At 43.0% G+C, this 143,711-nt stretch overlaps 5 protein-coding genes, 1 long non-coding RNA gene and 1 pseudogene across 17 annotated transcripts in view; 3 read left to right on the plus strand and 4 right to left on the minus strand.

Annotated features, from left to right (window-relative positions):
- Positions 1 to 35,148: 35,148 nt before the first annotated feature.
- On the minus strand, positions 35,149 to 38,151 carry OLFML3 (olfactomedin like 3). The gene is given in 3 exon segments (NM_001075197.1): positions 35,149 to 36,439; positions 36,747 to 37,032; positions 37,964 to 38,151. Coding segments are annotated over 3 exon segments (1,221 nt in total). The 5' UTR covers positions 38,078 to 38,151; the 3' UTR covers positions 35,149 to 35,618.
- Positions 38,152 to 39,754: 1,603 nt separating this feature from the next.
- Positions 39,755 to 94,081, minus strand: HIPK1 (homeodomain interacting protein kinase 1). Of its 7 annotated transcripts, none has more exons than XM_059883514.1 (18): positions 93,591 to 93,900; positions 86,457 to 86,794; positions 81,819 to 82,896; positions 72,254 to 72,377; positions 62,927 to 63,046; positions 62,061 to 62,147; positions 60,933 to 61,117; positions 60,405 to 60,567; positions 59,388 to 59,613; positions 54,687 to 54,808; positions 53,608 to 53,742; positions 50,874 to 51,016; positions 50,292 to 50,474; positions 49,609 to 49,815; positions 47,731 to 47,972; positions 45,586 to 45,716; positions 43,997 to 44,488; positions 39,755 to 43,784 (listed from the first exon to the last, which is right to left on the minus strand). In XM_059883514.1, exons 2-17 carry the CDS (start codon positions 86,521 to 86,523, stop codon positions 44,000 to 44,002), a joined length of 3,702 nt encoding a protein of 1,233 aa, XP_059739497.1. In that variant the 5' UTR covers positions 86,524 to 86,794; positions 93,591 to 93,900; the 3' UTR covers positions 39,755 to 43,784; positions 43,997 to 43,999. The 7 variants fall into 7 exon arrangements, with proteins under 7 accessions (XP_059739497.1, XP_005204074.5, XP_059739502.1 ...); XM_005204021.5 differs by lacking the exon at positions 39,755 to 43,784 and adding an exon at positions 44,774 to 44,878 and having other exon boundaries at positions 44,400 to 44,488; XM_005204017.5 differs by having other exon boundaries at positions 39,755 to 44,488; positions 50,874 to 51,013.
- Positions 94,082 to 94,180: 99 nt separating this feature from the next.
- LOC100849652 (uncharacterized) lies at positions 94,181 to 113,301 on the plus strand. Its single transcript, XR_805435.4, has 3 exons — positions 94,181 to 94,268; positions 103,483 to 104,724; positions 104,937 to 113,301. It is a non-coding gene; the product is annotated as an uncharacterized lncRNA (long non-coding RNA).
- Positions 113,302 to 116,999: 3,698 nt separating this feature from the next.
- On the minus strand, positions 117,000 to 123,158 carry DCLRE1B (DNA cross-link repair 1B). The gene is made up of 5 exons (XM_015464077.3): positions 123,062 to 123,158; positions 122,695 to 122,957; positions 121,719 to 121,884; positions 121,060 to 121,242; positions 117,000 to 118,095 (listed from the first exon to the last, which is right to left on the minus strand). The coding sequence occupies exons 2-5, from the start codon at positions 122,881 to 122,883 to the stop codon at positions 117,005 to 117,007; spliced, it is 1,629 nt and encodes a 542-aa protein (XP_015319563.1). The 5' UTR covers positions 122,884 to 122,957; positions 123,062 to 123,158; the 3' UTR covers positions 117,000 to 117,004.
- A 34-nt stretch (positions 123,159 to 123,192) lies between these two features.
- Positions 123,193 to 135,620, plus strand: AP4B1 (adaptor related protein complex 4 subunit beta 1). Of its 6 annotated transcripts, none has more exons than XM_024987633.2 (11): positions 123,193 to 123,258; positions 123,706 to 123,893; positions 125,545 to 125,769; positions 126,213 to 126,343; positions 126,871 to 127,018; positions 127,578 to 128,074; positions 129,419 to 129,502; positions 130,962 to 131,065; positions 131,825 to 132,032; positions 132,455 to 132,736; positions 132,982 to 135,620. In XM_024987633.2, the coding sequence occupies exons 2-11, from the start codon at positions 123,781 to 123,783 to the stop codon at positions 133,407 to 133,409; spliced, it is 2,220 nt and encodes a 739-aa protein (XP_024843401.1). In that variant the 5' UTR covers positions 123,193 to 123,258; positions 123,706 to 123,780; the 3' UTR covers positions 133,410 to 135,620. The 6 variants fall into 6 exon arrangements, 5 of the variants coding, with proteins under 5 accessions (XP_024843401.1, XP_005204161.1, XP_005204159.1 ...); XM_005204104.5 differs by lacking the exon at positions 123,193 to 123,258 and adding an exon at positions 123,312 to 123,400; XM_005204102.5 differs by lacking the exon at positions 123,193 to 123,258 and adding an exon at positions 123,385 to 123,502.
- Positions 135,621 to 137,284: 1,664 nt separating this feature from the next.
- Positions 137,285 to 140,171, minus strand: LOC782889 (ARL14 effector protein-like; annotated as a pseudogene).
- Positions 140,172 to 141,889: 1,718 nt separating this feature from the next.
- Positions 141,890 to 143,711, plus strand: part of BCL2L15 (BCL2 like 15) — a 4,841-nt gene continuing 3,019 nt past the window's right edge. Inside the window, 2 exon segments of the mRNA NM_001075417.2 lie at positions 141,890 to 142,223; positions 142,534 to 142,655. Coding sequence (NP_001068885.1) covers positions 142,100 to 142,223; positions 142,534 to 142,655 — 246 coding nt within the window. The 5' untranslated portion in view covers positions 141,890 to 142,099.

The following is a 143,711-nucleotide window of genomic DNA, read 5'->3' on the forward strand; positions in this document are numbered from 1 at the left end:
ATGAAACAAGTTGCCAGTCCAGGTTCGATGCACGATACTGGATGCTTGGGGCTGGTGCACTGGGACGACCCAGAGGGGTGGTATGGGGAGGGAGGAGGGAGGAGGGTTCAGGATGGGGAACACATGTATACCTGTGGCGGATTCATTTTGATATTTGGCAAAACTAATACAATTTGTAAAGTTTAAAAATAAAATTAAATTAAAAAAAAAAGAAAACAAAACAAAAAAGCAATAGGCTAGGTGAACACCTGGCAACATGGCTGGATCTTAAATACCTGGCCCTGAATAGAAAATGCAAGAAGTATAATGCTCTTTAACACAATGCCAGTCACATAAATTTAAAGCATATACTCACAAAAAATAACAAAATATATGCTCACAAAACAGTCATTCACAGTTTTCAAAAATTCAGCCCTAAACAAATTAGAACAGTAATAGGACTAAGGAATGGGGATGAAATGAATGAATGAATGGCAAGGGTTTTCGTGGACCAATGTGGTAGTATTCCACGAGCTGAGGAGTAGATTAATCCGATCCCATGTACCTAAAATTCACACACACACAAAAATTGTTATTATTAATGTGTAAACTGTGAAGTAAGAGAGGAGTATCGACAATATTTTCTTCTGCGATGTGGTCATTCATTCAGTTAAACATCTACAGCAGGCCAAACTGTGCCAGGTGCTAGAATTGTAGAGCTTTAAAAAAGTAGGTCCCATCCTCACATCTGCAGTTTACAGAAAAGGAAACAAATGATTGCAGTATGAGTGATGGTGTCTGACAGAGACGAGGATGAGGGGACCCAGAGAGAGGGCCTGCACCTAGCTTGGGCAGAGGGGCTAGGGCCACGAAGGCCAGAAGAGGGGGGCTTGGGCTGTACTGGAAGGATAGAAGGTGGGAACAGAGGCTTCAGGTATAGGAAATGGCAAGCTCAATGGCATTGAGGCTTAAAAGAGTGAGAACAAGGGCCCCACAGAGCTGAGGCTGGAGACACAGGCTAGACACTGCTCTGAAGAGCCTCTCAGAACAAGATGGGGAGTCTAGGTTTTCCCTAAACTCATGGGTGCCAGTGTGGCTTTACACAGGAGAATATCACACCCAGAGATGCATTTTAATAACCTCTCTGGACACAGAAATTTTCTATGAGGGAAGCTTGAAGGTGAGGAGACCACTTAAGGGGTTGTGGAAACATTGGAAGCCTGATCTAAAGCAGCAGCCATGGGATGGAGAGAAGAAGCCAGTCTCCTCTGACCACATCTGACCAATTCTCTATCTGACATCCGGCTGGACACCAAGCCATGTGATTCTGGATTCTCCCTCCCTCCTTCTATCGCACGTCCTTGGTCTCCCTTCCCATTCCCCACGGCCACCTCTTTAGTTCCAAGCTTCTTTTCGGACCCCAAGTTCAGGTGACCATGTCCTTCTCCGGAACAGGAAACCCATGAGGAGGCAGGCTTAGGCAAGACAATGAATTCAGTTTTGGAGAGACTGAGTTTAACTTTCAGTAGGTTGTACACACAGGAATGCAAGTCAGGAGAGGCCCTGAGTTGGAAATATCCACATTTGGCAGCACTGAAATGTGGAGCCCCTGGAGGAGATGATACATCAGGGAGAACTTAGAGCTGAAAGAAGAGGGCCAAGAACGGACCATTCGTTTAAGGGATGAGTGGGGGAATAGAAACTGTGAATAAAGCAAAGAAGAGAGACCAGAGGAGATGAGATTAAAAGTGAGTGGTGGGGCTCAGTGCTAAAAAAATTCCGCCTGCCAATGCAGGAGACATGGGTTTGATCCCTGATCCAGGAAGATCCCACATAATGCAGAGCAACTAAGCCCATGCGATACAGCTATTGAGGCTCTCTGTGCTTCAGAGCCTGGGAGCTGCAACTACTAACGCCTGAGTACCCTAGAGTCCATGCTCCGCAACAAGAGAAGCCACCACAAGGGGAGCCTGTACTCCACAACTAGAGAGTGGCCCCGCTCGCCACAACTAGAGAAAAGCCTGCACAGCGACGAAGACCCGACACAGTCAAAAATAAAATAAACAAAGAAATTTTTAATGAGTCATGAAAAGGAGGAGGAAGTCAGATTCATCAGATAATGCAAACAGGTCAAATAACATCAAGACTGAGATGAGTACAGCAACCAAAAGGCCTGTGGTCACAACAGAGAAAATAAAAGCAGCAGGTACAGAAAACTTTTTCAAGAGATCTGGCTAAGAAGAGAAAGAGGGAGATGGAACTGGGACTAGAGGGAATCAAGGAAGGAATTTTAAAAGAATGAGAACATACAGCACATGGAACCATTCAATATCTTATAATAAACTATAATGGAAAAGAATCTGAAAAGGTATATATATGTGTATATATATATATATGAACCACTTTGCTATATACCTGAAACATTGTAAATTACCTATACTTACATAAAACTTTAGAATTTTTTTAAGAATTTTTGAAGAATGAGAACAACTTGAGTATCTTTAGAGGAAAGGTTTGGGGATAGAGGAAGAGATTGAAGATTCAAGTTCAGTTCAGTCGCTCAGTCATGTCTGACTCTTTGCAACTCCATGGACTGCAGCACATCAGGCTTCCCTGTTCATCAGCAACTCCTGGAGCTTGCTCAAACTCATATCCATTGAGTCAGTGTTGCTATCCAACCATCTCATCCTCTGTCATCCCCTTCTCCTCCCGCCTTCCATCTTTCCCAGCATCAGAGTCTTTTCCAATGTCAGTTCTTCGCATCAGGTGGCCAAAGTATTGGAGCTTCAGCTTCAGATCAGTCCTTCTAATGCATATTCAGGACTGATTTCCTTTAGGATGGACTGGTTGGATCTCCTTGCAGTCCAAGGGACTCTCAAGAGTTTTCTCCAACACCACAGTTCAAAAGCATCAATTCTTTGGCGCTCAGCTTTCTTTATAGTCCAGCTCTCACATCTGTACATGACTACTGGAAGATGCAAGAAAGATGGGAAAACTGACGATAGGGGATCCCTGAGAAGGTGATGAGGGCAGAGCAACGGCACAGCTGAAAGGACCCATATGGATTGAAGAAGGGACACCTTTACCCCTGGATGCAATGAATTTTCCATCTTTCCTGAAATAGTAATGTGTACACAGCTTTCTGCTCCCTGTAAAATAAGACTGGTATCTGTTAACGAGATTACTCTAAATTTTGATGACTTCCCCATTTTCTCTTTCCCCAACTTCCTCCAAAAATGGCAAGAATGCTGAGGTGGGTGCCTGAGAAGCAGGAAGAAGGGCCAGGAGCCAGTAGAGTTGGGAATGGGAAAGGGAAGCAGCCCATAATGGGACATAGAGAGGTGTCAACATTCCTTCTAATCCCCAATTTAATGCCTCCACTGAACCAGGCAGGCACAGAGAAACTGTTCTGGCTTCCCCACTGTTTAAACCTGTTCTTATTTCCCCCTCCTCCCAACTCCAGATCCACCTCTCAGTGTTTAACTTCCCCCCTGTTCTTTCATTGCTGGTTCCTGATGCTTTGCTCCGCCTCCAGAGTTTTGCCTTGTATTCAATACTTTGACACTTCAGAGGGCTTTTGTCTATCTTGGGCAAAGGGATATATTAACAAAAATATATTGAATATAACAAGATTTTTAAAATACTTAGATCATGAATCAAAAGAAAAAGCAAAATTAGAATAGAATAAATTCAAGGTAAGGTGAAAATGCCCAAAATACATTCCATAAATTTCTTTTACTATAAATGATCATAAATTGAGGACTTCCCTGGTGGTCCAGTGGTTAAGAATCCGCCTGCCATTGCAGAGGACATGGGTTCAATCCCTGGTTGAGGAACTAAGATTCCACATGCTGCGGGGCAACTAAGCCCATGCATCATAACTACTGAGCCCATGCTCTAGAGCCCAGGCTTTGCAACAAGAGAAGCCACCGCAACAAGAAGCTCGTGCATCTCAGCTACAGAGTGGACCCCATTCTCTGCAACTAGAGAAAGCCTGTGTGCAGTAATGATGACCAAATGCAGCCTAAACAAAAAAAATAAAAATGATCATAGATTGGCCTCCTAACAGCCAATATAAGGCAACAGGAGAAGGTATGCAATTTACTGTGCTTTTAAATACAAATGTATTAAAATCAAGAAAAAGGGAATCCAAAACAAAAGAGGGGCAAAGGGAGTCTCCAAGATGAAAGTTAGGACAGTTCCAGGGTACTACCCATCAGAGAGAACCAGAATGTTGTAGGACTGTCTTCTCCATCAGAGGAAACTGATGGACTACCTGATATGTTTGAAAGTATTAAAGAGTTTAGACAACTAAAGGAATGTTTGGCATGAAATAATGATAAATACTTGGAAATTAAGCATAAAGACATGGTAATAATTATCCCCAGCATAAACAAACAAAACAGTGTAAGAAAGAAAGACTAATAGCACTGCTACAAATAGCATTTCTGTGGTCCTAATTATGTAACCATGAAATATAAATATAATGTTGATCACATCTATGCCATAATGAGAGGAGAAGAAAGTCATTGTGAGAGATAATAATGTTTATTGCTTTAATCTGCTAGTTTGGGTGTAATTGTATTTCTCACTATAAAAATGAAAAAGTAGGAAATTGATAACACCTCAAACAACAAAAAAAAAATCAGGAAGCAGAAGTTTAAGCTTGTTATTTAGAGATATGAAAGTTTGTAACAACAACAACAAAAAAAATAGCTTACAAAATGAGGGGCTGGAGATCCACTTCCAAGACTGGCAGGTTCTTGTTGGAAGATGGAGAATGGAGGCCTTGGTCCCTTACCACACAGACCTCTCCTTAGGGCTGATGGAGTGTCCTCGTAACAAGCAGCCAAATTCCCCCAGAGTGGGCAGGATGGGGTGGAAGGCGCAGTACCTGATGATGATCTAGCTTCAGAAGTCACAGTCCGTCATTTCAGATGACTCCTACTGGTCACACAGGATGACGCTACTCAGTGGGGGCAGTGACTAGTGAGAGACATGAATTACCATGTGGCCCAGTGGTAAATAATCCACCTGCCACTGTGGGAGATGCAAATTCAATCCCTGGGTTGGGAAGATTCCCTGAAGGAGGAAGATCCCCTGAAGGAGGAAATGGCAACCACACTCTAGTATTCTTGCCTGGAGAATCCCATGGACAGAGGAGCATGTCAGGCTATAGTCCATAGCATTGCAAAAGAGTTGGACATAACTGAGCGACTGAGCACACACACACACACAAGGATTATTGAAGGCTGCTACACAAGTATCCAAAAAGTATTATAGAAACTTGCTAACAAAGTAAACCACATTCTTAACATTCTTATGATAAGGACATCGTTAGGCCAGTGGCATAGCAGAGAAGTCCTGTTCTAAAAAGCTAGCCAACCAAAGGCCAAAATGATAGGTGCCAGCACCCAGCTCTCTGAAGGTCTCTGTAGGTCTGACTTATGTGTAGATAAGACACGGAATCCAGAGGGAATGCATGTCTTTTGCCTCCACTGATGCTATTTTTTGCAACCGAGCATTTGGTTAATGTTGAGCTGCAGGAAGCTCAATGTTATGCTATTTGACAAGTACATGGAGTTCAGCTCCTCCCTGCTACCAATTAAGAGCAGATCCACAGTCTTTAATAGGCTGAGCTGGAGATGGGCTGTCATCCACCTGGGAAAGTTCAGGAGCCTGGCTGGGACACACGAGTGGTTAGAAGGACAGCCTCTTGGATGTAAAATCTGTCCTCCGTGCAGATATCTTTGGCATTTAGGACATCCCAGCTTTAAATCCATACCCTTCCTTTATGCCCAAGAGCAGAAAAAGGATTCATTTCCTCTTTTAAAGTTCTGTTTTTAAAAAATTTATTTATTAAATAAAATTATATTTATTTTGGCTATCCTGGGTCTTCTTTGCTGCCCGGGCTTTTCTCTAGTTGCATTGAGTGGGCTTCTTATTGTGGTGGCTTCTCTAGTTGCAGCTCCCAGGCTCTAGAGCACAGGCTCAGCAGTTGTGGCTCATGGGCTTAATTGCTCTGTGGCACGTGGGATCTTCCCAGATCAGGGATCGAACTCGTGTCTCCTGCATTAGCAGGGGGATTCTTTACCACCGAGTCACCAGGGAAGCCCCATCTCTTTTAAAGTTCTACCAACCCTCAAAGTCCAGTTCAAAGCACCCAATCCATCAAGGCTTCTTCACTCCCTCCATACCTGCTATTCTACCTTCTCCCAGCGAGCGCTCAGGCCTCTCAGACCGCTCCCTATACAAGGTATGGTTAACAGGGTGGACGTAGTGACCCCAACAACTCCACCATCTCTTTCAGGTACAGGACACACCTCATCCAGGCTTGTACCTTCCTAGGCCTCGGGTCTGTTCACAAGAAGCCCCTGGCACTTTTGCATCTACAAACTGTGCCTTCAGAACTGGATGATTCCAGGGGTACAGGGATGCCCACAAAGAACGGCCATGATGTTATGTTTGTTCAGACATTTCTTCCCCCTAAGAAAAAAACAGTTTTCATCAAAATCTCATGGTCCAAAGAAGTTAAGAATCCTTGTCAGAGGACACAAATCAGAGGGCATGCAAGGTTATTGGTTTGGACCACAGAGTGTTTGGAGGAGGAAGGGAACAATATTTAAAAGTCAGAGGATTTTACACAAAAATAAAGATTTCTAGCTATACAAATAAAAAACAGACCCCCAAAAATGGAAAAGGAGGCAACCCTGAGTCCACATTCCCTGGTGGCAAGAATTGGCTAGTTCGGAGCAGAGCTGCTCTTCAGATGGGACACAGGCTCCCCACAGTCCCCACCAGACCAATTTCTTTTTGATGATTCTGCCTTCTTGACCCTGGTTTAGATTCTTTGTTGTAGATCTTCAAAAACTGGTGACTGTTTCTCTCCCAGCAGTCGGTTTTACTGGTTTCAGGCCACTGCTGGCCATTTTAGGAACTCTCTGCACCCCAGAGCCTCATCTCACAGGGGAGCTCACCCTTAGGCAGGCTCTTCTTCCCATTGCTGACATCTCCTTGCCGGAAAGGGACCTATCAGAGCTGACACTCCTGCCTGACTTCGCCCCCCGTTCCTGATTGGCGGGTGAGCAGAGAAAGCTGGCAGTGTCCTTCCTCCCTTCCTCCCTCCCTTCCTCCCTCCCTCCCTCCCTCTCCTCCCGCCCCAAGCCACCCAACCCATCAAGTGAGTGTGCCTCAGTTTCTTCAGGCCTTGTGGACATGTGTACAAGGAAAGGACATTAACAACCTCATTTTACTAGATATGAGAGCTTTTTAGAAAAATGATTTTATTTATTTAGTTAGTTATTGTTTTAGCTGTGCACCTGGTTCTTTGTTGTCGCATGCTCGCTTCTCATTGCAGTGGCTTTTCTTGTTTCAGAGCATGGGCTCTGGGACATGGGCTCAGTTGTGGCTCGAAGGCTGTAGAACTGGGGCTCGGTAGCTGTGGCACAGAGGCTTAGCAGCTCTGCAGCATGTAAGATCCTCTCAGAGCAGGGATAGAACCGGTGTCCCCTGCATTGCAAGGCGGACTTTTAACCACTGGACCACTGGAGAAGTCCTACATATGAGAGCTGTAATAGGTAGTGAAGGTGATACTTTGTTCTCCATTGGTCTACACAGTTGTGTATTTTCTCTTTAGACTGTATATCCAGGAATCACAGTGCTCTACACTGTGACCGTAGGCAAATCACTTAATCTCTCTTCTGCCTCAGTTTCCTGGTCTATAGAAAGAGCAGAAGACTAGTGTCACATGAGATGTTTAGAATACACCAGATAATCCATTTTTTAATGCTTACTTAATATTCAGGACACAGTAAGAACTCAGTAATTGTAATCTATTATCGATATAATTTCTGATCTCATTACTAAAAGTTAAACCAAACAAAAGTAAGAAAACCAATAACAAAACAGACAATGGCAGATGTTCTTTGGTTGGAGCACTCCTCTTCCTCCTTTCAATGGCCTCTGAAATGGTCCCAGGAAACCCCCAGGCATTCACTCCCAGGGGTCCTCCAGTTCAGTTCAGCCCCTCAGTCGTGTCTGACTCTTTACAACCCCATGGACTGCGGCACGTCGGGCTTCCCTGTCCATCACCAACTCCCAGAGCTTGCTCAAACTCATGTCCATCACATTGGTGATGCCATCCAACAGTCTCATCTTCTGTCATCCCCTTCTCCTCCTGCCTTCAATATTTCCCAGCATCAGAGTCTTTTCCAATGAGTCAGTTCTTCTGACTCATTGGTGTACTCTATTGAATACACCAATCTGGTGTATCTGGTGTATTCTATTGAATCAGTGGTCAAAGTATTGGAGTTTCAGCTTCAACATCAGTCCTTCCAATGAATATTCAGGACTGATTTCCTTTAGGATGAACTGGTTGGATCTCCTTGCAGTCCAAGTGACTCTCAAGAGTCTTCTCCAACACCACAGTTTAAAAGCATCAATTCTTTGGCACTCAGTTTTCTTTATAGCCCAACTCTCACATCCATACATGACTACTGGAAATACCATAGCTTTGACTAGATGGACCTTTGCTGCTTTTTAATATGCTGTCTAGGTTGGTCATGGCTTTCTTCCAAGGAGCAAGCGTCTTAATTTCATGGCTGCAGTCACCATCTGCAGTGGTTTTGGAGCCCCCAAAAATAAAGTCTGTCACTGTTTCCATTGTATCCTCATCTATTTGCCATGAAGTGATGGGGCCAGATGCCATGATCTTAGTTTTCTGAATGTTGAGATTTAAGCCAACTTTTTCACTCTCTTTCACTTTCATCAAGAGGCTCTTTAGTTCTTCTTCACTTTCTGCCATAAGTGTGGTGTCATCTGCATGCTGCTACTGCTAAGTCGCTTCAGTCGTGTCCGACTCTGTGCGACCCCAGAGACAGCAGCCCACCAGGCTCCCCCGTCCCTGGGATTCTCCAGGCAAGAACACTGGAGTGGGTTGCCCTTTCCTTCTCCAATGCATGAAAGTGAAAAGTGAAAGTGAAGTCGCTCAGTCGTCTGATGACCTGAAAGTCATCTGCATATCTAAGGCTATTGATATATCTTCCAGCTATCTTGATTCCAGCTTATGCTTCATCCAGCCCGGCATTTCACTTGATGTACTGCATATAAGTTAAATAAGCAAGGTGACAATATACAGCCTTGATGTACTCCTTTCCTAATTTTGAGCCAGTCCATTGTTCCATGTCTGGTTCTAACTGTTGCTTCTTGACCTGCATACAGATTTCTCAGGAGGCAGGTAAAGTGGTCTGGTATTCCCATCTCTTTAAGAATTTCCCAGTTTGTTGTGCTCAACATAGTCAAAGGCTTTAGCATAGTCAATGAAGCAGAAGTAGATATTTAATGGAAATTCTCTCGCTTTTTCTATGATCCACCGGATGTTGGCAATTTGATCTCTGGCTCCCCTGCCTTTTCTAAAACCAGCTTGAACATCTGGAAGTTCACAGTTCATGTACTATTGAAGCCTGTCTTGGAGAATTTTGAGCATTACTTTACTAGCATGTGAGATGAGTGCAATCGTATGGTAGTTTGAGCATTCTTTGGCATTGCCTTTCTTTGGGGTTGGAATGAAAACTGACCTTTTCCAGTCTTGTGCACTGCTGAGTTTTCCAAATTTGCTCTCATATTGAGTGCAGCACTTTAACAGCATCATCTTTTAGGGTTTGAAATAACTCCACTGGAATTCCATCACTTCCAGTTGCTTTGTTTGTAGTGATGCTTCCTAAGGCCCACTTGACTTCACATTCCAGGATGTCTGACTCTAGATGAGTGATCACGCCATCATGATTATCTGGGTCATGAAGATCTTTTTTTATAGTTCTTCTGTGTATTTTGCCACCTCTTCTTAATATCTTCTGCTTCTGTTAGGTCCATACCATTTCTGTCCTTTATTGTGCCTGTCTTTGCATCAAATGTAACCTTGGTATCTCTAATTTTCTTGAAGAGATCTCTAGTCTTTCCCATTCTATTATTTTCCTCTATTTCTTTGCATTGATCATCAAGGAAGGCTTTCTTCTCTCTCATTGCTATACTTTGGAACTATGCATTCAAATGGGAATATCTTTCCTTTCTCCTTTGCCTTTAGCTACTCTTCTTTTCTCAGCTATTTGTAAGACCTCCTCAAACAACCATTTTGCCTTTTTGCATTTCTTTTTCTTGGGGATGGTTTTGATCACTGCCTCCTGTACAGTGTCATGAACCTCTGTCCATACTTCTTCAGGTACTGTGTCTATCAGATTTAATCCCTTGAATCTATTTGTCACTTCTACTGTATAATTGTAAGGGATTTGATTTAAGTCATACCTGAATGGTCTAGTGGTTTTCCCTACTTTCTTCAATTTAAGTTTGAATTTTGCAATAAGGAGTTCATGATCTGAGCCACAGTCAACTCCCAGTTTTGTTTTTGCTGACTGTATGGAGCTTCTCCATCTTTGGCTGCAAAGAATATAATCAATCTGATTTTGGTATTGACCATCTGGTGATGTCCATGTGTAGAGTCTTCTCTTGTGTTGTTGGAAGAGGGTGTTTGCTATGACCAGTGTGTTCTCTTGGCAAAACTCTGTTAGCCTATGCCATGCTTCATTTTGTACTCCAAGGCCAAATTTTCCTGTTACTCCAGGTATCTCTTGACTTCCTACTTTTGCATTCCAGTCCCCAATAATGAAAAGGATGGCTTTTTTGGGTGTTAGTTCTAGAAGGTCTTGTAGGTCTTCATAGAGCACTTCAACTTCAGCTTCTTCAGCATTACTGGTTGGGGCATAGACTTGGATTACTGTGATATTGAATGGCAACTGTTAAAGACAGTTAAGTCTTTATGGCAACTGTTAAAGGTGGACTAGAAGGATGTACGCTCATCTCCTGAAACAACTCCAAAATTACAACTCACTGCTGAAGAACTGTAGACAGGAGGATGTTTGATCCTACCAAAAAAAGATACCCCATGTCTAAGAGCAAATGAGAAGCCCCAGAAAGATGGTAGGAGGGGCAAAATCACATTTAGAGTCAAAACCCATATCCTCCAGAGACACTCAGAGGGCTCAAACAAAACTTTGTGCACACCGGGAGACCCAACAGAGCCTGAGCCAGAGCTTCCTTTGAGTGTTTGAATGTCCTGCAGACGTACAGGTCAGCAGTGACCTGCCACAGGGGCAGGGGCTCTGGGTGCAGCAGACCTGGGTATGGCATAAGCCCTCTTGGAGGAGGTTGCCTTTAACCCCACCATAGAGCCACCAGAAGTTACGCAGGACTGGGGAAACAGACCAGGACCCAGGAGGGCACAGACAAAACCTGTGCACACTAGGACCCAGGAGAAAGGAGCAGTGACCCCACAAGAGACTGACCCAGACTTGCCCGTAAGTGTCCAGCAGTCTCCGACAGAGGCGTGGGTCAGCGGTGGCCTGCTGCAGGGTCAGAGGCACTGAGAGCTGCAGTGCATGCACGGGACATTTTAAAGGAGGTCACCATTATCTTCATTACCTAAACCATAGTTTGGTCCTCAGGTCAAACAATAAGGAGGGAACACAGCCCTGTCCACAACAGAAAATTGGACTAAAGATTTACTGAGCATGGCCCCACCCATCAGAACAAGACCCAGTATCCCCCTCAGTCAGTCTCTCCCATCAGGAAGCTTCCATAAGCTTATTATCCTTATCTGCCCAAGGGCAGACAGAATGAAAACCACAATCACAGATAACTAATCAAACTGATCACATGGACCACAGCCTTGTCTAACTCAATGAAACTATGAGCCATGCCATGTAGGGCCACCCAAGACAGATGGGTCATGGTGGAGAGTTCTGACAAAATGTGGTCCACTGGAGAAGGGAATGGCAAACCACTTCAGTATTCTTGCCTTGAGAACCCTATGAACAGCATGAAAAGGCAAAAAGATAGGACACTGAAAGATGAGTTCTCCAGGTTGGTAGGTACCCAATATGCTACTGGAGAACAGTGGAGAAATAACTCCAGAAAGAATGAAACAAAAACAACACCCAGCTGTGGATGTGACTGGTGATGAAAGTCTGATGCTGTAAAGAACTATATTGCATAGGAACCTGGAATGTTAGGTTCGTGAATCAAGGTAAATTGGAAGTGGTCAAACAGGAGATGGCAAGAGTGGACATTGACATTTTAGCAATCAGTGAACTAAAATGGACTGAAATGGGCGAGTTTAACTCAGGAGTCCTCCAAACTTAGTTCAAAACCACTTTTTTTTTTTCTTCAGACAATACTACAAAGCTACAGTGATCAAAACAGTGTGGTACTGGCACAAAAACATAAATTTGGATCAATGGAACAGAAGAGAAAGCCCAGAATTAAACCCACACACCCATGGCCAGTTGTGTGTGTTAGTCACTCAGTCATGTTCAACTCTTTGTGACTCCCATGGACTGTAGCCCACCAGGCTCCTCTGTCCTCTAGTATTCTGCAGGCAAGAGTACTGGAGTGTGTTGCCATGCCTTCCTCTAGGAGATCTTCCCAACCCAGGGATCGAAACAGCATCTCTTATGTCTCCTGCATGGGCAAGTGGGTTATTTACCACTAGCACCACCTGGAAAGCCAAATAAACTACTTTAATTAAAAAAAAAAAAAAGTACTTAAAGGAAAAAACCCTTAAAAAAAAAAAAATATATATATATATATATATTTTTTTTTTCCTCTCTCTCTGCTATTTCAATGTCCTCCACCAACCTGGTGCTAGAGTTAGACGCCTGCAAGTTACCATAGATTCCTCTCTCTTCCCTACTCTTCAGCAATGCCACATTCTGTTGGCAATCAATCCCTCCTAAATTTCTCCCCATCTCTCACCTTTTCTACTACCCCTGTCATGAATTCAATAATTCACTCATTTAGCAAATACGGATACCTACTATATGCTAGGTACTGCAATAAATACTATGGATATAGCAGTGATCAAAACAAGCACATCCCTGCCTTCAAGGAAGTTTCATTCTCCTCGAAGAAGACAGAACATAAACAGATAAGTAAAAGATGCGGTGTGGTAGCTGGAAACAAAGAAACAAACATGGAAGTGGGATAGGGAGTAAAGGACTGTTTCAAGTAAACTAAGGCTCTTCATTCAATTCGCATGATGATTGGACCCACTATTGTGAACAAGAATCCCGTAGAAGAGATGGAGTCATCCTTATAGTCAACAAAAGAGTCTGAAATACAGTACTTGGGTGCAACCTCAAAAACGACAGAAGGATCTCAGTTCATTTCCAAGGCAAACCATTCAAATCACAGTAATCCAAGTCTATGCTCCAACCACTGATTCTGAAGAAGCTGAAATTGACTGTTTCTATGAAAATCTATAACACCTTCTAGAACTAACACCAAAAAAGATGTCCTTTTCATCACAGGGAATTGGAATACAAAATTATGAAGTCAAGAGATACCCAGAATAACAGCCAAGTTTGGCCCTAGAGTGCAAAATGAAGCAGAGCATAGGTTAATAGAGTTTTGTCAAGAGAACATGCCGGTCATAGCAAACACCCTTTTCCAACAACCCAAGAGATGACTCTACATATGGACTCCACCAGATGGTCAATATCATTCAGTCAAAGCTATGATTTTTCCAGTAGTAGTGAAGTCGCTCAGTCATGTCTGACTCTTTGCGACCCCATGAACTGTAGCCTATCAGGCTCCTCTGTCCATGGGATTTTCCAGGCAAGAGTGATGGAGTGGATTGCCATTTCCTTCTCCAAGGGATCTTCTCCACCTAGGAATTGAACCTGGGTCTCCCGCATTGCAGGCAGACACTTTACCGTCTGAGCCACCAGGCAGTGCTATTTTTCCAGTAATCATGTCCAATTCTCAGATGTGAGACTTGGACCATAAAGAAGGCTGAGAGCCAAAGAATTGATTCTTTTGAATTGTGGTGCTGGAGAAGACTCTTGAGAATCCCCTGTACTGCAAGGAGATCAAACCAATCAATCCTAAAGGAAATCAACCCTGAATGTTCATTGGAAGGACTGTTGCTGAAGCTGAAGCTTTGGCTACCTAATGCGAAGGGCCAACTCATTGGAAAAGACACTGATGCTGGGAAAGATTGAAGGCAAAAGGAGAAAGGGGTGGCAGGGGGGATAAAATGGTTAGATAGCATCACTGACTCAATGGACATGAAACTAAGTAAAGTCCATGGGGTTGCAAAGACTCAGACGTGACTTAGCAACTGAACAACAACAATGCTTCATTAGAAAGGAGACCTTAAGCAAAGGCTTGAAGCAGGTAAGGGAGAGAACCTTGTGAACATCTAGAGAAAGATCATTCCAGAGAGAGGAAAGAGAAGGTGCAAAGGCCCTGAGGTCAGTGTGACAGGCATGCTCAAGGATCAGCCAGTAGTCAGTGTGGCTGAGACAGGGGAGACTGAGTGGGAGATCAGGTCACAGGGATAATGGGTCAGTCTGGGGGCCTGATGCTTCATTTGTAATGGTTTTGGTCTTTAGTCAGAGTGCAATGGGAAACCTTAACTGAAACTCATTTTTCATCTGCCTCACTGCAATGGCCTTCTGCTGGCCTCTCTGACTCCAGTCTTCACTGGTCAGTGCTGCCAGTGAAGGCTCATCACTCCCATTCTTAACACCTTCAACAGGCCCCCGCTGTTGCCGGAAAATATCAGTCTCCTTGTTGAATGTTTTAAACTTTGTGGTTCAGGTTTAGATACACCTCTCTCATCTTCCTACAGTGCCGTCCAAGGAGCATGCCCTGCCCTCAACCCGCTGAAACTCATTCAAATTCCTGTGTGGGGCCCCACCGCTCATCCTGTATTTGTTTCAGCTGTTCCTCTGCTTACAGTGTTCAAGCCTTTCCCTTCCATCTTTCCTGACCACCCAAGTGCTTCCCTAACCAGCCTGGAGGTGGGGAAGGGCCAGGAGGCGCCCATTCCTGTGTGTGCCTCTACCACAGCCCTGTCTCCTTGTTTTCTCACGGCTCATTCATCTGACTGAGCTAGAGAGTGCTTTGAAGACTAGTGTCTTTTTCAACTCAGTATCTCTAGTGCTCAGTGCAATTCCTTGCACGTAGTAGCCGCTCAATTAAATTTTAGTTTTAAAATGAATAATCTCTTTCCTTCCCTCTTCAATCCCAACTCATTAAGCTAGAATTAATCTCTCCTCTGCTCTTAAGCACCCTCTTGCATTTGATTTTTAGCAGTTATCACAGTCCAACCTTCATTAGTTTTGTGTGTTATAGCCCCTCCTGGATTATAAACTAACTGTCCAGGAACATTGGAATTAATTTTGGTAACCACGTTCCATTCTCATCCCCTCACTACCTAGAGTGATGCCTCTCACAGGGAGATTCTAATAAAATTAAGAGCATGGGCTTTGGGATTGAACTGACATTTGATTCTCAGCTTCCAGGTCTGTGAAGCCTTGTCCAGCCACACTTTGTCCATCATTTTTTGGAAAATGAGGATGAGGATGGTGATGCCTGTTTCAGCAAAAATGAGCACAGGGCTTGTCTGCTCATCAAGGGCTCGACAAAGGCAGCTGTGATCATTAGAGGCCCTGTGCAGAATTTCTCAAATTCGTGTGAAGTTCAGCCCTCATCCCCACCCCACCTTTAAAAAAATATTTATTTAATCATAAAAATAAATACTGTGCTGGGTCTCAGTAGTGACACGCAGGATCTTTAGTTGTGGCATATGGGATCTAGTTCCCTGATCAGGGATCAAACTCAGGGCCCCTGCATTGAGTCTTCGCCACTGGACCACCAGGAAAGTCCTACTCAGCCCCTTGTGTTCCTTTTTTCCCTTGGCTGTGCTGTGAGGTATGTGGGATTTAAGTTCCCCAACCAGGGATCGAACCCAAGCCCTCTACAGTGGAAGGGCAGAGCCTTAACCTCTGGACCACCAGGGAAGCCCCTCGTCCTTTCCCCCACCCTTTCAGCCCCTTTCAAAGGGGACATTTTTCCTAGGCTCCCTTAGAACACAAGTGCAAAGACTGTGACTTAAAATTATCTATAAATTGTGTCTTTATAAAAGGTGTCAGTAATTTTGTAAAACTTAACCATAAGACTGAAAAGTCAAAATTCAAGCAATTGTTAAAGAACTTGTGGAAGCTCGGGCTTGTGTCCACAGACCTTTTTGTTTACTAAGTGGACTTGGGACAGAACCAAAGGCCCAAATGCAGAGGGGTGCCTGGGGGAGGCAGTGGGCGAGGGAGGGGGTGCGGGGAGGGGCGGTTGGGAGTCCTTTGTTCTTCCCATGATGGGGAGGGGGACACTAGGGAGGAGGAGTCAAAAAGCCAGCGGTTTGTCCCTGGAGACTCTAGCCTGGTGTACAGCCAGCTGGTGGGAGTGAGGAACCTCCCACCAGAGCCCTGGAACCAGCAGCGCCTTGTACAAGGCTAAGGGGAGATCAACTGGGCAGAGGCAGAAAGAAGTTCTGGGAAAACGATGTAACACAGAAATTTTTATCTGCAGCAGATGGGAAAAATCACCAAGCCAACAGAGGGTCATCCAAGCAAAGAAGAACCAGGGCAAATAACATGAAGCCAGACCCCTGCTTCTTCCTGGCCCTATACCCTGCCGGAGCCAAGGCGCCTTTGGGGTCTGCTTCATTGCTGGTCTCTAAAGACCACTTCTCAACCCCAGGCCTCCTAGAACACATGCCTCCCCTCTCCTCTCACCTGGCAGAAGTCAGTTTCTGGCTCTGACCCTGGCCACAGACCCAGAGTGGAAACATCTAGAGATTCTCAGAGATCGCTAGAGCCCCCTCCCCTGACCCTAGCATCGTATGGCAGCTTCTCCCACAGTCAGACAGGCCTTGGCCTCCACAGTAAATAGACCAATCACGTATTATTCCCCCTCCCCAAGACCTAAATAAACATTTAAATGATCCAGACAGCCACAGGCCGACTCCTTCAGCAACTGCAAACAGAGATCATTTACATTCAGAATGACTCTGCAGAGGGCAGCGGCCTCTCCATGCTCTTTTCACATTGGAAGAGGCTATCAAGCTGGGGATGTTATTTTCCTCCACTCAGGAGACTTCAGAAGGAGTGCAGATGTGCAGCTGAGCTGAGCACCCTTAAACATTCCCAGGGGCATCTCTGCGGGCTTCCCAGGTGGTGGTAGTGGTAAAGAGCCTGCCTGCCAGTGTGGGAGATGTAAGAGACACAGGTTTGATCCCTGGGTTGGAAAGTTCCCCTGGAGGAGGGCATGGCAACCCACTCCAGTATTCTTGCCTGGAGAATCCCACGGACAGAGGAGCCTGGTGGGCTACAGGCCATGGGGTCGCAAAGAGCTAGACGTGACTGAAGCAACTTAGCACAGCATAGCAGCCCTGCAGGGGCAGACAGTGAGCCATCGAATGTGACACAGCTCCTGGGAGCCCTCTTTCCCCGGCTGTCAGATCCTTAGCCGCCTCCTGGAAGAGCTGTAGATGAGAGGGAAACCAGCTCTGTTCCAGATCCCTGTAGTGTAGACTAGGATCTGAACTTGGAAAAGAAACTCAACTGCTGACCCAGAGCCCAAAGGCCCCAGCAGAGCTCCCTTGTCTTCCATCACTGTCTTAGCCCTTCTTAAACCCCCTCCCTCTTCCCTTCCCCACTGGAAGTTGGAACCCTTTTCCAGAGGCCTATTTGGCAACGACGTGCGCCAAAGGTCTTACTAAGTCTGATTTCTAGGAACTATCCCAAGAAAATAATGTTTTGTTTATATCCATGAGTGTTCTCTTTGGAGTGTTATTTATAATAAATGTAAAATGACCCAACAGTAAGGGACTGAGTAGACAATGGTATCCTTATACACTGCTGCTGCTGCTGCTGCATCGCCTCAGTCGTGTCCGACTCTGCGCGACCCCATAGACGGCAGCCTACAGGGCTCCGCTGTCCCTGGGATTCTCCAAGCAAGAACACTGGAGTGGGTTGCCATTTCCTTCTCCAATGCATGAAAGTGAAAAGTGAAAGTGAAGGCGCTCAGTCGTGTCCGACTCCGTGCGACCCCATAGACAGCAGCCCACCAGGCTCCCCCGTCCATGGGATTTTCCAGGCAAGAGTACTGGAGTGGGGTACCATTGCCTTCTCCGATCCTTATACACTAGAGTATCATAAAATGTGAGGGAAAAAATATAGGGGAAAGCCTAGGCTACATTGGGAATTGTTTAGAAGCATTTTCCAGTACATTATTTCTGCATATTGCCAATGACATAAGGATAGAGGAAAGCAAAAATATGTACAAAAGAGGACTAGAAAGTTATGTTGTCGTGTGGTGGTATATGGATGGTTTCTTTGTACTCATCATTTTTTCCACAGTTAACATGTCTTATATTTCAGTCAGAGTGTAAAAAGCAATTAATTGTCCATCTTTTTAAAACACAGACACATACTTTTACCCAATATACGTATTTGTGGAGCAAACATCTTACTGGTTGGTCTTCTGAGAAAAGCCGGAGTTGGAAAGGGCAGATGACGGAACAAGTGATAGGTCAGTGAAAGAATCCCTGGCGGGGAGGTCTAGCTACGTGACTTCAGGACCCAGGTCACAATGGAAGCAAAGGGGCTCCTCTTTCAAAAATTATGAACCTCAAGGCAGCAAGAGCAGAGCATTAAACCGAGTGTGGGACCCTTCTAAGCGTGGGGTCCTTTGCGACCCCTGTGCAGGCATCACACGCCCAGGAATCTGGTTCTGTTCACTGGCCTCGAGCAGAGCAGGTGAGGGTGCGCGACCAGCAACGAGCTCGGAGGAACTGCTCAGAAGTCCCACTGCCTCCTCGCCTGTTGCTGAACAGGTTTTCATTCTTCCTGAATTCCCCTTCCTGGCAATCAACCTTTGAAACAAAGGCAAACTTCCTCATCTACGTGCAAATCAGAAACCAGCCAAGATGACTTAAACCCTGGATCATAACTTTCCCCACCTTTTTTTTTTTAAGGTAACTGCTTATTTATTCTAAGGATAACAGAAAGATGCCAAGCCATCTTCTACCCTGAAATTAATGACTGTCCCTATTGAGAATAGAATGTGGATTTTTTTTAAGCAATTTCTGATTGTTTTCTCTCCAGAATCATCAAGAACCCAATTGGCACAGTTTTATGGTCTTTTTCTGCTCCCAGTCCCCACTCCGTTTTTTTTGCCAGTCCCTTTATTTTGCAAGCAGAGAGGAAATTCATTAACGAATTCACTACAGAGCATTATTCATTCCACATGTCTCATTCGGAGGTTTTTAATATCAGGAGTTACAGTAAATCACCTTTGAGTTGTGATCCTATGAATCTAACGAGGCTCACAGAGCAGCATCCCTGCTAATGACCAAATGAAGGAAAGGTTGGAGGAAAGTGTGTCGATTCCCCTTGTCTGGGGAGGAGCAAACTCAGTAACTAACCCTTGGATTAAATTATGTGCAAAGCAAATCTCTCCCTCTGCAGCCAGTCACAGAGGCCGCCTGCTGCAGAAATGCAAACAAGTTGGAATCAAACCACAGCCAGACATCTGCCTAAACCAGAGCTTGTGAAAAATGAATTGGGAATCACTGAGGCAGAAATGTACACACCAAACTTCTTCCTGCAACTTCTCCAGGTGACTTCACCTGAGGCCGAGTCAGGGGTGGGTGGGACAGGACCCAAGTTCTACCCCTCGCCCTAGTAGCCAGAAGAGCATCGCTCATTTTCTAAGGTGTAGCATGTGGAGCTTTGCCCCATGGCCAGCCATTCCAAGGCCTTTGAACTCCTCTCTCTTGACTTTCCTCTTTTTTATCTTGCTAAAAACTTTAACAAAACTTGAATGTTGGAAAATATTGTGAGGGGCATCTATTCCACTCCTCTAACACTTGCCTTCCTCTGTGAAGCCCCACCCAATTTTCACCCAGCCTTTGCTTGAATACCTCCAGGAATGGGGAGCTCACTATCACCAATGATAACAAAACATTCTAGCACAGGGCTGACCATTCTTCCTTTTGTTAAATGGAACTCCCTCTCTTTGCGTAACTTATCCCTACTGAGAGCCTTGCTTTACACTTACGGGCCAGATGAAACAACTGTTATGATGACCTTTCTCATATTTGAAGACAGGGCTCTTACTTCCCACAGGTCTTCTATCCGGTGGATATTAACAATACCAGATCCCAGTGACCTTGCCTTGTGACAGCCTCTTGGAGGCACAATTTTCTTGCTTGTAGAATAGAGATAATAACATCAACTTTTCAGGATTTTTGTTGGGATTAAAAAGAAGGCATGCAAAGCATCTCACAGGAGTCTAGCACCCAGTAGGTGCCTAATAAATAGTAGCAGATCTAAATAGCCACTTCACCTAGGGCAGAAAAGAACATTCCTTCTCAGACCTGACTCAACAGAGTGACCAGACTGATTCCCGCACCCCACTACCCGCCACCGCCCCATTAATGCCGTGCTTCTCATTTGGCCTGAGATGTCTCATATTCGGGGGCAGTCACACAACACACAGCACCTACTAACATAAACCGTATAGCAACTAAAAGCCTGAAGTCTTTTTGTTTGTAGCCTGTCATGCTACCGAAGTTGATTGTGAAATGGGAAGGTGCCTATCAAGGGCACATTGTAAAGGCTCAAAAAAGGTGAGGAGCTGTTAGCCGTTACCAGTTGACAAATACTCTCCAGGAGGGGGAGGGGAGGCTGGCCACGAGGCGAGTTGCTGTGGACCCCTGGCAAGTTCCCCTGGCCCTCACTTCTCAGCCACATCTCCGCCATCTCTTGCTGCCTTTGTGCCAAATTCCTTTTGGTGTTGGCTGTTCCCCTAATTTTCCTTCTCAGACTCAGAGCTGATTCCCAGCCCCTCACCCTCACCTTCCCAAGAGCTGATTCCTCCTAACGCCAGCTTTCTCCATTTCACTAGGTATCTCATTCCTTTGCTCTTCTCCAAGAAGCCTCCTACCCACTTGCCTGTTCTCATCCTGTGTGGGCTGGTTCTCTCTCTCCATCACAGTGACCACCAACCTCTGCCCAGATGCCAACCTTTCCCCTTCTGGAAACAAACACTGGAGAGAAACAGGAATGGAGCAGCACCCCCACTTTGGGAAGTCCCAGTGCCCTGTGAAACCCCAGACAGATGCACCATGATGCATGGCTTCCCCCACTTCTGGGGCCTCCCACATGGACACCTGGATGCCTGAACCAGGATGCTCTACACTATGTGTAACAGCGAGAAGTGGAAACTGCCGGAAGGAGGGGAGAGACGGGCACAGGAATATAGCGGGAGTTAAAATGAAGGAGCCGGAGCTCTGTGACCATCCTGGGCAACCTCCAAAATAATGCTGGAGCTTAAAAAGATTGCATACATGTACTTAATAGAAGGCACTTCCCTGGTGGCTCAGCAGTAAAGAATCTACCTGCCAATGCAGGAGACCTGGCTTCAATCCCTTGGTGGGGAAGATCCCCTCTGGAGGAGGAAATGGAAACCCACTCCAGTATTCTTGCCTGGGAAATCCCATGGACAGAGCCGCCTGGTGGGCTACAGTGCGTGGGGTCCCAGAGTCGAACATGACTGAGCAATGGATCGGCAATAACATTTATAGAAGATACTTTTTATGTGAATTTTAAAACATACAAGATAATTCTACAAGCTGACTTGGTACAGATATGTGCAATAAACACATTATTTTAAACACAAGGGGATGATACTGATTTAAATGACCTGTGAGGAGAGAGGTGACATGAGGGTGGGGAAGATGGTTAACTGAATCTGTACGTTTATATGTCTTTTTTTTTTTTTAAGAAAGAAAGATCTACAGCAAGCATCAGAAATGTTAACATTTTAAGTCTGAGTGGTGATTCATGGTTGCCAATTATATTATTTTCTGTACATTTAAAATATCAATATTTCATAATTTAAAATACTTAAACAAAACTTCCCTCAACAGTGCTTTTCTCTCTGTCCGCCTCCTGGCTGCCACACCTGCCTGTCGAACACCCAGTTTCTTCTGTGAGCAGCCTTGTTTCAGGGCCTCCCCTCCCCTCCCCAACTGGCACTCCACAGCAAACGCCCTCCAGCCGTTTCCCTCACCTTTCTGACCTCTCCGAATGTTTGAGGGTCCTGGCTGCCTCCTCCTTCTTGATCCTTCCTCCTCTCAGATTTAGAAATGAGGACTTTCCCTAGTTCTACTCAGTCTCTTTTCCTCCACTGGCTCCTCTTCATTCTCCCACGCATGCTAAGCCGCTTCAGTTGTGTCCAACTCTTTATAAACCTATGGACCATAGCCCGCCAGGCTCCTCTGTCCATGGAATTCTCCAGGCAAGAACACTGGAGTGGGGCACCATTTCCTCCTACGGGGGATCTTCCCCACCCAGGGATTGAGCCGGTGTCTCATATTTCCTGTGTTGGCAGGTGGGTTCTTTACCATTGGCGCCATCTGCTAATTCCTTCAACATGCTTAGTTCGTTAGTTCAGTTGATCAGTTGTGTCCGACTCTTTGCAATGTCATTGACTGCAGCACACCAGGCTTCCCTGTCCCTCACCAACTCCTGGAGCCTACTCAAACTCATGTCCATCACGTTGGTGATGCCATCCAACTATCTCATCCTCTGTTGTCCCATTCTCCTCCCACCTTCAATCTTTCCCAGCATCAGGGTCTTTTCCAATGAGTCAGTTCTTCACATCAAGTGGCCAAAGTATTGGAGTTTCAGCTTCAGCATCAGTCCTTCCAATGAACACCCAGGACTGATCTCCTTTAGGATGGACTGGTTGGATCTCCTTGCAGTCCAAGGGACTCTCAAGAGTCTTCTCCAACACCATAGTTCAAAAGCATCAATTCTTCAGCACTCAGCCTTCATTATAGTCCAACTCTCACATCCATACATGACTACTGGAAAAACCATAGCTTCGACTAGGTGGACCTTTGTTGGTTAGCTCAACTCAAAAAGAACTCCCTTAGCAATATGGCCTGATTGGGAGTTTGGGGCTTTTATTTCACTGTACACCCTTAGAGGCAATTTATATTCTCATAAAACTCACCTAGTAGCTCTTTCCTGACTACACTTGCACCCGACAATCTCCACACCTGGGCTTCTGCCAGTATACTCTCCTGGAACACCCTTTCAGTCCAGCCCTTCCTCTGAGGCCACCTCAAATACTACCATTTGATGGCACCTCTTCAAATCCCCCTCCTGGAGTATAACCACTCCCTCCTTGGAATTCTCATGAAGCACTGCTCTCTGACACCACTTATCCTAAACTATCCAGCCACAGGCAGAGGAAAATCCATGCCTGTCTTATCAGTCTATGCTTGGCCGCCTCCCCATTCCCCCATCCCAACTGAGTAGTCAGTTTCTGAGGCCTGGAAGTCATCACATCTTCTGAGCCCCCAGCACAAAGTCTGGCTCTCATTAAACGTGTTGGGAATCACTGTTTTGAGGCTTGAAACCACTGCATTTGTGCTGTGTAGCATGGGTGCCAAAGGCTCCGTAAACAGTGCCGCTGTTTATTATTTCTGTGGGTGGCAGGCCTGGAGGTAAGTGCTCTACAGAGGCTGCAGCCCAAGGCGAAGATGAATTCACAGGGGGCATCCAGTGAGACTTGCTCCAGGGGATGCACAACTGGCAACGAGGCCCTGTTCCTAGGAGACTTGTAAGGAAAACTGTGCAAAAAAAGGACTGGCTAGGGTTCTGGCTGCTGGCTGTCTCATGAGGGAAGCTGCTCCTTCAGGAGAGCTTGTGTGCTGGTGTGTGCTCAGTCGCGTCTGACTCTTTGCAATCATGTGGACGGTAGCCCGCCATGCTCCTCTGTCCATGCGGTTGGTTCTTCAGGCAAGAACACTGGAGTGGGTTACCACTTCCTACTCCGGGGATCTTCCCAACCCAGGGATCAACCCACGTCTCTTGCATCTCCTTCACTGGCAAGTGGATTCTTTACCACTGAGCCATCTGGAAAGCCCGCAGGAGCACTTACACCTGTGCAAACTCCTAGTCCGGAGCACTTGCCTTCAAGCTCACGGTGAACAAGTTTGGAAGGAGAGGACAGCCCTGGACAGTGAAGACCCTCTTTCCTCCCTTTGTGCCTTTCCGTCTCCCTGTTCTTCTCAAACATCCATTAAGCCTGAGGAGTAGCTACCACCGCTATAAAGAGGAAGCCAGTCTAGTCTAGGAAGATGGGTCCATTAACAAGCTGTGACATACAGCAAGACACAACGACACAGCTGCTGGAGCCAGGAGAGACTCTGGGGCAGGACGTCGGTTGGGGGACTCCTGCAGTGGCCCAGCTGAGTGACGACGAGAGTGGTGTGCAGAGGGCTCCTCCCTCCAGTCAGGCTGAGGACCCTCCAGAAATTGATACCCCCCCCCCACCACAAACAAAGTCCTCTTGTTGCACAAGCCTGACCACACTGCACTGTGGTTTCTATTCATTCATGTCTTTAAACCACCAGTCCACAAACTGTGAAGACATGTCCATGTCTGTGGACACTGACTGTTGTGAGGAAATGAAGTTGCTCAGTCGTGTCCGACTCTTTGTGACCCCATAGACTGTAGCCTACCAGGCTCCTCTGTCCGTGGGATTTTCCAGGCAGTAGTACTGGGGTGGGTTGCCATTTCCTTCTCCAGGGGATCTTCCCAAGCCAGGGCTTGAACCCGGGCCTCCCGCATTGTAGACAGACGCTTTAGGAAAGTCCAATTGTGAGGAAGCACATAGTATATACTTCACCATTATCCATTACATTTTTCATTAATCAATTGCCTGTCCAAGCTGGCTTTGACATTGCAGTGTTCCCGCAGGTGCTGCTTTTCACACAAGCTCCATTCAGACTTCAGCATCTTTCAGTGACCTTCCCTAACTCAGATGTGTGTCTCACCTCCAGATTTGCTTCCTGCTCTGTAACTAGGCGGGCTTCCCAGGTGGCTCAGTAGTAAAGAATCCACCTGCCAACGTGGAAGCCACAGGAGATGTATGGGTTGGGAAGATCCCTTGGAGGAGAAAATGGCAACCCTCTCCAGTATTCTTGTGTGGGAAATCCCATGGACAGAGGGGAGGCCACAGTCTATGGGTTGCAAAGTCGGATGCGACTGAGCATGCACGCACTGTACCAGGCACTGGGCTTCACTCTACACGGCGTGGTGTTCTGACCTTGCAGCCTGAATACCGTCTATGACTGCGTTTTCTGCCTTCTGATGACCACTCATAGCGGTTCAATCTCATAACAGGGTCCAAGTTCCGTAGAAATCATATCCCCTTTGAGAGTCTGAGCTACTTATTATAAGTTCCTTTTGTTTGTAATAACCAACTCTCCTAATGATGTCTTTTATTTGTACAACATCCCCTTTATCCTTCTTGCCAGACAGGTTCCTCGGCCTGTCCCATTCCCAGCACAGTCACGAGACACTCTACAATAAACCTGCTCAGAGCAGCAGACCTGTGTGTGGCTCTGTGATTTACAAAACACTTTCACATGTGTTATCTCATTTTAGTCATCACACTGCCCCTGTGAGGGAGACACGAATATTGCTGTTAACTTACAGATGAGGAAACTGAGATTATGCAGGCAGAATAGGGCTGAACTACAACCCGAATTTCAGATGTCTGCTCTGGGCCCTGCCACTGTCCCATCCTCAGGGAAATGGTAAGCCATGCTGATCTTTTCCAGACCATAAATCAGTAAGAGTGTTGAGCTGCCTCCTTGTCCTCATTAAAAACCCACAGAACATAAATCCCAATTTGCGGCTGATAATTTGTCTGCAATTTACAGGCTTTCAAATGAATACTAAAGCCCGGTTTAAATGAGATTACTTCTACCTCAATTTAAAATCCAGTGATAAAGACTTCCCTGGCCATCCAGTGGTTAGGACTCTGCTCCTTCACTGCTGTGAATCCAAGTTCAATCCCTGGTTGGGGAACTAAGTCTGCAAGCCACAAGCGACAGCCAAAAACCAAAACAAACAAACGAACAAAAAAACCCACTGATAAAACTAACGTTTCCCTTACCTACTTATTAAGCTAATGTTTCTAGCTTACATCATTAAAACTTCCCTTAGATATCTAAACAATATACAGCAGTAAAAAAATATTTCACCTCAATCTGGACTAAGGGTTGGAAAGGACGGAGAGAGAAAGAGAAGGGAATTTGCAGGTCATAGTCAGGAATGAGAGGAGAAATCCACAGCTGTGTGTGTTTACTTCCCCTCTGCTGGGAGGGAAAAATGCTTAAGAATCCAGGTCATCAGGCAGATATTCCAGGGGTAGATCATTGAATCCTCAGTCACTGCCAGCATAAACCATACACCTGCTTCACAAATCAGTGAGTAAACTGATCACATCATGCTGGAAGGCCCTGGAAGGGCATGGTGAGTTAGAAAATACTTGCATGACTTGAGGGTCCTAAACTAGATGACATTAAGCCTCTTCCAGATTAAAATAGGCTATACTTCCGGTCTGTAGAATACTCTGCCACATTCCTTGTGACGCCAATAAAAGTACCTGGCGTGATTGCCAACTTGAAATCTTTCAAAGCCCTTTAACTCTTGTTCCGTCCAAGCCTAAGTGGACAGCCAATTAGAAACAGTGATGGAGATTTCTCAGAGTGGCCCCAAAGGCTACAGGGAGAACTGACAGGTAACGGTGAAGGAGCAGAGAGGAGAAACACGACGAAGAAAAGCATCATAGCCGCACTGTACATGCATAATTGGTTCTGAAGGCATCAGGGCAAAGCGACACCATGCAGTAATTGATGTTGATAACCCTGAGTCACCAAGAGGTTAAAACATAGATATGTCACTGCGAGCTGATCACTCAACTCATTTACAAAGTATTTATCAGACACCCCATGGGCGCCTGACTCTGCCTGGATCCCCAGCATAGCAAGATGAATATGACATGGTCCCTGCCCTCAAAAGGCTCTCTGGACTTTAATTTCTTCGAGTGTAAAATGAGGGAGCTAAACTCATTGATTCCTAAGATTCCTTCCTGAAAGTCCTAAAAGCTTTAGGCATTAGGACTTGATCCTCAACAGTCCTATGAGATGGTAATCCAGATAACATAATCCTACTTTGCAAATGAGCACTGAGACTCAAGGAGGTTAGCATCTGACTCAAGGTCACAGAGTGGATGAGGAGCAAAGCCTGGACACTCAGCCACACGAACCCATCACACTGAGATGGAAAGGTCTTTCTCCCTTCCCTGTGCTCTCTCCACACTGTCTTCCTTCCTCCAAAAGGACAGGCAGAATAGATGGAAAACAGCTCATGCATTTCACAGCTGCCTGGATTTACAGGTCTCGAATATAATATTCAGCAGCCACAAAACAAAAATCATGTGCAATTGGACAGTAATAAGTATCTGTAAGACCGAGTGCAACCAAAGTGCATCGAAGGATCTGTCAAAACCAACAGCAAGTAAATCCAAAAAGTCAATAGTGATGGCTTCTAGGGACACATGCTGAACAACTGAAATATCTCGAAGGGAGAACATGTGGTAGAAGGGAAAAGGCAGCTTGGGAGCACTGTATTTTTTTAAAAAGAAAACTAAGACCTACACACACACATCATTGCTGGTGGAGTTGGTTTAGGTGCAGAGAAAGGGTGGAGGTGCTTCCACACAGCCTGCCTTCTTCCCTCACCGCTGGCACAGGACACCTGTCAACCCTGCTGTTGTTGATCATGTACCGATTATGGTGGGAAACACATGCTCTCTCTTCCCATAGACAATGTACAAGTGGAGATCGATGGCAGCCAGAGAACCAGTAGATTGAGACAGACGGCTGATCACCACGCAGGGACGCCAGCTGCATACTGTCTGATATGGGACTGCAAGTCACAGCCCTGGGGACAAGCATGCAGTGAGCACCTTTATTTTCCTGGATGTTCTGCTAGATATTTTATACACAGTAGTCCATCTACCACTCACAACACGTCTTTGAGTGGGTAACACTCACTGACACTCAGAGAATTGATTTGCCCAGGATCATACAGCCAGTGAGTGGCTGAGCAAGGATGTTTTTTTTCCCTTGGTGGCAAAAAGCTTTATTGTTTCTATTTAGTCCAAGGATTGGGAGAGGGCTCCAAGGTGGTTTAAAAGCTGCCTAGTGGTTGCAGAGAGGGGCTTCAGACAGAAGCCCTTTTAGGGGGGCTCCTCAAAGGTCGCTGGGCTCCTGAGGCTCCTAGCCGTGCTTAAGGGTGAGCCTTTGGAAGAGATATTCACCCAGCACAGCATGGGGACCAGCCAGCCTGCAGAGGTTGGTCAGGTGGTCACCCATCTTCCGAAGAGTTTCACCTCCTCATCTAGGAACTGGCTCTCCAGGAAGTCACAGAGGTGGGGGTCTGCGTGGGCAGAACCCAGGCCATGCAGATCCAATATGGCCAGGTTTGGGTTCTTCTGTACGAGAAGGGTGGCTTCCATAGTGTCCCAGGTTTTACACCACTCATCTTGAGATGGCTTCTGCACATCCTGGAGGAGGGCATGGTGCCACCCGACTGGTTTTGCATTTTCAAGAGGCCTTTGGCACCCTCACGCTTCTCCTCAGCCAATTTGTAAAAAAAAGTGGCCCAGGCCCTCCAGAGCTACATTATCTCAGTGGGAATAGAAGCCCAGAGAGAGGTAGGCGTAGGAGGCCAGCAGACATGCTGACCAGGTGGTTGATGGCGGGCTCCACCTCAGTGGAATAATTCTGACAAATCTGGGAGTTCATCAGTTCAGTTTAGTTCACTCACTCAGCTGTGTCTGACTCTTTGCAACCCCACGGACTGCGGCACGCCAAGCTTCCCTGTTCTTCACCATCTCCCGGAGCTTGCTCAAACTCACGTCCATAGAGTTGGTGATGCCATCCAACCATCTCATCCTCTGTTTTCCCCTTCTCCTGCCTTCAATCTTTCCTAGCATTAGGGTCTTTTCCGATGAGTCAGTTCTTCACATCAGTTCATGGTTGATCAGTAATAAGGAGTTAAGCTCAAAAAATGATGTTGGCTAAATATCGTATATTAACACATAGACATGGAATCTAGAAAGAGGGTACTGATGAGCCTATTTGCAGGGCAGCAGTGGAGGCGCAGACACAGAGAACAGACTTGTGGGCACAGCAGGGGAAGAAGAGGGTGGGACGGATTGAGGGAGTTGCATGGAAACATACACATGACCACATGTGAAAGAGATAGCCAGTGGGAATTTGCTGTGTGATGCAGGGAGTCAGAACCGGTGCTCTGTGGCAACCTAGGGGAGGGGGTGGAAGGTGGAAGGAAGGTTTAAGAGGGAGGGGACATAGGTACACCTATGGCTGATTCATGTTGATGTATGGCAGAAACCAATACAATATTGTAAAGCAATTACAATATTGCTTTACAATATTGTAAAAGCAAATTTTTTTAAAAAAAAGAAAAAAAAAATCCCAAAATGGTGTTGGCTGATGGAGGACAACTGAGTGGCTGATTCCAAAGGCTGCGACTGGAAAAAAAGTTGGAGGGTGGTCAGAGACTGGAGCAAGGAGCCTCCCTGGGTCTTTTTCATCCAAGCACGAGACAGATCCATGGGACCGTGGGGGAGCGCTGCACCTGAGCAAGGATTTGAACTCAGCTTGCGTTCAGAGCTCCAGCTCTTCCAGCTCCTCCTCATAGCCTCTAAGACTGTGTTCTGGCCCCACGACACTTACCATGATGCAATCTTGGACCAATCATTAAATCTCTTATATTCCTCAGGCTCCTGAGAACTGCCTGTCTTATGGAATTGTTGTAAAGTCCGAGGAGATAAAAAGCACGAGCCTTTCTTAATCTGAGAAGACTCCTGCAATCAAGATGATGTCGATAATGATAACAATGCTTACTGAGCACCTATTATGTGCCAGGCACTGGTTTGCTGCTTTACAAGGATTACCTCACTTCGTTCTCACAGCAATACGTGGAATTGGTATTATCTGCATTCTATAGATGAAGAAACCCAGGCTCGAAGAGAAGTAACAGGAAATAGGAAAATAGTAAAGAGAAGTTAATAGGAAACCTGGGCTTAAAGAGAAATGATAGGAAATGGCAGGGCTGGGGAGGGAATGGGCTTAACTACTCCATGATCCCTGCTGTGAACCAGATGCTGAACAACAAAGGTCTCCCCACTGCCTTCTGTAGCTTTATTGCCTTCCTCCCCTGTGGCCACAGGGCTTAGTCGGCTTTGAGGCGTTCTTAGATGTAGGAGCTAGAAATTGTCACTGTGAGAAGGCCAGCATGTCCCACAGTTGAAAAGAGACTGCATTCTGTTTTTGCTCGTCTTTGTCCAACTGAATTGAAAAATGCCACGAAAAACGTCTACTTCTTGCCGAACTGAGTTAGGGGACAAATCTGCCCAGAGTTCCAAGGGTTCACAGTCTCCCCGGGGGACCACGAACACAGTATTTATTGAGCCTCGTCTCTGAGCCAGGGTCTGGGTGAGGCCCTGGGGACACAAAGAATAGCAAGACACCACACGTGATGGTCCTGGCTCCACCTGGGATGCGCACAGGGTAAATCGGGGCCCAGAGGGTTAGACCCTGAGCCTGCCGGAGGGTGGGGGCCCAAGGGAGACTGGAAACAGCCAGGAAGGCCTCCCAGTGGAAGCGGGGCTTGAGAGCTACATTGATAAAGAGTTGGCATATATCGTCTCTAACCCTCATTGCAACAATCCTCTTGGACAGATATTATCTCATAGATAAGGTATTAAGTAACTTGCTCAAAGCATCGGAGCAGAGCCAGATGCCGACCCAAGGAGCGTTCTGATTCCAAGCTTGCCAGACCCTAAAGTAGCACCAGGCTACTGCAGAGAATACAGTGTTATAAGCTACGATGGAGAAAGAAGCAACACACCAGGAGGGGCTGGTACAGGGGAGGGTAACCGAGCCGCCATCTCTGAGGTGTCAAGAAGGACAAATGGTGTGAGCCAGCCGTGGTACAATGATTCAGGACAGGCCTGCACAGATTCTTCATTATTCTAGTGAGTCCTCTAGGTCCTAGGCGGGGAGGAACACTCTAAAGCAGGGGTCCTCAACCCCTCTAGCAGGTCCTGCGCCTGTTAGGAATCAGGCCACACAACATTTGAGCAAGGGAAGTTTCATCTGTATTTACAGCTCCTCCCCATTACTCCCTTTACTGCCTGACCTCCGCCTCCTGTCAGATCAGCGGAGGCATTAGATTCTCATAGGAGCGCAAATCCTACTGTAATTGTTCATGTGAGGGATCTAGGTTGCATGCTCCTTATGAGAACCATCTCGAAACCATCTTCCCCACACCAGTGCATGGAGAAATTGTCTTCCACAAAACTGGTCCCTGGTGCCAAAAGGTCAGGGGTCACTACTGTAAAGAGTCAAGGCCTCAAGGCCATGTGCCCAACAATTCAGGGGATGGGGTGATTTTTTTGGTGGGAAGGTGAGGTAAGATGAGGAGTCAGATTTGGGTTGTAGGAAAACTACTCATATGACTTGAGCAAAATAATAAATTAAGAAAAGCAAACAGGAAAAGGGAGTATTTAAGGATTCAGGCATTTGGTAGAACCCAAGGGCTAGTGAGGTATTGTGACCATGGGAGGGCTGGCTGAGATCACTGCTCACAGCCCGCATCAGCTGCCCCCTCCCCCTGCCTCTGCTCTGTCTGCTGTCTCCTCATCCTTTGCCCTCTGTGGTCTGGCTCTTACTGTCTCTCCACGGCAGGGAAAAGATGCTTCCAGACACTCTCTCAGACCTAACGTCTCTGATCGCAATTCTAAATCCCCAGGAGAGGCAATCTGATTTGTTCCCCTTGGGCCACACAGTTGTGGATGAGGAAGTATGGTGTCCATTCTCAGAGAAGGCCGAGTTGGGAAGGCTGGAGGTCATGACCCAGAGGTCATGTCAGAGTGTTCTGGAGATGTGTCCAACTCCAGATATTGTCAGAACCCATGTTCTGGAGAGAGGCTGCCAAGAGGCCTTCGTTTTTACTTTCTCATTCTGCTCTGCAAAGTAATACACTGGCTTCCACATTTATAATTCTTCTGTGGCATAATTAAATCCATAAATAAAGATTTAATCTTTGAAGCTCTGCATTGTGAGAGCAGAAGTTAAAGAGCAGGCAGAGGAGCGCTTACCAGCCCTGGTGGCCGGGGCAGCAGAGAAGGTTGCATCCTGGCTGCTGGGGCAGAGGAACAGGAGAGGCTGCAGCTGCAGAGAGGGGCTAAGGGTGGAAGGATGGCTCCTGCCCTCTGGCTGAAGCCTAGAAGAGCCCTCCTAGAGCAGAGACAGTACTGCTGAGGCTAAAAGTCCTATCCTGCAGGCTGGGAGACACACCAGTACCATCTCCACAGCTCTCATAGTGAGCATGTTCTGACCTAAAGCAGGTAGAGAAATAAGGGTCGGTGGAAGGGGATGCTTCCAGGAAACTTGGGGAAGGGTCCCTATGCTAGGAGAAGGAATCCAGAAAGTCTGCGACTGGAGGAGGAAAAGGGAAAGGACTCTGGTTCCTGTTTAGCTCAGAGCCCGATCCCAGAGGAAGCACTGACAGCTGAATCAACAACTTCATTCCTTATAAGTCTGCCCTCTCCCTCCCCACCATCTGGGACTCAAGACAACACTGGCTCAGGTTCCTCCATGAAAAAGTGACAATATGAACACGTTGGTTTCTCTCGTGGGCAGACACAAAGGCCAGCGCTGGGGAGGAAAGGATATTGAGAACAAAGAGGAGAGCTGGGAAGTGAGGGTGGGGAACTCTTGAGGGCAGAGTAGGGGTAAAGGGGACCTCTTCGACCCTGCTTGTGATGCAGACACACGCCTGGACCAAACATCTGGCAGACAGCTGTCCCCACAGCAGCAGCATCGCCTGCTTCTTGACTCCATTCCTGCATCCCCATCCCTGGTGGTTATTGTCTTCAGGCTGGGGGTTGGAGGCAGATGTGGAACTTCTCCATGGACTCTTAGCCCCTCTCTCCCCCATTAGGGCCACTGCTTCCCACTGTCTTTTGTTCAACCCAAACCAGAGGTCATAACCTGCTTCTGTCAAGTGACATGTAATGGAGGGTCTGAGAAGGGGCTGTGAAGCTGTTTTCTGATGATAGGATTCAGCCACCAAGGTGCTCTCTCTAAGCGGCAGTTAATTTCCGTTAATGAATTTGGACAGTTCACTGGATCGGCCCACACAGTTCCACTCACCTTCTAAAACGGCTTCCAAAATAGCACTAGCTATTGTACAGGAGCCAAAAAGGAAAAAAAAAAGAAAAAAAGAAAAGCAGAAAGTAAGAAGTGACAAGACCTCAGAGATTTCTGCCCTTTCAGAAAAGTCTGAGTGAACTTTTCCAAAAAAAATTTAAGCAAAAAAAAAAAAAGTAAATAAAAAAGCTGCTTTTCTCCTCATTGAGGAACCCGGGAAAGAAAGATGACATAAAGATAGGCACACACATGGTGAGGTTGAAGGACCAGTTTTTCGTCCTCACTCCTCACACTGACGGAGAAGGCAATGGCACCCCACTCCCCACTCCAGTACTCTTGCCTGGAAAATCCCATGGACAGAGGAGCCTGGTGGGCTGCAGTCCATGGGGTCACTAAGAGTTGGACACGACTGAGAGACTTCACTTTCACTTTTCACTTTAATGGACTGGAGAAGGAAATGCAAGCCACTCCAGTGTTCTTGCCTGGAGAATCCCAGGGACGGAGGAGCCTGGTGGGCTGCCGTCTATGGGGCCGCACAGAGTCGGACTCGACTGAAGCGGTTTAGCAGCAGCAGCAGCAGCCTCACACGGATGTCATTTACACAGTCCCAGAGCTATTCCCTCCTCAGGGTCTTCAAAAAGCCACTTCTGCCGTTTGGTGCTGTATCAAGATACCTCTACAGACAGGGCCCCGTCCTCTATCCAGCAGCTTAGGGTCAGGCCCTTACCCGAGTGTCACATTAAGGAGCCGAGCTCCTCCCCTCCCCTGCCCCGCCCCGTGTACACGCCCCCTCCTCGGAGCCCGGGACCCTTGTTTCCAGGCCTGCGGGAACTCCTCCTCCTCCACAGCCTCTCGTGCACCGTGCGCTGCGGAACCAGATGTTCCGTGGGCAGACGCCTCTGTGGGCTGACAGGTGGTGATTACTGCTGCCAGCCTCACATTACGGAGAACTGAATGGGAGCGAGACCTCCCCCCACCGCCCCGTCCCGGGCTCCCCACAATAGGGCCTTTGTGAGGTGCTTCAGAGCTTTTTTTCCCCTGCCTCCCCAACCTACGTCAGGAGCAGCTCTGCCCGGAGAGACAAGAAAACAAAAGGAGGATGGCAGGGCCCTGACTGATCAACCTTACCCTGGGCCGGGGCTGGGCGAGGGAGAGATATCCTCGGGGTCCCTTTCCCCTCCTGCCAAGAGGTTAATAACCAGGACACCCCCCCCCCCCTCCCCGCAGGGCTGCTCCGAGGTCAATTTCACTGTCAAAGCAGTGGATCTTGTCCATCAGAGGGCCGTGCTCCTGAATGTTGGACATGAGGATGAGGCTAGAATGGGGCCTGGTACAGAGCTCAGCAGATGCCTAGAGAATGGACTCCAAAACCTAGGTTTCCATCTGTCCCTTCTGCCTTCCCGCACTGGCCTTCTGTACGTCTCGACCAGAGAGGCCAGGGTGCTAGGCAGCAAAGGGTTAAGTTTCCAGGACTTCTGGACAGACTTCCCCGAGGTCCGGGACTGAGGTAGGTAGGTGGGGGCGAGGTGGGTGGAGAGAAGATGTGTTGGGAAACTGGTAAGGACGTGGTCACTGCCCCTCCTCCTCACCCAAACCGCAGACGCCGTGGCATTCGGAAAATCAGAGCCCTGCAGACCAAGAGCGCAATTGAGCAACATGGCCCTGGGGTTGAGCCCCATGCTAGAGATGGGAGCGGGCTTCCGCGTAGGGGGCGGCACAGAGCCCACGTCAGAAGTGAGACAGTTCTTACTGAACACACATGTATATTCAGGGCTCTAGTTCCCACGTTCGACTGCAGTGTGACTAAAATCCATTTTCTGCTTCAAAACCTCAGAGAATTGGAATTGGAAGCTCTGCCCCTGGGCCCCAGTCCCGTGGCTACAGGCGCGGTGCCATCTGGGGTTCTGGGAAGGCTGGTGTGGACAACGGTGGGTGTGGAGGGAAGCCTTTCGCCCAACCTCCCTAAGTGGCGGATACCCCGCCTCCCCAGGCGCCTCCTGATGAAGTCTGTAACTAGAGTAGCCCCTCTGCCTTGGCCTGGGAGCCTATCCAAGGCCCTAATGTGGCTTAAGGAGTGGCTATGTGGCAGAGGAGAAAATGGACGATCATGGGGAGAAATCTGATCCAAGGGCTACCCCAAACACACACAGCCGAGGAGCAGTGGATTTTCCTTTTAATGCAAAAGTCTGCAGTACAGAATGAGTCCCATTCTCTAGGGCACTGAAGGGAAAGGGAGAGAGGGCAGAGCTAAAAGTCTCCTCCTCACCCTCTCTCCCCTGACTCCCACTAAGGCCAGAAATATTCTGTTGCCTGATCATTGTGGTTGCCCCCATATATTTAAGGGTCAGAGCTCTGGAACTGGGTCGTCTTTCACTGGCTTGTAATTTGTTTACATGGGGCAGCAGAGGAGTGAACATTTGGGGCTTGCTTTCTTTTAGCTCAGAAAGGATTCCTTAAGATCTGGAGTCCCATGTGAAATGCATGGGGCCGGGAGAATTTAGCTTCCATGGATTAAAAACACGAGATTTGAATCACAACTTGCCCACATCTGGAGAATGAAGAGCAGGAAACTTAGGATATAAATGTATGGAGGTGAAAGAAATTCAAAAAAATAAGACCAGCTCCCTCAAACTTCTTCCTCTTTCTTCCTCATCTCCAGCTTATAGACAATCTGGTAGCCATCATCCCAGGCGTAGAGCTGGCGCTCACGGGGGTTATAGCGCAGGCTGGCATGGGCACCATATCGGCGGGGGAAATAAGGGAGTGCTGCCCTTTCAGGGGTCAGGGTGCCGCTGGCGTCAAAGGAGCACTGGATGCGGGCACGGCTGGCGGGGCGGGTATTATAGACAACGTAGAGGGTCCCACAGATGACAAAGGCGGCCTCGGCATTTTCACGGGGACACGGGGTATCCCACTGCTGCTCTGTGTCCAGTGTCTGTGGGTCTAACTTGGCCAGACACAAGTGCCTGTCATCCTCCCGGGTGGCATAGACAGCCCAAAGGCCCTCCTCGTCAGCCGCCAGGTCTATGTATGTGTCTGCCGTCAGCCCATATGGGGGGATCAAGCCCTCCGCTGGGAACACTGAACTGTCCACCACTGTCCGGTTTGCCAGGTGGAACTTAATGAGCTGCAAAGTGTTCTGCAACTCACCGCCCCCTCCAGGCCCTCCAGGGGGCCTCCGGGCATAATACAGAAAGCCACCATACACCAGCTGGCCCGTGCCTACCCAGGGGAAGGGCACCCGGACCCGGGAAGCCTTCCGGGCGGCCATGGCAAGGGTGAAGTCACGCAGTCTTGGGAAGACAAAGGCTGTGTCGTTCTGGGTCCCATCTAACACGTAGATCTTCTCTGCTGGGCCCAGTGGATCCTTTGTCCATAGACCGGCTGGGCCACCAAACCGCTTCAGGATCTTCATTGATCTCACCTGAGAGATTGTGTAGCCACAGTCTCGTGGGAAAGGAGAAAAACACAGGACAAGGAAATACAGGCAAGAGTTAGATGCTCACTGTAGGAACCTCCCTGGGTGGGCAGTTTGGACAAGAGCGGGCATTTGCCCAGTGAATACCTCTACTCTATGGAAGACTGGGAGAAAGGGCACCAGAGGCCTGGGTCCCCAGAAACTCTCCTTAATGAACCTGATATTACAGAGATTTCCCTAAAAGAGACTCCAGAAGATACAGCCAAATAGACTGGGATAAGGAGAAAAGGGAAAAACCCAAGGAAGAACACAGGGGCCTGTCTCAGATTAGCTTACCTGTTATCATATCGTACTTCTCATTTCTTCTGCCCTTGCCTTTGGTCCCAGGGCCTCCGGTCACCTTCTCATCAACCTCTACACATGGCAGGGCCGGATTCTGGGTCTCTAGATAGTCCACCTCCCGCTCCAGACGGTCTACTCTCCCGGAGATGGTGTCAGCTTCAGTTCTGAGCGCCTCCCGTTCCTTCTCGGCCACCTCCAACAGCGGCAGCATCTTGTTCTTGAAGTCCCGCAGCTCAGCAGCATGCCGACTACTCTGGTCCTGGCACTGGGCCAGCCGTTCCTGAAGGGATGGGGCAGCAGGAAGGAGGGCTGCAGGGTCACAACTCCCAGGCAGGAAGAGGCCCGAGCAGGGAGTTGGGAATGGAAAAGGCACAAACTCAGGCAGTCATCAGCATTCCCCGCAATCCCCACAGAAAGGAAACAAAATGTTCAAGACGCTAAATGTGCAAAGAGCTGGGCTAAGACCCACGCAGGCCCCTATCCTGACTTTGCATCCTCTGGCCTGCTCTCTGTGAGCAGTGCCACCGAATCATCTGAGCCTCTAGGGCAGTCTAAGTGCATGAGGGTGAGAAGGGATCTCTGCTCCATTATGCTATCCCCCTCTTAGGAATTAGGATGCTACAGGCTCCAAGCCATTAAATAGCAAGTTGCAGATTCTCTGAGAACTTCCAACTTTTAATAGAACCATCAGCTCCTCTTGAGATGGATAAATCCTTGCAATTCTAGCTCTCATTTCCACTCTGTTCCCTTATCCCATTTAATCCCAGGGGTGAAACACAGAGGTCTATTTGCTTTAGAACTGCACTATGAATGTCGGCTTCCCTGGTGGCTCAGTGGTAAAGAATTCGGCTGCAATGCAGGAGATGCAGAAGACTTGGGTTCAATCCCTGGGTCCGGAAGACCCCCTAGAGGAGGAAATGGCAACCCATTCCAGTATTCTTACCTTAAGAATCCCATGGATAGAGGAGCCTGGTGGGCTACAGTTCATGGGGTTTCAAGAGTCGGACAAGTCTGAGCACACATGCACTGCACTCTATGGATGTGGGGAAAGAGGAAGACTTGCAATTCTGAGAATCCTTATTAAAAGATGGAGGTTTCTGTAGGTACTTACAGAGCCTAATTTGTCATCCATCCCCAGGTCCCTGACAAACTGGGTGAATTAACTTAGAAGATATGGAATCCTTCCGGGCTGGGCCAGAAGAGTCACTTACCTCTAAGGCAGCTAATCGGCGTTCCATGTATTCCACAAGGTGGTGCTGCTGTCCTTGAAGGGGTCCCAACCATGACAAAAGGAGCAAGATGAGGAGCTGAGTGTGGGGCCCCATGGCAGTGGAATAGTAGGGCCAGAGTGTGTGCGGTCGGCCTCTTGCACTCAAGCACTCAAGCCGGCGGGTTAGCTTTGGAGGCGGGCTGGGGGCGGTGCCTTCTCTCCTTCTCCATCTCTGGTCTCTCTCACTACTCTGGAATGCTTTCAGTCTCTTTAAGGCCCCAGCCCCCTCCTTTCCGCCTGGACTGATCAAACACAGATGGCCCCATTGCAGAGCAGCCAGAAGCTTTAACCACTTCCTGCCTAGGCTGCAGAAGGGGACTGGAAACCCTAGGGCAAAGGCCTTCTGGGCAGTCATCCAGGAAAAGGAGCTAGCAGGGGGAGGCAGAAACCCCAGAGAAAACTCAGCAAACTGTTATTTCTGCTTTAGAATGCTTCCGACGCTGACTTCAGAAACATTCTTCATTTATCCTTTCCTTTCCCAGCAATAATACCATGGATTGTTTTCTGCCTTTGGTGGAAGCTGGAAGCAGGGGAGATGAGGTCTGAGGGGAAGAGGTGGGAAAAAAGGCCATAGTGCTCACGTCTGTAGTACCTTCCTCTACAGCTCACTGGCGCCACCTTGTGCTAAGCACCCGGTATCATCTCAGAATTAACAGGAAAACCAAGGCTTAGACTTCACCTCCAGTGGAAAATTTTCCACAAGGCAAGCCAAGTAGACCGAATTTACAAGGGTTTTCATGATTAAAATGCACCTTTCCCCACGGACTATCCAATTACTTAAGGAGCCTCTCCTTGATTTAGCCTAAGAAAGACAATGTAACCGAGATCAGAACTAAAGAAACAAAAAAACCCAAAACAGGTCACTGAGAAATTAGTAAATTAATTCTTGATTATCTGGAAGAGAGCCTGACAGCAGAGTCATTCTATATAGTCTTCCTTTGCCTGAAAGCTCCTAGAATATTATCTTACCAAAACTAGGGAGTGTTCAGTGCACACTAATTTTACACTCATTTAGGGGGAAAAAATCTGAAAAATGTATGTTTGTGGTCTAAATTAAATGTATTCTGACTTCCCTAGTAATGGGAGAGAACAGACTATTGATAATTTCTCTTGGTTACGGCTCCAAAGGGCATTTCTGTTTTTTCATTTCTGTTTTCCAACTATGACTGCAGGAGCCCCAAATGAATTAATGGCCACTGTAAGATAGACTTGTCTTGAAACACATACGTCAAAAGAAGTCAAATGAACATAGCATGTATTCAGAGACCCATGGTGATGACTCTAGACAAATCAGGATTTTAATCATGAGAAATCTGATCAGAAATTCTCCTCTAAAAAACAGACAAACAAAAACTAGTCTTCTAACCGTACAGCTTGAAAGGAGGGGAAAATAGCATCATCTTGTGGTTATTCTTATTTTCATTTTGGTACTTTAAATGTTTGGTGGAACATGCTAGGAAGCAGTTTCATTAATGAGTGTCAGAAGTTTCTGCCTTTTCCAAAGGGCTAGATCCAGATGCTCTTAAGTTAGGGCCCTGGACACTCCATTCTGGGGAAGTGTCCCCTATCAGGCCCTAGCCATTTCTCCTGTGGATTTGTATGAAGATTTGTATGAAGAAGGAACTTGTCTCTAACATTCTACCAGTCTTCAGATGCAACGTATTCAGCCACTCCAAAGAGGCCATTGTCGATCCTCTTTGCACCCTTGTAACACAAGTCAAAACCAGTCACATGAATCAGAAAATTTACCCATTTTATTGATGCATTGCAATTGCTCTACATTTTACCATATTATGTAGAAAATACTGAAAATACAAGCTACTTTGTAAAACCAAAGACAAACATTGAATCCAAAGATAAACTATGTTTTACACAATGGACCCTTTTCCCGTAGTTAGTATTAAATTTTAAATATCTATTTTTTTTGTTAAAATGATTATTTTACATACTCCCTAAGTACATCTGCGTTACAAACATAGCTCAGTAATTCTCAGAAACTGTTTCTAAAGGCTTGTTGTAAAAGAAAGCGCACAACCAGAAAAGGGAGAAAGCAAAAAAAGTTTAAATCACACACAATAACTAGCATATCAAATACATTTAATAAAGTTGGAATTCCATTGCAATATCAAGGATTCAAAGCAGAAATACTAACGTTACATATAATGTACATAAAATGTACTGCTACATGTAGTGAGATTATTTTTCAAGCTGAATCAAAACCACACATTATATAAAGTTTAGCAACAAACAACCATGTAGACATGCTGCACCATCCATCAGTTTAAAACAGAATCGAAATAGGAAGCAGGCTTGGGTCATTCCTGTCACTGAGAGGCAATTTCATTTCCTATCCTAAAACAAACCATCCTAACCAGTGGGTTTCTGCGTAATAATGCTGAATAGAACACACATTACTGCACTTGCCTGGCTAAGGGCAGTCGAGCTAGCCCCTCCAGTGGAGGGCGATGGATGGCCAGAACGGTTTAAATGGCGTTCTCCTTCCTGGGGCTGAGGTTTTAGCTGAGCACTGACCAACTCTGGAGCGATCAAGTGTCCTGATGAGCCCAGAGTGGCTGCACCTTCCCACTTTCTCCCTCACCCCTGAAGTGGGGAAGCTGGAAATACAAGCTCTGAGAGGACTTAAAGCCTTAAGCCGGTCTGAGGTCAGGCCTCTGTGACCTGGGCCAGCTGCTCACTTTATTCACAGGGCTTCCCTCACCCTGTCAGGGCTAGCAATGTTAAGCCCCAGAGACAGAATCTAAGCCACATTGAGCACATACGCATTCAGCAGACACAGATGAATTTCCATCTTGGTAAATCTGAAACGCCAATTTGCAAAATTAAAACTGAAGATCTCTAAAATTCTTAAAGCCACACACTGCTAGTAAGGTGACTATGGTAACAATATAAGCTCTGGGTATTATTGTCTTCTCCCCATGAAGACTCCTATCTTAAGTGGTATCCATTTACCAGACTGAAGGCGGGGGGGTCGGGGCGGGGGGGGCACGGGAGTGGCGTGTTTTGTGTCCCCCCGCCCCCCTGCATCTCATTTCTTACAAAAACAACAAATCTTATCCCTTGTAGAGGAAAGATAAGGAACAAAAAAAGTTTCCATAGATCTGCCTTTGAGAAAGAAAATGAGAATGTTTGGCAAAAAGAGTTTTACACAAAGATCACCCACGCTGACACAAAAAACTGTATAATACTAGTGACAGAAACTGTACAAACTGCTTGGGTATCTTGACCAATACAGTGCTGAGAACAGAACTCAATATAATGATGAAAAGAAAGTAGAAAAACATCATGTTCCTGGTAGGCTGTTCTGACTATCTGCCCCATCCTGAAAGCCCTTCCTCCTTCCAATGAAGAAATTCCAAATACCTTGACAGCTCCTCGGTGTTCAACCTGGTACAGAGCTTGCTGACCAGGTCCCATGAAGTCTCCCATCTCCATCCTGCACCTCCTTGACACCATCTCTACAAAGAACCAGTCCTAGACATATCCCTCAAATCTATAACCTTCAGTTCAGATGGAACACATCCACGTCTTAGGGTTAACCTTCTTCCCTCAAATCTTTACGGGCAGGAACTTTGCCATCCCCAGTACCCTCTTCTTGACCCAGATCCGTGCAGGAGCTGAGAGTACAAGGACAATTTCACAGTTTGAAGGGCCCCAAGAATACAGAAGTTGTTAAAAAGAAACCTCAGAAGTCCAATGACTCAACAGGCTTTGGTTCCTTCTTAATATTCTTCACCGGTTAAGAAGCCTTTCTGTGAGTTCCCTGTCACCAGCGGCATCACAAAACTCCTCCTCATAGTATTGGGGACATGGTAAGCAATACAACAGGCTCTTTGGTATAAACACATCTGTTACATGTTTTTTTCAACAAGCAAATATTTTACTAGGAATGTTGACTATTCGCAGGAAGGACTGCCACATGGGAAAAGGAAAAAATCAATCATCTAAAAGTGATTGCACATACTTAAAAAAATGGGGGGGGGATGCATATTTAATATTGACTTGACTCCTCTCACCTGCTTCCTAAATTCTCACAGAAGCAAGGTAGCAATGCACAGTGAGAGAGCCACATAGGGAAAATGCTTCTGTGAGAACACAGCTGAGAATCCAAAACAGAAAGGGGTAGAGGTGGTGGTAAAAGAGAGAAGCTACTGTTTTTGTTGTCCAATGTCGGCAGGGAAACTGAGAATAATGCATATACACAACACAGCTACTAATCCTGTTCTGATAAATCCCGGTGAACAGCTTTGGGTCCACGGGGGCTTGCTGGTCCGTCCTAAGGCAAGCTCACTGTAAACTCTATGAACCACTACATTATCATATAAGGCACTACAATAAGGGAAGGAGGAGAAAGGGAAGGAAGAGACACACACTGAACAACTCCTCACCAGACACACCTGTGCAAAACAATTCCAAGGGTCTCCTCTCCTTGCAGGCAATGCCCCTGCTCACTCAGCACTACAGTAATATGCTCTATTATAATCGCAATTAGTTCACATACATTCCAACAAGTATCAGTTCATTTGGTTTAAATACAATGGAGACATCAATTTTATCTCCGGGGTAACACTGGAGGATCAGATACACACTAAATACACAATTCAAGTGTAATCACTACACATTTGATTACAAATAACATTTTGGGTTAGCAGGAAAAATTGCTTGTTATAGTCTTCTAATCAGTATGTACATATTTAATTATGCAAAATATTAAAACACCACCATTACAAAACTTCTAAAATATTTTTAAATTCAGTAATAAATTTTTAAAATATTTTTTGCAATTCCTACATGCACTTATTATATAAGTCTTAGTAAGAGAGCATTCAATTTGCTGCTGGCATACAAAGAAAGCTACTTTTAAGTATAAAAGCTATACACAACGTTCTTATCTGATTTCAGATCCTTTAGCTTTCTCCCCAAATAAATCACATAGAACAAAGGGAGAGATGAGGCAAAGAGAGAAAGAGGTGTATTATTGAAAATTCATACTAATCTTCAGGCAAAGCTCATCAATGCCAGTATCACATAATACAAAGAGAGCTTGCATATAATAAAACCACCACCACCATACAATAATAACCACCTTAATGGCTTTTCCAAGAATAAAATTGAAGCTGAATCAGAGAAAGACTTTTTTTTAAATAATTTAAAAAGAATGCACAGGGCTTCATTTAAAAAGAACACCCGGTGCTTTCATGGTAGGTATGGATTCTCTCACACTAAGTTACCAGCAAATGGTGAGCTGCCTTTTTAACACTACTTTATAATAAACACAGGAGCAACTGAGAGAATCCCAATAGTAACACAGAGTAGTATGTAACCAGTTTTGCAAAAATAAAAATTTCCCACTAAATATAACATGACATGAAACAAAACTAAAACACCGTAAGCTTAAATGTCCCATTAGCAAAGGTAAAATTCTGAGAAATGCGAGACAGTAAAATACAGACTTGTGCAAGCTGCTCTTAAGAGAAGCAATTAAGTCTTGGTTTTTAAACAAGCAGAAAGTAATGGTTTTCCTTTCCTTACTTGTTACCAAGTCCTCCTATCACCGTTTTTCCTCTGACCAGGAATTACAATAAAATAAAGTTAAATAAAAAGATACTTCACTTGTTTTTAAAAGCATTTATAGAAATCAAGTCAGAGAGGGAAAATATTTTTCAAAGGTAACTTCAGAATGATCTCTCTTCCTTGGTAACTGCAGACGATGGGCATCTGAACTCTTCCAAATACCAAAAATGCTGTCACAAAAATAAAGAATTAAAAAACAGGGCAGACTTTGGGAGACTACAACAATGCAGTCAATACTGAGACAGGTTCCCCAGAGAAAAGCCTTCTGCTTCAGTGGGCCCCTGTGGAGCAAATTGCTGGCTAAGGAGTTTCAGGAGAGGGTAAGGGAGGGGCTCATGACAGCCCATTAAGAACTCTGCCCCCTCCCCTCCCTTATGCTCACCAACTACAAGTAAGAATACTGGCTGATCTTGGTAGGACTCAGTGGGTATCCAGTGTAAATGGTCGAGCCTCGGGAAGACCCAATGTAAGACTGGGTGGCAAACTGGTGTTGGTACTGAGCAGGGGCCACGCTGGCAGAAGTGAGGAGACTGGGCCCAACACTGACAGGGACCTGGTGCACCAGAGTGCTCGGATGGGTGGCATAGGCTGCAGCGTGCCTTGAGGAGCCCTGGGGGGAGAAGAGATGAGCAATGGAGGTGGTGGGGCCCAATGCAGCCGCAGAGGTGGGGGCAGCATACGTATACAGATGAGGCTGGCTCGGCAGGTGAGCAGGGGCTGGGGCCAGGTGGGGGTGCCCCGTCGAGTGTAGTGGGCTGCCATGCTGGAAGGCGTAGGGGGCTTGGGAGAGCGGGGCCACAAATGCCTGCTGCCTGCGGGGGGCAGGGTTGCTGCTTCTCTCCTGCGAGGTTGGAGCTGATGATGACTGCTGGTTCTGGAAGGAGGAAGAAGGGAGTGAGGAATCTTGAGGTCACTAATGGCCAATTTTGAGAGTTGAGGTTCTAAAGTAAACTGCTTCTGGGCTGCCAGGGCACAGATCTCCCAGACTGGCAATGCTGTCAGAAGGCGGCCATCCATCCCTCTGCCTCCTGGCAGAACAGATCCTAACCCAGCCCAAACAGCAGCAGTTTGTTCTCCAGTATGACAGAGAAAAGGGGGAAATCAAGAGTTCACAGGGGTTACCCACTCCTACGAGTGAGCAACTGTCGACTCAACTCACCCTATTCTGGCGTCAGTGACTTTGAATCTTCCCTACCCTCTCTTCCTTGCCATTGTTTCTTTTGTTCTCCTCTAAGTTCTTCACATCCCTCTTGAATTGTGGTGCCTAAAACACATGCACTAACTCGAACGCACATCTGCACTTGTATGTGCTCTCTCTCTCACACACACACACACGTGTACACAAACCCACAGTTACACCCTCACAGTTACACTTTCTCACTGCTAATAGCTTCCATACAAGCACCATAATTTTAGCTGAGGAAAAAGTGAACACAAATAGAGTAGGGACCCTCCCCACCCATCAGAAGATCAGATGCGGGGAGAAGAGCCCGAAATCCAGACTCAAGCAACATGTAAGACTAGAACCAGTAGATTAAGTGTACAGACAGCTTTTCACTGTCCCTTGCTTCAAGTAAACAGTATGAGGCTCAAGTTATTTATGACCCAGGAGATAAAAGAAGAGAATCTGGTCTCAACGCTGGTGGTAGTGCAGAACTAGGCATGGACTAAAGCATCCTTGGTGCTTTCTAAATTCCAGACATTTCTCTAATTACCCAGGACAGACTCGGAAGGTCTGATGGAAAACCTGGATCGTATACTCTGAACACACTCATGGAGGGAATAAAGAGACACAGCACATGCAGATACGATGCGGGCCATGGAACACCAAGCTGTTTAACACAAAAGGTGCTTCATTTGGCTTTATTCAGCAATCCAGCCAGAAGCAGGTTTCTCCAGAAAGCAACAATAGGGGGGATCCCAAACAGAAAGCAGCAGCCCCTAGCTGCTAAGGGTAAGCCCCTAGCTTACCTGGCTAAGGTTGAGTGGCTGCGCTGCACTGGTCCCCCCGCGTTGAGCTCGGTACCCTGTGGGGGTGATACAGCATCCAGATGACTGCCCACTCACTGAAGCCACTGGCTTGGTCTTACTGCTCAGGAGACCTAAAAAAAGGGTCAGCTAGGCCTTAGTTATGAGCGGACATGGGCTCAGTATCACTGAGCTAAACCTCACATGGCACCACATTAATCAGTCCATGTCTATATGAAGTTTGCAAGAGTTAAGGTTGCATGTGTATCTTATCTCCTCAATTATATTTACACCAGAGGAACAAAAACTATATTATCTCTTTTTGTCCTCCTACAGAGCTCCAAGAGGGTCTTCAGAAGGGTCACTTCAGTAAATGGTATCTGATCCCCAGTAAAGTGTTAAGGTACTATTAGAAATATAAACGCAAGTAAGAACAGACCCTGCTCCCAAGAAGCCTAGGGTTTTATGTATGAAGGAATTAAACAAGAAGAGAAATGACAATGTGAAACTGAGTAAGATACTGGTAATACTTCGGAACATTAAGGTGTCAAAGGGGTTTAAAGGAAGACAAGATTGTATCTTGTTGGGCATTCACTGTCTCTTGAAATTCGAAGAAACTACAGCTGAATATAAGCATGATCAGTTTTCAAAATTTTGCTTCCTTCTGTGGCCTCATGAGGAAAACTGGAGCATATATTCAGTGACTGGCGGAGCATCCTATTTACTTTGGACCCAGTACAGGACAGAGCTCCTAGTAATGCTGCTCAGGGATTTTCCAGTGGCTTAGTGGTAAAGAATACGCCTGCCAATGCAGGAGTCCTGGGTTCGATCCCTGGATCGGAAAGATCCCTTGGAAGAGGGAATGGCAACCCACTCCAGTCTTCTTGCCTGGAGAATTCCAAGGACAGAGGAGCCTCGTGGGCTATAGCCCATAGGGTTGCAGAGTCAGACATGACTGAAGCAACTTAACACAGCTTGGCATCAGAAAGGTTTGCCTTGTCTGCAGTGGACAGCTACTTCTGAGGAGAAGAACCACATGTCACCCTCAAACTAGAACCCTGCTTATGTCTCTGGTAGTATTATAATTCACAGTAAAATACTAAGTTATAGAAGTATGGAAGGGATGGCTATATTGATGCCAAAAATTCACAGGCCTCTCTATAAAGAGATTATAAAGTTGCCACTGAAAAAGAGCTGCGTCGACAAGGACTATATTTTCTGGGCCCCCTCGCTTCTAGGTGGGGCCATGTGATGAGTTTTCACTATTTCTGGGGCTAAAGAAGTTACAACTGTGTGTGCCCGCTCCATACTTCCTTCTGACTGGATACTGAGGATTCCAAGGCTCTGATCCCTAACTTACTGCAGGCCTACCAACCAGGAGCACTGGGAACTCATGTGAGTAAGGAGAAAATTTCTATCATGTTAAGCCAGGAAAACTGGGGTTTATTATTACAGTTTGCATTTCATTACCCAATAACTAAACCAGGAAGCCTAACCCCAGCATCTCACAGAACAAAAAAAGATGGAGGTAATTCGGTTGATAATACAACCCATAAAAGCATCACTGCTATGCCATTGGGTAAGAAAAGATCTAAAATACCTACTGCTTTCCAAAACAGCTTTTGTAATCATTTTTAATATTATCAGTATTCAATATTACCCTATTTGTGGACTGTCAAATTTGAATCACCTGTGGCAAAAAAAAAAAAACCTGCCTGCGAATTCTCCATGCCTCCCATAACATATGTCTTATCTACCTTCTTCCATCAACGGTGAGTACATTTCTGAGACTCCAAGCTCATTTTTATATTAATCCAAGCAAAATGAACACAAGGAGATAAAAACTGATGGCAAAAAATAATCTCCCATTACAAGGAACTGATTCCTGAATTAGGTAAGTTTTAGGAAACTCTGTACCGCTAGTCTGTACCACTGGCACAAGCTGCTGCTGTTGTTTAGTTGCTCAGTCGTGTCCGTCTCTTTGCAACCCTATGGACTTCTGTCCCTGGGATTTCCCAGGCAGAATACTGGAGTGGGTTGCCATTTGCCTCTCCAGGGGATCTTCCTGACCCAGGGACCGAACAGGGATGTGTGTACTAAGGAACACACATTAAAGGAGAATTCAGTTCCAGCTATGACAATACTCACCTGAGGCCTGGGTTGCTACAGTGCAGTCACCAAGCTGAGTTTTCAGTGGAGGTACAATGATGGTGCGGGTGCCAGGGCCATCTCCCACGACTCTGCCAGGCCCCTCTGGAAGGGACCCACTATTGCCCCGGAGAGCACTCAGGGTCTCAGTGGAGTACGGACTGCTCAAGGAAGAGTCAGAGTCTGGAGAATCATTGACAGTGACGTAACTGATGACATTAGACCTTGCCTTCAGGCCAGAGCTGAGGAGAAGAAAAATACATGAAAATTCAACCTTCTTACAGCAATGTTTCTTTGCTAGTCTCCAGTCCTCTTGTAACAGCAATGATGATAATCATTGTGATAGTAATAATTAACAGTAGTGGCAACAAATTTCTGAATACTTTTTATGCGTCAAGCACTATTCTTACACTCTACATGTATTTCATTGAATCCTCACAACACTTCCATGAAGCAGGTACTCGATCCGCGTTTTGCAGAGAAGGAAACTGAGGCAGAGGGAGATTAAGAAACTTGACTGCAGTCATGCAAGTGGTACGTGGTGAAGACAGGATTCAGACTCAGGACAGAATGACTCCAAAGTACACACTTTTAACAACTATTCTATGTTGCCTCGTAGCCATTCCTATTCACAGTAATTTCAACAGTATTCTTTCAAACACCACCTTTTTTCATATCACCCTGCTAGACTATACAGAGAAGGCAGTGGCACCCCACTCCGATACCCTTGCCTGGAAAATCCATGGACGGACGCGCATGGTAGGCTCCAGTCCATGGGATCGCTAAGAGTCGGACACGACTGAGTGACTGCACTTTCATGCACTGGAGAAGGAATGGCAACCCACTCCAGTGTTCTTGCCTGGAGAATTCCAGGGACGGGGGAGCCTGGTGGGCTGCTGTCTATGGGGTCACAGAGTCAGACACGACTGAAGCAACTTAGCAGCAGCAGCAACAGCTAGACTATAAGCAGTTCCTTACTGTATCTAACTAAACTTTTCATTATAGGTGTTTTTTAAAAAAGTTTCTTCACAAACTGATCCCTACCTTACTACTTTTACTTTTTCCTTAATTTTAAATAGGCTTTGTTCCAGTCAAAGCAATCCTGCTGGTTATATAATTTTTGTCATTACTATGTTCCTCAGTGGAAAATTTACTTTTTTCTTCCCCAAATCAGTTCAATGACCACTCTCAAAACTTAGTTATCACCTCTTCTATATGCCAAACACCAAAAACCCAATGAAAAAGAACACAGAACAATCAAGGCAACTGACTATGCTCAGACCAAGAGAGGTGTGTATCACAGTCCTTGAATGTATCCACTCTCTCTTAGTTCACTGCTCAATTAAACTTGGATTAAGGTGTTGGGATAAAAGGAAACAATCTGGTACTTAAATTCTTAAGCTGAATGATCATGTAGCAGTAGGGGGAAAGAAGGCAGCCCTACTTAAACTCTACCTCTTCCAACGAGGTCTGTTTACATAAAAAACTACATGAATTTCAAATAATCTCATATCTTCCAACTTGTTCCAATCAACTGTTGTTTATATGCTTCTGTTACAGTATCTGTTTTCAGACTCTGAAGTTCCTTAAAAGCAGGGGATCATGTCTATAGTATATAATGTGCATTCTAAGCCAGAGTAGCCTGAGTAACCATCAAATGTATCTGAACGAATGACTTAACTGATGAACGTAAGTAATATTAAAGAAAACCTGACAATGTTCAGTGATGGAAACTTCAGTGTTCTGGCCCACTCACAAAAGGCCATGCTTCCAAAATAGCCCTTTTCAGTCATTCCTTTCACAGCCACTATTCTGAAGCCAATAGACTAAGACCAAGAGTAGGAGCCACAGAGCCAGGGAAACTTTCACCTGTCTTACCTATTGGGTTTGTATTTGTTGTCCTCTTCCTCATCAGTGTCGCTGCGGATGGTGATGACACTCACAGCAGGGCTGGGAGTATCTGGAATGATGATTGGCTGATGCTGATCCTGAACAGGAACTAGGGAATTATAAGAAGATGTAGTACGGAGGGGGCTGCTCCCAACCAGAGAGTAGACTTGAGACGGCAGAACATCCAGAGAGGACCTGCAACAACAAGTCATAAGAAAGCTCATTCAGGCTTGGTCCCCCAAACTATAATAGATAACTTACCCCCAGAACTCTTTGATTTCTTTTTACCAAATCATTAAGCCAATATATTTAACTATAAAAGTTATAAACTAACTGCTCTAGCCAGAGTTTCCAGGGGCAAGAACACCAAAATTAGAATACAGATTTTATTTTTGTATGCCTTTTTACCCTGTGGTTAAATTTCACTGTGTAAAGTGGGCAAAAAAATAAAACATCAGCCAAAATCAGGCTGGATTCAAAGTAGCAGCAGAAAGAAATGATTAGTGTAACCAGGACACCTCTGTTCTGTGTGCATGCCCAAAGGTTAGCTCTTTTCAATTTGGCAGCTTCTTGCTGCTTCATACCAAAAGTGTCTATACTCCACACTCTAAATGCCAGGCAACATCTCTCTCAAACTGGCAGTTTAACTATCAGCCCTAACAGAGACTTACTTAGAAGAGACTGGAGCAGACTGTTTATTCTTCTTTGAAGGAAGGGAACTGGATTGTTGTTGTCTGACAACATGGGCAACGCCAACATTAAGGGGCTGAGCAGTGGCCAATGTCACGTGGTTCGTCAGCAAGGATGGCTGCTGCATGATAGTGCTGTACTGGTTGCCATGAGAGTGGGCATTCCTGTATCAACAGAAAGAGAAGCGTGAATGCCGAAAACGCTCAGAAATTAGGACCACATAGGTACAAAAAGCAATGAAAACAACCAAATAAATATTTTTTATTTAAGGCTGGGCATCTGGATTATAAAGCTTTGGGGGCTTTCACTGTATGGTTTCTAATTGTAGAAGACTTCCTTTAAATCTGAAGAAATCAATTCCTGAACTTAGAACCTATTGTTTCCCTGTATTCGAAGTTTTCTTGTAACTCCATCTCCTAGCCTGATATGGATTCTTTTCTTCAAGGATTTCACAGAGATAAATCTTTCCCTTATTTTCTTCCTGTCTCACCAAATCTTCAAGAGCCCCTTCCCTAAGGGATCTGCCCTTGTAAATCTCCCAGAGAGGAACACAGGGCACTTGCCTCCAGTCTGTGAGCTGCTGGCCGCTGCCCATGGCCTCTGGGATCACTGCAGTGGGCTGGACAGAGTTGTGTAGAGCTACCCCAGGCAACTGTTGCCAAGTGGAAGGCAGGAGAATTTGTTGGGTTCCTCCAGGCCAAGCCTGCTGTAAGGAAACACACACAAAAAGATCCAGACTTGACTCATTCTTGGCTTTTTATTTTTGTTTTTTTTTTAGATGAAAGAAAAATTCATATCTTAAAAGAAGTTCCTTGTAGATTGTTAACTTGCAGAGATTAAAAAAGGAAGGTCAGAGGGGCTCAAGGTTACAAGTCTCATACACAGGGAAAAAGAATGCATTGCTTTCTCTTAGCCACCTCCATAACCTGACCACCAGGGTATTAAAGAAAGGCAGATCCCTGTGGTTAAGAGTTTCTACTGCACTGCAGAGTAAAGAGGTAAGCTCCTGTTAAATGCTGAAGTAATATTTTTGCAAAGGGTCTAAAAATGTCCCTAGAAAGAATTAAGACAACTCCCTTGAGATTAAAAATAAGAATTTAAAAATGTGAGTGCCAATCAGATAAAAGACATCAGGTCAATTCGACCCATAAAACAAAGAGAAGAATTGTTCCTTTTTAAAAGTGTAGTACTTGGAAAATGGAGCCAGATGTGGATGACCAAAGGCCAAAATCCTTTGGCAAACAAGCTTATGCCAGCAAGAGAAAACTAACATTATTTATAGTCATGTGATAGAATTTTTTAAAGGCAATAAAAAAATATTTAAGAAATAGATGGAGTGTAACATATTTTGTTTTTAGTAGTTTCCTAAAATATGCATAATTTGTAAGAACATAACTTGACATAAAAACTAATCACTGAAACAAAATACATTATTTGTAGTTTTTAACAAGCCATGCCACTTGCAATAGATATCAACAAATATGTTTTCTGTACTTCTTATGAAAATTGTGGCATTTCCTTTAAAAAAAGGGAACAGATTTAAAGTCTGCTTTTTAAACCTGAATTCTACAGTACAATCACCTACAATGTCTGAGTACATATTGTTCTGTTTCTTGAATTTCAAACTGCAAGGCCATCAACACACTTGTTTTAAAAATATTTCTGCAAGTAACAGATCCACATGTTACAAATACCGGTTCCAAACAAGAAGCCTTCAAATTAGAGAAACTGCAAACATGTCTGCTACCATAAGCAGAATTCAAAACAAAACAAAACAGAAAATAAGAGAAGTATGTTAAGTCACACCATGCGTCTTTCCATAAGCCAACACCTGCACAAGACAAAGCATGTAGTTTAATACAGAGCAAGAAGTAACATTTCAACGTGAGGCAGAAATCTGGCGTTCCAAGCGACGAACTGTTTTGACAGAGGAAGAGCAAAAATATGCAAAGCTTAGCAAATGACTAGTGCAAACTTAAGAGAAGCAGCAAAGGAGAAATGTCAACTACCATTCCCAACCTCAAAACTATAGGTGTGCAAGTTAAAACCAGTGGCTTGGATCACTCCAAGCTGGAAATTTATCTGACTCCCTTATACTCAGCATTTATGTTTATGATGGAATTATTTTGGCGGTGACAGACTTTTAAACTGGAAACCAAACAAACCCCAGCAACCAAAATATGTATTCTAAAAGTGTTTTCACTCACATGAGTCCTTGAGAAACAACAAAAGAAATTTAAAGCCACTTTGAAAGATGGGGAAGTATCAGGATTCAACAGTATCAAATAGGTTTTCAAATGCTTATCTGATTTTAATTTTTAAATAACAAATGCTGGACGTCAAATAAATAATTCTAACCACCCCCCAAAACCAAAACACATCCAAAAATCACTGTTAGTGTTCCAAATGTTGAAATATACCTCAAAGTTCTGTTTGTTTTCTAATTTCTAAGACCCATACTACTACATTTGATGCTGTATTTAATAATTTTTCTCCATGACTTTTGATAACAAAGATATTATTCTTAAAGTTTTTCAATCATATTTTCACCTTGTATAAAGACCTATTCGTAAAATCATTTATTTACCTATAAATGAGTTCACTTTTGATTTCAACCAACAAATGAAATATGATCTAAAAAGGCTCTAAAGGGAACATGTTTAAATGGAAGCTATAAGCTGCCAATGATCATGAGTGGCAAAGAGTTATCTTCATAGGTTCATGGAGGGAAAGTTAATACCAACTGGTGAATAAATTAAGAGAATCTTAAACATTTCTACATGCACAAAACGTTTAGAAGCTTGAAACAGTAGGTAAAGGAAGGAAGCTAACTTGCCAAAGAGTTCAAATTTTGGCCATCCAGGTACCTGTAGCAGAGCCAAACTAAAGGCCACCTCCTTCATTCTTAAGGTTCAGAAGATAAAAGATAGGGCAGAGAACAGATGGCAGTGCTGAAGCTCTTCTGAGGCTACACCAAGAGCTTTCATCACATTAGGCTGGCAAAGAAGAACCAAAGGATCTGACTCTTTCAGAGTCACACTGAACACCAGAGTCAAACAGTGAGTGCTTCAGCAAATGTCAGGGAGGAAAACAATGAGACATTAAAGATGTAGCAAGAACACAGCCACAAGATGGCACATGCTTCCATGCCCTCTGCAAAGACTAAGTTAAAAAAATCTTTTTTGAAAAATGAGAAAACCAGAAAAAAAACAGAACAAAAACAAACAGGAAAAAATTAAAAATAAGAAAGAAACCAAAGAAACTCCGTTAGTAACACAATCAAGTGAGGGGAATTACCAGTACAGCGGCAGTCTGTTCAACCAGCGCCGGCCGGCCGGCTGCGCAGCTCAGAGTAAAGGGCACCGCATACTGCGGTGTGATGGTGGCTACTTGAGGGTGAAGAGTTGCTACCATTAGTGGTGTACAGCTTCCCTGAAATGTAGATTAGGCAGGTGAGTGAAACAAACACCGAGGCAGGTTATCTGGATTCAGAAGGGTTTTCAATCCCCCCCCAAGTTACTACCAACAAAATGCAGTAGTTTCACATCACTTAAAATTCATGTACCAAACACAACTTTCCCCTCCAACTTCGCACAGCATTGGCCAACTAGGTCAAATGTCAATGGCCTAAAGCAAAAAAAATATATAGGAATCCTTCTTGGACCAGATTCAGAGGATCAGGAAACTGAGTTACTAAAAAACTCAGTTAACAGCATGTATTAAGACTTTCTCTTCCTCCTGCTCACAAAATGAGGGTTTTGGATTTCAGGATTTGCTATATGTCGTGGACCACAAACATTTACATACAGAATTTAAAATACAGTATCTGTTGTTTATAGGAATATTTCATGAGTTTCTTGATCACCTTAGTTGCATTTTGCATGGCAGGTATAAAGTTTTAAAACTTTCTACAGCCTAGTTAAACACAAGGAATGAAGGGATGTATTACTTGAAGAGATATCCTGATATGATCCAACCTCTCAACTATGATGAAATTCTCAAAGAGTAAAGGGGACACAGAGCAAAAGGGAAACTTTTTACTTTTAGAATTCAAGTGTTGTTACATGTTGTACTTTAAGAGCATCTAGATAAAAGATTAACTTCATCCTACAAAATTAAATTTACTCAGGGGACAATTTTTCAAAGTCTGGCTATTTAAGTCTCCAAGTCTAAGGAAGACAATGGCAGAGCTGCAATAGCATTAGGAATGAGTATATCATTCCATTATAGATGTTCCATTTTAAGTCCACTGAATATGACCAAGAAAGATCTTATGGTCAAAGCAGATTTCATTTTCTAGGACCAAATATCTGATTCTCAACAGTGCTTCAGAGAACTTCAGCACTACTGAGTGTCCAAGCTGCTCTGGCCCTTACCTGCGTGAGGACCCCTGACTGTATCTGCAGTGGCTGAGCAGCTGGTGCCTGGGGGACAATTGGCACTGCATTATCCATCCTCACAGGGAATCCAGAGTGTTTTGTTGTTGCTTGTAGTCCAGCTGTAAAAAGCAACATCACAGTTATATTGCTTTGCTAGGTGTGGGGGGTACTACCTGATTGGGGGCTTTTTGGTTTTTAGCTTTTCAGTTCAAATAATCACCACCCAGGTTTTCGTTCTAGACACTTCAAACAAAGGAGTTTCACCAAAGTCTGAGAAGTTAAGTAAAGGGTGACTTGGTTCCCTTCAGGTTAGATCAATAGAAAGATGCTTGATAGGGGGAGGGCTACTTTCAGGAAATTCTAAAATTTTTTTTTATCCAACAAAGCTTAAAACATTACACTCATTCCACTCCCATTAACAGTAGAGGCAAAAATAAACAACTCTGCTTAGTAAGTTACATTCACCTTTTAATCCATTAAAGACAGAAAAACACTTGAGCATTTAAAAAAATATAATCTATTAAAAGCAAAGACTTCATAACTTTTGGTTAGATAAGGAACATTATAAAAAGCTCAATAATTTATTATCTCAGTCATCTTTTTGTTTAGAATATTTTAAGGGGATGTTTTTACTCAACTCCTCAAAAATATATTACCTAGGTCACAAATTAGTCATATATTTTATCCTTAACCAGTATGTGAACTGAAGGAATTATACCTAGGATAAAAGTATTTTAAAAGTAGACATTGTGGTTTACAGAAATACTTTTCACTACTTATTTTAGAAATCTGCTCTCATCACTAACAGCTTTCTAAGACTCTTTCGTAGTTAATGGAAAGCTAAGAAAATTAAGAACTTTTTGTTGCCTTTAAAACAATGACCGTATCTCATTACTGTTTTACTCATTATCCTCTGGGCACACATGCTGAAGAAATGTTTTCTACAAATCAGGAGTATCTCATTCTGGGGAAAAAGGAGGCTCAAGATCGTTCCACCTTTTGCTAAGACTTGAGAAAAGAACCTTCAAAGCTTTCTTTTAAACCTATCCTGTCAAAGCTTTCTATGTAGAGAATTTAAGTTTCTGTTATGTCTCTAATTCACTAAAGCTTGCATTTTTGTTAAAAGAGAGGATATAGCCATTTTAATTAGAATACTCTGTCAGTGACACTTTCTGGGCTATCACCAACTAGTTTCTCTGAAACTTACTATGGAGGTATCAAATGAGCACAACTCATACACTCTAATATGTTGCTTCTGGCAATTTTCCATTTCGTAGTTCAAGTAACTTAGTAACTAACTGTCATACAGGAAAACATAATCCAGAAATGTACAAAGTAAAAGAGACTAGTAAAATAAGAATTATAGAATACTCTAATAATAACTTTTAAAAAAGTGCTACTTACATAAAAATAAAAGGGAACAAATCCAGGTATCCAGATTTAAAAAAATACCAGTCATTCTTCCTAAGGCAATGCTATTTAATTAGAAAGCTGCTGCTGCTAAGTCACATCAGTCGTGTCCGACTCTGTGCGATCCCATAGACAGAAGCCCACCAGGCTCCTCTGTCCCTGGGATTCTCCAGGCAAAAACACTGGAGTGGGTTCCCATTTCCTTCTCCAGTGCATGAAAGTGAGAAGTGAAAGTGAAGTTGCTCAGTCGTGCCCGACTCTTAGCGGCCCCATGGACTGTAGCCTACCAGGCTCCTCCGTCCATGGGATTTTCCAGGCAAGAGAACTGGAGTGGGGTGCCATTGCCTTCTCTGAATTAGAAAGCTAGGTAACATCAAAATTCTTGTCTATATCCCCATGGCTTAGCTACATTATTATATTATTATAATAGCCTACAAATTGTTAGGAACTGAGGAGACAAAATTTAGAAAGAAATGTTCACTATAGAAGCTTATCTTTGTCTCCTAGGATGATGAAATAAAAGAGGACAAATTACAGAATAATAGTTGCCACTGAGCAAAATGTATATCTATTTTGGTCAAACAGAAAGCAGTATTTATATACCGACCCACAAATGTGACTCTAAGTATTAGATTGCTACAGTAATTTAGGCTAAGCCACAGCAGTCAAGATAGTTTAAAACTAGCTTTTCCAGGGAAGCCCCAAGTGGAAACAAAGAATTAACCAAAGGCAGCACTTTGGGAAGGCTCTCCCTGGGCCCTGAACTAAAAGTATTAAAGTTTTATTTTTGTTTTTGAACACAGCCCTTTAAATTAAAACAAAAACCATGAAAGTATGGAAAGAAGAAAAAAACTATCTAATGATGAGGGTCTACTCTCCTCTAAGTATAGGCATCTTATAAAAGAGACGATGGTGAAACAGAAGACGGCAAACCTGTCCTAGAAGACTGTTGGGCAGAAACCAGCATATGGCTACGGCTGGCAAATCAACTGACAACTCTTTACCACTATTTGAGTTTAAATACTGAAAGGCAGTAAAGAATAACACCATATATAAACTATGGGCCTCACTGCCTGGGTTCAAACTGTGGTTCTACCACTAACCAGTCATAAAAAAACTGGGCAGATGAGGGAATCATGATCAATTTTTTCATCTACAAACTGGGGATAATGACATTACCCACTTCCAAAGGTTGGTTGTGAGGATGAATTAATACATGTAAAAGCACTTAGAACATTATCTGAGTAATACATATCAGTTTTCAACACTGTCATCACTTTATTCTAAAACTCCCTTTCCTCTGGAAATTTTAAAATTTGCTCTATCTAGCTCCTCAGGTTATTTAGGCTTCCTATATACGGAAACTCCAGTACTTTGGCTACCTCATGCGAAGAGTTGACTCATTAGAAAAGACTCTGATGCTGGGAGGGATTGGGGGCAAGAGGAGAAGGGGACGACAGAGGATGAGATGGCTGGATGGCATCACCGACTCAATGGACGCTGAGTCTCAGTGAACTCTGGGAGTTGGTGATGGACAGGGAGGCCTGGCGTGCTGTGATTCATGGGGTCGCAAAGAGTCGGACACGACTGAGCTACTGATCTGATCTGATATACGAAAAAATTTTCTAAAGCTATACTTACCTAATTATACCAAAACCAGTTAAACCACTTTTCCCTTCTACCTCTTCTGTTTACATTTTTCTTTGTTAAAAGAACTAAAAGTTCTTCTGCCTCATCTCTTAAATCATCTGAGAAGCAGCAGAAAACTTCAGAGTCCCACATCTGAAAATTGTTACAATGAAACTCACTTTGGAAAAGGTGATGGGGAAGGAGATGGCTATTTGCTAATTAGAAGAATCACTCAACATATGATAACCCAAAGTACAGAATTTACTATGAAGCACACGCAAAAAATAATTAGGTAAATTAGGCTAAATTTGCATTTACGGATTTTGAATCTGCTCCTCCGCTCTCCCTGTGGTTTCTCCCTGGTTTACATCGCTATCGCTCTCCTGTCCTCCCGGTAATCTCTCAGTCTCCCCTAGCCCCTCTTTGCTTCTGCTTGCTCCGACTCTGTCAGAAACCAAACAAACAAGAGAGTCACAGTCAATAAGTAACTGAAGTAAAAAGATAAAAATGCTAACTGCTTCTATGTGAATTTCTATGAGTAGCCTGAATCCAGGTTTATTCCCAGAGGACACTGACACTGACTTTCTAATGGGAAAGTCAAGATGTTGTCAGAATATATCCTTAAAATAATTTAACTTTTTAAATTATTTTTTAAATGGTTCATGAGATCAATGAACACTGAACAACAATGAGAAAATGAGCAAGGATGGAAATGTGAAAATCAAAATCTTATTGTAACACATCGGTGAGAGCTCCCTTCTTCAGCTACTCTGTTCCTGTTGATAGGCGTTTGTAGGAACAACATAATTTATAAGCTGAAGCAGATAATCTTAATAATGCCTTCCTCACACAAATACCTCAGCTTGTAGAATTTTTCAGTTCAATAATGATCTTTATTTCTGAATATAACTTAAGAGATTCCTATATTTTTAAACATGAGTTTTACATTTTTGAATGAAATTACTTTTTCATTTGGAATACTAATTTTATTTTATAATGGAATGATAGAGGAAATATGATTCAGTATACAGCAGTTCTGTTTCAAACAACTTTTTTCAAGATGTATATACTCTGCACATTGAGAAATACATGTTTATGCCAGATACAGGACATTGGTACAAGGTCTCAATGTACAAGAAAACTAGTATTGGGCAATTCAAATATGCTATGCTATGCTAAGTCACTTCAGTCGTGTCCGACTCTGTGTGACCCCATAGACAACAGCCCACCAGGCTCCACTGTCCCTGGGATTCTCCAGGCAAGAACACTGGAGTGGGTTGCCATTTCCTTCTCCAATGCATGAAAGTGAAAAGTGAAAGTGAAGTCGCTCAGTCGTGTCCGACTCTTAGCGACCCCATGGACTGCAGCCTACTAGGCTCCTCTGTCCATGGGATTTTCCAGGCAAGAGTACTGGAGTGGGGTGCCATTGCCTTCTATGCAATTCAAATAAGTAAACAGTAATTGAACTCCTACGTGTCAGAGAGTATCATAATTAGACAAGTAACCAGTGTAAAAAAGGTCAGCCTTCTTCAGTTATCTTCGTATCAGAGACTGAGTTTAAATCTATCAAAGATCAAAACTAAGCAAAGAGATACCTAATGAGGAGCTGCCTAAAGCAGGTAGGTCTGATATAGATAATACAAGAGTTTCCCCACTTACTTTGAAAAGCAGGTGGACATACTATAAATGTTTGCTGGAATGGATCTGTCTGAGTGCAAATCTGGGTAGTTCCAGGCTGCAAGGAAACACCTTGCTGGGCGACACCAGGAACGGGTGCTGCAGATGATGGGTACAAAGCTGACTGGTAGTTTAGCAGGGAGACGTCGGAATTAGCCAGAGAAAGAGTAGCAGCTGCTGCAGTAGAACTGGAAGCTAGAACACTGGCCTAAAAATAAAAGGATTACAACCCGTATAAACATTTTCACATACACAGAATCTATCCAGAAAATTAGGAACAAAGTTTTAAAATGTAATGCTAATGTCTTTGAAATAACTCTCTCTGCTTAAGAAATTCTTCCTATCTCTAAACTTAAGGTCAATTATAAAGTTGGAAAATAAAAAAACCAAGAATAAAAAACAGTTCTGCTCTAGTTGAAGCTATATAAATAAACCCCTACCTTTTCCTTCTTTGTAAAAAGCTACTGGATATGAGATCCCACAGAATTTCATGTGCTCTTCCATTTAAAAGGCAGAACTAGCTAAGAAATTAGGAAACCTAATGTCTTTAGAAACAAACTTAATTGTAAATATCACTGTTTGGCAAACAAATGCAAAACCACTCTTAATTAATGGAATTCACAGAAACAAAGAGATCAGTGGTTGGTGGGCAGGACAAGATTCCAGTTTATCAGATAAGTAAATTCTGAGGACCTAATATACAGCATTAAAAAAAAAATTACTGAAAACATCTTTTTATACATGTAATGAGAACTATCTAACAAAGAGAGAGTCATTTGGCTGAAGTCAGTACATGAACAGCAATAATAACTAAAGAAGCCAGGTTCCACTTATTTGACTATGCTAAGACTGTTAGCACATGACCAGTAGGTACTATCAGTCTGAAACTTCTTATGAAGCAACCATCAAAGCAAAGACTGGTTTCTTTACCTCACCCTGTACTCTTACTAGGTTTTATCCCACTTAGGTTCTGAGTTTCCAAAATCATTTACTGAATACCTGATTGTGCACTGTATTGAGTTGGTTGCTGAAGCTCATAGTTAGATTTGTGCTTGTATTTGGGGCAACATGTGTGGTGAAGGGACTCTTGATCTGACTCACTGTATCATACATGTGGACCCTCCGTTTGCAGATCTCCATGTTCTGGAAACAAGACTTAACACTGAAAAAGAGATTAAAAAGTCAATGAAATAAAATCTCTGATTTAAGAAGGCAGCAAATAACTCAAGATAAATACGATCAATGTTTTTCCCTCCTGAGTACTTTCAGAGAAAATGAACCAAGGATCTTTCAGAGAAAATGAATCAAGCATTTTTATAACCATAAAGAGGAAAAACACACATCTAATTTTTAATCTCATGACTTTTCAATGAGAAGAAAAACCATCATTGAGCCAAATATGCAAGTACCAAAGCCACTGCTCATGTGACACTTCCATTTAGCTGTAAGATAAACAGAGAACCTGTTGAGTGTAAATCAACAGAGAACTACATCATGACAAAATGCCCCAGACCACACTATACTCACTGATTGCTATGTGGAAAATCCAGAAGGTGAGTCATTGTCACAAACTGGTGGTTAAGAGTTTTCAGAGGAGTAATTCTCTTATCTGCATCAATTGTTAGCATTTTTTTTAACAGATCAATGTATTCTCTTCGATCCGCCTTCTCTGCCAACATATCTGTTCCCTCTAAGTCTGTAGACATGTTCACCTTCCAAGGAAAATTTAGAAATACTACAGTTCATCACTTAACCTTTAACGCTGACATTTAACATCTGTGTTGTGTATATATATTTATACATATATAATATTAATATGTATGCTTTGTGTGTGTGTGTGTGTGTGTGTGTGTGTGTGTGTGTGTGTGTGTGAGTCGCTCAGTCGTGTCTGACTCTTTGTGACCCCACGGACTATAGCCCACCAGGCTTCTCTGTCCATGGAATTCTCCAGGCAAGAATACTGGAGTGGATTGCCATTCCCTTCTCCAGAGGAACTTCTGGGAATCAAACCCTGGTTTCCTGCATGGCAGGCAGATTCTTTACCAATGTATGCTTTATATATAAATACAAATATATGTATATAGATAGATAGATAGACCTTAAGAGAAACACCTGATGAAATTTTTTCACAATGGAAGCTCTTATACTAAAACATTCAATTTGGTACAGTTCATTGGTAGAACAAAGATGAATAAGCTCTTTTCATTCAAAATCTGTATAAAAGAGATTAAACAAAAATGACTGTTATTACTTAAATACAAGTTTCTATTGCTGAAAAGATAAAATGAGACAGTATGTGATTAAACAGAGTTTGGAATAAAAGCCCTAAATAAATGCAGTTTTTATGCAGGAGCTATTTATTCAGTAGAGAAAATGGACAAGAAAGAAACCTTCATAAATAATATTTCAAAATACTGACATGAATCAAGACTAGTTAAGCAAAAGCAAAGGAGAAATAATTCTAAAAATATCCTTTGCTAGGATTCAATCATTCTTTTAATATATGGCAGAATATTAATGTGTTTATGTTAAAAATGAAAAAAAACCCCACTAGATGATGATAAACTGAATCTATCTTTAATATAACTAATGGAAGTGTATCTCTGACTAAGGAGATACACAAATGTCTGACTTTCTGAAACATTCCATACTCACCTGAGCCATATCATCTAAACAATTAAAAATGTACTTTCGAGCTTCTTTTGACTTGATCCCAGTTTCCAATTCATGTTCTTCAGGTGTCTACAAAATACAGTTTTTAAAAAATTCCATCCGTATGATATTTCCACACTTTATTCTAAATTAAAGCCAGATTACAAAGAAACAAGTATCATCATCTTCCCAACCAGAGGTCACAAACATGAAAGTAATTTACAACCAGGAAGTCTTCCAGTAGAGATGGGACCTTGATACCTGGCCTCCCTTTCAACAGTGATAAAATAAATGTGCAACCAATGTTGTAGCACAGTTCCTGAAGAATGTCGGTTAAGAACAGACACAGCCATTTTTTTCTAAACATTACTTTCAAATGAAACAATATTTCAAATGCTAACTATTTAAAAGATTCAGAGACACAGAGTACTACTGGATTAATTAAATTACTCACATTTCAATGTTTTCAAGAAAATAGGTAAGGTCTTAATATGGGCAGTTATAAAATTATGCTGTTGTATCATATTTATTGAGAATTCACTAAAAAAAAAACCCCACTACTAAATTACTCTAGTTCTTCCTATCACTCAATGATAAGTAAGCACTACTCTCCATACCCTCTTCTTAGCTGCTGATTCAAATATATAAAATAATCTCAGCCAACTGTACTGGAATTTAACGTTTTTTTTTTTTTTAAACTGAGGATAAGGCATATGGATACAATGAAATAATTTCTTGAAGTATTTCCTCCTGCAAATATACATTCTCACTGCCCACCCTCCTTCACCTCAATTTAATAACTAAACTTTGAATTCAAATTGAGATTAAGGAGTACAGGAATGAGTAGTATAGAACAATAAAAGTCAGACCTTAAGTCTCCATAGCGGGTACCCCAGATTAGGATCTCTGTTGAAAAACCTAGTAGTTTTTGTCCCGGCACTGAGAAGATATTCAGCTGGCAGGCCTTGTGTTTGTGAGATGTAACGAATCTGAAATGTCAAAATCATCAAAACATTGATTTGGAGTGAAAAGGGAAATTATTAAAAACTTTCACACTAAAATATTATTAGCTCTAGTCAAAAAAAAAAAAAAGATAGGTATCACAAAGAAATTAACTATTTGATCAATACAAAGGAAATTTATCTGTAAATACATGTATTATTCCCAAGTATTTATTCAGTAACTTTCTTGCCACTACACCTGTTATTTACAAGGAAAACTCAGTTTTGAAAATTTTCTGTGTGACCCTTTTTGGTTTCCTGTAGACTTCTGATACAGAGCTCAAAAAAAGATATTTCTAGGACAGAACAGAAAGTTTTCAACAAACTATTTCATGGATTACCAAGGCTATGTTTGTTGATACATTATCAGATTCAAAAGATCAGGAAAAAATTTCTATAAGCCTCTTTCTTCCTTAGCTACCTCTAGCTCTAACTCTAGCTCCAGTCAATAGTCCCTAGTCAAATGTCCCTACACCGCCACAGAGTTTCTCTCTCATACCACAAAATTAAGCACTTAATTCAGTTTCTCTATTCCCACATCAATAAAGGGCAGGTACTATGCTCATTCATTCACTATTTATTGAACAACTACTTTGAACTAGGCTAGCAGTTCTCAAAGTGTGGTCTGGGGAACACTGAGGGGTCCCCAATATCTATTTAGGAGTCTATGAAATAGAAACTATTTTCATAATAGTACTAAGAAGTTATTTGTCTTTTTCATTTCTTTCTCACGGGTATACAGTAGAGAGTTCCAGAAGTGATGTGTGATGATGTCATTGCTCCAATGGCTAATGAGACATGTGCTTGTATATTCTTGTGCTTTAAAAGTTTCCCAGTTTTATTGTCCACACCTGTCTTTACTTTCACAATTCTCTCTATCCCACAAGGCAATCTGCTCCTTTCCCATGCGGCTCAGCTGGTAAAGAATCTACCTGCAATGTGGGAGATCTGGGTTCGATCCCTAGGTTGGGAGGATCCCCTGGAGAAGGGAAAGGCTACCCACTCCAGTATTCTGACCTGGAGAACTCCACGAACTATATGTAGTCCATGGGGTTACAAAGAGTCGGACATGACTGAGTGACTTTCACTTAACCAATTGAAAGGAAAATAATAGGTTTTTTTTTTTTCACATTCCCCCCACCCCTCAGATATGCAGATGACACCACCCTTACGGCAGAAAGTGAAGAAGAACTAAAGAGCCTCTTGATGAAAGTCAAAGAGGAGAGTGAAAAAGTTGGCTTAAAGCTCAATATTCAGAAAACTAAGATGGCATCCAGTCCCATCACTTCATGGCAAATAGATGGAGAAACAGTGGAAACAGCAGCAGACTTTACTTTTCTGGGCTCCAAAATCACTGCAGATGGTGACTGCAGCCATGAAATTAAGATGCTTACTTCTTGGAAGGAAAGTTATGACCAACCTAGACAGCACATTAAAAAGCAGAGACATTACTTTGCCAACAAAGATCGATCTAGTCAAGGCTATGGTTTTTCCAGTAGTCATGTATGGATGTGAGAGTTGGATTATAAAGAAAGCTGAGCACAGAAGAATCGATGCTTTTGAACTGTGGTGTTGGAGAAGACTCTTGAGAGTCCCTTGGACTGCGAGGAGTTCCTACCAGTCCATCCTAAAGGAGATCAGTCCTGGGTGTTCATTGGAAGGACTGATGTTGAAGCTGAAACTCCAATACTTTGGCCACCTGAGGCGAAGAGCTGACTCATTGGAAAAGACCCTGATGCTGGGAAAGATTGAGGGCAGGAGAAGACAGAGGATGAGATGGTTGGATGGCATCACCAACTCAATGGACACGGGTTTGGGTGGACTCTGGTAGTTGGTGATGGACAGGGAGGCCCGGCGTGCTGCAGTTCATGGGGTTGCAAAGAGTTGGACACAACTGAGTGACTGAACTGAACTGAACAGAACACCTCCAAGAGCTTCCCGTTTGGTGCTACAGGTAAAGAACCCATCTGCCAATACAGGAGACACAAGAAACAAGGGTTCGATCCTGGGTCAAGAAGATTCCCTGAAGTATGAAAATGGCAACCCACTCCATTCTTCTTCCCTGGAGAATCTCAAGGACACAGGAGCCTGGTGGGATACAGTCCATAGGGCAGAAAAGAGACAACTGAGTGACTGAGCACACATACTCCATATGAGAATGGCTATATTTAATGATAAAATTAGAAACTTGTAAGCAAGGATATCTTACTTCTTCTCATCTCTCCTCCCCAAAAACTTCAGTTTTAATTATTAATGCAATGTATATTTATAGACATAAGCTATATAAACGGAGCTGTTTGGGGGTCCTCAACAATTTTTTAAGAGTATAAAGCAGAGGTCAATCTACAGGGCAAACCTGGCCTGCTAGCTATCACAAGACAATTTTAGACAGGAGGATATTACCCTGAGTCTGTGGGACATACCTAACTGGAAGCCAAAATAAAGCATTAGCAAAATAGAAAAAAAAATTTTTAAATTGTGAATAGGAACACTTTAAATGTGAACTTCTTTTTTTTTTTTTTAAATGTGAACTTCTTTTGCATACACAAAGGGTGAAATATTATGTAACATCCAGGGTAAAATCTGTACAATTAAATACCATGCAGACATTTTGAATGACAGAAGTATATTTATTGACATTGTAAGAAAGATATTTCATAACATCCTAAATGAAAAGGCAGATTACAAATTAAATATAACCTCACTTAAATTACACTTCCCTGATTCTAAGAGGCATGTTTTTTCACATTAACATCTTTGCAATTAGGATATGTGTTAACAACTGATAGCCATGATAAAGCATGGTTTAATTGAAAGCATTCTTTCTTAGAGGTACAGCAAAGTAGTGCGTCTCTCAACCAATGGTGTCTTAGATTTGATAAACACAGTGTGTATGTTCCTCTATATCCGTTTATATTTGAAACATAACTATATGCAGTGCATATTCCCTCATTCATTCTTTCAGTAAGTACTTACTGAGCCAGACAATGATTTTCAAAATAAACATGGCTTCTGCCCTCATAGACCCTGCAGTCAAGTGAAGGAAACAGACGCTGATGTATAATTCAAACTGAACAGGTATCTTGAAGAAAATAAATAGGCTTCTACAAAAGGAACCTGCCCAAGATGGAGGCTTGGTGAGGATAAGGTCCTTGAGGAAGTGACACTTTAGCTAATAAATGAGCAGGGACTGACTAAATGAAATAAATGAGTGGTGGAGAAGCTTTCCTAACTAAGAGAACAGTATGCATGAGGGCCTGTGCTAGAAGGAAACACTCTTAACCAGTGCTGAAATAATGCCAGTGGGTCTAGAGCAAGAAAAGCAAGAAGTGGTGTGAGAGCAAATCCAGAAAGGGAAAGAAGAAGGGGAGGAACAACCCACGGAGGGGCTCAGAGGCCATATTAAGAATTTAGTCCTTTATTCTAAGTGACAGGAAACCACTAAAAGAGCAGAGGAGTGGGATCATCAAATTGGTGTTCTGAAAAAAATCACTCTGGACAAAAGACTGGAGGGAGGCCAGAGGAGATAAAGGGAGGTTGTCTAGTAGCCCATGTACGTGATGGAGACAGACTGGACTAGGGTAATAGCAGTAGGAAAAACCTGACTATACTCAAGAGGCATTAGGACACAGATGGTCAGGCGATGCATGTGTGTGCACATGCACACATACACTGCGAAACTACGCTTTCCTTCATAGAATTTATCTCAACTGTCCTATTTAATTATTTGTATAATTATCAACGTCTATTTCCCATCACCAATATATAGGCTCCACGAGGGCAAGGATAATGTTTTATTCAGTGCTGTGCCCCACGTAATCAGAGCACCTGTGATACAAAGTAGGTACTCAATAAATGTATAAAGAAAATTAACAATTAAATGTGTAAATAAATATAAAATATACCAAAATGTAACAGGTTACCTTGGAGGGGTAGAACTACTAAAGCATGAAATTTTTGTCTCTTGGCTCACTGCATCTTTTCTAATTTTTCTACAATGAAGCACTTACAAAATTAAAAAATTTTAATACCTGTTAAAGTAGAATGGGAACTATCATACAGATACTGCTTTTCACATAGCTTAAAATAAAGCAACAAGAGCCCCACCTTTATGTAAACAGAAAGTGTTACTGTCATTTGTTATTTTAAACAACTGAAATGTTTCCAACAAAGTTGATGCTATTAACTAATATCTGGAAAGGGTACACACATTTGACTTTAAGACTCACAAACATTTGCTGTAAAATCTCAACTTTAGCATTTCCAAAAACGCCACAGCTGATATCATACTTAACAATGAAAGACTGCTTTCCCCTTAAAATCAGGAACAAGACAAGAAAACCGACTCTTGCTATTTCTATTCAACACTGTACTAGTGTGGTTCAGTGCAAAGCAGCCAGGCAGGGGGAAGAAAGGAATCCAGATTGGAAAGGAAAATGGAAAATTTATTTGTAGATGACACGATCTTCTAGTTAGAAAATTGTAAGGAATTCATCACAAAAACTATCAGAATTAGAGTCATTAGAAAAAGAGTTCAAGAAGCGTGCAGAATACAAGAGTACAAAATTCACTGCATTTCTATACACAACCACTGAACAACTGAAAATAAAATTAATAATTCTATTCACTATAGCATCAAAAAAAGAATACTTAGAAGTAAATTTAACAAAAGAAGTAAAAAAACTTGAACTCTGAAAATTACAGAACACTGCTAAAGAAAACCTAAATAAACCTGATCATGTTTATGGATCAGAAGCCAGTATTGTTAAGATGGTGATACTTCCAAAAGTCATCTTCCGATTCAAGCGATCCCTAAAAAAAATAAATAAATAACTTTCTTGGGACAAAACAGAAAAACCCACTCTAAAATTCATATTGAATTTCAAGGGACCCTGAATAGCCAGACCAATCTTAAAAAGAATAGTTAGAGGATTCACTCATAGCTCAGTCAGTAAAGAATCTGCCTGCAATGTAGGATACCCGGGTTCAATTCCTGGGTTGTGAAGATCCCCTGGAAAAGGAAATGGCAACCCACTCCAGTATTCTTGCCTGGAAAATCCCATGGACAGAGGAGCCTGGCAGGCTACAGACTACGGGATCTCAAGAGTTGGACACCACTTAGCAACTAAATCACCACCACCTGAGGACTCACAATTACTGTTTTAAAAACTGACTGCCACAAGACAGAGAAAGACAAATACAAATGATGTCACTTACATGCGGAATCTAAAATATGACACATATGAGCTTATTTACAAAGCAGAAATAGACTCAATGACATAGAAAACAAACTTATGGTTACCAAAGGGGAAAAAGGGATGAGAGGGATGAATTAGGAGTTTGGGATTAACAGATATCCTGTACAGGGAACTATATCTATTATCTTGTAATAACCTATAATAGAAAAGAGTGTGGAAAAAAAAGTACACACACACACAGGAATTACTCTGCTGTACACTTGAAACTAACACAACATTGTAAATCAACTATACTTCAATTTAAAAAAAAAAGAAAGCTGACTACCAAACTATAGTAATCAAAATGGTATGGTACTGGCATAAGGACAGATACAGGATATAGGTCAATGGAAAAGAACCAACAATTCAGAAATAAATCATTACATTTATTTATGGTCAACTGATTTTTGACAAGAATGCCCAGACAATTCTTGGGGAAAGACACCTTTTAGAAAACAGTATTAAAAAAAAAAAAAAAAGAAAGAAAACAGTATTGAGATAACAGAAAACCCACATGCAAAAAACTGAAACTGGATACTTTCCTCACCCAATATTCAAAACTTGAAATGACTCGAAAACCTAAATGTACAAGCTAAAACCATAAAACTATTTGAAGAAAACATAGGAAAAAAGCTTAATTTGATTTGCCAATGATTTATTAGATATGATACCACAAGTATAAGCAATAAAAGGAAAACTACATCAAAATTTAAAACTTTTGGGTAAACACTATCAACTGAGTGAAAAGATAACCACATGGAATAGTAGAGTATGTAGAAATCATTTATTTGATAAGGGATTAATAATAAGAATACAGAAAGAACTCCTGTAGCTCAATAACAACAAAAATCCAAAAATGGGCAGTGGATTTGAACAGGCTTCTCCAAAGAAGATATACAGATGCCCAATAAGCACATAAAACAATACTCATCACCACTAATCATTTAGAGAAATACAAATCAAAACCCCAAAGAGATATCACAACATATCCATAAGAATGGCTATTATTTTTTTAAAAAAAGAAAGAAAATAACCAGCCTTGACAATGATGAAGGATGGGGAAACTGGAACATTGCTGGTAGGAATGTAAAATGGTGTAACCACTGTGGAAAGAAGTTTGTTGGTTCCTCAAAAACTTAAACACAGAATTACCATATGACCCAGCAATTCTATTGGGTTGGCCAAAAAGTTCTGTAAGATGTTACAGAAAAACTTGAATGAACTTGTTAGCCAACCCAATACTTTTAGCTTTACACCCAGAAAAAGTCAAAGTGTTAGTCACTCAGTTGTGTCCAACTCTTTGCAACCCCATGGACTGCAGCCCACCAGGCTCCTCTGTCCATGGAATTCTTCAGGCAAGAGTACTGGAGTGTGTTGCCATTCCCTTCTCCAGGGATTGAACCTGGGTCTTCTGCATTATAGACAGATTCTTTATTGCTGAGCCACCAGGGAACCCCTTTAATACCCAAAGGAATTGAAAACAGGGACTTAAACATTTGTTTAAGGCAGGAAGAGAAGGGGATGACAGAGGATAAGATGGTTGGTTGGATGGCATCACCAACTTGATGGACATGAGTTTGAGCAAGCTCTGGGAGTTGATGATAGACAGGGAAGCCTGGCATAGGGTCCATGGTGTCACAAAGAATCCGACACAACTGAGCAACTGAACTGAACTGATACATAGCACCATTATTCATGACAGCCAAAAGGTGGTAACAACCCAAGTGTCCATCAACAGATGAACACATTAAAATGTGGTATATATATATTAATATATTTATACACAGACACATATACACACACACAATGAAACACTAACCAGCCATAAAATCAAGTTCTGATACATGCAACAGCATGAATGAAAAACATCATGCTAAGTAAAAGAAGCCCATCACAAAAGACCACATATTGCATATAATGAATAAAATATACTAGAAGGGGCAACTCTAAAGAGACTGAAAGGAGTCCCTAGGTGGTAGTGGTGGGGCAGTTAGCAGACAATGGGTACTGACTGCTAATAAGTACTGGGTTTCATTTTACAGTCCTGAAAATGTTCCAAACTGATTGTGGTGATGGTTCACAACCCTGTGAACACACTGAAAACCACTGAGCTGTACACTTTAAATGGCTCAATTATATGGTATGTGAATTATATCCCAATAAAGTTGTTTAAAAAAACCTCAGCTGTAGGAATAAAGATCCTGCCTCATGAATCTTTGTATAAGCAAAGATACCTCAAGATAAACTATCCCCAATCCTGCTCTACAACAACATCCGATTTATCCATTATTCAGCATGGGAAAAACAACTTTCTCCTACTACCCATAGTTTCAATCTATACACCAGGCAAAAATTCTCAAAACCACCAGATCATTTCTTTACATGATAAGCCCCCACTGTACCTTAGCTTCTAAATCTAATTTTACTTGGTTCCACTTCCTAGGAACATTACAATATAATCTGTTTACTAAGTTTGAAGAGATGCCACAAAACAGCTGGCCTAGGAATGGCACTTTGGAGGCTGTAATTGCTTGGAGCAAGGTTTCTTAATCAGGGGGTCCATGAATTCCCTAACTTTGTATATAAGACACTGTGCACATATTTTCCTGAGAAGATTCACACCAGATTCTCTAAAGAGTTTAAAACCTAAAGGAGAGAATTACTGAATTGGTTCAACTAACGGTGGTTTTCCATCATTTAATATCCCTCACACTTATTTGTGGTTGTTAAAATAAGGAAAATGGCTCCTGGCTATAAGGTGGATGAAAGACTGAAAAATTAAAAATTACAAAACTCAACTGGTTACTTATCAAATGAGCAACTCATTGTTTATGTCAGACTCTGATAACAGGAAAGACTGAAGGCCAAAAGACAAGGAGGCGGCAGAGGATAAGATGGTTAGACAGCATCACCGACTCAATGGACGTGCCTCTGAGCAAACAGTGGAGGGGACAGTGGAGGACAGAGCAAACTGGCGGGTGACAGTCCACGGGGCTGCAAAGTGTCGGACAGGACTCAGTGATGGAAAAAAACAAACAGCAACAGAGACAAGTCCAGAGGGCCAAATTTTTAGAAATTGGTAAATGCTACATCTACTCTAAAATGGATCTAGGTTGAATAAGGGAAAACACTATTTTACTCTTTTTCCTATTAGAAATTCAAAATAACCATTCATTTCTTAAAAAAAAAAAAAAAATCCAGAAAACAACAAAACAAAACCTCGTGTATCTACTGTGTCCCAGATACAATGTTAACAGTTGAGGATACACTGATAGAATCAAGCAATCTCTGCCCTCAAAGAGCTCACAGCATAGTAGTTAGAACTGGCTTTTTGAAAGAACAAGAAATGAGAATTCACAATTTTATTCCATGGCAAAACTTCTCCCTTTAGGACCAGTTTCTTAGGAAGCTGCAGCATATCTTCTAAAGCTTGTCTATTCTGAAACACAGATCATTTATTAAAGTAACTTTCAACTCTTAACGACTTCCCTCCTAAATCCTATGTTACAGAGACCTAACACACACTGCAGCTTCCGGGGTCCAGTGTGTTTCAGATGCAGAGAGTAATTACTTTAGTGTGTGTCACATGTAAAAGGAAATAACAGCACTGAATGAGCCAAAGTTCGCTCTTAGAATTCCAACCTCACATCCTTACACTACTTTTGTATCTTAACTCACAAGACACATTAGCTAACTAAAGTTAAATCTCACTACAGGTCTGGAAAAGTAGCAATCTAAAGTAATACGAATAAAATCCTTCTTAAAAGTACAGAATTGCAAATATAACTTCCAGACTAAAAATCAGGTAGACAAAATTTCATTCTTTAAAATTTCATTATTTCTAATTGGATTATTCTTTCCCTGCAATCTAAATACTTCACTAGTAAGTTCTATTCCTCTAGCATCTTTCACCAGTTAACTACTTGCTTCCTATCGCTATCCAAATAAACACTCTTACCTGATCATATTCTGAAGCACCAGGATAAAGAGGCCATCCCAGGAACAGCTCTGCTATCACACAGCCCAATGACCACATATCAATAGCTTCACAAAATGGTAAGCCAAGAATAATTTCAGGGGCTCTAGCAAAAACAAAAATAGCAGATTAAAAAAGATATACACTATTTGGGGAAATTGTGTTGCTACTATTCTAGTATCAGTAAAGGTATACTGATTCAATGAACTAAATACAATCTTGGGTATAAAATCTGTAATTTGAAACTCTTAGCCCTAGATATGTTTCTTGAATTTCAGAAAGGTACTACCCGTGTATAAACTACAAACTGCATAATAATCCCTATAGAGTTCAGGAAGCATCACATAATCAAATACATTAATATTTCTGCAACAAAACATATGAGCAATCACACTAAGCCAGACAAATACCTTTAACAGCCTTACATTGATTCAAGTCAGGTCTTGCTAATAATAGCTTACACCAAACTTAGAAGAAGATTTAGTTTTGAAAGCTTTCTGAATTTTGAAAATTTAGCACTTTTTACCCTTAGCACCTTTTTAATTACAGAAAAATCAATGAAGTGTCCTGACCAATAAATACCTCTTTGTGACAGATATGCCTTCTATAGAAATAATAGTGGTTCATACCCTAGTTCCATTATTTAAAAGCTGCAGGCAATTAATTTCTCTGTATCTCATGTTCCTCATTCATAAAATGGAGATGAGTACCTACTACACAGGGCTGTGGCAAGGTTTAAATAAGTAAAAAAAAAAGATGATAATGATGACGATGTTGTTGCTCAAATATTAAAGCTCTTGATCAGTGTCTAGCACACAGTAAGCACTATGAAACTGTTAGATAAAACAATGACTATTATTATTACATCATCATTTTTTAAAAACTTGGAACTCTCTGTGTGCTTTCAGAAATATTTTTTGATTAATACTCCAATGAGAAACCCAACCCCAGGGAACCTTAAAGAGAAGACTGCAGTAATATCATACACTAAGAGCTTTATATATATATATGAATACATCCAAGGCAAAGTCCCACTTGCAGAGAAGGAAACAGATGCAAATAGATTAAGAAATTTACCCCAAATCATATAATTAATAAATGGCAGAGCTAGAATTTGAATTCTAGCAGTCTAGCTCTGAAGTTGAGTAAATTGTACTATTACTATCTCTAAGTAAGCAAAGTTAAATACATACCCTGACATGAAAAGCCAACTCACTGAAAAAGACCCTGATGCCGGGAAATATTGAAGGCAAAAGGGGAAGACGGAGGCAAAGGATGAGATGGTTAGGTATCATCACCAACTCAGTGGACATGAATTTGAGAAAACTCCGGGAGACAGTGAATGACAGGGAAGCCTGGCATGCTGCGGTCCTTGGGGTCACAGAGAGTCAGATATGACTTAGCGACTAAGCAATAACAACAAATACATACCCATCTATATACATCTATTTGGCATTGTGGTATACATGGTGTTTTCCAAACTGTGACAAAGAGATAAATGGATTCAAAAGGGGGATAATAATAATAAACGACACGTATGTAGGGCCAAGTGTGCACCATGCACTGCTCCAGGTTCTTTATAAATATGGGGTTTACTTAATCCTGTTTACAACAATCTTATGAAAGTATTATCACTGTTGAGCCCTCAATTACATGATGCACATTTTTCACATTTTAACATCTCTGAAATTGAGACTCTTGCAAATGACAGTATATTTTAGTTTAATAGCAATGTTTTTACTTTATTAGTACATAAATAATATTTCATCTTATAATCAATGGTGCCTTGCTTCTACATTAAAAGTATCATTTCTATTTTAAAGATAAAGAAACTGGACGCTGATAGGTTAAGGTGCTCAAGGCTGGCCACCAGTCAGTCTGGGTCCAAGAACTGAGCTCTTAAAACACTTTATTATCTCCAAATAATTTCCTTTCCTTCTAGTAAGTCCCAGAATTTGAATCTGTAAGGACACTCCAGATCCAGATCCCTCATTTAACAGGAGCTAAATGGAAAAGCAGATCTCTCCATCAGGACCCATCTCATAGCTGTCTCCTAGCAAGTGTCCCAAATTTTCCCTTTCAAGCAGTACGTGTTTATTGTTGCACTGTGTGTATGCGGAGGAAGAGGGAAGGGGACAAATATTGAGTAGGGAGGGTATAAAGATATTTCTTTTAATAAGAATATTACTTTCCCAGAGTAATTTTCTAAACAGCCCCTAGAAAACAGGGTAAATTAGAGGGCTCCAATAGCGTAAGATCCCGGCCTGCTGGGACTTACACTATTGGACCAGAAAGGGCAGAACCACTAATACCATCAGGTTTTGTTCCATTTGATGTGCACTGTGTCTTTTTTAGCCAAAGAAAACAACTTTCAAAAGTGACATTCCTGCTGCAGGTGGCTAGAGACCCACATTACTGATGGAATTGCAGAGTTCAGTTAAATACAAGCATGTGTCATATTTGAGAGCATTAATAAACTAGAGGGTTAGAAACATAAAAGCCTTTCTAAAATGAAAAAGAAAAAAATTTTTACTTTCACTGAGCAGACTCATTAATTTCTAAGTTCATGACAGTGCCAAAAATAGCTGGCAGGGAGAATGCAAATGGCTTTGTGCCAAAATAAAAACTAGGCTTAGAACATTCCTAAACATCAATTGAAGAGCAGCAGATTGATTTTGCCATTCCCACTATACCAGGAAGACATTTCAAAATCTGAGAGGTAGGTCATAGGGAGGGGCCAGGCTACCCAATAACTTACTTTTTTAAAAAGATAGCCATAACATGTGATAACTGTTAGGCTTCAAAGGCTTAAAATTTCAGGGAAATTAAGAAAAATGCCAATCCCATCCCCCAAATGCCATAAAACAAAAAACCCCTGAAGATTGGCTGGAATCAGTTTTTCCATTTGGTCTTCCTCTGCTTCTAGGGTAACAAAAGCAGCTAAGTATTTTGAGCTAAAGCTCACTCAAAACCGTTAACTCTGCCACTTCTACTATACAAAATGGTAAGTATCAAAAGAAAAACTATGAAAGCAGTAAAAATAAAATAAGGCTGCTCAATCTACTGAGGACTTTTCACTATCATTAGAGGCTCAACATGTTAGACTTATGTAAACTCTAGGAAGCAAAAAGACTGAAGCTATATATATATATATTTTTTTTTTAATCATTTACAGCAGGTTCACCTCTAAAGACAGAATGTTTTAAACTTTGAATTCAGATCAAAATTCTTTGTAAGATTCTCATTATGATAACATCTCTCCCCTTGGCATCTATTATTTCTCAACCCTTCAATATAAACTAGACACTGAAAGTCTGGTTCTACCTCATCTATATAATAAGTTACTCACTCTTCTAGGTTCTGATCAGCTCTGACATTCTAACAACTAGGCAGTAAAAAAGATTACACACAGAAAAAAGAAAAACAAACTAGCAGCCTTGAGTAGAAAAATGGCATTAATTGTACTTTGGACATAGTGACTCTCTTCTTTGAAGATACATTTTGTCCTTAAAGAACAAATACTAAACAGGGTCTAACTGCTATAACCAGGTGGTAGAAATAGCAATCTTCGTCTTCTGATTTCCCAACTTCAAACTCCTATAAATTGAAAAATTCCACTTAAATCATAAAGCTCTGTTTCACTACAACCCAGAGCAAGCTGAAGTTGGGATAACTTAAGAGCACAAATCATTCTCTGCTCATTTTCATGAACACTCTTGTTTCATCCCACCCATCTGAGAGGCATCAAACCAAATAAGAGATGTTATATAAAATCGAACTTCCTGCATCTGTAGCTTAGGTGTAACTGTGGTTTCAGTGTCAAACGAAATTGTACTGCTTTCTGTCTAGGATAAACTAACGATTATACACTGGAAGTGAGAAACAGATTTAAGAGACTATATCTGATAGAGTGCCTGATGAACTATGGATGGAATTTCGTGACATTGTATAGGAGACAGGGAGCAACCCATCCCCCAAAAAAAGAAATACAAAAAAGCAAAATAGTTGTCTGAGGAGGCCTTACAAATAGCTGTGAAAAGAAGAGAAGCAAAAAGCAAAGGAGAAAAGGAAAGATATTCCCATTTGAATACAGAGTTCCAAAGAATAGCAAGGAGAGATAAGAAAGCCTTCCTCAGTGATCAATGCAAAAAAATAAGAGGAAAACAATAAAATGGGAAAGACTAGAGATCTCTTCAAGAATTTAGAGATACCAAGGGAACATTTCATGTAAAGATGGGCTCAATAAAGGACAGAAATGGTATGGACCTAACAGAAGCAGAAGATATTAAGAAGACGTGGCAAGAATACACAGAAGAGCTGTACAGAAAAAATCTTCACGAACCAGATAATCACGATGATGTGATCACCCACCTAGAGCCAGACATCCTGGAATGTGAAGTGGGCCTTAGGAAGCCTCACTACGAACAAAGCTAGTGGAGGAATTCCAGGTGAGCTATTTCAAATCCTAAAAGATGATGCTGTGAATGTGCTGCACTCAATATGAGAGCAAATTTAGAAAACTCAGCAGTGGCCATGGGACTGGAAAAGGTCAGTTTTCAATCCAATCCCAAAGAAAGGCAATGCCAAAGAATGCTCAAACTACTGCACAATTGCACTCATCTCACACGCTAGTAAAGTAATGCTCAAAATTCTCCAAGCCAGGCTTCAGCAACATGTGAACCATGAACTTTCAGATGTTCAAGCTGGTTTTAGAAAAGGCAGAGGAACCAGAAATCAAATTGCCAACATCCGCTGGATCATCAAAAACGCAAAAGAGTTCCAGAAAAACATCTATTTCTGCTTTATTGACTATGCCAAAGCCTTTGACTATGTGGATAGCAATAAACTGTGGGAAATTCTGAAAGAGATGGGAATACCAGACCACCTGACCTGCCTCTTGAAAAACCTGTACGCAGGTCAGGAAGCAACAGTTAGAACTGGACATGGAACAACAGACTGGTTCCAAATAAGAAAAGGAGTACGTCAAGGCTGTATATTGTCACCCTGCTTATTTAACTTATATGCAGAGTACATCGTTGAGAAACGCTGGGCTGGAAGAAGCACAAGCTGGAATCAATATTGCCGGAAAAAACATCAATAACCTCAGATATGCAGATGACACCACCCTTATGGCAGAAAGTGAAGAAAAACTAAAGAGCCTCTTGATGAAAGTGAAAGAGGAGAGTGAAAAAGTTGGCTTAAAGCTCAACATTCAAAAAACAAAGATAATGGCATCCGGTCCCATCACTTCATGGCAAATAGATGGAGAAAAAGTGGAAACAGTGATAAACTTTATTTTGGGGAGCTCCAAAATCACTGCAAATGGTGACTGCAGCCATGAAATTAAAAGAAGCTTACTCCTTGGAAGGAAAGTTATGACCAACCTAGACAGCATATTAAAAAGCAGAGACATTACTTTGCCAACAAATGTCCGTCTAGTCAAGGCTATGGTGTTTCCAGTGGTCATGTATGGATGTGAGAGTTGGACTATAAAGAAAGCTGAGCGCCAAAGAATTGATGCTTTTGAACTGTGATGTTGGAGAAGACTCTTGAGAGCCCCTTGGACTGCAAGGAGATCCAACCAGTCCATCCTAAAGGAAATCAGTCCTGAATATACATTGGAAGGACTGATGCTGAAGCTGAAACGCCAATACTCTGGCCACCTGATGCAAAGAGCTGACTCATTTGAAAAGACCCTGATGCTGGGAAAGACTGAAGGTGGGAGGAGAAGGGGATGACAGAGGATGAAATGGCTGGATGGCATCACTGACTCAATGGGCATGAGTTTGAGTAAACTCTGAAGTTGGTGATGGACAGGGAGGCCTGGCGTGCTGCAGTCTATGGGGTCGCAAAGAGTCAGACACGACTGAGCTGAAATGAACTCAAACTGAAAATATGCTTTCCTTATCTAGACCTTGTCCTTCCATACATAATAAAGTGATCTCAGCTCTAAATAAAGGCCAGCTGGCCTGTTCAAAATGGAAAAGCATTGAGCTGTAAGTATGGCAAACCTTTGTGTCTAAAACCCAGGCCCCAAAGACAGCAACTTTTCTTGGAATTAATCTATATTTATACTTACAGTAGGTTAGGAAATAAAGTATTTTCATCCAGCCACACCTATGGCCAACAAAAAAAGCACAGTGGCAAAAACTTATGTCAACTGATAGTATTCTGGCATGTTATCAGCAAGGTGAAGCAATGTGAACTAAAAGCGGGGCCAGGGGAAGGCTGGCTCTGGAGCCAGAGTGCTCCACTAGTCAAAAGGATTACAGAGAATTTTTCTGAAAAGACAACAGGTAAGGATTTAACGGACTCTAATAAAGCAACAATGCAACATGAAGAGGACCGCTGTGGATAAAATTAATGATAAAAAAGGAATCCCTGAGCTGCTATTCCCCTTGCCTTAGGCCCACCATCAAGTATTACTGTGATATAGCTTTATAAAACTATAAAAAGAAAAGATAAAAATAGACAAGGTGGACTGGAAGACAATACTGTTGAGATATCGGTACTATACAAGATGATTTGCAGATTCAGTGTGATCCCTATCAAACACCAAGGAGTTTTTTTCAGAAACAGAAAAATCCATCCTAAAATTCATATAGCATTTCAGGAGACTCCAAATAGCCAAAACAATTCTGAAAGAAAATAAAACCAGAGGTCTCACACCTTCTGATTTCAAAACTTATTACAAAGCTACAAGTAGTCAAAAAAGCATGGTACTGGCATAAAGACAGACATTTAGAACAATGGAACAGAATAGACAGCCCATAAATAAACCCTCATATTTATGGTCAGAGGATTCTGACAAGAGTGTCAAGACCATTCAATGGAGAAAGGACAGTCTTTTCAGCAAATGGTGCTGGAAAAACTGAATAATCACATGCAGAAGAATAAAACTGGACCCATACTTCATACCATACAAAAATTAACCCAAAATGGATCACAACCCTAACTATAAGAGCTAAAGCTATTCAAAGAAAACACAGGGGAAAAGCTTCATGACATTGGCTTGGCAATGATTTCTTGGATATGATACCAAAAGTACAAAGCAACAGCAACAAAAAAGACAAAATTCATCAAAATTTAAACCTTTTGTGCAAATGACACTATCAAAAAGGTGAAAAGGAAACCCCACTGAATGGGAGAAAATGTCTGCAAATCATGTATCTGACCAGGCATTAATACCCAGAGTATATAAAGAACACTTACAACTCAACAACAACAACAAAAGAAAAACAATCCAATTCAAAAATGGACAAAGGACTTGTCCAAAGAAGATGGCCCAAAAGCACATGAAATGATATTAATCATCACTAATTATTAGGGAAATACAAATCAAAACTATCTGAGATATCATTTCACATACATAAGGATGGCTATTATCCAAAAAAAAGAGAGAGAGAGAAAGAAAATAACAACTGTTAGTATGTGGAGAAATTGGAATCCCCATGCACGGCTGGTGGGAATAAAAAATCATGCAGTGGCTGAGGAAAAGTTTAGTGGTTCCTCAGCTTAAGTAATTACCATATGAACCAGCAACTCTAATTGTAGTTTTATACCCCCAAAAAAGTGAAAACACGGACTCAAACACTTGAATATGAATGTTCATTACACCATTATTCACAATAGCCAAAAATGTAGAAACAATCCAAGTGTTCATCAACAGATGAAAGATAAGTCAAATGTGGTATATACATGCAATGAAATACTGTCCTGAAAAGGAATGAAATTCTAATACATGCTACAGAATTTCAGAGATTAACCTTGAAGACATTATGCTAAGTGAAGTAAATCAGACCCAAAGGACAAATACTGTTTGATTCCACTTATCTGCAATATCTAGAACAGACAAATTCACAGAGACAGAAAATCAGACAGAGGTAACTGGGGTGGTGGGTGTAGGAGGATAGAGTAGTTACTGCTTAATGGTTACAGAGTTTCTGTTTTGAGCGATAAAAAAAATTTGGAGGGACTTCCCTGGTGGTCCAGCCATTAAGAACCTGCCTGCCAATGCAGGGGACATGGGTTCCATCCCTGGTGGGGGAACCAAGATTCCATGTGCGTTTGTGTGTGTGCGAGTGCAAGCTTAGTTGCTCAGTCATGTCTGACTCTTTGTGACCCCACTGACTGTAGCCCGCCAGGCTCCTCTGTCCATGGAATTCTCCAGGCAAGAATACTAAAGTGGGTTGCCATTCCCTTCTCCAGGGGATCTTCCCAACCTAGGGATCAAACCCAGGCCTCCTGCATTGCAGGCAGATTCTTTACGGTCTGAGTACAGTGCAGATCACATGCACCTCGGGGCACCTAAGCCCAGGTGCCACAACTAATGAACCCACACACTGCAACTGGAGAAAAGCCCAAGCAACTATGAAGAGCCCGCCTGCCACAATGAAGATCCAGCAGAGCCAGAAAACAAAATTCAGAAGCGGACAGCGGGGAAGGCTACAGGGCACTGTGTAGGCACTGCATAACACCGAACTGTACGTGTTAAAGAGCTAAACTTCCTTTTGGGTAGGTTTTACCACAATCAGAAAAACAAAAAATATATAGATGGCGTATTTTCTGAATCCCTGCACAGGTTAAAATATTTGTATTTTTTTCACATGTAATATAAAATTCTTAGTTCAGAATTTCTATTCCCTCAAAATTTATTAGCCAAACATAAAACTTGACAAAACTTATTTTGGGGGTTATCTTTATTACTGTTTCACTTCTTGACTGGGTGTGTGTACAATCTGTTTAATGCATGACCATTAAAATAAATATCAGATTCCCTAAAATTAATTAATAACTAGACAGATAAATGAGGTACTGAGAAATAAAAATTCATATAAAGATTTTCTCCTTTCAGTAATGCTCCTTGATTATAGTACAGACAAAATTCTATATACTAGCATTTAAGTTCTGTTCCAATAATCACTATGTATTGAAAAGGTAGCTTTATTAGAAGTATCAATATGGAAATATAAATCACTGAAGTATAAAGTGCTTGGGTCAAGGCCATTTTAGGATAACCAAATGAGTTCATATGCAAATAAATTCAAAGACCTATGGAGAATATTAAAACAAGAAGAGATCTTAGCAATCATCTAATCCAATTCTATTATGCAAGAGAGAAAACGTAAAATAATAAAAGGATGCTACAGTTAAAACTTGGAATTATTCCAAGGCATCTCACCTGCCAAGACTGGAACCTGGAAAAAATAGCAGCATATGGCCCAAATTCATCACAATTAAGTAAATATCTTATATATTTAAAGATACTTTAAAATGGGAAGATTATGTATAAAGGTAGCAAGAAGGAACCAGATGCTAGAATAATTCAACCAGGAACAAATTTCAGAATCAGACTGAATTAATTTTCTAGAGCTAAAATTTCAGAAATAAAATAATGTTACGTACAGGGAATAATGTGAAATATATTACCCTATTCTGTGCTGAAATCTGTAAATAGTTCATTGTTATATGTAGCCCTTTGTAGTACATGCTAAATATAAAGACAGATCTCTAGTTTAAGACATATTGTTTAGCATCTGCCACTTGCCTGTAGTAACGCGACTGTAAGTAGGTTGAGCACACAGCTTTGGAAACGTGACTAGCAGAACCAAAGTCAATGACCTTCACTCGGTAGGGCTGGCGCACTGGATCAACCAGCATTATGTTTTCAGGCTTAAGGTCAGCATGAATTAGACCAAGGCTCTTGAGCTTCATCAGGGCAGTGGCCACCTGCTGCAAGATTGGCCTGATGTACTTGAGTGGCAGTGGACTAAACTTGTTCTGCTTTAGAAAATCATATAAGTTCTGTTCCAGCATCTCGAACACAAGGCAGGTATGATTCTTATGCTGAAAGCACTCATAAGAACGGACAAAATTATACTCATCAGCATTTTCACTGCTTAGGCGGGAAAGGATGCTCACTTCAATCTGTCCCTGTCTGGCATAGGAGGGGTGGTTCTTCAAGATTTTAATAGCCACAATTTCCTTGGTGCTCCGCTTCCAGCACTTAGCCACCTGTCCAAATGTTCCCCGGCCTAGGAACTCCAAGACTTCATAGCTGTTTGTCATAGAGCAAAGGATCTCATGCTGGACCAGCTGGTAATCCCCTTCTCCGCTGGAGCTGCTACTCTTTGTGGTGACAGTGGTGGTCGTGGCAGCAGCACCCACCACAGTCCTGTTTTGCAGCATGAGAGGGGGATGTTCTTCTATGATTTGCACGCTACCGTTGCTGTCAACTTCCTCACTTTTTCTTTTCAATCCACATTTTTGATATGGCTCAAGCAAAGAAACGTTGCTTCTGTGAGTCAGGGTCTGGCTGCTTTGGAAGGTTGATGTAGCAGCACTGGCCGAGCTATCAGCAGCTGTTACAACAATGTGCTCCACTGCAGGAGCTGGGAGGAGCAGGCCCTGGTCGTAAGCAGGGATGTTGAAATTTGCTACCTGGTGAGAGGAGTTGGCTTGCCCTTGTGTGGCTGGGAGGGTTTTGCTGTGGGTATAATATTTGTCGTTGCTGCTCTGTCCAGAAACATCCCAGCCAGAGGGCTCTATTTTCAGCTTCTTCGCACTGCAGAAGGCACTCGACGACACTGATGGGGGGGAAAACACCTGCAGCTGTGATGCCATACCTACATTGAGAAAGAGGAAGAGGAATTAAGCCCTTAATTTTATACAACTCCTCACTTAGTACAGTAGAAAATTTTCAGTTCAGAAAAACCCACAAGTAAATGTGTATCTGGCTGACGTTTTATTTTATACATTTTCCAAAACCTGTTGCCCATTAAAGAAGGATAAACTTTTTGGTCTAATTACACATCCTGAATCACTCTTTGAGACTCAGCAATAATAGGGACAGATTGTTAAAGAGTATGAACATCTATGATGGTTTATAAAATAAAAACAACATCAATAATAATGCCTTAGATGACTGATCATCTACTATGCACCAAGAGGTAGTCTAAGCACTTCAAACACATTAATTCTCACCACAACCTTTGGAAAAGGATACTATCCTTACTTCCACTCTACAGATGAGGAAACTAAGGCAGAGAGTGGTTACAGTAATTTGTCCCAAATAAGACAGCTCTTAAGTGCAGGACTAGAATTCAAAACCAAGCTCTTTGGCCTCAGAGTTTATTCCACAGCTCTGTCTTCATTGGAGAAGGCAATGGCACCCCACTCCAGTACTCTTGCCTGGAAAATCCCATGGACGGAGGAGCCTGGTGGGCTGCAGTCCATGGGGCCGCTAAGAGTCGGACAGGACTGAGCGACTTCACTTTCACTTTTCACCTTCATGTATCGGAGAAGGAAACCACTCCAGTGGTTTCCCACTGGCAACCCACTCCAGTGTCCTTGCCTGGAGAATCCCAGGGACAGGGAAGACTGGTGGGCTGCCGTCTATGGGGTCGCACAGAGTCGGACACGACTGAAGCGACTTAGCAGCACCACCAGCAGCTGTCTTCATTCCTGTCCTAATTAGCTTTTTAATCAATTATTTAAATTTAGACATAGATGGTATATAATAACTATAAAATTCATAGATGAATCAAATTTGGGCAGGATACTCAATATTGCAAAGTAACAGGTCCAAAAGGATCACCAAGAACAGACACCATAAAGTAAACCTAGCTGATGACATTTAACACAAATACAGACTTCCTGCTTAGGTCTGAAATCTGGCTAGCACAAAACACAAGAATAAGAGATACAAGGTTAAGCAGGAGCATATATGAAAAACACACTTTTGTTAGCAAGAGAAATCCCATGTAATAATGTTCCTCTCTCCTCAAAAGCGAATTCAATCTTAAACTATATTCACAGAAAAAGTAGTGTCCAGAATGTGGCAGACAGTAGCTCTGTCCACTGCACTGTAAAAGGACCACTGATAAACCGACCAGAAGAAAGTAATCAGGATGAGGTGAAACCTAGAGAGGATCTTCTGAAGAACCTTGGGGAAATCATCCTTAGAAAAATATGGGGAAAGGTAACAAGAATTGCCCACTTATATACAGACACCTCTAGCTCAATAAGCCCAAAGACTAATTACAAATTTGGACTAATTTGGACTTTTGACTAAAGTCCAAACGTGGCACTGTGGTAAAGAATCTGCCTGCTAATGCAGGAGACATGAGATGTGGGTTCCATCCCTGGGTCGAGAAGATCCCCTGGAGAAGGGCATGGCAACCCATTCTAGTGTTCTTGCCTGGAAAATTCCATGGACAGAAGAGCCTGGCAGACTACAGTCCGTAAGGCTGCAAAGAGTCAGACACAACCGAGCACAAATGTCCAGTTGACTGAGCATACAAACCACTTCATATTTATCTTCTCCCTTCTCAATTATATAACCCTCAGATGCCTCAGGGCTCATACTAATCCTCCTTCTTTTGTTTCCCTCTTTTTACTACTTTCCAGCATTATTTATCTGTTTCTCTATTTGTAAATGTTCTCTAACCCAGACTCCCCTCTTCAGCTCCAAATCCTTATTTCACACTTCGATCTGGATCCCTTAGAGACATCTCAACTCAACATGCCCCAAATGCTACTTTCTAAGACGTCCACAGCCAGTTTTTTTACCTCGACTGAGAGACACTACCACACATCCAATATCTCAAGCAGAAATCAAGGTGGCAAGGAGTCTCTGTTTCCTAATCTACAAAATGGTGACAGCAATACCTATATTATGGGGCTCTTCTGAGAATTAAATGATTTAATACAGAGGACAGGCTTAGTGTCTAGAACTCATTTAATATTATTATCCTGACTCATTCCCCTCCCTTTCTACCCTCTCTTAATCCCCATGTCTAATCTATAACCAAATCTTATCACTCCATCTCCTAAGTGAAGTGAAGTGAAGTCAGTCCTGTCCGACTCTTTACGACCCCATAAACTGTAGCCTACAAGGCTCCTCTGTCCATGGAGTTTTCCAGGCAAGAGTACTGGAGTGGGTTGCCATTTCCTTCTCCAGGGGATCTTCCCAACCCAGGGATCGAACCCAGGTTTCCCGCATTGCAGGTAGACGCTTTACCCTCTGAGGGTGGCTTCCCAGGGAAGCCACCAGGACTCCACCTCCTAAGCATATTTCAAATCAGCCATTTTTCTCTACCCTTATTGGAACCTTTGTAGTGCAAACTGCCAGGAGACTCCAAACTCATCTTGAATGCACTCAGGGAATCTTTGTTTTTAAACCATGTAGACTGGAAGATTACTCTTTCTTAACTATCTCCTTCCTTCCGCCTCCAGGGTCTTTCATTGCTTTAGATAAAGTAAAAAATCCTCAACCTGTCTTAAAAAGCTCCTCCCAAATCTGGCTGCTGTCTTACAAAATCTCCTCACTTCAATTGCTCTACCACTCCAGCCATGCTGCCCTTTTTGCATTTTTTGGGAGGCCCTCTAGTATGTTGGGAGACTTTCTGTTAGGAAAACTGTTTCTTCTCTCTCACAAACTCCGTCACCACTGCATTCCCACAGCGTGCTGTTCCTACCTTATAACATTAAATTATTTATTTATTTATAGGTTATACTCCCAGGTACTGTAAAAGTTCCAAGAGCGCAGGGAGGGTACCTGTCTTGCTCTTTAGCTTATGTCACCAGAATGTGCCACACACTCTGGCGATATACAGACACTCAGTATCTGCTGCTTGATTTGACCACTGCCAGCCAATCTCATTTCCACTCCCTACTGCTTGTGCTAAACTCCAGGATACTCAAATGCTTGTTCTGTTTTGGCTTTTTGACATCCCTCTCTTTTAGCTGTGCTGTCCTTGCGATAATGGGGGAAGTCTCCCCTCTAGTATAGACTGTAGCTTTATTAGTCATAAGAGAATAAACACACATACATGGAAAGGAAGGAAACATGGCAAAGGGATGTTACAGAACATAAAAAAGCGAAGTGTGTGTTTCTGTGTGCCTGAATGTAGCTAAAAACCATCTGTACTGGACCAAAGAGCTGAAAGGAAGAACCCTCAACCTTTAATTTCTAAAATGCTGTCTGGATTTACTTTCAACAAGAGTTTCCATAATTTATAAGAACCTTGAAGAGAAAAAAAAGTGTAAATTAAAACAACATTATTGCAATTTAACTCCTAGGTTACAAATTCACAAATCATCTTGTTCCACCTATATCACTGGCATAATACCAAACTATAATAAAACAAAAACTAAAATCAAGTAGTGCCTTTACAAAACTTACCTATTAATATATGAAAAAATAACATCATAAAATCAAACATTTTTGAAATTGGCCTGGAAAATCCCATGGACAGAGGAGCCTGGTGGGCTGCGGTCCATGGGGTCGCTAAGAGTCGGACACGACTGAGCGACTTCACTTTCACTTTTCGCTTTCATGGTTGGAGAAGGAAATGGCAACCCACTCCAGTGTTCTTGCCTGGAGAGTCCCGGGGACAGCGGAGCCAGGTGGGCTGCCGTCTATGGGGTCACACAGAGTCGGACACGACTGAAGTGACTTAGCAGTAGCAGCAGCAGTTCCATCATATATTTGCTAAATCTTTTAGCACAACCTTCTTATACCTGAAAGTGAAAAAGTGAAAGTGAAGTCACTCAGTCGTGTCTGACTCTTGGCAACCCCATGGACTGTAGCCTATCAGGCTCTGTCCATGGGATTTTCCAGGCAAGGGTACTGGAGTGGGTTGCCATTTCCTTCTCCAGGGGATCTTCCAGGGATTGAACTCGGGTCTCCCGCATTGCAGGCAGATGCTTTACCAACTGAGCCACCAGGGAAGCTTCTTGTACCTAAGAGTATTGTAAAACTACCTGAATTCAAAATTTGCAGTTTGTAGCTATGTTAGGAATATGGAGGTTTAAAGTAATAACACTGAAAAGAATTCATGAAATATAACAACAAATTTTTAAAGTATGGTCATAACTAGACACTTTGTAAAAATATTCTATTTACCAGAGCAATGTAATGACAACTTGTCACCCAATGAACTAAATAACAGATACTGATGGCTTCAAATTCACACTGAGCATTGCAAAAAGTACAAGTTCTAAGAAACTGTTCTGAAAGTTCAAGTATATAAATGAATATAATTCTCATCCAGTAAGACAAATTTAAGTCCACCCATAGGGAAACAACAACCCACAATTTCAGTGGCCTCCCCCCTCCCCCACCCCTGGCAAGGGTCTGTGACACTGCAGTCAACAGTCTGCCACCAGAACTCTTATAGTGTGGGTGACATTCATCCTGACCTCAACTAGCACTGTGGGGGGAAAAAAAACAGAATCAAAACTGCCTAGAAAAATCTACACTCTTACTTACCATTTGAAACTCAGCTAAAAACAGCCAGCTCTAGACACAAAATACTATGTCCCACAAAATTTGCTTTGCAAATGGGGAGACACTTTTCTTCCTAGGCTGAGACTTCCCAAACAAAACTATGCAACAGGATTAACATCTGTGGAAAATTTACTATGTATCACACTCTGTTGAGCATATTATACATATTTTCAATTCACATGAGAACTGCTCCCAATAAATTAAAAGCTAACTTCCTGAAAATGCTGCCCCTCTTGACTCTAGCAGTAAACTAGTCTTTGCATTTCAAACCTGATTTTCCAAGGATTTAACTATCTAAATATAATGACAAACTTGCCCACTGAATTAATCCCAAACCAGAACTGGTAGCCAAAAGGCTACTGGTACTTGTATGTATTACTAAAAAGAGAATTGAGTCTTGCTAGGATCCAAGCCGGAAAAGACAATGGCACCCCAGTCCAGTACTCTTGCCTGGAAAATCCCATGGACGGAGGAGCCTGGTAGGCTGCAGTCCATGGGGTCACTACGAGTCGGACACGACTGAGCGACTTCATTTTCACTTTTCACTTTTCCGCAGTGGAGAAGGAAATGGTAACCCACTCCAGTGTTCTTGCCTGGAGAATCCCAGGGACGGAGGAGCCTGGTAGGCTGCCGTCTATGGGGTCGCACAGAGTCGGACATGACTGAAGCGACTTAGCAGCAGGATCCAAGGCTATCAAAAACAGTCAAATTAACAGCTTCCCCCCTCCCTCCCATGGGCACATCTATTTGACAATATTAATGGGGTGCCCGACCTCAGGGGCAGGATTCCCTGGTGGCTCAGTGTACAGAATCGCCTGCCAGTGCAGGAGACACAGGTTCATTCCCTGGGTGGGGAAGATCCCCTGCAGAAGTAAATGGCAACCCACTCCAGTATTCTTGCCTGGAAAATCCCACGGACAGAAGAGCCTGGCGGGCTACAGACCATGCACAGAGTCGAAGAAGTGCTGGACATGACTTAGCAACTAAGCAACAACCACTACCATCCTATGGGCACTACAGGTAGATAAGTGCAAAGTGAAACTGTTAGTTGCTCAGTTGTGTCAGACTTTGTGACTCCATCTTCTGTAGCCTGCCAGGCTCCTCTGTCCATGGAATTCTCCAAGCAAGGTTTCTCAAGTGGGTTGCCGTTTCCTTCTCCAGGGGATCTTCCTGACCCAGGGATCGAACCCCAGTCTCCTGCATTGCTGGCAGATTCTTTACCCATTGAGCCACCAGGAAAGCCCACAGGTAGATAATCTTACCATAAAGAATTCAGATATTATAATTATGAATGAAACTGCTGGGTATGACAATCAAAGTAACCATTGGTCAATGTTTTGCCTAGTCTTCAGTAACTTCCTTCTTCTCCCTGAGACACCAATAAATTCCCAACTCTTTTACTTGATGTCACCTTTGTCTTTTTGATACAATTTAACAACTGGTTAACTAAATAACTGTAAAAATCAGTACTACATACTGATTTCTCCCTCTAGAACTTGTCCTCAGCTGCCATGTACACAGATGTACATATTCTCCAGTACACTGATACAGAAAGAGTATTCAGTGGGTAAATAAGAATACAAATTCTGTAAAAAAAAGGTAAGACTGGGAAGAAAACTCTTCCACTGGAACACCAAATATCTCTCACTCCACCCCTACTGTACACCCTGCACTGCTTGCTTCAACTGCCTAACCTGTCTCCCCTAATGGTACTCTTTGGCCTTCTTTTTAAGCTCCCTTCTCCAATTCATTCTTCACCTTACAATCAAAGCTTTTACAAATGCATATCTATGTCCCATTTAAAATTTTAGAATAAAGTCCAAAATCTCTCATTTAGATTGTCAGGCTTTGTAAGCTCTGGACCCTGACTATTTTGTAGCCTCATTTCACTAGACTCTTTTCCGCAGCACTCCCTTTTCCAGTAGTTCTAAATATCTCTGGTCTAAACTTGACTTCTGCCTCAGTTCCTTCACACATAACATTGTCTCTCTAAATTTCATTCTACCCTCTCGGTTAGCCTTCTTTTAACTACCACTTATCCTTTCAGCCTCTACTTAAAGCTCATGTTTTCTGTGTGGCACAAGACTGTTGGTCTGGATTATAGTTTAGTCTCTCCTCCACCCCATGCACAAAGCCAGACTCCATTTACCAGTCCCTCTCTCCAATACAAAGTGATACACGAGCCTTTATAGCGTTCTCTTCCTTTTCCACCAAGAGGAACCCATGAAGACCCAGTTTCTGCCATGAGACAACACTCGAGGGAGGGCAGAGCAGCAAGATGGAAAGAACACGGGTACCTGAATGATCATATAGAGCAGAGTCCCCTGCCCATCAAAAAGGAGCAGAAGAAAGACCCAAAAAGGAAAACAAGGGCCAGAACACATACTGACTTGTGGGCCACTCTGGATTTTTATTTTAAGTATGACTATTTGAAATTATTTATTTAAAAGTTAACTTCTAAAAAAAAAAAAGTTGACTTCCCTTCTGAACTGCAAGTTCTAAGAGGGCAATTGTCAATAGCAGAGTATCATCTTCCTTTGTATCACCAGCATCAATCACAATGGATGGAATACAGCATGTGTCAAATGTTTGATAGAATGAATGACTATAAAGAGACCATGTTATTTCTCCATATATAAAGGGATCTCAGAAGTCATTCTCACTAAATTAGAGAAATACACATGATAAAAATTACAGCCTCTTGTCTACAAGAGAATACTTTTCTAAGTATAGTAATACAGAAGAAAAAAATAACCTTGAAGCCCTGAGGACACTATTTGAATCAAAGTTCCCCACCCCCTTTCCTGTAGCACTTCCTTCATATGGAACCATGTGAAAGGAGCCAGTTCCCCAACCAGTATGCAAAAACAGGCTGTGGAATAGTGGTGTTAGCTGACAAAGTAGTAACTCTACAATTCTATGTAATTGCCAGCCATTTAGACCAATTTTGGAATATTTTGGTAAACTGGCTGAGGTGCTTTCCTTCTAGGGAAGAAATTTTTTTCCTAAATTTCAATAGCTCTCTTAGATTTATCTGGAATGACGAACCTAAAGCAACAGAACAAAAGAAAAGTAGGTTTTTCTGGTGTTTGGTAAAATGGTACCTAGTATGTGCACAGGACAGTCTATAAGATCTATAAAGTTTACAATAAAGAAAGCTATACCTCAGTTTCTATCATAAGAAAAATGACAGATTAACAAAGCATAGGCCAATATGAAACACGAACACTAAGAGAGGACCTTTAGCCAGAAAGGGCCTAAGGAAAATAGGACTCAAGTAAGGTAACAACAGTCTGACAGATGGAAAGCAGATGAAGGTCTTACAGATGAGAGCTAACTTGAGCAAGTATTCCAGGGGATATGGAAAAATGAAAAACTGTTTAGAGTATTTGAGTGGAGAAGACACTGGCAAAAAAAAGTACAGGGATTCTTACAGCTAAAATAGACCTTTAAAGACCCTTTCTAAAACACCCTAATTCCAAGATGAGAAAAAGTAGACCCAAGAAAGCCACGCAAGTTTTACCCAGAGCTAATGAGCAGTAATGCTGTCAAAAAATTCAGGTTTTCTGATTCTTTTTCATTAAGCACAGTGGGAAAGCATTGTCCCAGGCACCCTTAAAGAAGGGTGCCAAAGAAGCCAAAAGAAATGCACCTAAGTTTCCCTATCTTCAAAGAACTTAAAATGTTGCTTAGTTGATGTGACACATAAAAAGAAAAATATAAAAACAGGATGTAAAATTTTTTTAAGTGTCAAATTATGCTCTACAAAAATACATAAGGTATTTAGGGAGTTGGGAGATTGGAAACAAAAAATAAAAACAAAAAAGGAACCGAAAAGCAAATCAATTACTGTTGAAGTGGTACTTGAAAGAAAAATTATTTTGATGACTTCTGTTCAGAATGGCATTAAATTTAAGGGAAGAAACTGCTGCTGCTGCTAAGTCACATCAGTCGTGTCCAACTCTGTGCGACCCCATAGTGGGGAGGAATTAATAACTGTAACTTTAAAAATTATGGATTGCTTTATACAGTCATGAAAATAAAAGGGCCGATCAGGAAGTTCATGTTTGCAAAATTACCTCAAATTACAAAAGAACCAGTTACAATATATAACTAACAAGTTGCACAAGTTCCAAGTGTAAGAAGTTCATAAGGCAGGTTTGGCTCACTGATTTCTACCAACAGAACCAATGACTAAGCTGTGCTTATGAAAACCAAACCACAGAAAAAAAGAATTCTATTTTCCAGACAATTGTGGATGCTGAGATTATCTTTTTTTTTTTCCCTGTTAGTAGAAAGTTCTGGTTTGGTTTTCAATCTCAAGTTACCAATCAACTTGCTCTGCAATCCATAAAACTACAATGTCCAGATAGGATAAAGATATCACCAGCTAAAGTCTTATTACTAACCAGAGTCAGTATATTTACAAGATCGCATTCACCATTTTACTGGTAAGATGCTTTACTGGCCTGCCTGCCTCCAGTTGCAACCACAAGTAAGTACATTACCAAAATATTCTTCAAGCCAGGGAACAGTGTCTTAAAGTCAATGATATCCTTCTTCACACCATCATACCAGTTCTACAACACAGAACCCGGAGATTATTACATGTATCTCCAAAATCACCAGCTGCATTAACAACTATATAAAATGACCTGTTAGTATATTTTTTAGATGTTTTACAGAAAGCTTTAGACCTACATATGAAAAAGAGCTGGTAATGATTTGCATTCTCTATAATCTTAAAAAAAAAAAAACTACACTACAGACCAGGAATCAAAAATAGCTTTACACAAACAAGAACAAAATTGTAGGTTTTGCTGAGGGCATCAGCCACTTAATTTAACCCCATTTCACCAGGAGCAGGAAGCCATGCTGCTGTTTTCATCAGTTACTAGGAAACAAATAAGATAAAGGAAGGATTGGGCAGAAGAGTCTATAGCTGAAATTAACAATTTGATACAGTGACTGAAAATTCCCAAAGGAAAAAAGCACCTAGAGCTGCCTCAAAAAGAGAATCTGCAACATAATCAATGGTTTAATTGGAAAAAAGACACACTCGAGCTTGGGGCTGTTTTTTCCCCCCCTTCTCTAGCCCCTCCTCCCTTCCCCCACCTAAACAGGAAAGAAAGCGCGCCCAGCGTAAACACAGGCCAAACCTTACGGTTTGTCACCACAACAAACTGGAGGTTAGACCAGTGCTCTTGGAGACTGAGTCCCTGGTCTCGGTTGCTAGGCACAAAAACGGCCTCTTTCCCACAGACCTGTGAACACCGGGGCGGCGGTGGGGGTGGGGGGCTGGGGCGCGGAGGCTCACCCAAGAGTTTTGGTGGTTTCCTCCCACCCCACCCCCCAGACTTTTTTTTTTTTTTTAACGAAAGCTTTGGTAAAGTGGCGACAAACAGCAAAAGTTTCCCTTTGAGCCAGACTTCTAGATCTACCTAACACAGATATACATTTAGGTTGGCCGGTCCCACGTAGTCTCCACCACCATCACGATTTATCAAGCTAACGATTAAAGAACACAAGCGGAGAGGATAGGAGGGCTTCCACACCCACCCCGCCGCCGCCGTCCGTTCCAGACACCGCTTCCTTGTCCCCAACAGCACAGATAGCCCCAAACCAAGGCGCTAAGCAGAGCTGTGAAATTCACGCGCGCAAGCCATACACTGGGAACCGGCCACGACACCGGAGGAAAAACCGGCCGGGTGAGGAGACGCCAGGAGGCCCCCTGTCATCTGAGGACAACAACACGCCCAGGAGAGAAGTGGCAGGACACAGGAGTTGCCCCGAAAACAAGCCCACAGCCTCCCCACTTTCTTGGGAACGCCATCCCCTCCGCGGCCGGGAGCGGCCGGGCCACAGGGCTTGGCGCCGGGTCCCGGGTGGGGGCTGCCGAGGGAGGCGCCCCCCGCAAGGCCGGGCGCCCCGGAGAGCCCGTGGCCAGCCCGGCCCCGCCTCGGAGACCCGATAAGAGATCGCTCCCCGCCAAGGCCCCTGCCCGCCCGCTCTCCCGCCTCGACTCACCGCCGGTGTGTCTTCTGGTTCTCAGCCGCGAGCTGGGGCTGCCGTGAGGAGGCGGCGGAGGAGACGAGATCCGGGGCCCCGCCGCCGGGTCATCATACCCCCTGCGCGAGCCGGCCCGGGCCCCGGCCCCCGCCCCCCGGAGCCGTCCCCGCGCCCGTCCCGCGAGGGGAGCCTTCTCAGCCTCCCGCCCGCTCCACCGCCCGGCCCCCCTCCGCCGCCGCCGCCGCCTCAGACCCGCGCGCTCCCTCCTCGGCCTCCCGCTGCTGTCCGGGGCCACCGCCGGGCCCCTAGCTCCGCAGCCGCGGTTGTCGCCAGACCCGACAAGCTGAGCGCCGAGCGTCCGCCCTCATCCGGCCCGCCCCGCCTCACGGGAACTAGTCCCGGGTCCCGCGCCATGACACCTACTGAGGCGGAAGTCCGGGAGAGCGGGAGGATTACGACGACCTCATATTACGGGTGGGAGTGGAAGTGGGAGTGGGTGGACCTCCGTGGGGAGCCAGCGTGGATAGAGTGCTGGGGTCATCTCCCCGCCCCCTCCGCACGGCCAACACCGAGGTGACTTAAGGTGCCTAGTGTCGGTGTGAGGTCCAGGTTTAAAATGTCATCCCCGCCAGTGTGACATCACCACCGCCTAGTGTGACACGTCCAGAGACTGAGCAGCGCGCGGGGAGGCAGCTGGTGAGGAATGACCCAAGTTTAGGCTTTAATGTTTCCTTGCTATCTAGAGACGTTCTAGCTACTTGGCAGATGTGTATGGGATCTGTGAGCCTCCCCTGAGGGGGCTCTTTAATTCCCTCCTTGGGAAGCTGGGTTTCCAACAGGAGGTGAGAAAGAATAGTTGTACTCTGAACCCTACCCCTCAAGCGCTCCAGTGAGCTCATACTACCATAATTTTCTCTCCTCTACCAGGAGATAGTAAAACCGGGTGTTCAGGAAAAGGAATGCAACGTTCTGGAAAAAATAAACACTGCCTGAAAACTAGGTTATCCTAAAAGAAAGACAGTTGCCATCTCCCTTGGCCAAGAGATTCTGAAAGTCTTCAGATATACCTCTTGGTGTGTAAAATGCTCTGATTCCTAAAGTGTGGGACATTTTTAGGCAGACAGTTTATTTTTTTCCTTCCCACAAGTTCTGGAGGCAGCAAGGATCTGAGCCCTGGAAAGTGACTGTACAGAATTATGGTATTTACTTGCATATACTCTTTAAGGGGGCTTCCCAGATGGCGCTGGTGGTAAAGAATCCACTTGTTAATGCAGGAGATTTAAGAGATGTGGCTTCCATCCCTGGGTCAGGAAGATCCCTGGAGGAAGGCATGGCAACCCATTCCATTGTACTTGCCTGGAGAATACTGGAGGAGAGAGGAGCTTGGTGGGCTACCATCCATAGGGTGGTAAAGAGCTGGACATGACTGAAGTGACTTAGAATGCTGGTACTCTTTAAGGAGAGGGCAGATGTAGCTAAAATAAGATTGTACTATCAGGTTACAGTCCTCAGGTCCCAGTCATTTTACCTCTTTGGGTTTTGTTGTTATTATTCAGTCCCTAAGTCATGCGAAGAGTTGACTCATTGGAAAAGACTCTGATGCTGGGAGGGATTGGGGGCAGGAGGAAAAGGGGACAACAGAGGATGAGATGGCTGGATGGCATCACCAACTCGATGGATGTGAGTTTGAACTCTGGGAGTTGGTGATGGACAGGGAGGCCTGGCGTGCTGCAGTTCATGGGGTCGCAAAGAGTCGGACACGGCTGAGCGACTGAACTGAACTGAAGTCATGTCTGATGTGACCCCATAGACTGCAACACCCCAGGCTCCTCTGTCCTCCACTATTTCCCAGAGTTTGCTCAAATTCATGTTCATTGAGTTGGTGATGCTATCTAACCATCTTATCCTCTGCTGCCTCTTTCTCCTTTTGCCTTCAGTCTTTCCCAGCATCAGTGTTTTCCAGTGAGTTGGCTCTTTGCATCAGGTGGCCAGAGTATTTGAGCTTCAGCTTTAGCATTAGTCCTTCTCATGAATATTCAGGGTTTATTTCCTTTAGAATTGGCTGGTTTGATCTTCTTGCAGTCCAGGGGGCTCTCAAGAGTCTTCTCCAGCACCACAATTCCAAAGCATCAATTCTTCGGTGCTTAGCGTTCTTTATGGTCCAACTCTCACATCCTTACGTGCTTACTGGTAAAACCATAACTTTGACTATACAGTCCTTAGTCAGCAAAGTGATGTCTCTGCTTTTTTAATATACAATCTAGGTTTGTTATAGCTTTCCTTCCAAGGAGCAAGCCTTTTAATTTCATGGCTGCAGTCACCTTTTGTAGTGATTTTGATGCTCAGGGAAAGAAAATCTGTCACTGTTTACACTTTTTCCCCTTCTATTTGCCATGAAGTGATGGAACTGGTTGCCATGATCTTAGTTTTTTGAATGTTGAGTTTCAAGCCCGCTTTTTCACTCTCCTCTTTCACCCTCATCAAGAGGCTCTTTAGTTCCTCTTCACTTTCTGCCATTAGAGTTGTATCACCTGTCTATTTGAGGTTGTTGATATTTCTCCCAGCAATCTTGATTCCAGCCTGGGATTCATCCAGCCTAGCATTTTGAATGATGTACTCTACATGTAAGTTAAATAAGCAGGGTGACAATATACAGCCTTGTTGTACTCTTTTCCTAATTTTGAACCCGTCAGTTCCGTATCTGGTTCTAACTGTTTCTTCTTGACGTGCATACAGGCTTCTCAGAAGACAGGTAAGGTGGTCTGATATTCCCATCTCTTTAAGAATTTTCCACAGATTATTGTGATCCGCACAAGGCTTTAGCATAGTCAATGAAGCAAAAGTGGATGTTGTTAATATTTATTTATTTAGTTGGCTGCACCAGACCTTAGTTGGGGCATGTGGGATATTTTAGTTGCGACATGCAGGATCTAGTTCACTGATCAGGGATCAAACCCAGGTCCCGTGCATTGGGAGTGTGTTAGCAACTGGACCAACAGGGAAGTCCCTTGTTAAACCTCTTTGGATCAAAGAGATCATTTTTGTGAAGATGTACTCAAGTGGTTATGCAGCCTTTGGATTTCTCTCTTGCCTTAACAATGCTAGAACAGTTCTATTGGGAAGAGGAAAGTTTATTACCCTAGAGAACCAGGGTTAGCAAGAATGTTAATTCCACAGGGGAATTTTGGTTACTTAGTTTAACAGAAACTTGGAGGACATGAAGTGCTACACTGGGCTGACCTGGGAACATCGAGACATGGAGAGTGGGCCAACAGGGCTGCTTGGGGAGCCAGGAGAAAGGCAGGGCTTGAGCTCCAGGGAAGAGCAGGTCTCACTTGAAGAGCAGGCTTCCAATACACTAATTGCTTACTGTGCTTTGGTTCAACCCAACTGCATGACAGGCCTCTAAGCTCCTGGTAGGAGAATAGAACATTATGTCCCTTTCTGCTTGTCAAACACATCTCAAAATTTGCCCCGAGGATGCCTTTTCTGATTAACTCCCACTTAATTCTAGTTATTCAGTCATGCATCATCATTTGACTACTTCACTTCTTGTACACTCTTTATTTATACTTGTTGATATCATTTTCATTGTTCTTTGGTCATTTCCTCAGTCAGTTTCACTATATGGAGACCTTTTAAAATCTGGTATTTTCCCCTCTCTAATATCTATATCCATCCAACAAAGTCTGCCTGCTCAATGGCAGGTTACTCTCCTAGACCCTCAGTCAGATGCGAGATGAATAAGACATGGTCTTTTCCCTCAGAAAATTTGACAATGTAGTGGTGGGAAGGGGATGCATGGGTGATGTATTTCCATGAAGAAATATATTTACCTGAAGAAGTTTTGAAGGACAGTGTCAAGACTGTCATTCACCATCAGAGAAGGTGATATTTAAACATGGTCTGCTCAAAGAAGTTTCAGAGTTTAACTAAAGTGGATTTGTTCATTCAGCAGAAATCTATTGAGCATCTTCTGTGTGCCAGGCACTGTGTTAGAATTAAAGATACGAAGAAGAAAGGTGTGGTCTGTGCTCTGAAGGAGCTCCCAGTTCAGCAGAGGAATGTCAGGATTTGGAAACTAAAATGGGCTGAGTCAGATTTTGAAAGGCAACGCAGAGCTATTAGAATTTAATCAGACAAGTAATATGAAGGAATGTGTGCTTTAAAGAGAGAACTGGTAGCAGTGAGGAGGATGGCAGGCTGGAGTGCGAAAAGACTGGAGAAACTGTGCATACTTAGAAAACTATGATGAGGGTTTGATGAAGCAGAAAACATGGAGAGAAGGGGGCAGATATGTGAACTGTTGGGCTTCCCAGGTGGCACTAGTGCTAAAGACCCACCAGCTAGTACAGGAGAAGAGACGTGGGTCTGATCCCTGGGTTGAGAAGACCCCCTGGAGGAGGACATAGCAACCCACTCCAGTACTGTTGCCTGGAGATTCCCATGGACAGAGGAGCCTGGCAGGCTGCAGTCCACAGGATCACAAAGAGTTAGACATGGCTGAAATGACTTAGCAGGCACTCGTGTGAACTATTTCCTCCCAAATTCAGGGCAGCTGGAGAGGGAGATGGAGCTGTTGCCAGTTGGAAGCACTGATGTCTCATCTAGGGTATGATACCCCTCTAGGGCTTGGAGCCTGGATTCAGTATTGTAGGCCAGAAGTCTCTTCCACAGGAGCTGCAGTGCATAAGGCCAAGTAGAAGCTGACCAAAAGGCTGTCTTGAGAGAAACTAAGGCAAACTTCCTACACAAGTAGTAAATATGAGGGACCAAGAAGAAAAAAGATTTCAAGTAGAAACCAACAGTTGCAAAACTGGAAAAACCAGATGAGAGTGAAAGACTGAAGTGAAGAATAGAGGGCAAAACGTGGGAAATTTTTTGAAAGAACAAGAGAGAATCCTCACTGATTTTTAAAATTTATTTATTTTTAACCGGAGGATAATTGCTTTACAATTTTGTTGGTTTCTGCCCTATATCAACATGAATCAGCCATAGGTATATGTATGTCTACTCCCTCTTAAACCTCCCTCCCATCTCCTGCCCAGTCCCACCCCTTTGAGCTCCCTTTTCATAGAGCAAATGACTACTCTCTGTTGTCCATATGGTAATGTATATGTTTCAATGCTGCTCTCCCGGTTTGTCCCACCCTCTCCTTCCCCCACTGTGTCCATGAGTCTCTTCACTATGTGTGCGTCCTGCACTATGAACTGCAGGTTCATCAGTACCATCTTTCTAGATCCCGTATGTATGTGTTAACATCTGATACTTGTTTTTCTCTTTCTGACTTACTTCACTCTGTATAATAGGCTCTAGGTTCATCCACCTCATTAGAACTGACTCAAATTCTTTTTTATGGCTGAGTAATATTCCACTGTATATATGTACCACAGCTTCTTTATCCATATGTCAATGGACATCTCAGCAGCTTTCATGCCCTAGCTATCGTAAATAGCACTGCAGTGAACATTGGGGTACATGTGTTTTTTTCAATTATGATTTCATCAGGGTGTATGCTCAGTAGTGGGATTGCTGGGTCACATGGTAATTTTATTCCTAGTTTTTAAATGAATCTCCATACTGTTCTCCATACTGGCTATATCAGTTTGCATTCCCACCAACAGTGCTGCAGGGTTCCCTTTTCTCCAAACCTGTCTAGGTTTGTCATAGCTTTTCTTCCAAGGAGCAAGCGTCTTAATTTTATGGCTGCAGTCACCATTTGCAGTGATTTTAGAGCCCAAGAAAATAAAGTCTGTCACTGTTTCCATTGTTTCCCCATCTATTTGCCATGAAATGATGGGACCAGATGCCATGATCTTCGTTTTCTGAAAGTTGAGCTTTAAGCCAACTTTTTCACTCTCCTCTTTCACTTTCATCAAGAGGCTCTTTAGTTCCTCTTTGCTTTTTGCCATAAGGATGGTATCATATGCATATCTGAGGTTATTGATATTTCTCCTGGTAATCTTGATTCCAGATTGTGTTTTATCCAGCCTGGAATTTTGCATGATGCACTCTGCATATAAGTTAAATAAGCAAGGTGACAATATACAGCCTTGATGTACTCCTTTCCTAATTGTGAACCAGTTCATTGTTCCATGTCTGGTTCTAACTGTTTCTTCTTGACCTGCATACAGATTACTCAGGAGGCAGGTAAAGCGGTCTGGTATTCACATCTCTTTTAAGAATTTCCCAGTTTGTTGTGATCAGCACAAAGGCTTTAGCGTAGTCAATGAAGCAGAAGTAGATGTTTTACAGGAATTCTCTTGCTTTTTCTATGATCCAACTGATGTTGGCAATTTGATCTCTGGTTCCTCTGCCTTTTCTAAATTCAGCTTGAATATCTGGAAGTTCTCAGTTCACATATTGTTGAAGCCTAGCTTAGAGAATTTTGAGTATTACTTTGCTAGCTTGTGAAATGAGTGCAGTTGTGTGGTAGTTTGAACATTCTTTGGCATTGCCTTTCTTTAGGATTGGAATGAAAACTGACCTTTTCCAGTCCTGTGGCCACTGCTGAGGTTTCCAAATGCTCTCATATTGAGTGTAGCACATTCACAGCATCATCTTTTAGGATTTGAAATAGCTCAGCTGGAATTCCATCACCTCCACTAGCTTTGTTCGTAGTGATGCTTTCTAAGGCACACTTGACTTCACATTCCAGGATGTCTGGCTTTAGGTGAATGATCACACCATCGTGGTTATCTGGGTCATTAAAATCTTTTTGGTATAGTTCTTCTGTGTATTCCTGCTACCTCTTCTTAATATCTTCTGATTCTGTTAGGTCCATACCGTTTCTGCCCTTTATTGTACCCATCTTTGCATCAAATGTTCCCTTGGTATCTCTAATTTTCTTGAAGAGATCTCTAGTCTTTCCCATTCTATTGTTTTCCTCTATTCATTTGTATTGATCATTTTGGGAGACTTTCTTAGCTCTCCCTGCTATTCTTTGGAACTCTGCATTCAGATGGGTATATCTTTCCTTTTCTTCTTTGCCTTTCGCTTCTCTTCTTTTCTCAGCTATTTGTAAAGCCTCCTCAAACAGTCATTTTGCCTTTTTGCATTTTTTTTTCTTGGGGATAGTCTCGATCCCTGTCTCCTGTACAGCATTACAATCCTCCATCCATAGTTCTTTAGGCACTCTGTCTATCAGATCTAATCCCTTGAATCTGTTTGTCACTTCTACTGTATAAGCATAAGGGATTTGATTTAGGTCATACCTGAATGGCCTAGTGGTTTTCCCTACTTTCTTCAATTTAAGTCTGAATTTGGCAACAAGGAGTTCATGATCTGAGCCACAGTTAGCTCCTGGTCTTGTTTCTGCTGACTGTATACAGCTTCTCCATCTTCGACTGCAAAGAATATAATCAGTCTGATTTTGGTATTGACCATCTGGTGATGTCCATGTGTAGAATCATCTATTGTGTTATTGGAAAAGGGTGTTTGCTATGACCAGTTCATTCTCTTGGCAAAATTCTGTTAGCCTTTGCCCTGCTTCATCTTGTACTCCAAGGCCAAATTTTCCTGTTACTCCAGATATCTGTTGACTTCCTACTTTTGCATTCTAGTCCCCTATAATGAAAAGGACATCTTTTTTTGGTGTTAGTTCTAGAAAGTCTTGTAGGTCTTCATAGAACCATTCAACTTCAGCTTCTTCAGCATTTCTGGTCGGGGCTTAGGCTTGGATTACTGTGATATTGAATGGTTTACCTTGGAAACAGATCATTCTGTCGTTTTTGAGACTGCACCCAAGTACTGCATTTCGGACTCTTTTGTTGACTATGATGACTATTCCATTTCTTCTAAGGGATTCTTGCCCACAGTAGTAGATATAATGGTCATCTGAATTAATTAGCCTATTCTGGTCCATTTTAGTTCACTGTATAAGGTGTATGAACTGTTTATATTTTCCGGAGATTAATACTTTGTCAGTTGTTTTAGTTTGCAATTATTTTCTCCCATTCTTAGGGTTGTCTTTTAATCTTGTTTATTGTTTCCTTTGCAGTGCAGAAGCTTTTAAATTTAATTAAATCTCATCTGTTTATTTTTGTTTTTAATCCATTATTCTAGGAGGCGGGTCAAAGATCTTGCTGGGATGTGTATCAAAGGTGTACTGCCTGTGTTTTCTTCTAAGAGCTTTATAGTTTCTGGCCTTACATTTAAGACTTTAATCCATTTTGAGTTTATTTTTGTATATAGTGTTAGGAAGTGTTCTGGATACATTCTTTTACATGCAGCTCTCCAGTTTTCCCAGCACCACTTATTGTATAGGCTCTTTTCTCCATTGTATATTCTTGCCTCCTTGGTCAAAGCTAAGGTGCTCAGAGGTGTGTGGATTTATCTCTGGGCTTTCTATCTTGTTCCATTGGTCTATATTCCTGTTTCTGTTCTGGTACCATGCTCTCCTGATGACTGTAGCTTTGTAGTATAGTCTGAAGTCAGGACGATTGATTCCTCTAGCTCAGTTTTTCTTTCTCAAGATTACTTTGGCTGATGGGGTCTTTCATGTTTCCATACAAATTGTGAAAATTTTTGTTCTAGTTCTGTGAAAAATACCATTGGTAGTTTCATAGGGACTGAACTGACTCTGTAGGTTGTTTTGGGTAGTATAATCATTTTCAAAATATTGATTCTTCCAATCCTAGAACATGGTATATCTCTCCATTTATTTGTGTCATCTTTGATTTCTTTCAAGACTTTTTATGTTGATTTATTTATCTTTGTCTGTGCTGGGTCTCCATAGCTGCATGTTGGCATTCCCTAGTTGCAGTGAAAGAAGGCTGCTCTCCAGTTGCGGTGCATAGGCTTCTCATTTCCATGGATTCTCTTGTTGTGTAGCATGAGCTCTAGAGCATGGGCTCATTTGTTCTGGCATATGGGCTTAGTGGCTCTGCAGCATGTGGAATCTTCCCAGATCAGGGATCAAACCCAGGTCTCCTGCATTGACAAATGTATTCCTAACCACTGGAACACCAGGAATGTCCCCTTCGCTGATTTTTTTAAATCTAGACTCCAGAAAACTTTTAATTTTCAAATAATTTCAAACTCATAGAAAAGTTGCAATAATAATAATAATAATATAACCCTTTACTCAGATTTACTAATTAACCTTTTGACCCTCTTGCTTTAACATTTACATGCTTAGTTGCTCAGTTGTGTCTGGCTCTTTGGCCTATAACCTTCCAGGCTCCTCTGTCTATAGGATTTTTCAGGCAAGAATACTGAAGTGGATTGCCATTTCCTCCACCAGGGGATCTTTCTGACCCAGGGATCAAACCCACATCTGTTGCAGAATAATTATATTGTGTGCTTCTCAGAATATCACACCCAAAGTTAGATGATGTCCCTGTTCCTCACTGGGTAATAATTTTTTTTTTTATTGAAGTGTACTTGATTTACAATATTGTGTTAGTTTCAGGTGTGCAGTGAAGTGATTCAATTACATACATATGTTTTTCAGATTATTTTCCATTATAGGTTATTATAAGATATTGAATATAGTTCCCTGTGATACACAGTAAATCCTTGATGCTTATCTATTTTATGTTTAGTAGTTTATATCTGTTGTGAGTTCCCAAGTGGCACAGTGGTAAAGAAACCATCTGCCAATCCAGGAAATGCAGGAGACTGGGGTTCAATCCCTGGGTCAGGAAGATCCCCTGGAGGAGGAATGGCAGCCCACTCCACTATTCTTGCCTAGAAGATTCCATGGACAGAGGAGCCTGGTGGGCCATAGTCCATGGGTTCACAAAGAGTCAGACACAATTGAGCACAGTGCATGAAGTTTATATCTGTTAATCCCATACTCCTAATTTATCCCTCCCCCTTAGCTCCCCTTTAGTAAACATAAATTTATTTTCTAGATCTGTGAATCTGTTTCTGTTCCGTATTTAGATTCATTTGTATTATTTTTTAGATTCTACATATAATGATAGAGGCTGAAACTCCAATACTTTGGCCACCTCATGCGAAGAGCTGACTCATTGGAAAAGACCCTGATGCTGGGAGGGATTGGGGGCAGGAGGAGAAGGGGACGACAGAGGATGAGATGGCTGGATGGCATCACCGACTCAATGGACGTGAGTCTGAGTGAACTCCGGGAGTTGGTGAGGGACAGGGAGGCCTGGCGTGCTGCGATTCATGGGGTCGCAAAGAGTTGGACACGACTGAGCGACTGAACTGAACTGAACTGACTGAAGGGCGTAGTTATGGACTCCAGTATTTTTGCCTGGAGAATTCCATGGACAGAGGAGACTGGTGGGCTACAGTCCATAGGGTCACACAGAGTTGGACACAACTAAGAGACTAACACTGTCACACTTATCTAAACTCCATCCCCTAGATTCGTTCTTCCCTATTAATAGAATCCCAGTTTCATTCAGGTAGAAGGAAGATCCTTTGATTTCAAGGAAGCTAAGTTCCTCTCCGTTAAGTGAAAAAATGAAAGTGTTAGCCACTCAGTCATGTCCGACTGTTTGCGACCCCGTAGACTGTAGCCTGCCAGGCTCCTCTGTTCTTGGAATTCTCCAGGCAAGAATACTGGGGTAGGCAGCCATTCCTTTCCCCAGGGGATCTTCCCGACTGAGGGATTGAACTTGGGTCTCCTGCATTTCAGGCAGATTCTTTATCATCTGAGCCACCAAGAAGCCCTTTCCCACCCCCAAATCAGGGGCTAAATCACAATACGTCTAAATCAATCTGGTGATACCATTTCTCCTTGCCAATGATTGGTCTAGGAGTGGGTACAAGACACAGTTCTGGTTAATGAAACATGAAAGGAAGTCTTCTGGGAGGCTCTTAGGAAATTGTTTATTTTTGCATAAAGAGAAAATTTTCTTTTGCTCCTTTCTCTGTCTTTTGGCTAAGACAAAAGGATGAATACCCAAGGTCTGGAGCTACCATGGCTGTCTTGTGCTCAAATGGGGCATCAGTCTTTGTTTTTAGTAACTATCTTAAGTACATTTTTCATGTAAAATGTGAACAGAGGAATAAATATGCCATTATGTTATCATATATAAGGGATATTAGCTCAAGTATGACAGGTACACTCTTGGGAAGAAGTGGTTATCATCCGTACAAGGCCGCAGAGAAGAGCATGATATACAAAATTGAAAATGGAATCACCCATGCACATTTGGAAGCTGCCCAGGATAATCAGGTGAGCGAGGACTCTCCATATCATCATGAAGGTCCCTTCTATATATTGTGAGAAGGCTGTGTCACCTCACTGCATCCACATTACTCTCCTTCCCCAGCATCTCCCCATTAAAGTTAGGTTGGTTACTGGGTTGGTTACTGCCTGATTGCAGGCAGGAATCTGACTTGCTTGCTCTCAAGTCTACATCTTGTTTTCTTCTTGGATCACAATAGGTCATTTTGAGGATTGGGTTCCAGCAGAAGTGATGGCTTTGGCCGAACATGAGCTTGGGTGAAGACTATGCCTGTGGGGTTAAAGAGAAAGAGTCAAGGACTTCCCTGGTGGCACAGCAGATAGGAATTCACCTGCCGATGCAGGGGAAATTGGTTCGATCCCTGGTTCGGAAAAATCCTGTAGGCAACTAAAGCCTGTGCACCACAACTGCTGAAGCCTGTGTGCCTAGAGCCTGTGCTCTCCAACAAGAGAAGCCACCACAGTGAGAAGCCTGTGTACTGCAGCCAAGAACGGGAAAGTGACTCCAGAGCGAGGTGGCGGTGCACAACACTGTGAATGCATTAAATGCCACTGAATTGTACACTTAAAAATAGTTGTTTGTTATGCGAATTTCACCTCAGTTTTTTTTTTTAAAAGGAGGATGAAAGTTTGCAGGATTTAGAAATAATGGGTAAAAGACTTCACCCCTAATTTTTCTGATTTTCAAGAGTCAACCCAGAGACTCTTCTGGGAGAAGAGCAAATGCCTTAACCACTTACACAACAATTATGAGGGAAGGAGGGTTTGAGGTTTCATTTCTGTTTCCTCCCTTATCCACACATAACCATCGTCCTGTCTCTCATTTTCTTCATATACTAGATCTTTATTCAGCAAAACCAAGGGATAGTGCTTTTCTCTCCTTTTACCTGGATCAGCATCATTCCTCATTATCATGCCTCCATCATTTCCTAGCTTTTCACCTTTTCTTTGACCAACTGTTACATGCATGAGCTTTTATCACTTTCATTCCATATGTCATTCCCTATCATCAGTTCTAAGCAAAAGCCAAAACAAATGCTGGAAGAATGCACACAAAGACCCACAAGGGAGAGGGCAATAAATCAGGACAGGACCTCAAATTTTAATAACTGATTATTACTTATGCTGTGTCATTTTGCAGTTCCTACAAACTCTGAAATCAAAAAGACCTTAATGAAATATCCCTTGCCTAACACAATTCCTGATATGTGGTCGGTAATAATAGCTATTTTGCTGAGTAAATTACTGAGTGTTTATTCATAGTACTCAAAGCATCAGAATTCAGTAAACTATAGAATAGAGTTTAAGAAATTTCAAAATAGCAGTCTTTACCTTTTTGGCCATGCATTTAACTGATTTTTTTTCTATTATTGCTTTTGGAAACTCATTTGTATAAAATCTGTAAGTTGTCATCAAGTGATTAGCAAGTGGTTCTCTCTGGTGGGGGTAGGGGAGCTGCCCTATCAAAACAAACCATAGAGGGTAAATTTTCTGATGCGAAATAGGGCTTCTGCCTGATCAACCTCAGTGCTCCGAGAATGTCCAGTATAAACAAAAAGCATGGGCTTTGGAGCTTAATGTCACTAGGAATCCTAACTCTTCTGGTTACGAGGGTATGATAGTGGGTCTGCTCATGAGCCTCACTTATCTCATCCTTAAAATGGAGATGGTAATAATACCTTTTCTGTACCTCCCTCATTCTGTCCATTGGAAAATTTCTTCAATGTTACTTTCAAAAAATATCCTGAAATCCACTACCATTCATCTCCACTGATAACTGTCTACAAAATCAGAAAGTCTCTGACAAGTAGAATATAGAATAATAACAAATATGGATTTGTCAGTCCTATCTTGATTTAAAAGTGCAGGTTTTAATTATGTATGTACTGACTAAGAGCCTTGCAGCAAGAGACTGCTCTTTCGTGAACCAAAATTGCCTGCTCATTCAGGTGCTTTTCCGTAAGGACATAAAGTATCACTACTTGGTGAATTAAACAGAAAGGATTAAATCAAACTAAATATGGTAATGCTGTGTCTTCTACTGTATCTTATAGATCTCTCCTAGAGGATGCAGCTATTCAAAGGTCAGGACTAATGTTATTTGCTATAAAATGTCATAATTAAATAATTAAAAAATAAGTATTCTCTGATAAATTCATTTTTGTTTACTGAAAAGTCCTAGTCTCTCAGGAAGTGTAACCTCTAACCCCAAGGCTTGTGTTGACTCCAAAGCAAGTAAAACATGTTTTTTCCTCTTAAGTACATAGTTCTAAAACATGTCTATTATAGGAAATAATGTTGATTCATAAAACATTTCAATTATTTACTTGTAGATAAATCAGTTTTTTTCTTCTTCCTTTCTTCATTTCCTCCAAATATGTTTATCTATGTAATATCTTTGGGTATATAGATGTACTTTTCCCTTGTGAAAGCTCTGGTAGAAGAAAAGGGATGTCTTTCTCCCTTCAGCTGCTTGTGCTAAAGAGGTAACTCTGATTTTTATCCAAACACAATGCAAAAACACCAGTATCTCTCACTGCTGGAAGAGCTTCCTGACTGGTATTCTTGCTTCATTCTTGCCCCATTCTCCATCTGTTGCTTTCAAAAATATGTATCAGATCATACCACCCCAGTACACTAAAGCACTTTCCATAACACTTAGGCTAAAACCCAAACTTCTCGCTCTGTAGGTCACATCTGATCCGACTCCTACCTCTGCCTCTGATCCCATCTCCTTTTCTCTTCCACTTGCACAGCTCTTGCTCATGTTCCTTGGGCATAGAGCTCATGGCCATCACATGGTTTTGGTGCTGATGCTGCCCCCAGATCTTCACCTGGCTGGCTCCATTTCATCTCTCAGGTCTTGAAGTGTCATTCCCACCAGGATACTTCCTTGACCTTTATCTGAACTGCTCCCCACCCCCATTAAACTAGTATTAATATCTTCTTCTTCCTCTTTTTAAAAAAATTGTATTTTTCTTTTTATTGTTTATTAATTTATTTGGCTGCACCAGTCTTAGTTGTGGCATGTGGGATTTTAGTTGTAGCATGCAGACTTTTAGTTGGCAACACATGAGATCTAGTTCCCTGACCAGGGATCAAATCCAGGCCCCCTGCATCGGGAGCGTGGAGTCTTAGCCACTGGACCACCAGGGAAGTCCCAGTCTTATTTTCTTCTTAACGCATATCACCATTTGATATATTTATTTATGTATACTGCCTCTCTCCTTTAGAATGTTGAATTTCCATGTGGGTAGGACTTTTTCTATTTTGGTCACTATTTCATATCCCCAGTGTCTAGAAAAGATGCCTGGCACATAGGCATTCATTAAATATTTGTTTAATGAACAAATGAATGAAGAGATTTATGGACACTAGTTTTCTCACTGGGATAGTTGCAAGTTAATATAGAGATAATATTTATACTGTATCTGCCAAACTTAAGCATTCAGTATTGGTCAGCTCCTTGGGGACTTTGAACTCTGCTTTATTCCCTCTTGGAGAGAAATAGTGTTTATTGAAGGAGGATTCCCTAAGGGATGTGCCATCCATGCATTCCTCCGGGTTAATTCATTTATTCATTCACCTGATGTTTATCGTTAAGAACCCAGTATGTGTTCTAGACAGCTGGGATAAAACAGTGAACAAAGCAATCAAAAAGAAAAAAGACAAAAAGAATCCTAGCGTTTACATTCTAGTCCATGAGGCACACACTAACCTCAATAGATAAATGATATCATATGGAAGGTGCTCTGTGGAGAAAATGCAAGTCAGGGAAAGGGAGTGGTGGGCAAGGCAGTTGCAATTTTAAATAAGATGGTCAATAATAGCCTCATTAAGCAAAACCTTGAAGTAGGTGAGGGAGCCATGTGGGTGGAGAAGGTGATGGGGAGAGGGAAGAAGTGAGGTGATTGTTTACAGGGTAGATAGGAGTAGCTGCAAGGAGGTCAGCGTGCCTGGAGCAGAGTAAGTGAAGGGTGGGAGAGGAGTAGGAGGTGAGGTGATCTGGAAATCATAGGGGCCATGCAGACCACCAGGAGAACTTAGGTTTTTATTCTGAGTGAGCTGGAAAGCCACTGGAGGATTTGAGCAGAGAAATAACATGCTATGACTTATGGCTATCATGGGGACTCTGTGTATTTGGAGAAAAGGGGGACAGTGTTGGAAGCAGAGAGAACATTTAGGAGGCTATTGAAGAACTTGCACAAGGGACAAAGGTTGCTTGGACAAGGGTAGTAGAGGTTAAGATGGTGAAAGGAAGATTCAGGATATGTTTCAAGGTAGAGTCAACAGGATTTGCTAAGACGCGGGTGGGAGGGGAAAGCAATGAGAAAGGGAGAATATGAAACCAAGCTTATTAGGGACATGTAATAGGATTGCTTAGCAGTCCTATTACATGGAAGGCCATTCTGACGTTTGAAATCATGATTTCAAAATGAAACCAGACAGTCTGTTTGAATGATTTCTCTAGGAACATCTAGCTGCTCCAGTGCAGGCAAAGAGTAAATGAATATTATGGTTTATGAAAAACTGGAGTTTTTCAAGGCAAGGTTGAGAGAGAGAGAGAAAGGGAGTGATATTATAAAGATGGATTGTAGGATACAGTTCAGTCAAGGAAGGGAGTGAAGCTCAGAGAGGACTCATGAACAGTGAAACATTGGCAATGAAGATACTTGAGCAAGTCAGCTGGAGAAAAGAGGGCTTACATTTGCGATTTCAAAAGTAGTATAACTTCTGGTAATGACAGGGTGGTAAGGTAGAGGGAAATGAGGTCTTTGGAAATGATGAGGTCAGAGACTGAGACACCAGAACGTTGATATCATCCAGGGTGGAGACAGCATCCTGAAGGAGGAACAGAACAGGTGGAGGTGTTGGGAGAGTAGCACTCAGAAAGCATGGAAGCTCCCACCCCTTCCCACATACCTTGCCCTGTGCATTGCTTCCACCTGGCTGTTCCTGAGTTAAATCCTTTTATAATAAACTGATGATCTAGTGAGTAAGGTATTTCTCTGAGTTCTGTGCGTTGCTCTAGCAAACCAGTCAAATCCAAAGAGGGGATCATTGAAACCTCCAATCTATTGTGGTCACTCAGAAACACAGATGATGACCTGGACTTGCAATGGGCATCTCAGGTGGTGAGGGGACAGTCTTGTGACACTGAAGCCTTAATCTGTGAGATCTGATGCTATCTCCAAGTAGTCTCAGACCTGAGTCGAATTGTAGGACACCCAGCTGGTGTTAGCATTGCTGGTTGGCTGGGAAACCCCTGGTTCCAGTTTAGGAACTGGATGCTCAGACCTTTTAGCAGGTTTTCTCCCAACTTTATATTCCTGACTCCCTAAGCACCAGGAGTCTGGTTCCACCCTCATGCTTTGTTTCTACAGAGTCTGGTTAGTAGGGGGAGTGGGCTTGACCCAATCTTCGCTTCTCAAAAGCACACCTTTCAGAGAGCACATTAAGGATGGGCCTGTAGCACTGGGGATGAACTTCATCCTCCACTCCCCAAAGTTACTAAAAATTGATGAGAGGAGTCAGGACTGGTTAGCAATAGTTTAATGCAGCCCTAATGCAATAGTTTGCTTGTTGTTTTTTTTTTCCTCATTAATTTATCATTTAATATAAATACTGACAGAAAGCAGATAAAGACCTTGTAGACACTTTCATATATTTACAAACCAAAAGGCAAATCACCTTGTTCTACTTGTTAAAATAATCCTTTTATCTGCAACTTGTGGGAGCCTTAAACACTAATTTGGAGCAACATGAGGCTGAGTCAGTTTCCAAGATAATAAAGAAAATAACACCATTTTAACAAAAGTGGCAACTTTGATATAAACAGCTGGCACACAGGTTGAACGAGATGGCCTCATCCTCTCAAAACTCTGCAACAAGTAGACTATATACTTACTCAGACCCAGCCTTTAGCTGTCCTAAACATCTTTCTATTACTACTTTTCCTCACCTCACTTTTTAAAAGGCCATTTAAAAATTGAACATATAAACAGATTTTTAAAGAGAGAAAAATGGTCTACTTCAAAAACAGGGTTCTTCTTTCCTATTCCCAAAGAACTTCCAGCAGATAATGTCTTCAAATAATAAGATTTCACAGCTTGCCAGATGCTAATTTCACAGCTTGTGAAATTTCAATTCATTATCTGTCTTCACTTTTTAAAGAAAAGTTGGAAAAACTTGGAAAAAGTAAAATTTCACAAACTTTAGCAATTTAAAAATGATCTGTCCCTTTAAGGCTCAATATTTTTAATTCATAACAGGTGAGTGAGGCAGTCGAGAAAGAACAGGGAGCTAAGGTAAGGGGAAAATAACAAATGCACAAAGACTTTTAAAAATGATATTCTGTCTAGCACTAATTTAAGAACAGCAGACATAAATTTTCACTATTCAAACTGTAAATGATTTCATGGTCATTTATAACCTGACTCAAATATCATGGGCTCCTTTATTAACCTACATTATTTTTGTCTTGTTAAATATACCTCTGCAGGGCACAGTCACATACTATCAATACGATTGGTAAATTACACAAACTCTATCCCAAGCAAATATGCATCAATGTTAAAAAGTTATTTAAAAAAAAAACAAAATAAAATAAAATCCACCCAAAAAGGTGATAATGACTGCAGAATGTCTCGGGGAGACTGGTATGAGCCTAAAGACCAAATTGACTATAGTCAGGGGAAGAGAGGTAACAAGGGGAAGAGACCACACACAAGAAGAGGAATCTCACAACTGGAAAATGTTTAAGTGGGTGAAAGGTTTTGTTCATTATCTTAATTCACTTTTTCCATTTCTGTTGTTCTAAAGAGTCATAAATTTATTATAACGTAAAATAATGAAGCCTATGGATCAGTGGTTGGCGGGGGGGGGGTGGGAAAAAAAATCAACTTTTTTCCTTTAAGTTCCTTTCATTCCCAGAATATAGGAAGAAGAGAAAGGATGAAGAAGAAATAAAGGAAATTTAGGCAACAATACACTTGGAAAAAGTAGCTCTCAGAACAGTGTCTTAGTTGAACAGAGGATGTAAACATGATAAGCAAAAGCTTAAAATGCCTTGAAATCAGAGGAACATTTTACAGGGTGGCTCAGATATTACTGTGAGAATGGCAGTCAATTAGTGGAGAAAGATTACGCTAATAAATGGTGATTTCTTTAAAAAAAAAAAAAAAAGGCTACCAATCATCCACCCAATAGTTTGCTTCCATTCTTTTCTTGATCCTTTCATACATCAGCTGGAGTTGGAGTAGGGGCCACCTGACAGTCTCCAGTTATAAAATGACTCTTGAGTGTACAACCTAGAATGGATGCCAAAGACAAAGTTTGCTTGTTTTTTAAAAATTTTCACCGTGCTGGGTCTTCATTGCTGTGCGAGGGCTACTCTCTAGTTGCGGTGCTTGGGCTTCTCATTGCGGTGGCTTCTCCAGGCTCTAGGTGGCTCTAAATGGGGGCTTTGGTAGTTGCAGCATGCGGTCTCAGTAGTTGTGGTGCGGGGGCTTAGTTCCCCCCGGCCAACCCCCCGTCGTGTGGAATCTTCCCAGACTAGGAACTGAACCTGTGTCCCTGGCATTGGCAGGTGGATTCCTAATCACTGGACTACTAGGGAAGTCCCAATAGTATTTTGATTATGTAAATATTGCAAGGGAAAAACTAACCCAAGGTGAGCCAGAAGTTTTGTGTGATTGAAAGGTGATTCAGTAAGCCTTCTGTTTAGGAAAAGAACCAAGCCCAAGATTCTGGGAACTTTCTGTGATCTGGTGGTCGAGGAGGTGTTCAAAGAGAAAGTTACCTAGGAATGATATAGTCAAGGTGGAAGGGTATATCTAAATAAAAGCACTGTGACCAAAATAAAGAGAAGTTTGGGGCTTCACTGGTGGTCTAGAGGTTGAGAATCTGCCTGCCAATGCAGGGAACATGGATTCGATCCCTGGTCTGGGAAGATACCATGTGCCTCTGGGCAACTAAGCCTATGCGCCACAACTACTGAAGCCCACATGCCCCAGAGCTTGTACTCAACAACAGAAGCCACTGCAATGAGAGGCCCATGCACCACGACAAAGATTTCCCTGTTCACTACAACCAGAGAAAGCCCACTCTCAGAAAGCCCAGCAACGAAGACCTAGCACAGCCAAAATAAATCAATCATCTGAAAAAAAGAAAAAGACAACACTCTGAGGATGAGAATCCCCCATGGGCAGCTGTAGACACAAATATTCTATAAGGGCAAGCAGAATCATTTTCTAGTGATGTAGATGGGATATCCTACAGAAGAGAAAGGGGAAAGTGCCAAGGACTCAAGACAAAACAACTTGTGGTGGTGGTGCTCAGGGAAGGTGAGAGGTGGGAAGCAGGTTACAGACCAAGGGCTACTCACCAGTGATGGCACTGAAAATTCATGCACATACAGGGAACTATATTCAATATCCTTTGATAAACCACAATGGAAAAGAATATGAAAAAGTATGTATGTATAACTGAATCACTTTGCTGTACAGTAGAAATTAATACATTATAAATCAACTATACTTCAATAAAACAATTTTTTAAAATGTCTACATGGACCTCCAGATGGAATTTCTTCTATTTATGAACCGCTCTAAGAATGCAGAGGGAACTGTCCCCTTAGGAGTGGACTTGAGATAAGAGAACCCAGATCTAAATCCCTTTTCTTGAACAACCAGACTCACTTATCTTCTATTTCCTACCACAAAGGGCAGTCTGGGTCACGTGTAAGAGATGGTTGCCCGAGGCCAGTCAGGCAGATTTTCTTCCCTAAGGGGACTTAAATCACTGTCAGTCTCCTTGTGGAAAAGTACAAGTTTCCCCACAGATCATGAATTGATCTCTAGGGAACTGTCTTTCTCCCAGTAACTTGAAGCTTAATTGCAAGATCTTCACAGATCAATGGGGTCATCCTTAGATTCTAAAAATAAATTGGCTTCTTAAAGATACATGTATTGCAGCATTTTTGTATGAGAGTGTTGAGAAATCAAGTAATACAACTGCCAATCTCTATTATAAGCCAGAAAATTTGATTTAGAATAGTATGGAATCTTACCATTGTTAATACACAGACATGCCACCGACAACTACATTTCTCAAAGCCCTTGGCTTCTCACCCTCCCCCTACCATCTGAATTCATATAGATCCCGCTTCGAGGAATACGTGTGACACAGCATGTGCCAAAAGTGGACAAGTGTCCTTGTTGCTAGAAGATAACTCCCATCTGGGGGCCCCTGCACTGAAGACTACCTTATCTCTCCCAGCCACCTTTGCATAGCACAGAAGTGAGACAGCTAGAGGCTCCCAGATGAAGTCTAAACGTTGCCCACATAGCTTAGTAAATATTTATTAAGTATGCAAGATGATTTTCCACGTGTTGACATCTACCATTCTAATAACATCATTTGAACTTAATGAGTCTTCGTGGTATTTTTAAATTTTATTTATTTTTGGCTGTGCTGGGTCTTCATTGCTGCCTGTGGGCTTTTCTCTAGTTGCAGAGCCGGGGCTACTCTCTAGCTGTGTGCAGGCTTCTCACTGCAGTGGCTTCTCTTGTTATGGAGCACGGGCTCAAGGGTCCACAGGCTTCGACAGTTGCAGCACACAGGCTGCTGTTGGGGCTCCTGGGCTCTAGAGCACAGACTCTATAGTTGCTCAGTTGCTCTGTGGCGTGTGGGATCTTCCTGCAGAGGGATCAAACCCTTATCTCCTGCATTGGCAGGTGGATTCTTTACCACTGAGCCACCAGGGAAGCCCTTTCATAGTATTTTACTGCTATCCTCGTCTGCAGAAAAGGTAGTAAGGAAACTTTCTGGAGGGCAACTAGGCACCATTTTTATCAAGAACTTAAAACTGTTGGGATTAGCAGATGCAAACTACTACAAAGAGAATGGATAAACAACAGGTCCTACTGTACAGCACTGGGAACTACACTCAATATCCTGTAATAAGCCATAATGGAAAAGAATATGAAAAAGAATGTATATGTGTAATTTTCCATTGTATGTATATATATGTGTATATATGTATAACTGAATCACTGCTGTACAGCAGAAGTTAACACAGCATTGGAAATCAACTACACTTCAATAAACTAAATTAAAAAACCTTAAAACTGTTATCCCACTTCCAGCAATTTACTCCAAGAAAATAAACACAAATGCCATGATATAGGCATAAGGATATTCATTGCAATATGTATAATTGTGAAAAAAAGAGCACACAAAATGATAAATAAAACATAGTTTAATTAAGATATACCCATAATAGGGTATTATAAAACTATTAAAATGACATTTTGTATGAGAAAGTGCTTAAGATATTAATAAACTGAAATGCAGGATATAAAACTATATATGGTATTACCCCAATTTGGAAAAAATTATACATTTAATATATTTGCACACACAGAAAAAGACTAGAAGACAGTTGATCCACATGGAAGAAGTTTGAGTTTTTTCTTCTCTATAGTTTATGACTTCCAAAGTTTATTTTATCAGAGAATAATTTTTTTTTTTTTAAGAACCAGAGGCTAAGAGAACCAATATTTGAAATACCCATCATGTGGAAGGCACTGACCTAGGAATCTGACCGATTATCTAAGCTCCAGCAGTCAGGAGAGGTCAGGTAGCCCAGTGGTCAAGAACCCGCCTGTCAGTGCAGGGGACACGAAGAGATGTGGGTTCGATCTCTGGGTCAGGAATTTCCCCTGGAGACGGAAATGGCAACACACTCCAGTATTCTTGTCTCGGAAATCCCATGGACAGGTGCTGCAGTCTATGGGGTTGCAAAGAGTCAGACACGACTGAGCACACACACACAAGCATCTCAATGCCTGGTTTACAGATGAGAAACTGAGGCTCCGTTATGGAAGCCTGGAATCTCTATTTGCCCAGGTGCCTTGGACTCATGCCCAGGACAGTGCCCATGTCCCCTGCTGCCCCACATGCCTCACCAGTATGGTTCCTAGTAGGCCCACAGGAGGGTTGCAGTGAAGGTCACGGACCAAACAGAACTGTGTATAGTTTGCCCTAGAGAAAGGCCTTATTTTGCATTCTAAACTCTTCATATCTTCCTCCAGTAGACAATTTCCTCCCCCCTGGAAAAGAAACACAGGCCTCTTCACTGGGAAGGTTTGAGCTCCACTGAGAAACAGTTTTTATCCATTTGTCCAGCTCCACATGCCTGCGCCCTCTGAGACCATGGTATCTGCTGTCTTGCTTATTGGTTTGGCATTGTCAGGCTGTGAGCAGAAGGACAGGGCAGAACGTCACACCCCTACCCCTTCCACCAGCTGGCTTCTTGGTCTCTGCCCTGGATACTAAAACCAACAGGCTGTGTCCTCTGGCTCTCAACCTGAGGAGGGGGACAGCAAATATCCCAGCTATGTGACCAATCAGGACTACCTGGCAGCATATTTGATCTTCTGTAACCTTATTTTGCCAAACAGTCGGGACTCCAGGCGGCTGGGAGGCCCATTCTAACCCTCAGCCTAATTGTCGGCTGAGTTCCAGGTACTGCCTTGGTGAGGGGCGTCCAGTCCCCCCGGCTCTCTTCCAGGTAGGTCCCCAGGGACACTAACTGCAAACTCTCATGGAGGAGAGATGGTATTTTTCTCTACTTTTCTAAGGATGTTCATCACTTCCTATTCCCTCCCTGAGGCAGAGACAGGAAGTGACTTAGATGGGGTCAGTGACATTCAGGACTGGAGCATGCTGCCTGGGTCATACCACAGTTCCTGAATTAAAGAACAGAACTACCTAGGGGCTTTTATCTAGGAAGAGACAGAAGGGGACATGGGGAATGACACATGACATGCAAAACAGGGGGAATAAACTGGTCCTTTCTGAAAAGACCCTTCATCTCTCTCTGCAGTCACAAAAGGGGACTACATGTTCAAAAAGGTTACAGAAATACTGGGTTAAACAAAGTTTAAAAGTTCCTATAGGACTTCTCAGAACCTTTAAATGCTCACAAATACTGTAAAGGTATTATAATGAAAAGGGTTTCTTAAACCCCAGTCAGTTAGAGAACTAAGGATTCCCTAAGCACCAGGAGCCCAATGAACACACTGGAAGTGTGTTACAGGGTGGGCCTGTAACACAGAAAAGGCCCCAAATAGGCCATCTGCACTATCTTCAAAAGTACAGTAGGGCTGTGGCACTGCCGTTTGTTAGTGGTGGAAATACAAAGAATGCTAACTTTGAAAATAAACAACTCTTGATGCATTAAAAAAAAAAGTGCAGAGTTGGATCAAACAAGGTTGTCATTTTGTATTCTCCCGTCTGTACTCAGGAGTTTATGGTATTTTTCCACTTGCTGGTCAAAGACCCTGGAAGAAAATCCCGTCTGGATAAAGTCCACTGGAGTCAGAAGGTATTTGAGTGCCAGGCCCCTGAACTCAGGAGCCAGAAGAGGGGCAGCCTCACTGCTGGGAGACAGGCGAGAATCCTGGCCTATCCAGGCTCTCTGGTTCTCTGTGGCTGCCGAGGCCACACTGTCTCCCATGCGTACCAAGTAGGGCCCTACACCAATTTCCTCCCCAGTTTCCAGAGAAAGGAATTTCTCATTTGTAGACCTTAAGTGCACCGGAAAACCCGAAGGGGTAGTTACTACAGTCACCATCTTCTGGGACTCAGAGGAAGGGACTGCCCCCTCCCCTTCTCGGCAGCAGACATCTGGGAACGACTGCTTCTTGACTTGCAAAGGATGGTGGGAGGGCTGCTTCTCAAGCTCCCCAGCCAGGTTCTCATTCTTGGTCTTCCTTGAGTCCCTGTCAGCTTGAGAGTGATCAGCATCTTCCTCAAGGGATTCAAACACGACACCCTGAGTTCTCAGTCTCTTGAGCTTCCTTTCTAAAAACAGCCAGAGAAAACTTGGATTTCTGGAGGAGGAACTCATGTATTGCTGTACAGAGTCTGGAATCAGGGGCACAGAGAGCCTGGGGCTCAAGCTGTCCTGAAAGTAGTCCCTACAGGGTTGTCGCCGGACAATGGGCACCACCTGGCAAGGTTTTAGTGCCGCAACAAAGACACGGAGCTCCGAGTAGGAGGAATGGTCAGAGTAAGGGATGACATGGATATTCGGGTGGGAGCGGTAGATCTTCCGGCTGGTGGGGAGGATGGCAATGGTAGGGTGGGTCTGGTTCCAACGCAGCATGGCAGAATGGCAGATCTCCATGTGGTCCACAGCATGGATGCGGCCAGCCTTCTCCTCCACTGTGAACACATCTGCCAGGCCCAGCAGCTGTACCAACTCCAGGCGCCGAGGACTCAGTACCACCCAGGTCTGAAACTCCAGGGCCAGCCGCTCCAGCAGTGACTCTTTTCCCAGGCTGTACAGTCCTGAATAATGTTAAAGAGATTGGGGAAACTAACAAAGGAAGACAATGAAGCTATGTTACTGTAGTTGTTCAGTTGCTAAATCATGTCCAACTCTTTTGTGACACCTTATGGACTGTAGCCCGCCAGGTTCCTCTGTCCGTGGGATTTCCCAAGCAAGAATCCTGGAGTGGGTAGCCATTTCTTCCTCCAGGGGATGTTCCTGACACAGGGACTGAAGCCACGTCTCCTGCACTGGCAGGTGGATTCTTTACCACTGAGCCACCAGAGAAGCCACAATGAAGCTTTGTGCTTAGTCACTCAGTCGTGTCGGACTCTTTGTGACCCAGAGGACTGTAGTCCACCAGGCTCCTCTGTCCGTGGAGGATTCTCCAGGCAAGAATACTGGAGTGTGGGTTGCCATGCCCTCCTTAATGAAGCTATGGGGGAATCCTAATAAACCAAGTGTTTAATAAAAATACCCAAAGTTAATGGGACTATCCCCTGTTTGTGTATCAGGAAGGAGGTGCATGTGAGCTAGGTTTATGGAGGATGGGGCTCCCCAGGTGGCTCAGTGGTAAAGAGTCCACCAATCTAGGAGATGCAGGCAGTTGGGACAATCCCCTGGAGGGGGAAATGGCAGTCCACTCCACTATTCCTGCCTGGAGAATCCCATAGACAGAGGAGCCTGGCGGGCTACAGTCCATGGAGTCACAGAGGGTGGGATGGGACTGAGCACAGATGGAGGATGGGGTAGGGAGAAAGTTAACACAGAATCCACTCATTCATTCAGTTCAGCAAAAGAGCGCACCCACCAAGTGTTTAGCAGTGTGAAAACAACAATCTCAGCCCTCAGGGAGTGTCATCCACATGAGGATCCAGAAAAAATGCATGTTAGAGACATGCACACAGTATTATGGGGCACAGAGAAGTATCTACCAGTTGATGGAGTTAGGGAAAACTTCCTGAAAACACTTAGCTGAGTCCTAAATGATGGGTCCAAGTTAATCTGACAAGGGAAGGGGATGGCAGAGAACATTTTAAGTGAGGTCATTTCGGTGTTTCTAAGGTAGAAAGAAATGGGTAAGAAAGGACACTAAAGAGGTGAGCGAGGGCCATATAACAGGGGGCTTTGCATGTACTGCTAGGGAGCATGGATTTGATTCTGTTAAGTGAAGGTGAGTCACGGAGGAGTTGGAAGCAGGAAAATGGCTAATTCAAATCACAGGATCAGAGCAGGGTTTTAGAAAAAAAAAAAAGTGGCAGCAATGTTATTTGAAGGCCTGGACAAGACTATATTGAAAGCAGAAGTACCAGTTAGAAGGTCCAAACGGTACTTAGAGAGAAAGAAATGGAGGCCTGAATTTGGATAGTGCTTATGGTAACAGATACAGGAGATGCTATTTAAACAGTTGTTCACAGACCTTTTCTGAAGGTGTATTTCAAGTCAACAGTCAGATTGTGACCTCCTTTAAAGAACCTGTATTTCCTTTATATCTACTTTATTCCTCATCATGGTTCAAAATCTCACTCTTTGGGCACAAATGTAGCTGATTTCTCTCTCCCTATCCCCCCCACCCTTTAAAAAAAAAACCTATTCTAGGCCCTTTACTACTAGACTTTAAACCCTCATATTTTATTCATTTTTCTATTCCCACTGCCTATCAGAATATTTGACACATAGTATGGGCTTATTGTATATCTGAAAAATTAATCAAGCCCTTCTGTAGTACCCTCCTAGCTAGCTATGCTCCTCTAGGAAAATTCTGTGTTAAAAACTCCAATAAGACTTAGGACTGGTATTTCTTCATGAAGTCAAGCAATCCTGAAAGAGAATATTTCTCCATCAATTTGGTGTCACTCTGGAAGGTATACAATTTGTTTTCAATGCCTCTGTTTAAGCCTATTTTGAAACTCCTTTCAGAGTTGGGGCATATCCTTTTAAAATATTCATTATGGTGGCAAATCTTCCTTTTGTGGATTTATTACAATTTTGGAAACAATCAAAAAAGTCATTTGGCTTCCCTGGTGGTCCAGTGCCTAAGACTCCACGCTCCCAATGCAGGGGGCCTGGGTTCAATCCCTAGTCAGGGAACTAGATCCCACATGCCACAGCCAAGACCCATCACAGCTAGATAAATTAAAATTTTTAAAAAAGGTATTTGGAATTAAATCTATTACATTTTAAAAAATAAAAACTGATTTTCATAAACTATCCCAAAAGGCAATTTCAGCTGCAATTTCAATGTATCTAATTAAAAGCTTAACACTCACTTGAGCATCTACATTCTGATAATCTGCATTCACTTTCTAATAAATATTTATCAAATTCCTCTATCAGGCATTAATCTAGGCATCTGGCATATATCCCTAAGTGAAACAAAGAGCCTGTTTATTGTGAAATTTCCATTCTAGCAGGGGGAGACAGATAATAAGAACTAAATACAATAAATACATAAACTCTGGAATACATTATAAAGTGATTACTGCAATAGTGTCCCTCTCCTACTTAAAACCCTTCAATAGCTTTTTGACCTAAGAGCAATGGTTGCATTTAGGATCAAGTTCAAAATGGCTTACAGGCACTTCAGCCCCTCCTGCCTTTCCAGCCTCCTCAACCACTATGCACCTGTCACATGGCTTCTTCTCTGTTCCACAAACACGTAAGACTTCTTCCCACCTCCAACCATGCTCTCAAGGAATAAATGTGTGTGTGGCAGAAGTGGGGATAGGCAATCAACAATAAGCAACAGTACAGGAAAACATGAAGTCTGTGAGAAGTTGAGTGCCATGAAAAAATGAAAAAGTTGAATTGGCTTAGGGGATCTGGGGTTGGGAATGTGGGAGCAGAGATGTACTTTTAAATAATAAGGTCAGGGTAGATTTCATGGAGAAAAGGAGATCTGCACAAAGACATGAAAGATGTAAGAACCCCCAAAGAACCTAGATTCACTAGTTTCATAGTGAGAGAAAAAGGAAAACCCTCACCAATTTTTATGTTATGTTGTGGGTGCTTTCGAATGAGCTCAACAATCTGGCGGGCAGCTTCTTCTTGGGAAGGAAGAACTAGGTCTGGGTTGCAATTGGTATTGTCTAGGTATAAGGTATGAATCTGTTTCCCCAGTCTCAGGGCTGGCTCCTTCAGCATGGATGGTGTATACCGAAAATCACCTGGGAAAAAAATATGGGAGGCATAGTCAGAGACAAAAGCATAGAAGACAAGCCTCTCCCAATTCCAACAGCAGATGGGCATTTGCCTATTGGCATCTTGGAAAAAACTAGAGTCTAGCAGTGATCTAATGTAGCACAGTTTCTTTGTGGAAATGTCTCCATCGTGCTCCTGCATTTTCATTACTCTTTGCAAAGTCTGTACCCTTAATGAAAAATCAATTGAGAAAGGGTCATTGCGCTCATGTGACATGAAGCTAGGAGGCCTCCAGGCTTCTACTATGAATCAAGGCTACTCAAGAAAAGCAATGTTGGGAATTTCCTGGCAGTCCAGTTGTTCGGATTCAGTGCTTTCATTGCTGGCAGGACTGGTTCAATCCCAGGTTGGGGAACTATAATCTTGAAAACCATGGGGCTTGGTCAAAAAAAAAAAGAGTGTCTAGGCTGGGAAAGTGGGAAGGACCCCTCTGGAAGCCGACCTGTGTAGAGGATGGTTCCAAAGTATCCTTCAAAGAGAAACATGACAGAGCCGGGGCAGTGGTTGGCATCCAAGAGGGTGACGGTCATGGTCTCTCGCCCAACTTCATCTAGAGGCAGGACATGGCTCTCACCAACCTCCAGGGCTCGGATCCACTGCTTAGATACCTAAAGAAACAGCAGGTCATCTCAGGAAACACAGACGCCTCTCCCTGGTACCTCCCTGGATCAGAAGCTGTGATAGGGATCACAGTCCTCTTTTCCTTCTCCCTCTCTCTACCCCATCCTTCCTACAAGGCTAAATTAATAGTCCAGAAAGCAAGTCTATTCAACCATTCCTCAACTTTCCAAATAATAATCCCTTGGAGTGCTGTGCTTAATCACTCAGTCGTGGCCAACTCTTTGCCACCCCATGGACTACAGCCCACTAGATTCCTCTGTCCATGGAATTCTCCAGGCAAGAATACTGGAGGGTGTTACCACGCCCTTCTCCACGGGATTTTCCCGACCCCGGGATCGGACCCAGGTCTCCCGAATTGCAGGCGGATTCTTTACCGTCTGAGCCACCAGGGAAGCCCTTAGGGGGTACCTGTGAAAAAAATTCCAGCCAGATTTCCAGGACCTGCACCAGCTGTGTCTACTGATTCAAATGCGGGAGGAGGGAGGCACTGGACAATCTATTTACTCAGAACATTAGATGAATTCTTAGGAGCCAAGTTTGGAAAACACTGGCCTAGCTTACGTGAAGAAGTAGGAACAGTTTCCTTGAAAGGCCTAGAAGTCCTCCCCAGTTTTATCGCTGAAACATCCCAAGCCAGCCAGTTGGAAACCACTCTTGTTCTGGGTTTAATATATGCATTTCTGGGTTCCCCAAAACTGTCGCTTTTGTAAAAATCAGTTCTCCTGGCCACAACTCTATGACTCCAAGACTGACAGATCGGAAGGCCCCACCCAGAGGCCGACTCCAGCCCCCCATACCTGTAGGTGACGGTGCAAGAGGTAAGCCGTGATTGGGGAGCAGTAGAGGGGCCGGGTCCAGGTGCTAGTCAGACCCACCGTGTGGTCCGAGTGCATGTGGGTCAAGAAGAAGAGTCGGGCGGAGCCAGCCCGGCGCAGGCTCCAAAAATCCACAGCGATGGGCGTATGAGGGATCAAGACCCCGTTCATGGTGGCGGGGTTCGAGTCACCAGTGGGTTCTTCATGGGAACAGAGTTCCTGTGTGAGGCTCCTACTATGCCGCCCTGAAAAAAAACATGCTCGGGCATGAACAGGGCTAGAGACCGTAAGGAAAAGCCAGCCCAGTGAGGGAATGAATGGCCAGATTGGGCAGAAAGAAGGAAGTGACCTTGCTGGTAGGAGTTTGGGTGGAATCTCAAACCGCAGAAGGCGCCCAACCAAGCGCCACTCCCCCGAACGCGCAGGACCAGGGACTGAAGCCGGGCACTCAAAGCGCGCGCTGCTGGGCGGAGACAGGCCGAAGTAGCCAACTTCCGATTGCCCGCAGCAGCTCCACCAGAGGGAGCCGCGCGGCAGCGCCGGGAGGTGAGAGGTTGGGGGAAGGGCACCCAAAGGTCGGGATCCAGGCTGCTCTCGGCGGTCACTGGGAGAGGGTGATTGGCAGCTGCTCTACGCGGTCCCTCTAGAGGAGGCGGGACTTCCGCAGAGAGCTTGATTGGGCCTCAAGGTGACGGCAACCGCGTGGAGGCGCAAGAAAGGCTGGAACTGGAGAGGGAGGGGTTCACGGACAGTTGGCTGCCGGGCTGGAAATCAAGCCGAGGACCTAGAGGTTGGGGAGAGCTCTGTGGGCGGGGCGAACCAGCCTGCAGGTCCCGGGATAGAATCGCAGAGCCTCGGGTGGGCCTCTCCCGGAAGCGAGAGGGTTGAAGTTGAGTATGCTAGGTCCTGGTTGCGAGCCTTGGGGAAGACAAGGCTGGGGCAGAGATCGCGCCTGTTGTTGTCCCTTCACTGACTGACATTTCCTTTACCCAGGTCCCCACATCAGGGCTAGAAGGAGCCCGAGTTCCCTAGGGATCTGTGGAAACTGCCCCGTGACTGTTGGAGAAGATGCCGTATCTTGGCTCCGAGGACGTGGTGAAGGAGCTGAAGAAGGCTCTGTGTAATCCTCACATTCAGGCTGATAGGCTGCGCTATCGGAGTGTCATCCAGCGAGTGATTAGGTATCACCTAAAGCCCTATCCCCCATTGCCATCCCCAGCAGGCCTCTCTCCCCATGGCTGCGCAGAAAGAGTTAATGAACTTTCATACATGGCAGTTGTACGGTTTGGCCTTTCTGCTGCTCTGGAATGACATCTAAGTCTCCCTTGTGGGGCATATTTTTCTTCTTTTACTCAGCTGGGTGGTTTCATCCATATCTTGAACTTGTACTGCTGATCTATATCTAGTACAGACGTCCTTTTTTATCCTCAGACTCACACATCCTATTGCTTGCTTGGCATTTCTGCCTGGAGATGTCTTCAAAGACACGCAAAATAGCACCTGCATTCTTCCCTCCAGCTTCCCAGACCTGCTCTTCAGCTTGTATTGTGTTGATAAATGTCACCACCCAGCTGACCAAGTGTGGGAGTCAGTCTTGATGACACCTGATCTTCACTGCTGAAGTCAGGTGGTATGGATTTATGGTTCTAAATATCCATCCTCTTTTTTAAAAATTGGCACTGCTGTTCTGGTTTCTTTATAAAAAGGAATTGCAGTAGTTTAAGAGTAGGTCAGGGCTTCCCTGCTGACTCAGTGGTAAAGAATCCACTGCCAACGCAAGAGACTCCAGTTCCATACCTGGGTCAGGAAGATCCCCTGGAGAAGGGAATGGCAACCGACTCCAGGATCCTTTCCTGGGAAATCCCATGGACAGAGGAGCCTGGCAGGCCACAGTCCATGGGGTTGCAAAAAGAGTCGGATGTGTCTTAGCAACTAAACTACAACAAAGTATCAGGTCATCTTGAGTGACTAAAACAACAGCAGAGTATTAGGTCATCTTGCTCCCATTTCAGTTAGAATGATTTTCCAATATATGAATTTGACAATATATCTCTTGCCTGTAGCAAACTTTGTATCACAAACTTTAGCATGCACAGAAGTTTTTAAGAATGCTTTTTAAAATTTTAATGCTTTTTAAGAAAATGTAAAGATTTCATTCAATCCAGTAATTCTGATTTCAGTAGGTGGGATGGAACCCAGGAATCTGCATTTTGAACAGACATCCCCTCAAATTCCTATAGAATAAAGTCCAAATTTCTTACCATAACATCCAAGGAACACCCTGTTAACTACCTTCAGACTGTCAAAAGAATATACCATTCTTGCTCATGTCCACAGTGTGTGTCATTACCTATCTACTACACTTGTCTGGAGCTCCTGCTAATTTGGCTCAAGTATTACTTCTTGGCAGTGTTAGATACCCACTGCACCTTATCTGTTATTTCTGTTGTAATACTTATCAGTCATTCTGTAATTAGAGGTGTCCTTGTCTGCCTGCTTGGTAGATTTGAGTTCCTTCAGATCCGAGAACATGCCTTCCTCAGATTATGTCCCCAGAACACATCCCTGGAATGTAAAAGCTGAATGCCATTGCAATGTATCAGTACTAGGAATTCTGTAAGTGTTTGTTGAATGAATAGAAGAACGTTTATTGCAGGCCGTGTTAAGTTTTTATGTGATATGATAGAAAAGGTAGACCTGGTTGCTTCCCTCTAAAAGGTCACAACCTAGTTAGCTATCCAGGACATGTATAAGTAAAAGGCTTTCTGTAGGTTGGTGGTGGGGGGTTGGGGATTATAAATTTTACTTTTCCCTGCTGTGTGTTGGTTTCAGGCACATGACTCAAGGGGTGGACATGTCTGGTGTTTTCATGGAAATGGTGAAAGCTAGTGCCACTGTAGATATTGTTCAGAAGAAGTTAGTTTATCTCTACATGTGTACCTACGCTCCTCTGAAACCAGATCTGGCTCTCCTGGCCATCAATACACTGTGCAAAGACTGTTCGGACCCCAACCCAATGGTACGAGGGCTGGCATTACGGAGCATGTGTAGCCTCAGGTGAGCACACTCTTCCCTTCCTGCATCCCAGTGGCTGAAGAGTTCATGTGGTCACAGGCAGATTTTTAATGATGACAATTTATTTGAGCTTCTTAATACTGGGGAAAACATGGTTGTAACCGGAACTCAGGTTGTCAGCCATTACTTTGGTTTAAAAAACTACATAGATGATTTTATTAAGGGATTTTTTCTACCTTACTCTCAGTGAGATGGTTAAAGATTTCTAAATGTGTGTGTATTTTAACTTGCCTTTGCAGCATTATTCCACATGAAAAGTCAAGTGATGCTTTTTAAGTTTGGCAGCAGCTTTCTTGAGTTTGTTGAGAAGAGTCTGACCAATGCATATTCAAACATCTACTAAACCCTCTGTTAAGTGAATAGGGGCTAAATTATGTCAACACTAGTACTTTAGGATCTGGCTGACTCCAGAATGTGTTGCTTAGGATGCCTGGTGTGCAGGAATATATCCAACAGCCAATCCTCAATGGTCTGCGGGATAAGGCTTCATATGTCAGGAGGGTAGCAGTCCTTGGCTGTGCCAAGATGCATAATCTTCATGGAGACTCTGAAGTGGGTAAGTTTCAATGTAATCTATCATCCTCAGTATTTATTTGTGCTTCCATTATATGACTTTGTAAAACATTATGTCGTTTTGGTAGAAAATAATAATGTGGTTCTACCGGATGTCCCTTTTTTAAAATTTCATTTTATTTTTTAAATTTATTTTTATTTGGAGGATAATTGCTTTACATGTTGTGTTGGTTTCTGCCATAGAACAACATGAATCATCCAGAAATATACATATATCCTCTCCCTCTTGAACTTCCCTTCCAGCCTAGGTGTCTCTTTTAAGTAGGATGCAAGGCTTGGTATTTTCTGAGATTAAAGAAGTCCTTTCTTTGGGGTTCAGGTGAAATTCTTTGCATCAACTACTTAGGATAGTCTGGACATGGCAATTTTTAGCCTTGTATGTTGTTACTGCCTTTGTTACTTTTGTGTAATAGCAGAGAAGTTCAGTTTTGTCTGCCTGGAACTATTATTCTGGCTCTATCCCCATGACTCTGAAGCTTCTGTTTATATGAAATCTTTGTTCTTTTGTAGATGGTGCCCTGGTAAATGAATTATATAGTTTGCTGCGCGACCAGGATCCAATTGTGGTTGTGAACTGCCTGAGGTCTCTAGAGGAAATTCTGAAACAGGAAGGAGGTGTTGTGATCAATAAGCCCATCGCCCACCATCTCTTAAATCGGTTTGGATGCCTCTGTTCTCTTTTTATCATGATCAGATCTGCATCTCTGCATCATAGTGGGATCTTGTTGATGTATTGAATGAAGGAGAGGTTCTTGAACAATTTCTGTAGAGCAGTAAAAAAAAGTTGACTGTAACCATTAACCACCTCATGTTTCATTGTAAGTTTTGTGTTTTTTGGTCTTAGTTTCTTTTGATAATATAGAGAGATGGCAGAAAGATCCTTCGGGGATAGGTTCTGTCCCTGCAGTCATTATGTCCCCCAAACTAAGCCATTCACACATACTATCTTACAGTATAGAGAGTCTGGGTCTAGGGTATAGCAATCATGTCTTTGGCCCTAGATGAGTATGCATTTGTACTGTGAACTCATCTTGTTATTTAAAGACTTTGTATAAACTTTAAGTAATATGTAAAAAGAATAATTCAATTATGGTACAACCTATTTTTAAGAATTCCCCCCTTATTGTGATGAGCAGATGACTAGTGACAGAGCAGTCGCATGGAGGTGGTCCTAATTTTGTTGCTAACATAGCCCATTTGTTTTCTTTTTTGGATAGAATGTCAAAACTGGACCAGTGGGGCCAGGCTGAAGTCTTGAACTTTCTGCTCCGCTACCAACCCCGAAGTGAGGAGGAGCTGTTTGACATTCTTAATCTGTTGGACAGTTTTCTCAAGAGCAGCAGCCCAGGCGTGGTGATGGGAGCCACCAAACTCTTTCTGATCTTGGCCAAAAAATTCCCCCACGTGCAGACCGATGTGCTCATGCAAGTCAAGGGCCCTCTGCTGGCTGCCTGTTCTTCAGAGAGCCGAGAGCTCTGCTTTGCTGCCCTCTGCCATGTGCGCCAGATCCTGCACAGCTTGCCAGGTCACTTTAGCAGCCACTACAAGAAGTTTTTCTGCTCCTATTCGGAGCCTCACTACATCAAGCTCCAGAAGGTGGAGGTGCTGTGTGAGCTGGTGAACGACGAGAATGTGCAGCAGGTGCTGGAGGAGCTTCGAGGGTACTGCACCGACGTGTCTGCCGACTTCGCGCAGGCCGCCATCCTCGCCATTGGTAGGTGTCTGCTGCTTTTCCTTCGTGAGAGCCTACACCAAACAGCTAGAGAGCTGGGGAACCACAGCGAGCAAAAGGGAATGAGTCTTGCTTCAAGGGAAAGTATCTAGCACCAAAAACTTGGGTCAGTGACTACGAATAAGTGGAGGAGGAAGGCTCTTTTGGTCAACACCAGTGTTGCCATGTCTTTCTAGGGTACAGACTACAGGTGATTCAAACTATCACATGATTAATTCACTGATTTTAAAAAACATTTATTTATTTTGGGTTGCACTGGGTCTTAGCTGCTGTTCTGAGGCTTTCTCTAGTTGAGGAGAGCGGGGACTACTCTTTGTCGTGGTACACGGGCTTCTCATTGTGTGGCTTCTCTTTTTGTGGAGCATGGACTCTAGGTGCACCGACTTCCCTAGCTGTAGCTCTTGGGCTCTGGTGCGCTGGCTGGGTAGTTGAGGCTCCTGGGCTTAGCTGCCCCACGGCAAGTGGGATCTTCCTGGAGCGGGGATCGAACCCGTGTCCCCCTGCATCGGCAGGCAGATTCCCATCCGCTGCTGGACCATCCGGGAAGTCCAACACAATTTATATTGCCTTTTGTTGTACCTTACCGAAAATGCGTTTCTGTGTATCATCTTCCCACAGTCTTGTGAGACAGTCAAGAAAAGTGGACAAGTGGTTATTAACTTGGTTTTCAAGATGAAGCAACTCGGGCACAAAGAGGTTCTTAAACTGCCCAAAGTTTATATAGTTCCTGAACTGGGACTGAAACCCAGCTTTCCTGACTCAAAGTCCTGTGTCAATTCAACAATCATTTATTGAGCTTCTACTCTGGGCTACTCCGTATTATGCTGAGTAGACCAACATGGAGTAAAACCTAAGGCCTACAGACCTTTTCACACTACCGTGTCGGGAATTTAAAGAGCTAGAGTGAGCCACAGCATGAAAGCAGCTGGGGAGCTCAGTTTCGAAGGACTTCAAGGGAAGGAGGAGAAGGAACTCTCCTATGTAGAATAAAGTATGGCTATTTTTAGGGTCAGAGAAAAGGAAACAAAGAGGGAAGTAGAAATCCTGCCATCCGGAGGCTGCGGTCAAGTGTCCCAGCAGGAATACTCCTGTGTATGTGTGCTGCAACAAACTGGCTGCCACATAAATACCCTGAAAGTTTTCAACCTTGTTCAATGGGGAATTCATTTTTACCTAAGTTCTCTTAAACTCTTATTTCATCAAGCAAGGTGTGATATTTTTTTTTAGGTGTTTCCTGTGCTCTTTGTTTTTGGTTGATAGGAAATTGTTTTAGAATGAGGTGGTAATATTTGATTTAACACTTTTTCTGCTTTCCTTCCTCTGTAGGTGGCATCGCCAGGACCTACACAGATCAGTGTATGCAGATTCTAACAGAGTTGCTGGGGCTTCGACAAGAGCACATTACCACGGGTAATAGCTACCATTCTAGGATTTTTTTGTGTGTTTCGGAGGGGAACCAATTTCCTGGCCTGTGATGGTTTCTCAGAACATGTTTGTTGCTGAATATGAGAGATTTAAGTTTTTCTTTACGTCATCATCTGTTGCCATTAGAGGAGCATATAGACCTAACAGGGCAGGGAGTCTTCAGGTTGCCGTGAGTCTTCAAGGCTGTTGTATAGCTAATGAAGGGTGCTAGGATGACCTTCGGAGAAGGCAATGGCAACGTACTCCAGTACTCTTGCCTGGAAAATCCCATGGATGGAGGAGCCTGGTAGGCTGCAGTCCATGGGGTCGCTAAGGGTCGGGCATGACTGAGCGACTTTACTTTCACTTTTCACTTTCATGCTTGGAGAAGGAAATGGCAACCCACTCCAGTGTTCTTGCCTGGAGAATCCCAGGGACAGAGGAGCCTAATGGGCTGCCGTCTATGGGGTCGCACAGAGTCGGACACGACTGAAGTGACTTAGCAGCAGCAGCAGGATGACCTTGCTTGTCATTTCCCCACCTTTGTCCCTCTTTTTGCTTTACAACAGCAACTGTAAGCAGTGGCTGCCAGGCCTGGGACTAGAATGACGCAAACAAGGTGCCAAGGATACAGACATTTAAAGAGGGGCTCACTATTATATAGACCATGGATAAACAACAAGGTCCTGCTGTACAGCACAGGGGTCTGTATGCAGCGTCCTGTGATGAGCCAGAACGGAGGCCTTCCCTGGCGGCCTAGTGTTTAAGAACTCACCTGCCAATGCAGGGGACACGGGTTTAGTCCCTGGTGTGAGGAGATTCCACATGCAGTGGGGCAGCTAAGCCAGCGAGTCACAGCTACTGAAGCCCGTGCGCCTAGAGCCTATGCCCTGCGACAAGAAAAGCCACAGCAATGAGAAGCCCATGCACAGCAACGGGAGAGTAGCCCCCACTTACCACAACTAGAAAAAAGCCTGCACAGCAACGAAGACCCAGCACAGCTAAAACAAAAAGCCTTACGAGAAGAGAATATATATATATGTGTATATGTAATGTATATAGAGAGTCACTCAGTCTCAGGTTCATGCAGGGGCTACCTCTGTGTCCTCTTGTGTTTTACAACCCGGCACCTTGCTCGCTTCACCATAGTCCCAGCCCAAGTGTCTCCATTTATACTTCAGAGCATCATTCAACAGCAGCACTTCCCCACATTTGTATATGGCTTTCCAGTTTACCAAGTGCCTTTACATACATTAATTCTTGTATCCTCATGGCAATCAGAGAAGAGCAACATTCATTTAAGAAATTGTTGCCCATGCCAGACATTTCTCAGGTGATCACTGACCACCCCCTTCAACACCCATTTTGCAGACATTCCCGCAGCCTGACTGTGTGACTTTTCTTAAGATTCCTTCCCACACGGAGGCTCTAACCCTGTGCTCTTGTGTTCTGAGCTGTGCTGCAGTGGTGGTGCAGACTTTCCGAGACCTGGCATGGTTGTGTCCTCAGTGTACGGAAGCTGTGTGTCAGGCCCTGCCCGGCTGTGAGGAGAACATTCAAGACAGTGAGGTAGACTACGATTCTCCTTTACTTCCGGATAAAGGGGAAGTGCTTGGGACCTGCTGTGAAATGGAATCTAATTATTCTTTCTATCCAGTGTCTGAAGTGGGAATTCTTAGAATCGATTGCCACCTCAGATTCTGTTTTGGGTGTAGGCGGGATATAAATTATGAAAACATTAGGATTTAACTATGGTTTCCTTACAAATATTTTGATACCATTATTCTCATGTAACATATTCATTATTTTGAACGAGAGATTTAGACCATAGGGTTTTCAGCTGGCATGAAAAGCAGAGTCATTTGTGGACTTTCTACATATGTTTAGGCTTCATCCCAGATCTACTCAGATATTCAGAAGTGGGAACCCTGGACACATAGTTTCAAGGAGCCTTGCAGGCGATTCTGATGTGCACTCTAGGTTAATCACCACTTTAATGGAGTAACTTAGGGAAATCTTACAGTAACTTCCACTGAAGCATGAAACCCCAAATTGGGGCCAAAGCCCCAAAACTGAGGAATCTTTACTGCTTAAACAACATAGGCATGAGAGTCATAAGTCTCCTTTTTTGTGGTATAATTTCATTCCTGTTTGTTGTAGAGAGTTTAGTAGGAAGTAGATCAATAAATGCAAGTTGAAGCAAATAAAATATACTTTTTCTGCTAACTCTAAGGGAAAAGCAAAACCTGCTGCTGTCTGCCGTCTGCTCTCGCCTGGGTTTTGGACAGCCAAATGTTAAGCATCTGTTCTTACTCCCTAATTCCCTAGGGGAAGCAGGCACTTATCTGGTTACTCGGTGTCCATGGGAAGAGAATCCCCAATGCTCCTTATGTGTTAGAAGACTTCATAGAGAATGTGAAGTCAGAGACGTTCCCAGCTGTCAAAATGGAGCTGCTCACAGCTGTGCTGCGCCTCTTCTTCTCTCGCCCGGCTGAATGCCAGGACATGCTAGGCCGCTTGTTACACTACTGCATAGGTAGGCTCTTCAGAGGGAATGGTACTTGCTGTGGCCAGCTGTGTATACCTCCTGGTGGCTCAGATGATAAAGAACCTGCCTGCAATGCAGGAGACCCGGGATTGATCCCTGGGTTGGAAAGATCCCCCAGAGAAGGGAATGGCAACTCACTCCAGTATTCTTGCCTGGAGAATCCCATGGACAGAGGAGCCTCGTAGACTACAGTCCATGTGATCACCAAGAGTCAGACACAGCTGAACGACTAACACTTTCATGGTCGGTCGTAGAGGTTCTCACAGCTTTCATTGTTCGATGAGCCGTGTCTGGGACCCAAGGAGAAAATGTCAACATTTTCTAGGGTTTCCTCCCTCCTATTCTGGTGGGCACAGGGATAGAAAGAATGTTTTTGTTTTTAATTAACTCAATCTGTTATCTTACCTCAGAGGAAGAAAAGGATATGGCAGTACGAGATCGAGGTCTCTTCTATTATCGCCTCCTCTTAGCTGGCATCAGTGAAGCAAAGCAGATCCTGTGTAGCCCTAAATCTGACCCTTCCCTCAGACTTTTGGAGGATCAGGCAGAAAGACCTGTGAACAGCTGGGCCTTGGACTTCAACACTCTGGTGCCAGTATACGGCAAAGCCCGCTGGGCAACCCTATCTAAATGCCAGGGAGTAGAACATCATGGCCCAGAGCTTCCTAACACTGCAGCCTTTCCCACATCAGGTAAAAATCATTCTTATTTTCTATCTTGTCATGAAAAATCTTTATAGTAGAGAGTAAAGTAACCCAGCTAAACTTCAGATCGTTGCTTGAATTTTGTCTTTGTGAACAAGAAAATTTGCCATTGGTTATTTAAGCCATTTCTCCAAAGATAAAAATCACATTGTGTACTTTTGGAAATCTAGATTTAAAAATGTAGTTTCAGCAGACTGAGAGCATCTCTTAAATAAGCTTTCTGACTCTTGTAGGACCCCTGATTCCCGAAGAGAACAAGGAGAGCGTTCAGGAACTCCCTGATTCCGGAGCCCTTATGCTCATCCCCAATCACCAGCTTACCGCTGAGTGTTTTGAGAAAACTTGGCTGAGCCTCAAAGTTGCTCATCAGCAGGTGTTCCCGTGGCAGGGAGCAGTCCATCCTGACACCCTGCAGATGGCGCTGCAAGTCGTGAACATCCAGACCATCGCGATGAGCCGGGCTGGGACTCAGCCATGGAAAGCCTACCTCAGTGCTCAGGACGACACTGGCTGTCTGTTCCTAACAGAACTGCTGCTGGAGCCTGCGAATTTGCAAATGCAGATCTCAGTGAAACAAAGCGAGGCAAGGACAGAGACACTGAAGAGTTTTATTTCTGTTTTAGAAACTGTGATCGGAACGATTGGAGACATAAAATCATAACGGCTTCTTGTCTGTCCTGAGTGAGATGAATAGCTGTCAGAGTTCCTTAGTTTTTCTTATTATCACTGCTTGTAAGTCCAGATAATATCAAATGCAAAGGAGAAGGGGAATCTGGGAGTGAGGATTCTTCCATTTTTGTCCAAAGAACATTGACATGTTTCTCTCATACCTATTGGTTAATGATCCAACGTTTCCAAGTGATGTTGTAAAGGTTAATGTTGTTGGGGAGAGGGTGAGGGTAGAATTTGTATTCTCTTCTCATTAGTTTAAGGGATTATTTTACTAATTAAAGATGTCTGATGTGTCTGGAAACTGACAGGGACGTGAGCTTGTAAAGGTCATCTTTCTTCCCTGGATTACTACAGTAAATTCCTTACTGTTATATTTCTGCTGCTGCTGCTGCTAAGTAGCTTCAGTCGTGTCCAACTCTGTGTGACCCCAGAGATGGCAGCCCACCAGGCTCCCCAGTCCCTGGGATTCTCCAGGCAAGAACACTGGAGTGGCTTGCCATTTCCTTCTCCAGTGCATGAAAGTGAAAAGTGAAAAGCTCAGTCCTGTCTGACTCTTAGCGACCCCATGGACTGCAGCCTACCAGGCTCCTCCGTCCATGGGATTTTCCAGGCAAGAGTACTTGAGTGGGGTGCCATTGCCTTCTCCATAATATTTCTAATCATGCTTTTTAGGCCAGAGTTCAAAGCCCTAGCATGGTCTCCAAAGTTCCTCCTCTGTGCCATGTCTCAATGCTCACCAAAATACCCCGTGTTCTGGCAAAAGCAAAGCACTTGCAGTTCCCTGAATATACTCAGCTCTCTCTTATCTCTGTGCTTTTATTTCTTGCCTAGATTATTTCCTCACCCTCATATCTTTTTAAGTAACACTTAGTCTATCTTTTGGTGTTCAGTTCAGGTATGAGCTCTTTTAGGATGTTTTCTGTGACCCTCGCTGCCTTCCTTAGGGGTTTCATTCAAGCTGTGAAAGCAGTCAGTGCATATGTCTCGCAGTACTATTGAGGTGGCGCTAAAGGACCCACCTCCCAGTGCAGGAGATGTAAGAGGCGTGGGTTCGAACCCTGGTTTGGGAAGATCCCCTGGAAGAAAACCCATTCCAGTATTCTTGCCTGGAGAATCCCATGGACAGAGGAGCCTGGTAAACTATAGTCCATAGGGTCGCAAAGAGCCAGACTGAAGTGACTTAGCACAGCACAGCAGTACTATTGTAATTGTTTTCTTGCCACTCTTTCTCATGTTTAATTTTCTTCATAACTGACCACATTTTATACATGGAGACAACTTATGGCCAAAACAGATGTAATAAACTGATGGTAAAGTAAAAATAACCAGAGAACCCAGCATAGGAAAAATAAAAATACCTGTTAAGACCAGCTGGATTAGGGATGGGAAAGTATACAAATGTCCAGGCTGAAAGGGCCTACATAGTTGATACAGTTGAGGTTGTATTTAGCTTTGTAAGTGATTTGCATGCTAAGTAGCTTCAGTCATGTCTGACTCTTTGTGACCTCGTGGACTGTAGCCCACCAGGCTCCTCTGTCTGTGGGGATTCTCCAAGAATGAATACTGGAGTGGGTTGCCAAGCCCTTCTCCAGGGGATCTTCCCGACTCAGGGGTCGAACCTTCGTCTCTTGCGTCTCCTACATTGGCAGGCGGGTTCTTTACCACTAGCGCCACCCGGAAGCAGCCAGAATAAAGAGGAATGCTTGTGTAGTTGTCACCAGAGAGAAATAAATATTTCAATTCTAATTTCTAAAAGAAATTTACATGTAGTTTTACACGGATGGCACTGAATGGTATGTAGAATACTTGTGTGACAAGTTAGTAAAGTGTTTCACATGACTTTCCTATGGTGTTCGTCAATCTGAACAGAGAGCATAATTTTAGTATGAAGCTTAGTGAGGGCATTCTTCAAGGACTAAAGATACTATGACCCAAATATCATCCAGCTTAACTCAAGGACTTCTACCTGGATCCATAGTTGGACTGCATATCCTTCAAATAATGCTTTGCCTATGATTTCTCTCAGCTAAGCTTTTAATAGGAGTAGAAAACAGATAGTGCTGAATTTTCTAGCAAGGACCTGGATTTAGTCAGTTGTCTGTCTCTGCCAGACAGTTTTTAAGGACAGTGATTATCTTTCTTTCCTTCTGTCTACAGTGCCTATGAGATAGTGGTTACTCAATAAATAGTATTGAATGAATGGCTGTGAGTTTTGAATAATTAGATTCTGATGGTATTTGTAGACTTGTGTTTGAAGTGTGTTTTGTTATATTGCGTCGACCATATAGAAGATAATAGATGGAATTCCATCTCGGCTAGGGTTTCTCAGAAGTGGTGCTACTGACATTTGGGGCCATATAATTCTTTGCTGTAGGAGGTTTATCTGTGCTGCTGCTAAGTCGCTTCAGTCGTGTCCGACTCTGTGTGACCCCATAGATGGCAGCCCACCAGGCTCCCCCGTCCCTGGGATTCTCCAGGCAAGAACACTGGAGTGGGTTGCCATTTCTTTCTCCAATTTATCTGTGCACTGTAGGATAATCATCAGAATCTCTGATCTATACCATTAGATGCCCCCAAACCCCCGTTGTGGCAACTAAAAATATTTTCAGATGTTGCCAGGTTACCATGGAAGTGAAAAATCACCCACAGTTGAAAAAGACAGATCTGGATCCTGGATCCCCAGGGACTGGAAGGAGGAGGATCACAACAGCTTCAGAATCACTTTCCATATTTTCACTTGTTCAGTTAAACTGAATGTTTAATTAGGTACTAAAACAAAGTCGAAGTGTTAAGTGCTGCCAGTTTTAAGTGTTGGAAGGAAACAGGATGTAAGTGGTAGAAGTTGAGTAAATTGATTGACTTCTTAAAAAATTAAGAGTTATCACTGAAATGTTGAACCAAAGAAAATTAGGTACAGCTCAGAACTGAAAGTTAACTACACTGATCCTAACTATAGGAGCTTTTAGAATATTAAGCCCTACTTGGTTGCTTTCCTGTAAAGTGAGAAGTGTAGCAGAATACGAAACCGTTGCTTTTGAAAACACCACCCTGTTGGCAGAATGCAAAGAGGAACTTAAACTTTTGATAAAGATGAAAGAGGAGAGTGAAGAAACTGGCTTAAAAGTCAATATTCAGAAAACTAAGATCATGGCATCTGGCCCATCACTTCAGGGCAAATAGATGGAGAAACAATGGAAATAGTGACAGACTTTATTTTCTTGGGCTCCAAAATCACTGTAGACAGTGACTGCAGCCATGAAATTAAAAGATGCTTGCCCACTGGGAGAAGAGCTATGACAACCTAGAAAGCAGACACCACTTTGTTGACAAAGGCCCGATTAGTCAAAGTTATCGTTTTTCCAATAGTCACGTACAGATGTGAGAGTTGGACCATAAAGAAGGCCAGCACCAAAGGACTGATGCTTTTGAACTGTGGTGTTGGAGAAGACTTTTGAGAGTCCCTTGGACAGCAAGGAGATAAAACTGGTCAATCCTAAAGGAAATCAATCCTGAATATTCATTGGAAGGACTGATGCTGAAGCTGAAGCTCCAATACTTTGGCCATCTTATGGGAAGAGCTGACTCATTGGAAAAGACCCTGATGCTGGGAAAGATTGAAGGTGGGAGGAGAAGGGGATGACAGAGGATGAGATGGTTGGATGGCATCACTGACTCAATGGACATGAGTTGTTTGTTTGTTTGTTTGTTCTTGCTGTTAAGGAACTGGTTTATTTAACTGTATCAGTGCCATGGAAATTTATAGACATGGGAGTTGTACAAACAGAAGACTGCCTATACATTACTTTTTTACATTGACCCAGAAAGGCTTGAAGAGATGACTGCTGAGTAATAAAACAGTCCATCTAAATTTACATCAAATAATTTATCTTAAGGTACCCAAAAGGCAGTGTTAGTGCACACTGAGTACATATGTGTCATTTGGCAAAACCAACTTTAACATGTATCTTAGAATTACAGAACTTTAGAAATACAGAAAGGGTCACAATCGGACACCACAAATTATCCAGCATGTTTGTTATGAATTATTTCTCCTCCTTCGATTTCAGTTTGCTCATACAGCCACTTTTGATCACAGCAGCATTCGGTACCACATTTGGTAGAACCGCAGGCAGGACAAGCATAGAAACAGCCTAAGCAGTCTTCATCGAGGCAGTGACAGAGGTCCATTCCGCTGAAAATCCGGAGACCCTGGCTATTGTAGATCTTACTCTTTGCCAGGATCACTTGTCTGTCTGAACCAGCTGTTGCATTTTTGGTAAGCCTTCTTTTTTCTCTTTTACCAGTTTCTGGAGCAAATTCAGTTTGTTTTCCTGGGTTTGCAAATTGTAATGACCTCAAAGCTTTAGCAGTTCTTCCATCTGAGTCAGGTTTTCTTTTCTGCCGGTCTTCAGAATCAACATCCACACTTCCATTGATTATCTGTGTACATTTTGGACAAAGTTTCTAACCAGGTACAAGCTGTCTTCCAAATTTTGCACTCAGAAAAGTGGCATCATCTAAATCAATTACATGTAAATTTTTTTTGGCTAGTTTTTTGTGTATGTTAAATGGGTCACAACATGACTTCTGCAAATCATCAAATCTGTCCATGTAAACTTTTGCATGATGGAAGCAAATTGTATTGTTCCCAGAAAGTGTCATTCCAGTTCTCAGTTGAAGTAGAAGCATGTCATTTGATGACAATTCTTGCAAAGTCTTGAAACCTTATGACGAGTATAATGGGTTTTATGGCACTCATTTGTGGTCCAAAGCTGGACTCCAACTGAACATGGATCCATCATACTTGATTCTAGTAAATTTCCTCTTTCTGATTTTCGCCTAGAGATCACTCTCTAGCAGATCACCCTTTAGCTCGAGCTCTCCACCGACCCAGTATGCACCACACCCGCCACCTCTCTGGACATGAATTTGAGCAAGCTCTGGGAGTTGGTGATGGACAGGAAGCCTGGAATGCTGCAGTCCATGGGGTTGCAAAGAGTCGGACATGACCGAGCGACTGAACAACAGCAGCAACAATTTAAAAATCATCTCAATGAAGAACTGACTTTTCTTAACTATCACCTGGTTTTACTCATTTATACAAGCAAAATGATTAAGGTTTCCCTGGTGGCTCAGATGGTAAAGAATCTGCCTGCTGTGCAGGAGACCCGGGTTCGAATCCTGGTCAGGAAGACTCCCCTGGAGAAGGGAATGGCAACCCACTCCAGTATTCTTGCCTGGAGAATTCCACGAACAGAGGAGCCTGGTGGGCTATAGTCCATGGGGTCCCAAAGAGTTGGACGTGACTGAGCGACTAACACTTTTACTTTCATAAAATGAAGTTAATTATTTAATATTCCTCCTCCCTAGGAGCACTCTCTAGTCTCTGCAGATATATTGGTTTGATGATATAGGCAGATGCTTATCTTTAAAATCTATGAAGGTGGTTGATACTGTGCTTTTAGAAAAATGTCCTAATGTCTTGGTAACACATATAATGAGGGCCCACCAATGACTGTGGTGCTTTGGAACATTACAGAAGCAATCATTTACATAATTCCTGATGATCATTTTTGGGCTTCCCTGGTGGCTCAGAGGGTAAAGCATCTGCCTAAAATGTGGGAGATCCGGGTTCGATCCCTGGGTCGGGAAGATCCCCTGGAGAAGGAAATGGCAACCCACTCCAGTACTCTTGCCTGGAAAATCCCATGACTAAGAAGCCTGGTATGGTAGGCTACAGCCCATGGGGTCGCAAAGACTCGGACACGATTGAGCGACTTCACTTTGATGATCATTTTACAGCTATGGACCAGCAAATGTTAGATGCCTCCATTCCCTCCTCCTTTTTGAATTGGAGTTATGTTACAATTATTCTATCACTTTTTCATAGGTTGAGTGTTTAGGGGTGAGGAGACAAAGAACTTTTTTTCTTAGTTACAGGTCATCACATTGATAGGAGCTGTACCCCAGGATCCTCATTCACATGCAGGCCTGGTACAGATGACAAGATCCTGGATTTTGAGCTAATGATATAATGAGATGAGGCTTTAGGAAAAATATATAAATTATGACCAGAGCAGCAAGAAGCAAGTGAAAGTGAAAAAATTCCGGCCTCATTTTTCAGTAATAATTAAGAGTACAATATTTGGACTACACGAGTGAAGAGTATATGGGCTGGGGGCAGGGAGGGGAAGGAATGGTTGGACGGGTATTCCATTGAAGGCCCTGCTGCTGCTGCTAAGTCACTTCAGTCGTGTTCGACTCTGTGTGATCCCACAGACGGCAGCCACCAGGCTCCCCTGTCCCTAGGATTCTCCAGACAAGAACACTGAAGTGGGTTGCCATTTCCTTCTCCAATGCATGAAAGTGAAAAGTGAAAGTGAAGTCGCTCAGTCATGTCTGACTCTTGGCGACCCCATGGACTTGCCTACCAGGCTCCTCCATCCATGGGATTTTCCAGGCAAAGTACTGGAGTGGGGTGCCATTGCCTTCTCCATTGAATGCCCAGAGAGAAGTAAATAAAGGAGGAAATTTTACCCCACATTGCTCATGAAAGATATACTCTGGTTCTCTAGCCTTACACCATTGACTGTATGAAATAATGCAAAGGATATATAAGATTATGCAAAGATTAGATTCCCAAAATTTCATTTGCCCATATGTATACCAGTAGTGAAATAAGGAAGGTGGTTTATTATTATGGGGAAAGGTTTACTATTGATAGTAAACCTTTAAACAGAAATTTAAAACCAAGTATGTCTTACTATCAATAGTAAGAAGCCTGGTATGGTAGGCTTCTTACAACCATTACAATAGTAATAGTCTTACTATTACTATCAATAGTAAGACATACTTGGTTTTAAATTTCTGTTCTACTGGTTACTGATGCCACTTACCTTGGGGAGGCTATTTAACACCAGCTGGATTGTATCTTACAATTTTTTTTTTGTTTTTGTGTATTATTTTGGGAGTATGTTATAAATGTATTTGTTGGAATCCTTAACTTGTCAGTGGCTAGCTTTAGTGTGAAAGGACTTTGGCCTAGAATTATCTTTGCAGAATCTTCTGACATTAGAGGTCTGAAAGCTACTTAGACACTGTTTTTAGCCTTAGTGATAATGACAAATAAAAAAGACCCTTTAGCTATATAATTCCTATTCCTAGTCCCAAAAGAACGTATGATCTTTTTTTTTTTTTTAGAATGGAATAGAAAGCAGAAGATTGGCTCTGAATATTTTGCAAGCTAGAAATTCCACTTTGAACAATTAACTTACTGTTTATGCTTGAATGTCGACCTACTAGTTCACCAGGTCAGAATACCCTGGAAAAGTTGATAGGTTTGAGTGCTGCTTCTGAGACACAAACCCAGAATCTAGGTATAGCTCCATTAAGAAGGCAACCACTAAAAATAAGTGTCCAGTCCTGAGAACCTGTAAAACACTGATGGAGTCCAGCCCTGTTGGAAGAACCCAGTTAATTCTATTAGAGAATAGATCCCAGATTCCTTTCATCTTGGTGATTAGACCTTGGGCTAAAAGGAAGACATTTAACTCTTGCTGTATTTCAGGTGGGTTTCCCTGATGGCTCAGACAGTAAAGAATTACCTGCAAAGCAGGAGACCCAGGTTTCCCTGGGTCAAGGATATCCCCTGGAGAAGGGAATGGCAACCCACTCCAGAATTCTTGCGTGGAGAATCCCATGGACAGAGGAGCCTGGATGACTACAGTCCATAGCATCGCAAAGAGTTGGATGTGACTGAGCAACTAACACACACACATATTTCAGATACTGCTTGATCCTTCCACATAACATTATCTTATTTAATCCTCATTATTTCCCTGTGAAATACTTTATATTATTCCCATTTACAATTCCTCAAATGCCCCAATTTTTATTCATCTCCTCAGCTTTTATATGTCATGTTCCTTCTATCTGGAATGGTTTTACTCCTACTCTTTGCCTAATGAGTCCTTACTTGTCCTTCAGAGCTCCTCTCAGATGTTTCAACTTAAAGGAAACCTTCTTTATTTTGGTTTGTTTCCTTATTACACACTATATTTCAATAAGCACAAGAAATTATGTGATTAGTTATTTAATATCTGTCATTTATGTCCAGGTGTGAGCCCCATGAGGATAGGACCTGTATCTGTGTCATTTTTCTGGATTATTTATATGCCAAGTATGTGCAGTTCCTTACACACAGGTACTCAGTAAATAATCAATGTGCCATTGTGGCAAATGAATGCCATCAGGAGTTGAATGTTTGTGTAATGTAACTTCAAAAACTTCTTTCTTTAAATTACACCATACCCAGAACCCAACAGGAAGTTTCTTAGTGATTATTACCCAAGAGGCTCTTCCTTGTCTCTATTTCAGTTTTAGATTGGCTATGTCACTAGTCTAAGTTATCCATTAACCCTGGCTTGGGTGTGGCTCTCAGGGAACTGAAAGTCTTCAATAAGCCTCCCCAGCTGTGTGCGGGTGAGCTCTGCAGAACAGTCTCGCCCTTTCTGGGCAGCTGCTTTGAAGACAGGTGGACGGAAAGACTCCAGGACCCCATGTCCCATTAAGTAACTTTGCATGAGGACACATCTGGTTTACCAGGGTTTCTGACTTCCTGCTGAACTGAATTGCTTGTTCTGTAGGAAAGCAAAACTTGACTGCAAACATACATCTAAAATGAGCCCCCGAACTTTTGAGGAACAAACAGAATGCATAGTGAACGCTCTCCTCACCGACTTCTTAGGCCCCGCTTGGGAGGTTGGTAACCGGACCCTACAATGTGAAGATGAATCAGATTCAGGTAAGGCTTCTGGGCCTGAGGTGGTAATTGCAAGTCAGTAAGAAAATCTGAATCTGCTAACTTATTTCCTCTGAAGTCTCAAAAGGCAAACTAAGTTTTCAGCAATATCTGGAGTCCTCATAGCAGGGAAAGAGATTCTCAGTGAAGGGACAATTTTTTGTCTATTGGTGTTGACACTATATTAAAGATTTTCTTGGGAGGATGAGGACTGGATTGTTTAGAAATCTAGAGAACTTGCTTCAATGCCCAGGTCCCTGGGGCTTGCCATCACTTCAGGCATTGTGATAAATGCGACTGTGCTCCTTTTTAGGGGAGGTTTCCTCTTTTGATGTGGCCATCATTGCGGGTCGCCTTCGGATGCTGGGTGACAAATTCAATGGAGAATTGGAAGCTTCTGCCAAAAATGTCATTGCAGAAACCATTCGAGGACAGGTCAAGTTTCCACTACTTCTTTCTATTTTTTGTTTCTGGTTTATTCTATTTCAGACACTGTTCTCTTACTATGCTTATACAACTGTGACTAAAAATGTTCTATGAAAGATTTGGGGGCTTACTGCATCCAGGGAGATACAGCAGGAATTCTTCAATTCCAAGTTTTTAGCAGTTAATCAAAGACAAGGTGGTATTGAGGTAAAAAGCTTTTGGCACAGGCTCATCAGCCTTCTGATTGTTTTTCATCAGAGCTGTGCTTTATGGCATAGAACATGTGTATATATATATATATATATATACACACACACTTTTGGTAAAACATTGGTAAAATGTTTTTTATTCTTGGTAAAACATTCTATTCTTTTAGCACCTTTTAAAATATTTTGCTGGTGAAAGTGAAAGTCCCTCAGTCATGTCCCAACTCTTTGCGAACCCATGGACTAAACAGTCCATGGAATTCTCCAGGTCAGAATACTGGAATGGGTAACCTTTCCCTTCTCCAGGAGGATCTTCCTAACCCAGGGATCGAACCCAGGTCTCCCGCATTGCAGACGGACTTTTTACCAGCTCAGTCACAAGGGAAGCATTTATTTTGTTGGTAATGGGCATCTTGTTTCCCCTTGAGATCCAGCAATAAAACTATATACAGGAAGGATAGGCATTTGACAAGTCTGATGCAATGGGGAATAAGTACTTACAGCAGCCCACTTAGGTGTATCTGGCTTTTCATCAGAGTCCTGATTCTTGGATTCTGTATTGGATATAAATACCATAGACCATGTTTTAGAAGAGGTTGCTAATTAATATCAATAATGACAGCTAGTATTAACGCATTACTTACCATGTGTCAGACAATATTCTACATGTTTTACACTTATTATCTCATTTAATCCTTACACTACTCTATGAGGCATCATAGAAGCAATTGTAGTGCAGCTTTTCCCCATGTATGTATAACACTGTGAGAGCAAACATCTAACCCAATTTTGTCCACTTGCTGTATTCACACAACTTAGACTGTAGAACCTATAGGCCAGGTGACCCCAACCTGTAAGA

The sequence above is a fragment of the Bos taurus genome, chromosome 3 (assembly GCF_002263795.3).
Source record: "Bos taurus isolate L1 Dominette 01449 registration number 42190680 breed Hereford chromosome 3, ARS-UCD2.0, whole genome shotgun sequence".
In the NCBI taxonomy this organism is placed as follows: domain Eukaryota; kingdom Metazoa; phylum Chordata; class Mammalia; order Artiodactyla; family Bovidae; genus Bos; species Bos taurus.

Bases quoted from the DNA above. Each gene is read 5' to 3' on its own strand.
- HIPK1 (XM_059883514.1), bottom strand. From the start codon at position 86,523: ATGGGATTTTCCAGGCCAATTTCAAAAATGTTTGATTTTATGATGTTA. The intron at 60,568-60,932 runs GTGAGTATAGTG...TCTCTTTTTCAG, and splicing joins GATTTTCCACATAGCAATCA to TGTTAAGTCTTGTTTCCAGA. The intron at 49,816-50,291 runs GTAAGTCTCTGT...TTGTTGTTGCAG, and splicing joins TCTGCTCCAGTCTCTTCTAA to GTCCTCTCTGGATGTTCTGC.
- DCLRE1B (XM_015464077.3), bottom strand. From the start codon at position 122,883: ATGAACGGGGTCTTGATCCCTCATACGCCCATCGCTGTGGATTTTTGG. The intron at 121,885-122,694 runs GTATGGGGGGCT...CTGTTTCTTTAG, and splicing joins TCTTGCACCGTCACCTACAG to GTATCTAAGCAGTGGATCCG. The intron at 118,096-121,059 runs GTGAGGGTTTTC...AACATTATTCAG, and splicing joins ACAACATAACATAAAAATTG to GACTGTACAGCCTGGGAAAA.
- AP4B1 (XM_024987633.2), top strand. From the start codon at position 123,781: ATGCCGTATCTTGGCTCCGAGGACGTGGTGAAGGAGCTGAAGAAGGCT. The intron at 123,894-125,544 runs GTATCACCTAAA...TGTTGGTTTCAG, and splicing joins GTCATCCAGCGAGTGATTAG to GCACATGACTCAAGGGGTGG. The intron at 128,075-129,418 runs GTAGGTGTCTGC...CTTCCTCTGTAG, and splicing joins GGCCGCCATCCTCGCCATTG to GTGGCATCGCCAGGACCTAC.